This window comes from Heterodontus francisci, chromosome 25 (assembly GCF_036365525.1).
Source record: "Heterodontus francisci isolate sHetFra1 chromosome 25, sHetFra1.hap1, whole genome shotgun sequence".
NCBI classification, from domain to species: Eukaryota; Metazoa; Chordata; class Chondrichthyes; order Heterodontiformes; family Heterodontidae; genus Heterodontus; species Heterodontus francisci.
In genome coordinates, this window is record NC_090395.1 from 47052573 (window position 1) to 47196751 (window position 144179).

Here is a 144179-nt window from a genome sequence, read left to right on the forward strand (position 1 = left end):
TCAGCTGAAGAACTGAGTACATTTCTGGGCACCACACTTTAGGAAGGATGTCAGGGCCCAGGAGAGGGTACAGAGCAGGCTTATCAGGATGATATACACAGAGATAACTTCAATCATATGGAGAGATTGCAGAAGCTGTAGAACAGAGAAGGTTGAGGGGAGACCTAGTAGAGGCATTCAAAATCATGAATGGTTTAGATAAAATAGAGAGAAACTGTTTTCCCTGCCAAATGAGTTGATAACCAGAGATTATGGACTTAAAATAATTGGCAAAAATAACTAGAGAGGAGTTGAGGAGAATCTTTCCACACAGAGGTTTCTTAAGGTTTGAAACATACTACTATTAAAAGGTTTTGGAAGCAGCTTTCATAGGAACTTTCAAAAGGCAATTGAACATGTATTGAAGAGGACTAACTTGTGGAGTTATGGGGAAAAGATGGGATGTGGGACTAAATTGGTCAGCTTTTTCAAAGCTCCAGCACAGGCATTAGGATCCAAATGGCCTCCTTCTGTGCTGTAAGGTTCATGAGTCTATATCGCTGTTCCTTCCTCGTCTCTGGGTCAAAATCTTAGAGTTTCGCCCTCCACCCCCAACAACACCATGGAATTACCTTCACCACACAGACTGCAGCTGTTCAAGAAGACAGTTCATCATTACCTTCTCAAGGGAAACTAGGGATGGGCAAAAAATGCTGGTTTTTCTAGTGATGCAGATATCCCAAGAATATCCCAGATTTTCTTTAAAAACATCTTCCCCCACCTTCTCAGACGTTCCCAAGGATCATGGCCTGTTGTATTTGTTAATTTGTCTGAATGAAAGATCAGATAAACTATACCAAAAAAATGCTGCCAAATATGGAAAAAAATGCAAATGCACCTCAAGGTCATAATGTAAATGATCATTATCCAACAATAAATAAATGATTTTTATGGAAATAATTACGGATAAATTTCAAAATCTGTTTGAGATTGTGGTTTTATGAACTAATAATATGCAGAAATATTATTTCTGTGTTCCCACACAGCAAAGAAATGTAATGTATACTCTTCCATACCCTTTAAAAGAGATTCACTCTCATCCTTGGCACTGCTGTAATCTAATTGGGACTCGTTTGAATTCACAGATGTATTCTGTTCTTCTACAGGCATAACTTTTAGGCTGGTGTTGATGTTCGACCTGTCCAGTTTAACAGTAAAAAAAATTGTTGTAATACTGGAATATACAGAGGATCTCAAACAGAAAAGATGAGCCAGGTCATTTAGTGTTTTTCCGAAGGATTTTACCTTCCAAGAGCTATAAACGGTCATAATGATAGCTGTGATTTTTGTTTATGAAGGCAAGATATCTTCCCTAATCCGATTGACACAGGACATTCAAAACAAGTAAATTGAATTAATATATTTCTGATGGTAATGTATTGATAGTTACATTAATTTTATTTATCTACAAAGGATAAATAATGGAGAATAATGGAACGTCCATCAGTGATGTTGCTTCATTTGCACAGTATAAACATTGGTTAATAACACAGCTACAGACTTGGTGCAGCATTAGAAGACAGACTTCAAGTAGCTATTGTTACCTCAAATTTGTCAATTTCTTTCACTGTCCTTACCAGAATTAAACTGTGCAATTATTTATTTTTACTTTCCATCATCTTGAATATATTGTTATATATAGAAAAAAGGGACAGATATATACATATATTAGTGAGAGGCCTCAACATTCCAAAAGTATTGCTGCTGTGAATGACACCATAAACATAATGTTGCACATCTAATTGAATGCACTGGAATAGCACTTAATGTTACATAACAACCCCGATGTACACTCTCAACCCACTAACAGTCAGCAGTAAATAATGTGCAATTTGAAAATGTTTATTTTTTTCTATCCTGACGCTAATAAAAATAATAAAATAATAATGCAACTGCCCAGAAAATCAAATCCTCTGTTGACTCCATGGGGATATGTGGTGGGTATATGATGAATCACAGAAAGCAGTCAGAACACAAAAATATATAAATGGCCTCAATGGGAACCATACAAATATATAACCAGGTAGTTTCATTCCATTGACAACGATGAGGTCCAAACCTCACTTTGTTCCAAATGTCTATACCCATATTTAAATGGCTCCAATTTGATTACCAGAAATGCGCAACTATATACTATATAAAAATAAAAAGGGGGACCCGTCATACTCTGAAATTATTGAACTCAATGTTCAGTCTGGCAGGCTGTAGTGTGCCTAATCGGTAAATGAGGTGCTGTTTCTTGAGCTTGCGTTGATGTTCAGTGTAACACTGCAGCAATCCTAGGACAGAGATGTGGGCATGAGAGCAGGGGGGTGTGTTGAAATGGCCAGCAACCGGAAGCTTGGGGCCATGCTTGTGGACTGAGCGGAGGTGTTCCGCCAAGCAGTCACCCAATCTGTGTTTGGTCTCCCCACTGTATAGGAGACCACATTGTGAGCAGCAACTACAGTATACTAAATTGAAAGTAGTACAAGTAAATCACTACTTCACCTGAAAGGAGTGTTTGGGACCTTGGATAGTGAGGAGAGAGGAGGTAAATGGGCAGGTATTACACCTCCTGCGATTGCAAATATTAGATTGTAAATCTTTGTGTTAGACTGTTGTTCATAGGGATTACAGAATGGTACAATCAAGAAAGAAGTACAGTACTGCTCCTTTACATGGTTTGTTGAGCAGCCAAGGAAGTCTGCGAGTATTCTGGAAGTAAGCTGGAGTAGGAGGAATATAGAGGGTGGGCAGTGACATACCGATGCAGAATATCATTTAGAAACAGCTATCAGGAGAGGTACAAGTACCGCCATAATGACTTTCGTTTTTATAACTCTCAGCACTCCAGCATGCGTGTCCCCCTGCCCCACCCCCTCACTCCTCATGTGGCTATCAGACCCCGTTCCCACTTCACACCAAGCCTGCCTCCGATCATTCGCTGTCTGGGCCACTGGCTGTGGTCATTCATTACTCTTCAGATTATTTTTCAGACTCCCTGGAAAGTCTTTATGGACCCCAATTTGAGAACAGCTGTTCTAAGCTAATAATTCAGTGCAGTACTAAGGGAACCAACCTTCAGCTGAAATGTTAAGCCAAGATTCACATTATTGTTCTGGTGGTTTGGTATTGAGTATCTCATGGATCCACTGAAGAAGAGCATTGGGTTTTGCCAGTGTCCTACCCTGCATTCCTTCCTTAACCAATAAAAACAGTTTAACAAGTCATTTACCTCATTGCCTATTTGTCAAGTGTTGCTTTTGCAGAATGCCTGACATATTTTCCTACATAGCAATAGTCACAGTACACCAGAGGGGAGGAAAAAGAGTGGGAGAGCTATAGTGATAGGGGATTCTAAAGTAAGGGGTACAGATAGGCTTTTCTGTGGCCGCAAACGTGACTCCCGGATGGTATGTTGCCTCCCTGGTGCTTGGGTCAAGGATGTCACGGAGTGGCTGCAAAACATTCTGAAGGGGGAGGGTGAACAGTCAGAGGTCGTGGTTCACATTGGTACCAATGACATAGGTAGAAAGAGAGATGAGGTCCTGCAACAAGAATTTAGGGAGCTGGGTCGCAGATTAAAAAGCAGGGCCTCAAAGGTTGTAATCTCTGGATTACTCCTGGTGCCACATGCCAGTGAGTATAGGAATAGGAGGATACAGCAGATGAATGCATGGCTGAAGACATGGTGCAGGAGGGAGGGCTTTAGTTTCCTGGGTCACTGGGTATGTTTCTGGCGAAGGTGGAACCTGTACAATTTATTTTTTAGTTTATTTTTTTTTATTTATTTAGAAATACAGCACTGAAACAGGCCCTTCGGCCCACCGAATCTGTGCCGACCAACAACCACCCATTTATACTAACCCTACAGTAATCCCATATTCCCTATCACCTCCCTACACTAGGGGCAATTTACAATGGCCAATTTACCTATCACCTGCAAGTCTTTGGATTGGGAGGAAACCGGAGCACCCAGCGAAAACCCACGCAGACACAGGGAGAACTTGCAAACTCCGCACAGGCAGTACCCAGAATCGAACCTGGGTCCCTGGAGCTGTGAGGCTGCGGTGCTAACCACTGCGCCGCTAACCACTGCGCCACTGTGCCGCCCATACAAGTTGCCGTACAAGTTGGAATAACATCCTTGCTGGAAGGTTTGCTGGTGCTGTTGGTGGGGTTTAAACTAATTTGGCAGGGGGATAGGATACAGAGTGCAGGTACAGTAGGGGATGATGCACAAGTAAGGCAGATGAATTGAGGGCGTTGATTAACATATGGGATTATGATATTATTGCTACCACAGAGACATGGTTGATGGAAGGGCAGGACTGGCAGCTCAATATTCCAGGACAGAGAATCTTCAGGGGTGACAGGGGTGGGGGTGGGGTGTAAAAGAGGAGGTGGCATTGCACAATTGATCAAGGAGTCAATTACTGCAGTAAGGAGGGTGATACCTTAGAGGTTCCTCAAATGAGGCCATATGGGTAGAAGTTAAACAAAAGGGGGCAATCACTTGGCTGGGCGTATATTACAGGCCTCCAAAGAGTCAGGGAGAGATAGAGGAGCAGATATGTAGGCAAATCTCAGAGAGGTGTAAAAATAATAGGGTAATAATAGTAAGGGATTTCAACTTCCCCAATATTAACTTGGATAGTCAGTCCAAAAGGCTTAAAGGGGGCAGAATTCTTAAAATACATCCAGGAGAGCTTTCTGAGCCAGCACGTAGAAAGTCCTACAAGAGAAGGGGCAGTACTGGACCTACTCCTCAGGAATGAAGCCAGACAAGTGGTAGAAGTGTCAGTGGGGAGCATTTCGGGATAGTGATCATAGCTCTGTAAGATTTAAGGTAGTTACGGAAAAGGACAAAGATGGACCAGAAATAAAGGTACTGAATTGGGGGAAGGTCGATTTCAATATGATAAAACAGGATCTGGTCAAAGTGGACTGGGAGCAGCTACTTGTAGGAAAGTCTATATCAGACCAGTGGGAGTCATTCAAAAAGGAAATAGTGAGAGCTCAGGGCCAACATGTTCCCGTAAAGGTGAAAGGTAGGACCAACAGGTCCTGGGAACCCTGGATGTCAAGGGATATAGAGGATTGGATAAGGAAAAAAAGGAGGCTAATGATTCAGAGGGCTGAAAACAGCGGAGGCCCTAGAGGAGTATATAAAGTGTAGGGGGGTACTTAAAAAAGTAATTAGGAGAGCGCAGACAGGGCATGAAAAAACACTGGCAGGCAAGATAAAGGAAAATCTCAAAGCATTTTATAAGTATACTAAGGGCAAGAGGATAGCCAGGGAAAGAGTAGGGCCCATTAGGGACCAAATTGGCAATCCATGTCTGGAGCCGGAAGACGTAGGTGAGGTTTTAAATGATTACTTTTCATCTGTGTTCACTATGGAGAAGGACAATGTAGGTGTAGAGATCAGGGTGGGGGATTGTGATATACTCGAACAAATTAGCATTGAAAGGGAGGAGGCATTAGCGGTTTTAGCAGGCTTAAAAGTGGATAAATCCCCAAGCCCAGATGAGATGTATCCCAGGCAAGGGAGGAGATAGCAGGGGATCTGACACAAATTTTCAAATCCTCTCTAGCCACAGGAAAGGTGCCAGAAGACTGGAGGACAGCAAATGTATCATTAATCAAGAAGGGTAGCAGGGATAAACCAGGTAATTACAAGCTGTCGAGTCTAACATCAGTGGTAGAGAAACTACTGGAAAAAAGTCTGATGGACAGGATTAATCTCCACTTAGAGAGGCAGGGATTAATCTGTAATAGTCAGCACGGCTTTGTCAGGGGGAGATCATGTCTAACAAACTTGATTGAATTTTTCAAGGTGGTGACTAGATGTGTAGATGAGGGTAAAGCAGTTGATGTAGTCTACATGGACTCAGTAAGGCTTTTGATAAGGTCCTGCATGGGAGATTGATCAAGAAGGTAAGAGCCTGTGGGATCCAGGGCAATTTGGCAAATTGGTTCCAAAATTGGCTTAGTGGCAGGAGGCAGAGGGTGATGGTCGAGGGTTATTTTTGCGATTGGAAGCTTGTGACCAGTGGTGTACTGCAGGTATCAGTGCTGGGACCCTTGCTGTTTGTAGCGTACATTAATGATTTAGATGTGAATATAGGAGGTATGATCAGTAAGTTCGCAGATGACACGAAAATTGGTGGTATTGCAAATAGTGAGGAGGAGAGCCTTAGATTCCAGGACAATATAGCTGGGCTGGTAAGATGGACAGAGCAGTGGCAAATGGAATTCAATCCTGAGAAGCATGAGGTGATGCATTTTGGGAGGATTAACCAGGCAAGGGGTAGTAGGACCCTAGGAAGTACAGAGGGTCAGAGGGGCCTTGGTATCTTGTCCATAGATCACTGAAGGCAGCAGCACAGGTAGATAAGGTGGTTAGGAAGGCATATGGATACTTGCCTTTATTAGATGAAGCATAGAATATAAGAGCAGGGATGTTATGATGGAGCTGTATAAAATGCTAGTTAGGCCACAGCTGGAGTACTGTGTACGGTTCTGGTTGCCACACTATAGGAAGGATGTGATTGCACTGGAGAGGGTGCAGAGGAGATTCACCAGGATGCTGCCTGGGCTGGAGCATTTCAGCTATGAAGAGAGACTGGAGAGGGTAGGGTTGTTTTCCTTAGAACAGAGAAGGCTGAGGGGGGACCTGATTGAGGTATACAAAATTATGAGGGGCATTGATAGGTTAAATAGGAAGAAACTTTTCCCCTTAGCAGAGGGGTCAATAACCAGGGGACAGGAGGTTTAGGGGTGATTTGAGGAAAAATATTTTCACCCAGAGGGTGTTGGTTGGAATTACTAAAGAACTTTCAGATGCTTCAAGGTCATAAGGAGGTATATAATTTCAAGTACTTTTATTTAATATTTTTGTAGTGTGGACAGGAGATGGAAATTATTTCTATAGTGTTCATTTCTCTAGGATTCTATTAGGATACCTATTTGTAAGTCAAGATACTTCAGTGCTCCCTGGTGTCACTCTGGTAGACACAAACAAGATGTCAATCCAGAAGCTGCTCGACTTGGCCCAGACCAAATTTAACCAATTTGATTGAGTTCTTTGAAGGAGTAACATGTGCTGTGAATAAAGGGGAGCCCATTGACGTACTGTACTTGGATTTCCAGAAGGCATTTGACAAGGGGCCACATAAAAGGTTATTGTGCAAAGTCAGAGCTCATGGTGTAGGGGTAACATATTAGCATGGATAGAAGATTGGCTGGATGGCAGAAAACAGAAAGCATGCATAAATGGGTCCTTTTCTGATTGGCAGGATGTGACAAGTGGAGTCCTGCAGGGGTCTGTGCAGGGGCCTCAACGTTTTACATTTTATATTAATGACTTAGATGAGGGCAGCGATGGCATGGTAGCTAAATTTGCAGACGACACAAAGATAGGTAGGAAGGTATGTTGTGAAGAGGACATAAGGAGGTTGCAGACCAACAAAGATAGGATGTGAGCAAAAATCTGTCAGGTGGAGTATAATGTGGGAAAATGTGAAGTTGTTCACTTTGGCAGGACGAATAAAACAGCAGAGTATTACTTAAATCTGGGTGTTCTGCTGCAGGAGTCACAAAAAGTTAGTATGCAGGTACAGCAGGTAACAAAGAAGGCCAATGGAATGCTATCCTTTATTACGAGAGGAATTGAAAATAAAAGTAAGGATGTTATGTTTCAGTTATACAGGGCATTGGTGAGATCACATCTCGAATACTGTGTGCAGTTTTGGTCTCCTTATTTAAGGAAGGATGTAAATGCGTTGGAGGCGGTTCAGAGGAGGTTAACGAGATTGATACCTGGAATGAGCATGTTATCTTATGAGGAAAGGTTGGACAGACTGGATTTGTTTTCACTGGAGTTTAGAAGATTGAGAGGACATTTGATTGAAGTATATAAGATCCTGAACAGTCTTAACAAGGTGGATGTGGAAAAAGATGTTTCCTCCTGTAGGTGAGTCCAGAACTAGGGGGCAGTATTTTAAAATTAGGGTTGCCCTTTTAGGACAGAGATGAGGTGAAATTTTTTCTTTCAGTGGGTTGTGCGCCTTTGGAACACTCTGCCTCAGAAGGTGGTGGAGGTGGGGTCATTGAATATTATTAAGGCAGAGGTAGATTCTTGTTAGGCAAGGGAATCAAGGGTTATCGGAGTAGATGGGGGCGTGGAATTCAAAACACAAACAGATCAGCCATGATTTTACTGAATGGTAGAGCAGGCTCGAGGGGCTGAATGGCCTACTTCTGCTAGTAATTCGTATGTTCGCATGAAGGCCCTGTGCCCATGCCAGCCCTACCCATACCCCGGCCCACTGCCTACCTCTCCCATCATTGACACTTTGGGGATTTTCTACTGGAATTAATGGAGGATGTAGAATACATCTGTCCTCATATGGGCGAACCTATACTAATTACAAACAAATGAGGAATTACATCCAAGGTTACTATGGCAGTGGAGGATTTACAACATAAAGAATTACATTATCATAGACAGTTGATCACAGGCTAAAGAATTTATAGCACAAGCCAGGATTGAGCAGCAAATTTAAAAACTAAGTTAGGCAATCCATAGGCTGCTGACCACATTACAAATACTGTAGGGATCCAACGCCTGACAGAATATTTAGTGTACACTGCCCAGGCAGGCTCCCCAATGGAGATGAGAATGCTGCCAAGGGCCTACTGAATTTACTTAAAGCACCCTAACCCTGGAAAATCAGCCAGGGCTGCAGAAAGCCAGTGGGATGTGCAGAAGTCCTGCTCTGTCAAAGTTGCTTAGAATTCCAACAAAAAAGTGGAACGTCCTGACCATGCTGTCAATTTTCAAGGTGGTAGAATACACACTATTGTGATGTTTATTCCCCCATGGTAATGTTTACAGGTGAATGATGCTCTTCTTGTCAACCACACATAAGTTTATACCTTTTGAAATTTGGATTCAGAAAATCTAACCTTCAGTTTTTGACTTTTCCTGCCTATTTGGAAGGGTTGTTTTCTTAACTTTTAGTGAAGGATCTTCCTTAGAATTTGATCAAACAGGTCTTCAATGCAATGTGTTACTGCAAATCAAAACATTGCACTCATGGTTTTAACTGTTATGTTTTGATCATGATATCATCAAACTACTACATTGTAAAAATAGCATTATGTACATCAGGGATTTATGTTGCATGAAAAATATAAAATCAAATGGTAGCAAATCTATAACTTGTAACTGCTACAAGTCTGAAAGTGTTATAGGCTTGATGTCAAAAGTAGTGTGCTTTTTATTGATTTATTAATAACATAAGTTTTTGATTTTTATTATAAATGAGTACTCAAATTTTTTTCAATGGACTGAATATTGTGCCTGAATTTTAAGAATCAGCACAGAAGATGGGAACTGAGGGGCTTAAGGCAATTGATGCAACAGTTAAGCATTCATGGCTGCTGCAAAAGCTGTGGCATGAAGGGCATGGCAAGAGGTGGCTGAGGTCATCAAAGGCACTGCAACAAAGACATGAAAGCAATGCAGAAAGAACTTTAATTTTGTTCTATTACAGGTAGAAGTGAAGGATAGCACTGGAGCCTAACCTTTACATACTTAGAAGTCTTTATTTACAGAGACACACATTACAAACATGCACTACCTAGTCCAATAACCAGTTTCAGTCTGCTTCTATATATAGGAGCCCAAGAGAATTCCCAATCAATGCCCAACACCTGAATACAACTAAATACTCAATTACTGTACAGTTTAACATTAATGACTCCAACAGAAGGGGGTAAGCAAGTGTCAAACTTTAAACAGATGTAACATGTCTTTGAGGCAACCACTTATTGTTTCCTATTGCATATTGTAATGAGCTAGTTAAAGTACCAATGGATGAGAATGATATGATCTCATGCGCAATAAGGATTGACTCAGTCCTCACAAGTCACACTCCACACCAGTATCTGCAAGGAGTTAACGCATGAAAGATCAGTGAAGCATCACCACCTTCACATATTTGCAACTGCTGAATGAAATGGGGAAAGAAACTGTGAATGCTGCAGAAGGTTCTGATACCGCAGTAAGTTATGGAAGTTTTATTTTTCTCTGCTAGAGAAAACAGCATTTAACAGAAGGCAGACCAGAGCTATTGAAGGAGAGCCTGATGCAGTCACAATTCCAAGATTTGGCATACATCAGACCAGTAACAACTTGACTCAGTGGGAGGGGACTATAGCTAGAGATTACAAGGGAAGCACTTCTGAGGGGCAATCAATGAAAACTGAAAGATGGTGCAGTAAAGATAGAACAGGGGTGAAGAGAAGGCAGAGCCTCCTGTAAAACTTACACAGGCAATGAATCCAGGTCACCATTGTCCTGCGTTCAAAAGAATGCTTTCACAGCATGACAGATTGTTGCAGTCACTGGGTGTGCATCTTCTGTACCATAAAGGAATCTATATCTTGGACGTGTGAGCAGTTGATGCATGATATTGAAATCATACATATATTCTTGAAATGAGTGTCAGCTTCTGAGCATGAAAGGATTGTGCAAGCTACTAGGGAACTTATTATTCACCTATATAGTTTTGTACCAATGATCACGCATTAGCTGATCATTAATATTATTAATGAACATTAACTTATTTCTTCCTATCTTGACTCTATCTTTTCTCCTTTGGTCCAGTCTCTTCCTACCTACATTCGTGACTCTTCTGATGCCCTACGTCATTTTGACAATTTCCTGTTTCCTGGCCCTAACCGCCTCCTCTTCTCTAAGGCGGTCCAATTTCTCTACACCTCCATCCCCCACCAGGACGATCTGAGGGCTCTCCACTTCTTCCTTAAACAGAGGCCCAACTAGTCTCCATCCACCACCACATTCCTCTGCCTGGTTGAACTTGTTCTTACATTGAACAACTTCTCCTTCAACTCCACTCACTTCCTTCAAATAAAAGGTGTTGCTGTGGGTACCTGCATGGGTCCTAGTTATGCCTGTATTTTTGTGGGATATATCGAACATTCCTTGTTCCAGTTCTACTCAGGCACCCTCCCTCATTTCTTTTTCCAGTACATTGATGATTGTATCAGTGCTGCTTCCTACTCTCGCCCCGAACTGGAAAACCTCATCAACTTTGCTTCCTTTTCCACCCTTCTGTCACCTTTGCATGGTCGATCTTTGACACTTCTCTTCCCTTCCTTGACTTCTCCGTCTCCATCTCTGGGGATAGGCTGTCTACTAACATTCATTATAAGCCCACCAACTCCCACAGTTACCTTGACTACACTTCCTCATACCCTGTATCCTGTCAGGACTCCATCCCATTCACCCAGTTTCTCCGTCTCCGATGCATCTGTCTTGATGATGCAACCTTCACAACAGCACTTCTGACATGTCTTCCTTTTTCCTCAACTGAGGATTCCCCCCCACTATAGTTGACAGGGCCCTCAAACATGTCTGACCTATTTCCCGCACTTCTGCCCTCACCCCTTCCCCTCCCTCCCAGAACTGCAACAGGGTTCCCCTTGTCCTCACTTTCCACCCCACCAGCCTCCACATCCAAAGGATCATCCTCCGCCATTTCCGCCACCTCCAGCGTGATGGCACCACCAAGCACATCTTCCCTTCCCTCCACTGTCAGCATTCTGAAGGGATCGTTGCCTCTGCAACACCATCGTCCACTCCTCCATCACCACCGACACCTTGTCCCCTTCCTACGGCACCTTACCATGCAATCGCAGGAAGATTTACTTGTACTTCTTTCAATTTGGTATACTGTATTCGCTGCACAATGCGGTCGCCTCTACTTTGTGGAGACCAAACGCAGATTGGTTGATTGCTTTGTGGAACATCTCCGCTCAGTTTGAAACTCTGATCTTCCGGTTGCTTTCCATTTCAACACACCCCACTGCTCTCGTGCCCACATTTCTGTCCTTGGCCTGCTGCAGTGTTCCAGTGAACATCAACACAAGCTCAAGTAGCAGCACCTCATCTTTCAATTAGGCACTCTACAGCCTTGCGGACTCAATCTTGAGTTCAACAATTTCAGAGCGTGATTGGCCTTTTAAAAATATTTTTCTATTTTTAAATTATTTTACTTTGTTTTATGTTTTAACCATGTGTTGTTTTTTCATGTGGACAGAGTTGCTCATTACTCTGCCAATAACACTCTCTCTGGACTAATGTGTCTGGACTTTGTCCCATGACAGCTTTGTTATTTAATCTCTCCTGCCTTCTGCCTTACCACACACCTTCCCTTTTGTTCTCTTCCCCACCAAACCCCCCACCCTTCACTTGCTTAAAACCTAATTCTCTTCTAACCTTTGCCAGTTCTGATGAAAGGTCACAAACCTAAAACGTTAACTCTGCTTCTCTATCCACAGATGCTGCCTGACCTGCTGAGTATTTCCAGCACTTTCTGTTTTTATTTCAGATTTCCAGCTTCCACAGTATTTTGCTTTTTATTAATATAGTAGTATCCCTTTTGATTCATGTAAGGAATGCTCCTCTCCACTGAAGCTAATAGTTCCACATGGATCTCTGTAATCACACCCTGGGCAGGCCAGTGAGTTGGTAGAGGCCAAAAACACATGATTGCTGATTCATAGCCAAAAAGGCACCCTTGACATTTGGATGAATTTGTACACTGCCATCTGGCCTATTCAAGCTATGTCCCCAGTTGCCCCTGTAACCATTCACTGACATTGTTTTATGGTGATTTTCACTGGACCAGTGTGGAGGAGGTTTGGAGCTTTCATTTCAGGTCTTGCCTCAGCAGGTAGCACTACGTTGGTGACTTTCCTGCTAAATCAAAGCTTTTCAAGGCATTACTTCTCACTAAGGTCTAGAAATGTCCAACTCACTCACTCATATGAACTCGCTCACCTCCAAATAGATGCTCTCCTCCTTGGATACAGCTCTTGCATCCAATGAGTATTTATAACGCACTCTCGTTCAGATACCACAAGTATATAAGGATTCCAAGGGGACCCCTATTTGCAGCTTTGACAGATGTTCTTGCTACAACCAAACTTTAGGAAGACACTATTCTCTTAAGGTCTAGAATAGCAACAAAGCGATTATGTATTTTCAGTTTCAAAAGTTCCTCGACCTTTTCACAACACGAAAAGAACGTTTCTTGTTTTTACTCTAATGTGGGCGGCTATTACAAGACTTGCAAGCGGACAAGACGCGCGCAGGGGCAAGAAATCAAGTTACATGTCGTCCTGATGTCATAAACATAATAAAACGGATTTATTTGAATACCTGTGCCTCCTTCAGCGGTAGCACTTTGAGGGCCTTCTCAGATGAGGTCAGTAACTTCTTGGGTACGGTAATCTAATAAGAGCGGTGAGCCCTATTTGTGGATGGCTACACTTCCATTTCAATGTAGCTTGGGTTGTTGCAGGGAGGAAACTGGTCCTACTGCATCCCCACGGTCCGCACCACCTCAGAAGAACATGCCCTATTGAGGAGGAGTCAGGCAAACACAAGGTGCGCAAAACTGCAGATTATTTTATTCCCTAGGGTTACAAATCGATGAGGTGGTAATCCAGACGTTGACTTTCTGCCTCGGGTATTTGACTGGTAAATTCTGCCACTCTGTTGCTTAATGAGCTTCTCACTGCTGGCCCTGGCTGCAACTGGAACCTGAAGCTGCTGCTTCCTTCACTCCGGGGACCGGATCTGTGCCGAAAACTGCAAGTGGAAAATATCTTGGTCTCACAATAGATTAGGAAATCACACCTGCAGCATAGTGTCCGCTCCGGCAGTGAAACAGCTGCATTTATGAACTGCAACCAGTTGAGAGAAGATCAATGAGGGAGAGGGGTCGTTGTGACTGGAAGGGGGAATAGTTGGGGATGGAGTGCATTTGTGAACTGCGGGCTGGGGAATAGGAAGGGATAGTGTGTGTCTGTGAGCTAGAATAGATGTTGCAAAAGACCACTGTGTAAGGTCCCCCCACCAAGGTGAACTGAGGGGCTGGATCCATGGAAAACCCCTTGAACTGTATCCAGAAAATATTTGTTTGCTGTAAAATGTACATGGCATGTAAAATGAAATGGAAGGGTTGTGAGGCAACTCACTCCTGTATTGAAGGAAACTGATCTCCTTTGTATTGTTTGAGTTGGTGCTTTTTGGAACTGTTTTGTAATGTATTTTTTACAGATTTTTATGAATAAAGTATATTTTGGAAATTAAAAAAGATGTTACAAAAGGGAAAGTGAATTTGTGTGGAGTGAGAGGGGGGAGTGCTTTTGTGAGTTTAAGTTGGATCAGAAGAAGTGAGGGCCTCTGTAAACTGCAAGGGATGCTGGAGGGGTACAGCGCCCATGTGTAGGAGGCAGTGAAAAAAAATTGGAGCAGCAATTATTAGGTTGGTCTGCTAAAATTGGATTGAACCGAAATGCCATCTACTTTCCTCTGATTGTTTTAGAATGAAACTTCATCAATTGTAAAGTAGAAATTTGCTTAAAATTAAGAAAAAGATACCATTTTAATGCAAACATTTTCTGGGAAGTAGGGTCCTGGCCCCCCTTTAGAAAAGCATCTGCCAATGGCTGGAGAGACAGTCATTGAAAGGAACGTGCACAATCTTGAATTTGCTGCCCACAGCCCTGACCCTCTTTGGCACAAACTTGACAGTTACATTTCTCCACACAGCCGTCTTCATGCTTTTTTCAGAACAAGATAGCCAAATTGTTGGCAGTTTTGTAGTGTTTAATCCGTCCTACGAAGAACTGGTTTACAAAACTCCAACCCGACGTCAATGTAAGACCCTTAGAGTTGACAAGTGGGAGTGGAGACTTTCGTCCCATATAAACCTGGGTTGGGTTTGAACCCAAGGTGAAAGGGAGGCCGCAAAGTAACTGAAAACATTTATTTTATCGAGAAGATGCAAAACGCGGCATTTTTTCATCGTTACTTACTTGGTTTTCCTTCCTGGACTACATGTGTGCCATCTTGCGCCTAAATCTGTTGGTGACTTCATCTCTAATTCCTTGGAAGGACTTGTTGGCTTTGGAGGTGCTTCTCTCCTATATTCTTTCAATCCCTTAGTCATTCCCTTTGGAGAAGGGGGCATCTTTTCGAACATAATTGGCGTAGTTGACTGTTTTGGTCGCATACTGGATCCACTCACCACATATGACCCTTCAGGCAACATCTGGGGATCTTTCAAGTCTTCTATGACAGCGCCTTCTCTTTGGCTTAACGACCGCACTCCGGATGGTGACGAATCGGGCACTGATCTCGACATAGTCAGGTCTTGCCAGTTTTCCAAGGCTAGGTCTTGCATCTCAGAAAACCTACCCTCTTCGTTTCTCAGCAAATATTTCCGTTTGTTGAGGTTGTGGAAGACAATGGGGAAGATCTGAAACATTTTATCAATTGTAGGTACCGTTTTGAATTGAAATAGTATTCGGTGACAGTTGGTGCATGGATTTGACAAAATTCGGTAAACAGTTGGGGGACAAATTCCTATTCTAGAACCCAACGATAGAAGACAATGCCAGCGCTTAGAGACCACCTTTAAACGCAAATGGAAGAATAGTTCAATCCCTTTGTTGTGCAGCATCGTTACTAAAGTCCCATTTATAGATGGTATTTCTGGTGATTGCGTTTGGTTCAGTTTCGACTAGATAAAGCAAAACAAAAAGGGGGGAAAGGGCAGAAGATCTACAAAAGCTGAACGAAGAACAGGTGAGACATATTTTAGAATAGACTGTAAAGAAAAGAATAAATCCTTTCGCAAAATTCGGTAACTCTGTGTTGTCAATTTTGTCACATCAGTATTTAAAAATATATATTCAGTAAAATAGCTACCAACAGCAAAAACGTGCGATTGTTTAGCACCTTTAACGTAGTAAAACACCCGATGGCACATCACAGGAATGTTTCAAACAAAAATGGACAACCAACCACATAAGGAGATATTAGGACAGATGACCACAAGCTTGGTCAAAGAGATAGGTTTTAAGGAGCATCTTAAAGGAGGAGAGAGGAAGGTATTGAGACGGACAATATAGGGACGGAATTCCAGGGTTGAGAGCCTTGGCAGCTGAAGGTCTGATGCAATGATGAAAATTGAGGATACAGAAGAGACCAGAATTATAGGAGCGCAGATATCTCAGTGAGTTGTGTGGCTGGACGAAGTTACTGAGATAGGGAGGGGTGAGGCCATGAAACGATTTGTAAACAAGGGTGAGGATTTTAAAACGGAGGTGTTGCCAGACCAGGAGTGTATGTAGTTCAGTGAGTACTAGAGTGATGGGCAATATTCCCTGTAAACTGTATGTGTGCTCAACTGCGCAACAACCCAAAAGGTGCTGTGCAGGCTGCTCACAAGTTATCCCCCTTAAGATACTGAATGTGCACAGCCTCACAAAAAAAAAACAAAAGGTGTTGCACATTCAAGTGCACAACGAAAAGAAAACGGTGGTGGGTGAATGGGGCTTGGTGTGAGTTAGGACAGGACTGGCAGAGTTTTGGATGACCTCAAGTTGATGGGAGGCTGGCCAGGAGATACAATGAATTCAGATTTGTGAGTTTTATACACAATAAATATGAAATATAAATAAATATGCGCAAGGAGAGAGCCAACTGTGGAACAGCCCCAACAACCAATTTTATCTGCAGCACCTGTGGAAGAGTCTGTCACTCTAGAATTGGCCTTTATAGCCACTCCAGGCGCTGCTTCACAAACCACTGACCACCTCCAGGCGCTTACCCATTGTCTCCCGAGACAAGGAGGCCAAAGAAGAAATATGAAACATGAGCTGTATTTCATACCTAAGCTCAGACTATGTTATATATAATTAGAATTGATCTATGGAAATGGTCCAAAATCTTTTGTAAAATTAATTTTTAGCTGCACCTTAACAGGATAGTAGAAAAATAAACTTTCATATACAAATCAAAAATTGAACTGAAACACGTGATACTGATTATAAAAGGCACAGATACTATTACACATCAAAATAGCCCTACTCTTTTGTCCTCACACATTCGAATTAGAGAGAGTTGGGGGAGGGGGAAGGGGGTGGGGGTGGGGGGGAGGGGGAGGGGGAGGGGGAGGATCCGCTGCGCCCCCTACCGGCTTTGAGCATTCATTGATAGAATCACAGCTGAGGCGACGTGCACCAAACTTGCTGTGGAGGGGGGTGGAGGAAGGGGCGGAGCTCCTCCGTGCCGCGGACTGGATTGGTGAATCCGGCGCCTCCTGGCCCCAAACTGGCTGTTGAGTGGCTGCGCCTGTCCACAAGCCCCGCCTTGGGACCCGCGCGCCCTTTGTTGTACGGGTTAGGTTGGCGCACGGTGCGGGTAAGATGGCGGCGGTAGCGGTGCTGGTGTCGGAGAGAATGGTTGTGGGAAAATGAAGAGAGGCAGCGAATAACTGTCCTGGCCGCTGAGGATCGGCTTCTTTGTTGTTGAAATTTACAATAAGGATTTTTTTCCGCTTCTCCTCGTTTTTGTTTTTCTGCAAAGATTGAATTAATTGAATTAAGATAGTTTACCAAAATAACAAATGATGAAATTAAAGCAAAACCAGACTCGGACTTATGATGGGGACGGGTACAAGAAGCGAGCGGCCTGTTTGTGCTTCAAAAACGAGAGCCAAGAGGAGGTAAGAGGCTTTGGGGCCCGGTTTGTGCGGTGCTGTTGGCGGGGAGGGGGTGGGGAGAGGGAGAGAGTCTCCCCGGGGCCCACGGTCTACACGCCTGCTCTACACCTCGGCCTTATTATGGTGGATCTCTGCTGGACAGACCGTGCTTATTGTTCTCATGGATTTCTTCCATTTTAGTACTTAATTTATTTTGCGTTCAATAATCGATCACGTCGAGGGGTTGGGATCGATTGGAGTGATGCCACATGCACTTTGCTTTGTGCTAAAATTAACAGTGACACCATTGGTAGGATTGATCTACATTAAATGAATTAGGTGCAGAATGAAAGCATTTTCTCATACAAAACTTGAGTCAGTCAGAGCATAGCGGACTCAGAATTACATTTGTCTATTTTACCAAGACTTCTCGGTGTCGTAGCCCACAATTTGTGATCTAAATCGTTGCATTTGTTATTGCAGACGTTGGTGAAAAATGCCTTTGTTTTCCTGCAGTCCTAACTAGTTTTAAATACATATCGTGGATTTTTAAAAACGTAGTACTCTTTTTGAATAGCAATTTGCTGCTTACATACAGCGTAGAGCACAATGGTGTCTTCGTGCTGCAAGTTGGTCGGCAGCAAAGGTTGACTTTTCTATATAACAGGTGGGCTGGCAGCTTTGCCAACAGAAGGGGAAAATCATAGTTTTATAACCACAAAGGTTTTTCTTGCAAAATGGTGAGCTAACTTTTTTTTTTAAAGTACATCTACAATTCCTTGCTTTAAACGTGGTATATAACAATTTAAATTTCACGAATATTTAAATTTTGAACCAAGGACGTGGAAATATTTGCAAAGGCTGTTGGCATCTATGTACATTTTTAAAGTGGTTAGACCTTAGGTTTATCAAAAACAAATCTTGGTTGTTTTGATCTGTATTCTTGAAATTTTATAGATTTTCCAATTAGTTTCCACGTTGTCCTGGCATATGGATATGTGCATGAAGCATCATGGTTGGTACAATCTTCCTGATTATGTAAGATTGTGCACAGTGAGAGAGTTCTTGCTTGCATCTCCAGTAGAACAGAGAAATGGTCTCTTAACCCCTTCTCCATTAGAATATTTGAATTTAAGCTATAAATGTGCCAGAAGCAGAGCTTTGTCATGTATCGAATAGTGAAGATTGCTGAATTCTGTGTTCTTTTGCACTTAATATAGATTAAAGATAGCGGCATGTAGCTATACCTGAGCCTAAGTCTCTTTTTATCTGGCCTAAATGGTAGCCAATACTTGAAACTTGTTTCAGTTGTATTTCAATGAATGTTGTTTTTCCGAGTTGGCTTCCATCATTAGGTCCCTGTATTCAAAAGTTACTTGTGTCAGAAGATTACTTATGCCTGTCCAGACATATGTGACAATTTGTAGAGTGTAGGGAATAGGCAAATTCAGTATACTAATCTGACCTAAGTTTAATATCTGTAACATGGTTAATTTTTTTTAATTGAGAAAAATCTGTTTGATCTTCAGATGGAATCTACCTTTTATGCTTGATAATTGTATGAGTTGTGTTTTTTTCAAATCTCTTGTTCCCTGCTTCATGCTTCCATGTGAGGAAGCTTAGAGTTTTGTGAAGTCATTTACTCACAGAATGTTCCATTACACTCTGAAAAGAGCTACTAAGATTTTGGGCTCCCTTGTTTTTCAACAGTTTAAGTACTGTGCAAATTAAGTGCTATATTGCTAGTTACTTGCTGTGACTTGTAAATAAATGTTAGTTTGAGCTTAAACTTTAGCTCTGCTTGAGTAGTATACTGCCTTTCAAAGTGGACAGGAAGAGTGGTGGGCAAACCTGTGGTGGTATCATAGCATGCTATCCCATTCACAACATGCATAAGTGCAAGTTCAGTTCATATGAGATTCAGTTTGCTTATGGAAGCTATCTTTTTACTGTGGCTATAAATTAAGCATTGGACAAAAGCCTGAACTTAAACAGTAATGACCAAAATGAGCTTTAGCTTTCGCATAGACATGGAAAGTTTTTTTTTGAAATGAGTGACCCATTTTGCTCAACTGTCTCAGCCATTGCCAGTAAACTTAGAATACAGTATAATGGCTTAGTGATAACAGTAGAGCTATTGAGAAACAGAAGACCTCAAAACAATGTTCTTGTATCTGCACTGCAGAAGAAGTTTGATAGTGCAACCTGGTAACAAGGTATTACAGTACATGTCAACCAAGTTTTAAAGCCTACAAATTCTTCTTGACTCGTGTCTAGTATTGTAATTCTACAACACACAAAAAAAATGAATAGCTCATGAATGCTTAGCCCTCTTTCTTCCCCTTAAATGCTATTTTTATTTCAATGGACTAAGTATTCTGCAGCTGAGCATTCTCATCTATCTCCAGCTTGACCTCGTTTCCCAAGCAACCCCGAAACTAACTTATTACAATGCTGTTTAACAACAGAAACTGTAGAATTATAGTTAGTAGAATGGCAGTATTGTAGTCAAATTCCTAGATGCATTATAGAAAATTGCAGAAGTTTATTGAGAAATGTAATGTAAAAGCTTATACTTTGTCCGCAGCTGGCTGTCAGAAGAAAAATCGCAGGAATCCCAGCACTTGTGCAGCATCGAAAGCTGTCTCTGATCTTGCAAAGTTAAAACAGCAAAAAGTATTTTAAAATGGATGCATAAAGGAATAGATGGTGATAATGGCATGCTCTTTTGCTAGCATTTTCAAAATCGAATGCTACAGACCTCCCATAGTTCTCAGCATTTAATGAAAATGCTGCCAAGTAGGAGATTGGAGTGAATTTGAACAGACCCATCTCCATTAGTTGTCTTTAAAATCCACTTTATTGGGAATCTTCGCATATCTTTCAGTACTGTTTTTCTTTAGTGTAAATAACTCAGCAGTGGTGTTGGGCAGTTGGACTTGTGTTTGGCTGCAATTTCATTAAGCTTTTAGAAGTGAAGTTTGGGAGTACTTAATGTCTTTTTTAAAGTGGAATACCAACTGTTTGGATTGCTTGTGACCAAAATTTGATGCTGAGTCTTTACTATATGCTGTTGTGGTTAAGTATCTTCGAGTTGTGAAGTGTTGCATGATTATTCCTTCATTATGGTCAGTAATAGTCCACAGCGATGACCAAATATTCTATGTCTGGTGTGCAGCATCCATAGATAAAATGTGTATGTTGAGCTTTTGATATGCCAGAACTACAATGACAAAGCATTTCACTGAGTAAATTTCTCATTTTTCTTTGTCTTTTCGGTGAGTCTCACTAATCCATAGCTGTATAAATAAAATTACAATAAACTTAAAATTTCAACAGTTATGAAAACAAACTGCAAAATTTATCAAAAATTCATTGCTTATTACAATGGTTTCGACTTTTGCCTTCAGTCTTTCTACAGTCTTGGGTTGCTTTTTTTTTAATCAACAGTTCCTTTTCTTCTCCTTGGTATCGCAATATTACCCGTGTTAAGTTTTTGATAGTACATGCGGAAATTTTGATCCTCGTTGTCTTTCGTGGCTCTCTACATATGTGCACTCTCTTTTTCCCTCTGCATTGTCAATGCTAGCTTTGATTAAATCAGGTATGTGCTGTAAATGTTCATCATAACAGCTGGTTTAGATCACCAAGTCTGAACCAGATCAGAAGGTGCAAGAGTGCAGCAAGTAGAATAAGACGTTGTAGAAGAGCTTAATTTATGTTGAAAGTTGGGTGTTGTCCCATCAGCTATTGGCAATTTAGCAATGTGTTGCTTGACTATGAGCATTCCTGCTCAGTGGTTTATAATATGACTTTTTTCTGTAGTGGACCACAAGATTTTGCAGTGATGTAATACTGTACGAGGGCAGAAGAAGCTTTGCCTTGCTTTTTACGTCAGAAGAAATTATAGGAGGAATTGATTATGGTACAGAGTAAAGTAAATCATTCCTGTTTTACATTTGCCTCTTCTGTCTTCCTTCGGATGGGGAGGGGGAAAGGAGAATTGAGTTAAAAGCTTTGAATTTCTGTAATTTGCTGCAGGAGATACATTAGTGTTTTGCAAAATTTTGGCTGCTGCATATTTTTCATGATAATTGTAATAAGCAAAATAGAATAGTTGGAGCTGTACCATGGTCTCCGGATGAAAGAAAATAAAGAATAATGCATATCTGAAAACAAAACTAGATTGTAGACCTAGAACATACACTAGGGCAGCTCAGAATATCATTCATGGAGTTAAACTTCGTTTTATGAGATAGAAAAAAACTAGCACGTGGGCTCACTGTGGCAGATTAGCACATTTATCAGGCCAACAGGAGAAATGTTCTTCTGGCAGTAGATTGGGAGATCCAGGAGAAAATGAGTCTCTTGCTGATTGTCCTGTGGAGGCCAGTAACTTCATATTTGCCAAGACCTGAATTTCAGGAGTCAAAGGCCTTAGAATAGAGTTGAGAAGTGTGATGTCATTATTTGTTATATCATCTGTTGTTATATACTGCTCCAGTGAGAAATGGGTTACAATGAGCTAAGAGAGAAAGTGAATTCAAGCATACTTGGGTAAAATTGAGTTCATGGGAAGGATTCGAATGGGGTCATAAGTAGAGTGAAATTCAAGATTGTTGGGAAAATTGTTTTTAATATATGTATGTGATATTTAGTCAGCAGAAGTATGGATTGCAAGAGGAAGTTGAAGAGATATTACAAACATAGGAATAGGGAGTAGGAGTAGGCCACTCGGCCCCTCAAGCCTGCTCTGCCATTCAATAAGATCATGGATGATCTGATTGCAACCTCGACTCCACGTTCCTGTCCACCCCCGATAACCTTTCTCCCCCTTGCTTATCAAGAATCTATCTACTTCTGCCGTCAAAATATTTAAAGACGCCTTCCACTGCCTTTTGAGGAAGAAACTCTCAACCCTCTGAGAAAAAAATTTCTCGTCTGTTTTAAACGGGCGATCCCTTATTTTTAAATAGTGACCCCTAGTTCTAGATTGTCTCATAAGGGGAAACATCCTTTCCACATCCACCCTCTGAACACCTTTGTATGTTTCAATTAAGTCACCTCTTACTTTTCTAAACTCCTTGTGAAGACAACAGCAACGGTTAGGAAAAATAATGGTTGGCTTGTAGAGGAGGAGAGGAGTGGGCTTTGGTGGAAATGAAAAGAAATTATTTTGGAGTGGATTGTAATGGTGATAAAATAAATGGTGTGAGATAAGTGCATTTGGTAGGTTTAACTGTGGCCACAAAAAAATCCAGATATCCTTTGTTCCAAGGCCACAATTTTGAATCAAACACAAGAAATGCTGGATTCACTCAGCAGGTCTGGCAGCATCTGTGGAAAGAGAAGCAGAGTTAACGTTTCGGGTCAGTGACCCTTCTTCGGAACTCCGAAGAAGGGTCACTGACCCGAAACGTTAACTCTGCTTCTCTTTCCACAGATGCTGCCAGACCTGCTGAGTGAATCCAGCATTTCTTGTTTTTGTTTCAGATTTCCAGCATCCGCAGTATTTTGCTTTTACCACAATTTTGAATGTCAGGTTACTGATTTGTACAAATAAGCCTAAGTCAGGATATGATTTAATTAACAATTGTAACTACTTGTATAAAATTTCAAAGAAAATAACTCAAGATTTGCTTCCTCCTAGTAAATGATCCTTGGCTCTTGTGCCATGTTTACAGTGTTTAGGAATGCAGATGATCAGAAAACAATTGGTCAAACTTAATTTGCATTGAAATTTTGCTTGTCTATGCCAAATGTTTAGAAAGTCCAAGTCGTCTTGTAATGAAATTCAGGTATGCTGAATGTTGTAAAGTCTATGGTACAGTTGCTAATGCAATATTTGAACCATGTATTTCAATATGACTATGATTTGAAAGGGTCAAACGTCAATAATGACGGGTTGGAAGTGAGTGTAACTTGTATGCATAAATTAAACTACTATAGAAACTAAATGGTGCATTTATCACAGAATCACAGAATTGTTGCATTAAACCCAGTTTTGCAATGTAATCATTAGTGTGTATTTGTGAATAATATGTACAATCCATCAGTGTTCTGTTTTACAATATGGTGCTAAGAAACCTAGGAATACAAGATATTTTTTGAAAAACATTTAATTAAACTACTACAGAAGATCAACAGCACCTTGCTTTACTGGCTTTTGGGGGAGGGGCAAATTGAATATAGCTTCAAACCTTCTAAATACGAGGTGCTTTGCTGTGTTGGTAGCTGGCAGAGCAGAATTCATGTCTGAGGCTTTTGTTCAGTGTTTCAGTTCCACCTATTCTCAATTGATACTATCCTCCTCCGCCGTCCTGCTCAAAGTTTTAGTTGGATTCTCCGTTTGGTCCACAGATATGATTTTTCTGATAGCAAATTCCCTGCTTTACTTCACGGGGTTTACAAATCCTCCTTTCTCACAATACTTGAATCAGCCTTAATTAAAGTCGTAAACAAGTATCTCCTGTTACTGCAGTGCTTTATTTCTCCTCAGCCCCTCGAATGTTTGACACATTTGTTCATACCACCAGTGCCTTTCCTCAATTGTTCACCTTCATGGAGCTGCCCTTGCATGGTTTGTTATATACCTACCTAAATGTAGTCTGCAAAATTGCAGCAATCGCTTCTCTTCCTCTTACATCGTGATCTCCTGAGACCCAGAATCTGGCCTTGGTCCTTTTTCCTCAGCCAAATGTTGCCCTTTAGAGTAGTCATCCACAAGCCTGGTCCCCTTCCACATGGTTGTGATAACACCCAAACCCCACCTCACAGCTGCTTCCCTAGACCTCTCAACTGCTTCTGTACTATCAGCTTGTTCATTTGACATCCCTTCCAGGATGAGTCATGACTTCCAGCACAACATTGGGTAGACCAAAACCATTGTCTTTATCCCCGTCACAAATTCCACTCAATAGGACAGAAATAGGCCATTCAGCTCCTCAGACCTGTCCCACCATTTAATTAGATCTTAGTGAAAGGTACCTCAGCTCCATTTAACCAATGTTGTGCCATTTCCCTTAATTATGGTACCTAACAAAAATCTTTTTAAAAAAAAAAGGATTAGCATTTTGGTAAGTTATTCTTGGATGGCTTGGCTGGATCTAGTCTGAAATGAAAGTAGACTTTTCTGACATCTGTACATACAATTAAAAGTATATATATTTTTAAAACAGCTGATAAATTGGGCCATAACTTTCTGTAAGAATGCATCTAATAGTATCTACCATTTGTTAAGACTTGCCCTTGCATGTTTAGGTTTTTTGCATGGCAAGTTGCTGAAAGTTCAAGCAGGTAATGTCACAGCAAGGAAACCAGGCAGCTGGGACCTGAACGAACAATAACAATTTGCCTTTCTATAGCGCTTTTAACATAGTAAAATGCTTCAAGATGCTTCCCAGGAGAATTATCAAACAGTATTTGACACAGAGCCACAAAAGGAGATATTCGATGACAAAAAGCTTGGTCAAGGAAGTAGGTTTTAAGGGAGGAATTCCAGAGCTTAAGGCCTTGGCAGCTGAAGGCATAGCTGCCAGTGGTGGAGTAATTAAGAACAGGCAAGCCACTGTGTATCTAACCAATCGGATTGTGAAGAATTGCAAAATTAACTGTGTAAGGACTAAGAAGGCAGTATAAATTAGAGTGGGTGAATTCAATGTCAAATCAGGTATAGAACGAGAAATAGGGAAAGAAAGATTGGATTAAGAGAGAAAAAGCAGTGGGAAAAGGTTTTCTAAAAAAATTATTTTTTTAGAATCTTCAATTAAAACCTGAAGGGAGAGACTCCATACTTGTAGTAATTAATTTTCAGTGCCAGAGTTGTTTGGCAGTAATTAACACACATCATGTTGTTTAAAAAGGTATTTAGACTGAAATGGGCATGTTTAACTTTGTGTGATGAATTTAGTTTGTATCTGCTGGAGAAATACAGCAACTTCACACTGCTTAGTACATATCAGTGCTGAGCCAGGAAGCAAGATGCTGTTTTTGCACAGCCAACAGCGGAGCAGCCTATCTCATACAGAGCCTTCTGGATTATTGCAATTAAGCGTTCATTTGTCTTTGCCTGAAATAGCTGTAGGATTTGCACATATAAACCGTATTAGACAGTAAATTCTAGCTCATCGCTTTCGGATGCTGCAGAATTGTACAATTTTTTTTTTTTACTTTGAGCTTGGCTCACCATTTTAAAATTGACCAGAAAACTGCAGCAAGTTTCTGAACAGCAAATATAGGCACCTGGCAATTGGAGAGACTTTGCCCTATATGAACTGGTTCATAATTTCACGTCTGCCATGTGATATATCTGAAATCTGAGCTTGACTGACTTTTTTTTAAGTTAATGGAAAGAGCTCCAGTTTTGAATATTTTAGCAGAGTGTGGTCTGAAGTTTCCCCAGGCAAACATTTTTCTTTTTTATTCAGCCCAGGTTGTAAGAACGGTTGTGCTCCTGCAATTTACAACATCTTGTTTGCTGTAACTCCATCAATGTGACAGAAGCCTCCTTTTGATACTGCATTTGTACATTGACTGACTTTAAGAAGTACCAAAAATTATTTGTCTCCAAAATCACTTTGAACACCTGCCTACTTGCTGTTTAGAAGATGCAAGTCTGGAGAACATTTATAAATGCATAGTGAAATCTCTAGGATAACATTAAGTCTGCAATAAACATTAATTAGTACCAGCTATAGTATGTTAAATGGCCATGGAAGTTTTAAAAACAAAATCTATACTAAGTTCCTCTCGTATAATCAAGTATATTTGTATTTTTCAGTGCAGCAACTGGATGTCTGTTAAATTTAGATAGCAACAGTTTAACTTTCCTTCAAATCTCAAATTTATTTGATAAATCATCAAACTAGCTAATCTAAGCCAATTAGCTGCATTGTTTAGTGATCGGAACACAATTGACTAAATCCTGAGCAGGTTTAACTTAGCTTTAGATGGTGTTCAGTACATGGGAAGCAGATTCAGGAAGTGTGTCAAAATGTAAAGAAAAATCTAGTGTGTCATTTTAAGATCATGTCAGAAAATGGTAACGTGCTAATTGCCAGTCAGCAATTCGGGGGCAGTGTGCAAATGAGCATGGTTTCAAAATAGTAAATTGTTTTTGCACCTTTTATTTATAAAAGAAAATTAGTCTTGCATTTATGTAGCACCTTTCATGACCACAGGATGTCTCAAAGCACTTTACAGCCAATGAAGTGCTTTTGAAGTATAGTCAGTTTTGTAATGTGGAAAGTATGGCAGCCAATTTGTGCACAGCAAAGTCCCACATACTGCAATGTGATAATGACCAGATAATCTGTTTTTGTGATATTGATTGAGGTTTATAAATTGGCCGGGACATCAGGAATCACTCCCTGCTCATCTTTAAAATAGTGTCATAGGCAGATGCAAAATATCCTGAGAGGGCAAACGGGGCCTCAGCACCTCAAACAGTGCAGTACTCCTTCAGTACTGCATTGGATGTCAGCCTTGATTTTTGTGCTCAAGTCCTGTAGTGGCCCTTGAACCCACAACTGTGCTACCAACTGAGCCACAGCTGATACTACATGAAGCTTAGAATTTTAAGACTTTTATGGAATGTGTATAAACTGTCTGGCTCTGGGTATGCATGTATTCTGTATAATTTTTATTTACTTCTGCTGCAGTAGCATGAGAAATGCAAGTCTGTCAAGCTGCATAACACTAGATAGGGAATGTAGAAACTTGAACTTCTGAGGATAATTTTCCCTATTGGCACATTATTCAAGTGAGAATTGCTTTTTATGGACCACAAGAATAAAACTTTGAGCAGAATTATGGAAACTTATTTCCAAGATATTCTCAGGATTTGTGTCCAGATTGAATGCTTGAATGAAAAATTGAATCTTGATATTGCTTTGACAAATATGTTGCCCCTCTGTTGTTGTGAGGTTTCATTTGTAATTCTGTGCATCAGGATTTCAGTTAAGTATCTAAACTGGGCTACTCAGAGCTTGAAGGTAAGACTATTTTGAAAGATTGCTATAACTGTCACCTTGTATGTGTTGAACTCTCCTGAGGCAAATCCTAAAAATCCATAACAATGGTTCAGATAGTGCTCATACCAGCAATTATTTACCAGTCAAAAGAATTGACTTGATTTTGGATACAGGCCCAATTCTTGCTGTTGTAATGAATCATCATCCAATAAGCCTGCAGTGGACAGTAGAAATTCATGACCTTATTTTTTTGGGTAGGGTCTGAGTTGCATGACCGTAGTCGGTAGGGAGCTTGGCAAATTAATCTGGTTTCCTACACTAATGGTCTAGGTTTACAAATATGTCATTGCTGGGTAGTATAGTTATCAATTTGGATACTGTTGCTTGCATTAAGGAAATAGGCATAGCACAGGATGCTATCATTCTTCAAGAAATTGTATTAAAGTTACATTGTTTGATCTGAGCAAGTTACTGACTGCTGCTTTCAACCAGTGTGACAAAAGCAGGCTGTCTTAGCATCTGTGACAAGTATTCATTATCAAAATTTCAAGCTTGCCTTCCTTTCAACAAACTAACTTAGCACAGCAAACTTTATTTTTTCTCTGGAATGAGTCACTGGTAGATCACAGTGGAAGACACAGGTTACATATCAGAAATTGAGGATAACCTAGGGGCTGAAAAGAGAGAGGAAATTAAGGTAATTAATATCAGTGGAGAAAAAGTATTGGAGAAGCTTGAGGGACTAAAATCTGACAAATCCCCAGGACCTGATGGTCTACATCCTAGGGTTCTAAAAGAGGTAGCCACAGATAGTGGATCCGCTGGTTATGATTTTCCAAATTCCCTGGATTCTGGAATGATCACAGCAGATTAGAAGTTAGCAAATGTAACGCTGCTATTCAAGAAAGGAGCGAGAGAGAAAGCAGGAAATTACAGGGCAGTTAACCTGACATCAATCATTGGCAAAGTGCTGGAATCTATTATTAAGGAAGTCTTAACAAGGCTTAGAAAATCATAGTATGATCAGAGAAAATCAACATGGTTTTGCGAAAGGGAAATAGTGTTTGACAAATATATTAGAGTTTTTTGAGGATGTAACTAGTAGGGTAGATCAAGGGGAACTAATTGTATTCTTGGATTTCCAAAGGGCATTCAATAAGGTGGCACACAAAACATTAATATGCAAGATAAGGGCTCATGGATTTGGGGGTAATATATTAGCATGGATAGATGATTGGTGAACAAACAAGGAACAGAATATGGATTAAAGGGGCATTTTGAAGCTGGCAGGCTGTGACTAGTGGAGTGCCGCAAGGATCAGAGCCGGGGCCTCAGCTATTTACAATCAGCATGTACGGCAGACGAAGAGACAGAATAATGCATCTAAGTTTGCTGACTTTGCAAAGCCAGGTGGGAATGTAAGCTGTGAGGAGGACAGAGAGGCTGCAAAGAGATGTAGCCAGGTTAAGCGAGTGGGCAGCAAGGTGGCAGATGGAGTATAAAGTAGGGAAGTGAGAGATTATTCACTTTGGTAGTAAGAATAGAAAGCAGAATATTTTTTAAAAGGCATGAAACTTGTAAATGTTGATGATCGGAGGGACTTGGATGTACGGGTATGAGGAACACCGTTAGCATGCAGGTACAGCAAGCTATTAGGAAGGCAAATTGCATGTTAGCCTTTATTGCAAGGGTATTGAAGTACAAGAATAAAGAAGTCTTGTTACAATTGTACAGGGTTTTGGTGAGACCACACCTGGAATATTGTATGCAGTCTTGGTCTCCATATTTAAGGAAGGATATATTTGCCTTGGAGGCAGTACAACAAAGTGTCTTCTGATGGGAGGCTGAGTAAGGTTTATATTCTCGAGTTTAGAAGAATGAGGGGTGATTTCATTGAACATAACAAGATTCTGATGGGGCTTGACAGGGTAGATATTGAGCAGTTGTTTCCCCTGGCTGGGGAATCTAGAACATGGAGACACAGTTTCAGGATAAGTGACTGATCATTTAGGACTGAGATGAGAAATTCCTTCGAGCAAAGGGTTGTGACTCTTTGGAATTCTCTATCCTAGAGGGTTCTGGATGCTCCATCACTGAATATATTTAAGGCTGAGGTAGCCAGATTTTTGGTGTTTCAGGGAATCTAGGGATATGGGGAGTGGGCGGGAAAGTGGAGTTGAAGCGAAGATCAGACATGATTGTATTGAAAGGCAGAGCAGGCTCGATGGGCTGTATCGTCTACTCCTATTTCTTGTGTTCTTATGGAAGGAGCTGTTTTTCAGATCTTGAGAACACAATTCCCCCATGTGGCCTCTTTGAACTTGGAGTGGAGTAGGAAATTACTTTTGTGGGAATATTGGTCCAAGACAACATTGTGCTGCTATTCAGGCTCACTGGTGTGTAGCAATGGATTGCTGCATTGCCACGTTCATGTTACTGGAGACACACGATGAGTTAAGTGCGCTATGTATTTGGGTCTGACATGATAACTTATGCATTATGATCAGTTCTATGTGGGAGGATATGATTAGGTGCCATGGATCTTGGTCATTAATTCTATTTAGACCATACTATAGGTGAGCAAATAATTGGATTAATAAAATTATGTAAGTATTTTTAAATTAGTAATTCTTGTTTGAATTTGCCACCCTCAAATCCCCAAATAGTATGGTCTGTATTTCATGGTATCCCAGTGAAATAGAAATTACATCATTTGTTTTCTAGTTTTTCCCTTGTGGTAAAAAAGCAGTTCATATAGGATTTCAGTTTATTCCAATGGTCCGGCCTTTACTGATTTTTTTTGCAGGTCCTGGGTCTCAGGCCAATTTGGATAAATGGTACTTGTATCTCTGGTGAACACGCTGTGCAGGAAGATCTGGATGAATTCTTCAGCCTCAGCTCTTCAAGTTACTCTTGATATGGAAAGTTCATATGGGGTTGCAAGATGAAGTCTGGGATGATCTACAGTTATCTCAATATGTAATGGATGTCATTTCTTCTTCCAGAAAGCCATCAATTGTAAGTTGATGTGAATTAGTAAGTGGAGGCATTTAACCTCCAATATTTAAATCTCTGGTAGAGCTGGGCATGTGTCCTTGCAATTCTCTTCTGTACTTTTGAAGAGCTGCCCTTGCAACATTAACCCAATTGGAGCTCATGTGGATTTGCGTATAGTTTAGTTTAGAGATACAGCACTGAAACAGGCCCTTCGGCCCACCGAGTCTGTGCCGACCATCAACCACCCATTTATACTAATGCTACACTAATCCCATATTCCTACCACATCCCCACCTGTCCCTATATATTTCCCTACCACCTACCTATACTAGGGGCAATTTATAATGGCCAATTAACCTATCAACCTGCAAGTCTTTGGCATGTGGGAGGAAACCGGAGCACCCGGAGGAAACCCACGCAGACACAGGGAGAACTTGCAAACTCCGCACAGGCAGTACCCAGAATCGAACCCGGGTCCCTGGAGCTGTGAGGCTGCGGTGCTAACCACTGCGCCACTGTGCCGCCTGCTATTTTGAATCAGCTAAATTATTTTTTGTGAAGTCTTGTTACATAGCTATGAGGGTTAAGTGAGCTTAATGATTGATTTTTGTTTTCTGTATATTGCTTAATTTGAATCAATTTAATCTGTTTAAATTATTTAATTCAAAAAAATTACTGAATAATTCAATTTTTTCGCATATTGACCTACTCCTGCTAATTCATATGTTAGTATGTTTTTGTTAGGTTGTACTCAATCTTGATTTCATTTTTTTTTTGGATTGTGGGATCAAGGTGACACATTGAGCGTTGAGTGTGAAATGAAGGGAAAGTATTTTGCTAGCATGGGAGAAAACTAATTTTTGGTGGAAATTCCTTGATGCTCCGATATGGGATAGAAAGCTGCAAAAGTTTATAATTTGGCGAATATGGATTATTGGTGATTTATGTTATTTGAAGTATGTTTGAGCCAAAGATTTTTCATTGACCAACTAAATGATATTTTCTAGGGGTGATGTTTTTTACTTTTGACAAAACTGCTTTTCATCTGATGCTGTAATCAGATCTGAAGTGCAGGTCTTGTTTCATTCCAAAAATACTAATGTTGCAGTTAGATCACAATGGGAAGTAAACCTTTGTACACTAGAATATTTTGGTTAAGTTTATGGTCCTGAAATATGCACACCACTAAATTTATTTACGTGACTGTCGAAGTCTTTTTCTTTTTGTAAACTCAGTGTATTGAACAAAAAATGAGATGTTCTTAAAATCAACATTATTGTTCCTGTAATTTTTAAAGATTTCAATTTTAGAACAATATACCCTTTATAGATGGCTGGTGCAATGTGTGTTCATTAAGTTAATCTGTCAGTTTTGTTGCTTGTGTAGTGCTTTTATTCATTTCTTCTGGTTGAGTTCATAGAATAATTACAGCACAGAAGGAGGCCATTTGGCCCATCGTGTCCATGCCAGATCTCTGAAAGAGCAACTCACCTAGTCCCACACCTTCGCTCTTTGCCCTAGCCCTGCAAATTTTTTCTCATTAATTGACCAAGCTAGTGGCAGCAGTTTTTGGTAATGGTGCTGTTTGGCAGAGGACCTTTTTAAATCTGTGGCTAAGTAGTGAGAAATAAGGTCAGACTAAAAGCCAAAATAATCTATGACTCTGATTTCAAGGTTTTAATTGTGCCATCCTGAACCATGAGAGCTAATTTTGAGCAGTTTACAAACCTAAGTGGAAGAGTGTTTTTGGTGATTATATTAACTGCTTTTTTAAAAAAACAGTTCTGTTTTGGGTATGGTGAAGCTGGGGTAAGTAAGTAGAATAGTCATGAAGATACTTAGTTCCTGAGCATGTGTTGTCACCACTTAGAACAGTACCTGTCTGATGGGATAGAAGGAGCATCATGGTCAGTGCTCAGACAGTATTCAAGGCAAGAAGGGTACGACAGTGCCTAGCAACTCCCATCCAGCTGTGTCACGGAGCATTTGGAAATTCAGATGTTCATCTTCCAAAGTGAAGCCCTAGAAAGATGCAAAGAATTTTTCTTACAAAGAAGAGAAGGCTGGACTGTTTGAGTTTCCAATATCTCTAAAAGAAAGTATATTTTATGCTGACATGTGACTGTAGTCCCATATTATATAGTTGACTCTGAAAAGGCCAAGCAAATCACTCAATTATAAAGCAAATGCTAAAAGGCCCACCACAATCTTGAGTTACTATGAATCGGCTATAAATGTGGTCTTTCGATCATTGTCTACATTCCAAGAATAAAAATATTTTAATTCATGCTTTCCTTCAGTGTACCTTCAACACAGTTACCTGGAACAAGTTTATAACACAAGAATTAGGAGCAGGAGTAAGTGACATGGCCCTTGGAGCTTGCTCTGCCATTCAATAAGATCATGGTTGATCTATTTCAGCTCCACCTTTCCACACTATTTTCATAATCCTTTGATTCCCTTAATATCTATTGATCTCTGTCTTGAATGTCCTCAATGAATAAGAATCTGCAGCCCTCTGGGACAGAGAATTCCATAGATTCACAACCCTTTGAGTGAAACAATTTGTTCTCATTCCAGTCCTAAATGGTTGCCCCCCTTATTAGATTTTGACCCCTAGTTCTAGACTCCTGAACAAGTGGAAACATCCTCCCAGCATCTACCCTGTCAATCCCCTTAAGAATTTTGTGTTTCAATTAGATCAACTCTAATTCATCTGAACTGCAGAGAACATAGGCCTAGTCTACTCAGTCTCTTCTCAGGACAATCCCCTTGTCCCGGGAATCAGTCTAGTAAACCTACATTGTACTCAGAACAGGACTGCTCTGTCATTTCATAAGATCATGGCAGATCCTCTCCATCAACTCCACTTTCTCTCCTGACCCCCATATCCCTTGCTTTCCTTAAAGTACAAAAATCTATTGATCTCTTTGAATACTCCACGCCTGACCATCAGTAGCCCTCTGGGGTAGAGAATTCCAAAGAAACTTCTTCTTACCTGCATCTGAAAAGGCCATCACCTTATCCTGAGAGGCCCACCAAATTATAAACTGATTAACTGTGGAAACTGCCTCTCAGCATCTAACCTGTCGAGCCCTCTGAGAATCTTGTATGTTTCAATGAGACCACCTCGTTCTTCTAAGCATCAGAGTATAGGCCCATTCTACTCAATCTATCTACATAGGAGAACCCTCTCATCCCAGGAATCAATCTAGTGAACCTTTGTTGCACCCCCTCTAAGGCAAGCATATCCTTAGGTTCAGGGATCAAAACTGTACACAGAAACTACAGGTGTAATCTCACCAAAGCCCTGCACAATTGCACCAAGACTTCCTGACTTGTACTCCAACCCCCTTGCAATAAAGGCCAACATACCATTTGCCTTCCTAATTGCTTGCTGTACCCTTTTGTTAACTTTGTGTTTCTTGCACAAAGGCACCCATAATCCCTCTGAACACCAACATTTAATGTTTTCTCTTCATATACTGCATCTGCCACCTACTTGCCCACTCACTTAACCTATTGAGATCTTTTTGCAGGCTCACTGTTGTCCTCACAGCTTATTTTCCCAACTAGCTTAGTATTGCCAGCATTATACATGGTCCCTTCACCTAAGTCATTAATTTAGATTGTAAATAGCTGAGGTCCCAGCTGATCCTTTCGGCACCCCATTATTAACAGTCTGCCATCCTGAAAATGACCCATTTATGCCAGTACTGTTTTCTATTTTTAACTAATCTCTATCCATGCCAACATATTGCCCCAACCTATTGCGCCCTTATCCAGTGCAACAACCTTTCTTGTGGCACTTCATGGAATGCCTTTTTAAGATCCAAATATACTACATCCACAGATTTCCCTTTCAACCCTGCTTGTTACATCCTCAAGAAACTCAAATAGATTTGTGAGATACAGTTTCACTTTCATAAAACCATGTTGACTCTGCCTAATTATATTCTGATTACTAAATGAGGAAGAATCTTAACATTTTATAAGGCAAAATTTACCCTTTTGTGAGTGATCTATTAAACATTAATTGTTCTTTCTCTTTTTGGACATCAATGGGCCTACTGTTTACTTCCAGCATTTTCTGTTTTTATTTAGGTTCATGACATGTAGTGTTTCTTTTCATCACTCCAAAACAGTATCTCTGGTTGTCGTGCAGACATTTTTGTTTGATCAGTGTCAGAATGGCAGATTTTAATGGAAAATGCTGGGAACATACAAATTTTGACTGCTCTCGTTGACCTGCATGCTATGTGATGTATTATGTTATAATATGCTACCGCAATGCTTTTGGTACTTGGGGATAGTTGAGTGTGCCTTGTGCGATGGAGTCCTTGTGTGCGTACTGCATTCTGTGCAGCTGACCTGTTGAATGGACTGTAAGGTGCTATGACTTTGGATTCAAAGCTTGTTTTTTTTCCTGAGACTGTAATTTACTGGACATGAAACCGAATGCTGCCGAGAGTTCTGAAAAAACAAAACTGGTCCTAACCAGTTTGAAATACGTAGTCTTATGATTTGAGGTGTGAACAGAAACATGTGGCTGGCGCTCAGGTTTCAGTTTATAAGAATACTCTGCAGTGAGTGGAAGCAAAAACAGCCAGTTCCTTTAAAGAGACAAGCTGGTAGCTGTTGGCAGTTGTCTCAAAAAGACAGGCTACAGGCCCAACCGTTAAAGGGAAGGTTCCATCGCTCGCTATCAATGGGATATCATTACATCCGCATCTGCCTCCTGGAGGACAGGACTTGCAAAAATACCTAATGATCCTCATTTTGATGAACTTTGCGACTGTTCGTTGCCCTCTTGCTGATAGGACTGCTCAGAGGATTCGTAAGGACTATCCTTGTTGCATGTGATAATTAACGTATAACCTTTTAAGATCTATATGTTGACTGTGATTTAACTGTTCATGTTTAATTTATGTTGGTTTTGGTTTGAGTGTAAAGTGAAATCTTGTCTGTTTAGTTTTTTTTGTTTCCCAAATTGGGGTCAGCCAGTAGATTTGCTTCTTTTGGTTTGTTTGTGATCTCCATTGGGATCATAACGCTTGTCTGAAAATTACAACCTTTAAAAAGTGTGTCAGGCAAGCACCCCACCTGCCAAGACTGAGGGACACATTATTTCACCACATGAACATTAAAACTTAAAATTGCAGGCCTCGACTGGAAAGATATTTGCTTAGTAACGGACAGTGTTGGAACAAGGGACAAAGGGCCATGCTCTGACTCATTCAACCAACCATGGACTTTTGATTGCCAGATGTTGAAGGTGGGGGGGAGCTAGCATTCCAGGTTGACTGCTAAGATAGCAGAATCCACAAAGACAGAAGAAGTGGTCAGACCAGTTTTAGTCACATGACTAGCTGACTGTTGAGATTTGAACTTCCAACAAGGGATTTGAACTCGGAAAGCCATGTACTCCTGGAACTGAAGCAAGAATTACCTCCTCTCCTAGCTGCCTGCTCATCTGTCAGGGAACTGAATCTTGTGAAGACACGTGAACCTCAAAGAGAAAAATCTCCTACGTGAACAAGGTTTAAAAGGAACACTGGGCCCTGCGAACAGCAAGACTACCTACAATCAAGTGAGCTCGAAGCACCGTAAACAAGAGACTCTTCTGATATTGCCTCAAACCCCTCTCTACTATATTTTCCTCTTTTTTTTCTGGCCCAGTTTGAGTTTAAGTTTAAGTTTTTATAAATTTCACTTTCCTTCTTTAAACTGAAGAAAGCCTGTTTCTGTTCATTTCTTTGTCTTATAATTGGAAAGCTGTGAACAAGGATTCACAAAGGGGGGAGCTCAAAACACTGTTTAAAATTAAAGCCTGTTACAATAAGATCAGGTGAAGACAGCAACAGACCCTCAGACACTTTGTTCACCTGGTTGCGACAAGTTTCATTTGCTTTCTTTAACAAGTGACTGTGATATGTAGCCCTTTTTTCCCTTAAGTAGTCTTTTAGATATAGCAAGAGTTAAGTCAGTATGCACTTGGCTTATGTTCAATGAAAAAGCAAGTTATTTCAAAAGTACCATCAAATTGATGAAGTCATGACTTCATTAATGTCATTGCCCTAAAGATTCATATTGTTCCTAAACTTGAGTTTTGCTTTTTGTTTGGCAATGGAACTGGAGTTGTAGCAAGACACAATAGTATTTGAATACAGTTATTCAGAAGGCAAAGGATTCATAAAATATTTATCCATAGATAGATGTCGAAGCAGAAGATAATGATAGAAGCCTTTGATCAGATATTTTAACATAGGACCATATAGACTCCATTAACTGACTAGTCACAGCACAAAGCAAGCCACCTAAATAGAGGGCTTGAAAATTGTGACGGGTTTGATGAGGGAGATGTAGAGAAGATGTTTTTGTTTTTTGGGGAGACCAAAACTGGGGGCACTAAAAATAAAATAGTCACCAATTAATGGGGAATTTAGGAGAAACGTCTTTACCAAATGAGTCACAAGAATGTGGAACTCGCTACCCCAAGCAGTTAAAGTGAATAGCATAGATGAATTTAAAGGATAGTTAGATAAATACAAGATGGCAAAAGGAACAGAAGGATATTTTGAGAGGATTAGGTGAAGAGGAGGGCCAGTGGAGGAGACTCCTGTAGAGCATAAATGTGACTGCGACTCAGGCAGGTAAGGGGATCGAGAAGGTGGGAGTGGAGGAGCCTTTGCAATTGAGCACCAAGTTCGAGGTTCTTACAGCTTGTATGGATATGAGTGAGGGCTGCAGTGTGAATGAGCAGACTGACCATGGTACAGGAAGCCATTCAGTGGGGGAAGCAAAAAGGGAAGTAGTTGTAGTAGGGGGCAGTATAGTGAGGGGGATTGACACTGTCCTCTGCAGCAAGGAGCGAGAGTCCAGAAGGCTCTGTTGCCTGGCAGCGTTCAGGACATCTCAGGGCTGGAGAGGAACTTCGAATGGGAGGGGGAGAATCCAATTGTTGTGGTCCATGTAGGTACCAACGACATAGGCAGGACAAGGGAGGAGGTTATGCATAGTCAGTATGAGGAGCTAGACACCAAATTAAGAAGCAGAACCTCAAAGGAGAGGTAATCTCCAGATTATTACTTGAGCCACGTTCAAATTGGAGTAGGAAAAATAAGATTAGAAAAATGAATGTGTGGCTCAAAGACTGGTGTAGGAGAAATGGTTCCGGTTCATAAGGTACTGGCACGGGGAAGAGTGGGGGCTGTACCATTGGGACGGTCTACACCTGAACCATGCTGGGACTGGTGCTGTAGTGAGTTGCATAACTAGGGAGGTAAGAGAGGGTTTTAAACTAAATTGAGGGGTTCAAGGGATCAAATTTGGCAAGATGTGGTAAATCGAAGGGTAGAGACAAGGCAAGAGAGAAATGTGTTAATATGGGAAAAGATAAACAGACCATGACAGGAAGGGACAGTGATTACAAATCTGAGTAAATCAGCAAACAAGGCTAGAGGTTACAAAAATAATAAAGACAAAACTAAAGGCTCTATCTGACTGCAAGTAGCATTTGAAACAAAACCGATGAACTGACAGCACGAATAGAAATAAATAAGTACAGAGACATGGTTGTAGGTTGGCATAGATTGGGATGTGAATATTGAAGGGCACATGACATTTAGGAAGGACAGGAAGCTAGGAAAAGGTGGAGGGACGGCTCTGTTAATGAATCATGGTATTAGCACAATAGAGACGGAAGACCTAAGTTCAGGAAAGCAGGATGTAGAAGTGGTTTGAGTTGAGATGAGAAATGATAAAGGCAAGTCACTTGTGGGAGTGGTGTACACGCCCCCTAACAGTAACTACACAGTAGGACGGGGTATATAGGAAGAAATAATAGGTGCTTGCCAGAAAGGTACAGCGATAATCATGGGGCATTTTAATCTGAATATAGATCGGAAAAATCAGATGGGCAAAGGTAGCCAAGATGAGTTCATCGAATGTTTTCAGGATAGTTTCTTAGCACAGCACGTTCTGCAGCCAACCAGAGAGCAGGCTATACTAGACCTGGTATTGTGCAACGAGATAGGATTAATTAATCTCATCGTGAAGGTGCCCCTAGGCAAGAGTGATCACAATATGATTGAATTTTACATTCAGTTCGAGAGAGAGAAGAATGGGTCTACACCTAGTATTTTAAACTTAAATAGGGGCAGTTATGAGGGCATGAAAGCAGAGCTAGCTAAAGTGAACTGGCAAGATAGGTTAAGGGATAGATCAATAGAGATGCATGGCAGACATTTAAGGGGATATTTCAGAAAACACAGAATAGATGCATTCCAACGAGAGAGAAAAATTCCAAGGGGAGGGCCCACCATCCCTGGTTAACTAATAATGTTAAAGATAGTATCCAACTTAAAGAAAAAGCATATAATTGCGCAAAGATGGGTGGTAGGTCAAAAGATTGGACAGAATATAAAAAGCAGCAAAGACCAACTAAAAGATTAATAAGGAGGGAAAAATTAAGAGTATGAGAAAGCTGGCGAGAAATATAAAGACATGGTAAGAGTTTCAATAGATGTTTAAAAAACAAAGAGTTAACAGAGTCTGGGTCCTGTGGAAAGTGAGTCTGGGTCCTGTGGAAAGTGAGTCTGGGTCCTGTGGAAAGTGAGTCTGGGTCCTGTGGAAAGTGAGTCTGGGTCCTGTATAAGGGAAAATAAGGAGATGGCAGGTGAATTGAACAGCTTTTTTACATCAGTCTTCAACATAGAGGATACAAGTAACACCCAAGACATAGCTGTAAATCAGGAAATGGAAGAGAGGGAGGAACTCAAAGAAAATGACAATCACCAGGGAATTGTTACTGAACAAATTGTTGGAGTTGTGGGCTGACAAGCCCCTGGGTCATGATGGACTTCATCCTAGGGTCTTAAAAGAAGTGGCTAGTGTGATAGTTGATGCTTTGGTTTTGATTTTCCAAATTTCCCTAGATTTGAGGAAGGTTCCATTAGATTGGAAAATAGCCAATGTAACCCCTTTTGCTCAAAAAGGGAGGGAGACAGAAAGCAGGAAACTACAAGCCAGTTAGCTTAACATCTGTCATAGGGAAAATGTTGGAAGCTGTTATTAAAGATGTTGTAGCAGGGCATTTAGAAAAATTCAATGTAATCAGGCAGAGTCAACATGGTTTTGTGAAAGGGAAATCATGTTTAACCAATTTATTGGAGTTCTTTGAAGAAGTAACGTGCTGTGGATAAAGGGGGACTGGTGGATGTACTGTACTTGGATTTCCAGAAGGCATTTGATAAGCTGCCACATCAAAGGTTATTGCGGAAAATAAAAGCTCATGGTGTAGGGGTAAAATTTTGGCATGGATAGAAGGTTGGCTAGCTAACAGGAACCAGAGTAGGTATAAATGGGTCTTTTCTAGTTGGCAAGATATAGTGAATGGTGTGCCATAGGGTTCAGTGCTGGGGCCTCAACTTTTTACCGTTTATATAGATGACTTGGATGAAGGGACCAAAGGTATGGTTGCTATGGAACAAAGCTAGGTAGGAAAGTAAGTTGTGAAGAGGACATAAGGAGGCTACAAAGGGATATAGATAGGTTAGGTAAGTGGGTAAAGATCTGGCAAATGGAGTATAAGGTGGGAAGATATGAAATCGTCCATTTTGGTGGGAAGAATAACAAAGAAGCGTGTTATCTAAATGGTAAGAGATTGCAGAGCTCTGAGATGCAGAGGGATCTGGGTGTCCTTGTGCATGAATCACATAAAGTTAGTACGCAGGTACAGCAAGTAATTAGGAAAGCTAATGGAATGTTATCATTTATTGCGAGGGGAGTTGAATACATAAGTATGGAGGTTATGCTTCAGTTATACAGTGCATTGGCGAGACCACATCTGGAGTACTGTGTAGAGATTTGGTCTGGTTACGAGAGTCCATTTTTTAAATGTTAAAACTTAGGAATCTATATTTTTTAAAACTTTAAAAAGATGATTTCGTGGACATTGGAACATCAGGAGATAGCTGAACTTTATGGATGCTTTTTAATAAAAGAACCAAAGTCAACAAGAGTTTACTGGTTTTGACCAGTAAACAAGTTCTGGAAGCCAGGTGATTTCAAGGAAACAACAGGGGGTTTTGACCTAAGAACTACTCTTTGTTGTGGCTGGAGGGAATTTATGATTGCTGTGGGACCTGCTTGGAAAAATATTTGTTTCATTTTTGAACCATTAAAAGATGCTGGATTTTGAACTAAAAGCAGGCAGTTTGGATTTACAAATGGACCTGCCGGGAGATCAGAAGAACAAACAGATAACTATTACCTCTCTTTGAAGAATCTCTGCTTTGGAAAAGCAAAAGCTTGTATGAAGTTGTACTGTTGCCTCCTGCATTTTTAAGAAACTCTGAATGCTTGCAGAAATCTTGCATTTTTTTAAAAAGAAAGGACTTTTGCATCAAATTATGAGAGTGCTGACACCTGTTGCACACCTGATGGAAGACTTTTGTGAAGCTTTTGCATTTGAATTTCCTTGAACGCCTACCCAAAACAGACTGTTCATCAGCCTCGCCTGGAAAGTCTTCAAGTGGCATTCAACTATTCGACTTTGGGACACCTCGCCAAAACAAAGGACTTCCTTCTATATCTTTTCAGTAAAAGTTTTTTATTTATCCCTTTTTTTCCGCCCGGTTAACCGGTTTTTGGATGTGTGCACATGAGGGCTAGGATAATATGGGGCTTTAATATTTCGATTTGCATTTATTTCATTATTGGTTAAGGCTTCATTTTAAAATCGGATAATTTTGTTTATTAAAGAAACTTGGTTGGTGTGCTTTATTCTGGGGACAAATAGAGCTTCTAATTGGCTGTTTCGGTAAGTGGGAAAATTTAGCAATGTGTTGTGAGCGGTGGAGAAGCGGGACTGAATTGATAGTGCACTCCTTCCGCCTCTGTCGTAACAGTCTCCTTATTTAAGGAAGGTTGTAAATGCGTTGGAATGGGCAGGTTGTCTCATGAGGAAAGGTTGGATAGGCTAGGCGTGTTTCTGCTGGAATTTAGCAGAGGTGACATACTTGAAACATAAGATTCTGAGGGGTCTTGACAGGGTGGATGTGGAAAGGATGTTTCCTGTTGTGGTTACACGTAGATCAGCCATGATCCTGTTGAATGCTGGAGTGGGCTCGAAGGCTGAGTGGCCTACTCCTGCTCCTAGTTCAAGTTACTATAAATGGCAGCATAGAACAGTTGAGCCAGATGTGCTGTAGACTCAGAATTACAATGTAAAACAAGGCTTCAATTAGAACATCAACGGGTGAAGCATTCATCTTACTGGATTCCTCACAGCATTGTATTATCAGTTAATCCAGCAGTTGGAGTAAGATAAATGTAACATGACTAACCCCTTTCATTAGTCTATATTTTCTTTTAATATATATTTATGATTCAAAATGCACTGATGCACTCTCAAGGCACAGCTTAACATCGTCCTCATAAGGTGGAAGTTTCTTTTAAATTTTGCCAGACAAAAGCTGTCTGTTATCCCATAAATAAAATATTTCATACCCATTTGCAGTCCATGTTCCACTCCACTAAAAAAATGAATGTTAACTCATTGTTATTTGAGAAATGCAGTTTACTTCACAAGTGAAGTGAACATTCTAACAACTTAATGTGCAGTTTCTTCCAATGTCGGATCTTCTCAAAGGCATTTCCAAGTGAAATTAATAGCTGCGTTTTCTTATCTCTCATTGAGTGAACAGTAGAAAAAGATAAGCAAGCCAGTATGCCAGTTTTAAGTTACCAAAACAACTGCACCGTATTAGCAGTGCAGATATACTTTTCTTAATATTGACATCTGTCAGCCGCCTTTGTATAAACTGACTAAACAAATAACCTGACCATCTCTCATGGTCCAAGTTGGTACTGATTTGCATTTTATTTAAAATCTCGATGTTTATGTCCTGTGATGTTTTTCAATAAGGAGGACACTGCCGAATGAAAAATTTTACATTGTGACCTGAAAGAGGATCAGTTTTATTTTCTGGTTTAATACCAGTCTCAAACATAGTCATGTCTGTGGATATTGGTCAATTTTATTCTTTAGTGCTCAGCTTTCCTGGCTGAAAAGTATTGTACTCCCAATAAATGGTTAATAAGTAAAATGCTGTTATTTGCATTGCAATCTGTTTCAGGTCAAATCTGCTCATGTTTAAATCATAAGCAATAAACATGTTCTGAGATCCCTGAATGCATAGTAGTTTTTCATATACTGGACTCATTGATTTTTCTAGTTTGTGTGAAGCTGCTTTAGTAGGCCAGAGTAAGCCTAACTTCTTTAAACAGTATTTTTTTAGCTCTGATAGCTGAGGGTGGGAGAGCAGACATTTTGCCATGTAGAAGTGTTGACCTTTTTTTGTGTCTGATAAAACCTCTGGCACTGCAGTCAGTTTATGCAGGAAGCTTTACTGGAGTGAGTGTGGTCCTTTTGTTCCTTTCAGTGAACTAAATTATATGGCATGGCATTGCTGATATTGAGCTATTTCTTCAGACATTTCAAGGCTTGTGTACTAGTTAAAGTGAATGGAACCCTGGAATTAACAATTTGAGGAGTACCAGTACTATGCCTAACGTAACTCCAGCTTAACTTCTTAGTGATGGATCTTCAGAGCATTTACTAAAAATGCTGTAATGCTTTTTGTGCAGCAATTTTCTTCTTTTTGATAGTTTTATATAAATCACCTCATATTCATTGGTGCATCAGATGTTGAGGATCGCATTACCTTTAATTCATTGAGTATAAGAGTTGGGACGTCATGTTACAGTTGTACATAACGTTGGTTAGACCGCACTTGCAGTACTGTGTGCAGTTCTGGTCGCCGCACTGCAGGAAAGATGTGATTAAGCGAGAGAGGGTGTAGAGAAGATTCACAAGGATGTTGCCTGGTTTGGAGGGCTTATAAAGAGAGATTGGTTAGGGCTGGGTCTGTTTTCCCTGGAGTGAAGGAGGCTGAGAGAGGGGACATGATAGAGGTATATAAAATTGAGAGGCATAGATAGGGTAGATAGCCAGAGTCTGTTTCCCATGGTAGGGGTGACTAAAACTAGAGGGCATAGATTTAAGGTGAGAGGGAGGAGGTTTAAAGGGGATCAAAGGGGTAAATTTTTCACCCAAAGAATAGTGGGTATCTGGAATGAGCTGCTAGAGGAGGTGGTGGAGGCAGGAACAGTAGCAACATTTAAGAGGCATCTGGACAGGGTACTTGAATGAGCAAGGCATAGAGGGATATGGAATTAATGCAGGCAGGTGGGATTAGTATAGATAGGCATTATAGTCAGCATGGATTCAGTGGGCCGAAGGGCCTGTTTCTATGCTGTATGACTCTATGACTCTAATATCCTTCATGCTTTCAGCCATATAATGAAAACATCAAATTAAGATGACCCTGCTTTTTAACAACACAAACGTAGAGTTGATTTTTGCATATTGACGACTAAGATTTGTAGAATATTCTGATTTGATTTTTAAATTTTGTAATTTTTAAAACAACTTTCCTCAAGCTTATAACCAGCTCAGATATCATGTGATCAGCTTGGTGTCTTACTTGGAACATAAGATATATTACAATTTGTTTTTCCAGCCTCTGCTTTGGGCTGTTTCTAATAGTGTTTGTTTCTGGTCTCCTAGGATCGTCTCAACTAACCTCCTTCATAATTCCCCAATGATGGTAGTGTCTTGGATGCTTAAACTGGCAGTCTTGTTCAAGGTGATCATTAGTGCAGGCAGCTGAACTTGAGTTGGCAGGTTTTCTCTGGTCAACCGCGATGAGGATAGGGCATTATCAAACCTGAGGACAGGTTTTCAAATTGGTTTGCATTACAAGTAAAGATGACCAAGGAGAAATCCTTGTTGGTATTGGTGGACCTCTCCTCAACCATCTTCCTGATCATCTGCTTTAAGTCTTGCCTGAACCCAAAGCAGGAAATTATGCTGATAGATGCTGTGTTCTGTGCAGTGCCGCGTAAAGTAAACTAGCCCTGGAAGAATTCTCAATCCTTGATGATTGGACTACTCTCTAAAATAAGGAAATAGCATCTCACCAGAGCATTATGTCTAGCTTTCTCAGTCTGATGATGGAAATGACTTGTACAAATTACTGTGTAGCGATTGAGGAGTCCAAATGCTTATACTTATAAGATTCTGACCAACCCTTCTGAAAGTTAGTAAATGGAAGTGATCTTCCTGGCATTATTTATTTCTAATAAGTTTGGAGGTCATTTTAAAAGAAGTTGTTGAGAAAGTGCTATTATACAAATTCTTTTTAACTTGTCATCTAAAATTGGATTATAATGAAAAATATACATTTTTCTTAGCATTTGACTATCAAATTTTTCCACCTTGTATGTTCTCATCTTCATTGTGTGTATGTATAAGAATACATTTATTTGCTGTTACTAATCCAAACGGCTTTATTATAGCAATGACTTGGGATCTTAAATTTTAGTTATTGCACAATTTCAAGAGCTGGTGAACAAATCCATTGAGAGCTGATGGCTGCAAGAATATTTGCTTTATTAATGTGCTTGTCAGTCAACCCGCTCAGTAAACTATTTTGGACCTAACTTGTCTGATCTCGCAACTTTCTTTCAAAATACTTCCTCAGGGAAGCACCGATGCAAAAACAGAATCTTGGCCTGTTAAGGGACTTGACGGTATAATGTTTGGTTTTGTCTCATTTTGTATTTAAATTGTAGGTATGTGTATTGATTGGTTCATTTGGGAATGTGACATTTATGGGAGATTTTTCATGTTTCAAGACAAACCTATCACACATTAATGGTGTGAATATGACTCTGGCTGTGAATTGATTTTAATACACCCTCCTGTAAGATACCTGAAGTATTACAGACACTCTGAAAATTATTGTGACAGTAGATGGGCATATATAACTAAACCTCTATTCAAAGACTTTGAGAAAACGGTTAATTCTAAAGAGAGTCAGATGATAGTATCTCCGCGCCATGTAAAGCAGCAGTATCTTGGAACTGCCGTGCCCCGCCAGGTAGCTGCATCGACTCGTGATTGATAACCTTGGCAATTTAAGTTTTACTCCGAAATTGCCATTTTTCTCCCATAAAGTTTTAACCCTTCTCCAGTCATCCTTCATCTTCCATGAAGGCATTAATTCTTTAAGTGCAGTTCCTCAGACCACTGGGTGGCTTCCGGTGTCATCCCCCGGTGGACATTCTTCATATGGGCTTTGAGTATTGACATGCTATTTTATTGGGGAGGGCTTCAGAATGCTCTCACATGGGAATCCTGCCTAGGCCACTGCTGAGATCATCTAAATCAGAATTTTCATCTTTTTGGTTCACTTGACAATTGAATAAACTTGAATTTTTTAACTGCACAGGTTGTCAGTACTGTAGTTTGGAGCATAGAATTTTGCTTCCTCTTTTGGTATAGTTCTGATGCTTTATCTTCAAAGGCTGCTGTTTAGTGATGCACTTAATTTTGTTCTAAAAAGTAACCAATATTTAGAATTCCAACAATTGCAGTGCTGCTGTCTGAATTGCTTGCAACCTTTTCAGTATATTCAAGTGTATCCTCAGAATTTGCTCTGTCGCAGGAAAGCAGAATTTACATAAGCAACTTTCTGAACATAATCAGCTTTAAGTGAAGTATTGGGGAGATATGAAAACATTTAGTTTTGTCCTGTGACTTGCTGGACATAATCCAGCAACACAGTACTCATGTAATGCATAACTAGCTCCCGTTGTGTTCATCTGTTCCATGCCTGAAATTTAATGATGTGTTGACAGCATCGGCCAGTCTTAGTTTCTGTTTAAGGATTTGACTAATTGATGTGTCAAACATGTTCTCTAGATCTGGAGCTATACTTTTTTCTATATTGGACTATGCTTAATGTTCTTGATAGGTTCATTATTTAAAACCTCTTTATTAATCACTATTGAATGAAATGGAGAATAAATATATTCACTTTGTTCAATCTGATTTTATCCAGATATTTATCTCTTGCATGCCTATCGTAAAATTTAGATTTTTATTTAAATGTATCTCGCAGCATTAATAATGGCTGCTTAGATGAAGCATCAAAGTGCAATAAGCTCTACTGATCCTGTTCCATGGCTCCCCATTTCTTTATCCGTAGCAATGTGCTTAACCTCTTGAGATGAAGGTTGGGGCAAATGATGTTTGTGATATCCAGCAATAAAACAAAGAGCACATCCATACCTTCGGAATTAATGCTTCTTGATTTTAAAACTCTCAACCTTCAGTCTAATTCGAATCATTGAACGGCTACAGGATAAAAGGAGGCCATCTGACCTGTCATGTCAGTGTTGGCTCTCTGCAAGAGCAACTCATCTAGTCCCAGTCCCCTGCCTTTTCCCCATAAGCCTGCAAATATTTTCTCTTCAGATAATTATCAAATTCCCTTTTGAAAACCACAACTGAATCTGCCACCACCACACTTTCAGGCCGTGCATTCCAGATCCTAACCACTTACTATGTTTTTTTTTAAAGTGCTGCCTCTGATTCTTTTGCCAATCGCTTTAAATCAGTGTCCTCTGAATTTCGACCAGCCTGCCCGCCAATGCGAGCAGTTTCTCCTTATCAGCTATGTCTAGACCCATCATGGTTTTGATATTCTATCAAATCTCCTCTCAACCTTCTCTTCTGTAAGCAGAACAGCCCCAGTTTCACCAATCTGTGTATGTAACTGAAGTATCTCATCCCCGGAACCATTCTCATAAAGCTTTTCTACACCTTGTCCAGTGCCTTGACATGCTTCTGAAAGTGTGGTGCTCAGTATTGGACACAATACTCCAGTTGGGGCCAGAACTTCCTTGCTTTGTACACTTTCTTTTTATAAAGCCCAGGATCCAGTATGCTTTATTAACTATTTTCTCAGCCTGCCCTCCCATATTCAGCGATTTGTGCACATATACCCCCAGGTTCCTCCACTCCTGAACCCCCTTTAGAATTGTATCCTTTATTTTGTATTGCCTCTCTTTTTTTTGTCCAAAATTGACCTATTCACACTTCTCTGCATTAAATTTCATCTGCCATGTATCCGCTCATTCCACCAGCCTGTCCGTGTTCTCTTGAAGTCTATTACCATTCTCCTCGCAGTTTGCAATACTTCCAAGATTTGTGTCATTTGCAAGTAGATCATAAATGTATATCAAGGAAAGCAGTTGTCCTAATACCAATTCCTGGGGAACTCCACTATGTACCTTTCTCCAGTCAGAAGAACAACCATTCGCCACTACTGTGTTTCCTATCACTCATGAAGCTTCGTATCCATGCTGACATTGTCCCTTTTATTCCATAGGCTTTAACTTTGCCAACAAACCCATTATGTGGCACTTTTATCAATGCTTTTGGAAGTCAATGTACACCACATCAACAGTATTATCTTCATCAACCCTCTCTGTTAGTTCACCGGAAAACTCAAATCAAATTAGTAAAACATAATTTCCCTTAACGAATCCATGATGGCTTTCCTCAATTAATCTATATTTGTTCATGTGATAATTTTGACCCAGATTATCATTTCTAAAAGCTTTCCCACCACTCTGGTTAAAGTGACTAGCCTGTAGTTGCTGAGTTTATCCCTGCACCCTTTTTTGAACAAGGATGTAACATTTGCAATTCTCCAGCCCTCTGGTGCCATCTCTGTATCTAAGGAGGATTAAAAGATTATGGCCAATGCCTCTGCAATTTTCATCCTTACTTGCTTCAGTATTTTGAAATGCATCTGATCTGGTCCTGGTGACATCAACTTTAAGTTCAGCCAGCCTTTCTAATAGTTCCTCTTCAACTTTAAGCCGGTCCACTGTCTCAGCTACCTCCTCTTTCATTAGGCAGCATCTTCCTTGGTCAAGGTAGATGCAAAATACTCGTTTAGTATCTCAACCATGCCATCTACTTCCATGTGTAAATCCCCTTTGTGAGTGAAGTGGTAGAATGAATGGCCGTTCGACGATGGGAGAAACATTTAAGACATTACAGACAAAATAAAGAACGTGCAAATCGCTAAGCGTACATCAAGTTGATCAAATTGAATAGATTGAAAACACAACCAGCAAATCAGATCTGAAATTAGAACAAAAGATGCTAGCAAAATACTGTGGCAAGGAATTGCTGCCATCACCTGCTGAATTCTCCAACCCAGTACACATTTGGGAACGCTTGCAGACCTGCAGTTCATCAGTTTTAAAGGTTAGAAAATTATGGGATGGGGTTTCCATTACTCCCCACTTTTGTGATGGTTCATTAACTTTGCAACACATTTTACCGTCAACCCTATTTCCAACAAACTTTCCCCAGTACCTTCCTGTTCAATGACAGCAGATACATCACTTTCCCATTCCTCTCCTCTTACACCATGGTCCAGTGATAATGAAGTGATGCACAAAGTGGTGGGCATCTTTGCCCAGTTACAGTATCTGCTGTCTGTAGGACCCATGGGGAAATGTGTGTGAATTACTATCTGAACAGATGGCTTGTCGAAGGTTCTGGCAGGTGCGCTGACCCTGATTGCAAAGATTATTTGGGCGGCGCAGTGGTTAGCACCGCAGCCTCACAGCTCCAGCGACCCGGTTTCGATTCTGGGTATTGCCTGTGCGGAGTTTGCTAGTTCTCTCTGTGACCGTGTGGGTTTCTGCCGGGTGCTCCAGTTTCCTCCCACAGCTAAAGACTTGCAGGTTAATAGATAAATTGGCCATTGTAAATTGCCCCTAGTGTTGGTAGGTGGTAGGAGAATTGAGGGAAGGTGGGGATGTGGTAAGGAATATGGGATTAATGTAGGATTAGTATAAATGGGTGGTTGATGGTCGGCACAGACTCGGTGGGCCGAAGGGCCTGTTTCAGTGCTGTATCTCTGAATAAATAAATAATTTCTTTTTGTGGAACAGAATGGAAATTGAAAACAAATACTTCAGGTTGCTGAGATAACTTAAGCTGGTTGGAACCAGATAAAAGGGTGAGACAATGCCATCTAGTCTCAGACGGCAGGATTTTTTTTTTACAGACAGGTTGAAGAAAGTGAAGATTGGATCTAGGAGTGGTTTCTGTTATTTAGAGGAACTGATTAACCACACCCAGCCATACAGTGCATGAGTTATCACAGAAGTGTGTGGATAATGGTAACACTGTGAATCCATGCCGTCAAGCCTGTCGTGAGGAGAGCTGAGAAGGTTCTGGAGAAGTACACAGTTTTTCCTTTGGCGAAGACTGTACCTTTGCAGTTTGGGATTAAACTGCTGTCAGTCGGAAATTGCGACTGCATCTTGGAAAACAGGATATGGAGACCTACCTGAGGAATTTCAGGGTTTTGAAGAACTGTGTGACTGTAATTGGGTGCCATACAAGCTGAATGGACTGAGTAGTAAATCCGAGATACATCTTTGTAGCATCTGATAGTTAATTTGTAATATCTTGACTGTGATATAATAATTCATGTTTAATTTGTGTTGATTTTGGTATGATAAAGTAAAGGTTTTAAAGGGTTTTTTTGGGGGTCGTTCAGTAAATTTGGTTCTTTTGATTTGATGATCTTCACGGGGAATATAACCAAAAATAATTGGGGGCTCATCTGGGATATGATCCAAATTAGCTTGTGAAATGGGTTCACTGGAATTTTCCAGAGTTTAGGCAAATAGGATTTCACATTTTGTTTTGCTGTGTTCAATGGGAAATCAATATGAGTTCCTTTGATGCTCAGGCCTTTGTGGCGAAAGAGGATTTGTCTCTTAATACCTTGAAACAGTTGACAAATGATAATCCGAAGGTTATAGCGGGAAACCTGGGTGTCAGCTTAAAATCAGGGCTAGAAAGGTGGAGATCATTGAAGAAGTAGTCCTCATTTGAAGCTTCAGAAAGTAAAGGATGTTTTTGCTAGTGTTAAGTGAAATAGCAGAAAGAGAGATGAGAGAAGAAGAAAGAAAAAGGCAAAGACCTCGAATTGAAAAAGGCAAGGCTCATAGTCAGTGGCCGTGAATTGAAGGTGCAGAGCAAACTCCTAGTGGTTTGGATTTGGCAAAGAACATACACTTGGTACCTAAATGTAGTGAAGAGGGAGCAGAAATGTACTTTGCGCTGTTCGAGAAAATTGCCATGAATCTGGATTGGCCTAAATCATCTTGGACAATGCTCCTACAGAATGTTTTCGTAGGGAAAGTTTTGGAGGTGTACTCATCTCTTTCAGATGATCACTCACAAGACTATGACCGATTAAAGACTTTTGTTCTCAATGCCTATGAGTTGATAGAGACATACAGAAGGAAATTTAGAAATTCAAAGAAACAGGGCCAGACATGTGTGGAATTGCCTAGAGAGAAGGAAATGGTGTTTGATAGGTGGTAGAGATCAATGAAAATTGCACAAGACTTTCAGAGCCTTAGAAGTAGTTCTAGTGAAGAATTCAAAAATAGTGTCCCTTCAGTAATAAGATCCCACCTGGAACAACATAGTAAAAGTGAAACTCCGGAAGAAAAGTTTGAGTTGAGGGGACTGACGTGCCACTTTTTTCATTTATAAAAAAAAAGTCATGTGAAGGCTGAGTGTTGGAAGTGGCAAAAACAAGCCCTTCGCATTTGTGCAGTCAAATGGTGTCTCCCAGGAAATACAGTCCTAGTGGGTAATGTTCACATTAAGCAGGTATTTTCTCCCCTGTTCGCTGATAAAGAATCAGGTTGCAGAGAACTATAGAAGTTTTCTGTTTGAGGGTGAGATATCCCAATGCTTGTCTGGTAAGGCAGCCAAGCTAGTTGTTATCCTTAGAGATAAAAGGGTGGCACAGTCACTGATGTTGGCAGGTGACAGGAATCTCCTCCCCCCCCCCCCCCACCCCCCCCCACCCAAAACCCAGTAGAATGCGAACGTGTTAGTTCAGGGTATTGATGAAAAATATTTACCTGTTCCCTTATATAGGGTTGATTTAAAATGTGACTTAGTCACTGGTCCTGTTACTGTTGATGTCGTTCCTAGTTTGCCCATTGAAGGGATGGATTTTTGCTAGGAAATTACTTGGCTGGGGATGAGATATTGGCGTCTCCAGTGGTTTCGGAGAAACTAGCTGAGGCTGCTTAAACTGAATTTCCCAGGTTGTGTTGTGACTAGGTCTCAGGCTCATAGAGTTAAACGAGATAAGACAGATTCAGGTGTTGTGGAGGACAATTCAGATATTTGGTTGGCTAAAACCTTTTTCACGGATTTGAATGGGGATGTTGGTATAAAAGGCTCCAAGGCTAACAATGATGGATTGTTCAGCCGATCTTCTTTGAGGCACAACAGGCAGACCCTGATTTGAGGAGCTCATCTCAGATGGCGTGTTCTGAGGCAGAGGCTGAAAAGGTTTCTGAGTGGTGTTATGTTAAGAATTACATTTTAATGCGGAAGTGGAGATTTCCCCAGAGGCCAGATGATGAGGATTGGGCTGAAGTCCATTAATTTGTTGTCCCTCCTTTACTACCACAGTGAAATTTCGAGAATTGCCCCTTGAGATTCAGTTGCAGGTCTTTTGGGTATTAAGAAGACCTGTATTTTTACTGGTCAAAGCTCCACAGGGATATGTCACACATGTCAGATGGTTGGGAAGCAACAGCCTTCGATTAAGCCAGCCCCATTAATATCAATACCTGCATTTGATGAACCATTTAGCAGGTTTTTGTGGATTGTGTTGGACCCTTGCCTAAGACTGAGGCAGGTCATGGGTATCTCCTGACCAACATTGGATTTGCCCATTCGATTCCAAGAGGCCCTACCATTAAAGAAGATCACAGAAAGTTGTGATTGGGAGTTGGTCCAGTTTTTCCATGAGATATGGATTGCCGAAAGAAATTCAGTCTGACCAGGGCTCAAATTTCACGTCAGGTGTATTTCAGGAATGAATCAGCTCAATTTATCTGCTTATCACTCGCAGTCCCAAGGTGCTTTGGAGAGGTATCACCAAACCATAAAGAGTATGATTAGGGCTTATTGTTTTATGTATTCCCAGGATTGGGATAAAGGGATATAGTTTTTGTTGTTTGCAAGCAGGGATATGCCAAATGAGTCTACTGGTTTCAGTCCTTTCAAATTGGTTTATGGGCATGAGGTTAGGGGCCCCCTTAAACTCATTGAGAGCGCTTTGGCACAGATGGAAGAAACTATCCTATATTATGTGTCAGACTTCCAAGAAAAGCTCTTAAACGCTTGCGCGGTAGCCAGACAACATCTTGAGGTTTCTCAGCAGGTGATGAAAGCACAAGCAGATAGAGCAGCTAAGACACGTCGTTTTCAACCGTGGGATAAAGTGCTAGTTTTTTGCCTTTGCCTGGGGAACCATTGAAAGCTAGGTTTAGTGGACCTACTATATCAAAACGAATCTGTGACATGAACTAGAGGACTGTTTTAGGTCTGGAAAGAGACCCCGACCCGAACCACAGCAGACTCTAGCCCGACCTGACCCAGCCACGACCATCCCTTTACTGACCTTCCGTCTGGGAAGCTCCACGAAGCTGTAGCGCATGCACGATGGATGTCATAATGATGTCACTCGCTCACTGCGCAGACTCAGTTTCGTGCCGGACTCCCAGCTCAGGTAAGTTTTTATTTTTAATACTTTACCAGCAGAGCACTTACCTTGTGTGTCCGGCCCGGCCCAAACATGCTGTCGGGTCCCATCGGGTTCGGATCGGGTAGCAGCCTTTAATGTGAACTATATAGCTAGTACCCCAGACAGGCTAGTCAAAGGGTATGAGACAGTTGATGCACTGGTTTTAATTTTCCACAATTCCCTAGATATGGGGAAGGTATCGTTAGATTGGAAAATAGCCAATGCAACTCCTTTATTCAAAAAGGGAGGGAGACAAAGCAGGAAACTACAGGCCAGTTAGCTTAATATCTGTCTTAAGGAAAATGTTAGCTATTATTAAAGATGTTCTAGCAGGGCATTTAGAAAAATTCAAGGTAATCGGGCAGAGTCAACATGGTTTTGTGAAAGGGAAATCATGTTTGCCAATTTATTGGGCAACTTTGAAGAAGTAACGTGCTGTGGATAAAGAGGAACCAGAGGGAAGCCCCATTACTATTTGTGGATTGTGTTGGACCCTTGCCTAAGACTAAGTCAGGTCATGGGTATCTCCTGACCATTACCAGGTGGATGCACTGTACTTAAATTTCCAGAAGGCATTTGATAAGGTGCCACAGCCAAAGGTTATTGCAGAAAATAAAAGCTCGTGGTGTAGGGAGTAGCGTATTGGCATGGATGGAAGTATATGTAACCAGTAGTTGGGGAAGTAAAGGCCTGCTATCTGACCCGAATCCAACAGGACCCGACGACATGTGTCGGGGTCCGGGCTCGGGTTGGGTCCGGGTTGGGGACACACAGCAAGGTAAGTGTTAAAAGTTAAAAACTTACCTGAGGTGAGAGTCCAGGACGTCAAGCAGCGAAACTGAGTCTGCGCAGTGAGCATCTCTATGACTTCTTCACACTCATGCTGCAGCTTCCAGCAGATTGGGAGTTGGAAGGTAAGTGAAGGGAACATTGCAGTGGGCGGGGCGGGCTCGGGGAAAATGGAGGGACTTGGGCTGGGCTCGGGTCCCATGTGGTTCCATCGGGATTGGGTCGGGTTTTTTTGTCACTTGAGCAGGCCTTTATGGGGAAGTGCTAGTTTATGCAGACCACAACTTGTCTTTCTAGAAATGTTCAGAACCAAGAACCTCGGGCAGTTTCGCTGGAGTTATGTTACAGCCATTTACACATCAAAGGTTATTAAGCAAAATAAGCTCATGGCATGGGCGGGGTAACATATTAGCATGGATAAAGGATTGGTTAGCTTGCAGAAAACAGTGTAGGCATAATTGGGTCATTTTTGGGTCGGCAAGATGTGATTGGAGTGCCACAGGCATCAGTGCTGGGACCATAGCTATTTACAATTTATATCAGTGACTTGGATGAAGAGGCTAAATTTGCTGTTGACACAAAGACAGGTTGGAAAGTAAGTTGTGAAGAGGACATGAGTCTGAAAAGGGATATAGCTAGGTTGTGAGTGGGCAAAAATTTGACAAATGAATTCTAATGTGGGAATATGTGAACTTATCCACTTTGGCAGGAAGAATAGTAAAGCAGCACATTATTTAAATGGAGCTAGATTGCAGAACTAAGGTACAGAGGGATCTGGGCATCCTGGTACATTATGACCAAGGTGGGAGGAGTGCACTGCTTTTTCTTCCACTTCTCCACAGGTCACAACATATTTAAATGTTTTCCCAGTTACCGATTTGGTCAGTCATAGATGCTATTGTTATCCCAGGATAAAATACACCAACCAGTTTTCTTTAATGAACAACAAAATTCAGTTTATTATAAAACTAGTCTTAACCAGTAACAATGCAAAGCATTAACACACAGATTGAAATATAAAAGTTCCCTTTTACCTTAGTCTCTCGCTCTCAGTCTCTCGCTCACTTTAATAGAGATTTATTCTTTAGCGCTCTATTACAAAAAAAAAACAGACAAAAGGAATACCTTGGCCAAATGCTTGCTAATTCGTGATGGAAAAAAAGATATGGAAAGATGTCAGATGTCCTTTTGTTTTGGTTTGGCATCCCAAATAGGCGGAGATGGCTCTCACTGGGATCTTCTAGAACATTTCTTGTCAGGTGACATTGAAGATCAGTTGGGCAGGCTTTCCTGGAAAAATGCTGCAACAGGGATTTCAGGCAGTTTCTTACACTTCTCAGCACTTCTTAAAGAGGTAGAAAAGTTGGCAAGTTTCTTTTAAAGAGATGTAACAATTTGAGTTGGGGTTTGCTCCCTTGGCAAATTTTCTCCGACTATCATTTTAACATTGTCCATCCCAACTTACTGTCCAAAGTGAAACTATAAACAATGTCACTAGTCAAGCCTCCTGACCCTTATAAATCTTGACCTGTCGCTTCTTTGTAAGCATCTTTCCCCAAGTCAAATAACCCCTGCTGGGGTAGTTATCGGAAGACAAGTGGCTTCCAGTAAGGGCTTGTTTTTAGCACTCCTTGATTGTTTGTTTCCGTAACTGTTGTTTACAGGCTCAGCCCAAAAGACCTTCTGATGACCTGTTTTTTTCAAAAAAACACAAAGCTCCAGCATCTATGGAATCTTTTTTCAGTTTTAAAACCCAAGTCTTCATGAACATTTTTTTAAAAAAAAGGAAGCACTCTTAACATGAATCACAAAAGGCTGGTCCGCAGGAAGGTAAATGGAGTATTGCCATTTATTGCAAGGCGAATGGAATATAAAAATATTTTTGCTATAGTTGTGTAGGGGGTATTGGTCAGACCACATCTGGAGTACTGTGTACAATTTAGGTCTCCTTATTTAAGAAAGCATGTAGATGTGTTAGAGGCAGTTCAGAAAAGGTTCACTCCATTGATCCCTGAGATGGGGGAAGGTTATCTTATGAAAGGTTGAGTCTGTATCCATTGAAATTTAGAAAAGTGAGAAGTGATCTTATTGAAACATATAAGATCTTGAGGGGACTTGACAGGTTGGATGCTGAAAGGATGTTACCCCTTGTGGGTGAGGCTGGAACTAGGAGACAGTTTAAAAATAAGGAGTTTCCCATTTAAGATGGAAATGAGGAGAAATTTTTCTCTCAGGGTTGAGGGTCTTTGGAACTCTCTTCCCCAGAGAGCGGTGGAGGCAGGGTCACTGAATATTTTTAAGGCAGAGATAGATAAATTCTTGACCAACAAGGGAGTCAAAGGGTATTGGGGTAGGTGGAAAGGTGGAGTTGATGCCACAATCCGATCAGCCGTGATCTTATTAAATGGCGGAGCAGGCTCAAAGAGGCTGAATGGCCTACTCCAGCTCCTAATTTCTATGTACAGTAATAATTGTGTATGTTGCAGTGAAAAACAGTGTAATTGCTGATGCTGTACCCAGGGTTTAAAGAAGGGGCTTAAGAGGTAGGGAAGACTGAGTTATAATTATATATTTGAATCCTACTAATTCTAATTGTCACATTTTCTTGGTTTTGTTATTGGTTAGTCCCTAATGATTTTGTGAATATGATGTGTTTAATTGTCAAATATGAAAATGTTACCTGTGTTAAAAGGGTTTTGTTTTTAATTATTAAAGATTCTGTCTTTTCAAAAACTGCAAAAGGATTTTCAGTGGACATTGAGACACAACAAAAGCTGAACTTTATGGATGTTTTGAAAGGAAGTGAACAGGCGCTGAACTTGTAAAAGGACAGGAAAGCAGGTAGTTTCAAGGAAACCAGCAAAGGGGTTTGACCTCAAGTTACTTTTTGAGTGACGAGAGACTTTATGACTGGACATGTGACCTGTTTCAGGAAGGTTGTGGTTTCAGTTTGGAACCTTTAAAAAGCCAGTGAGTTTGGACAAAAAGCAGGCATTCTGAAATTTGATTATGACCTGTCTGGAGATCAGCAGAAGACTCAGAAAAAGTATTTCCTCTCTATAAAAGAATCCTGCATTTCTTGAGATGAAACCCTGTATTTCAAATGTGGCAGATTCCTATTACCTCCTGTCTCTGAATAATCCCTGCATCAAGTGTGGTTCCTGTTGCCTTCTGTGTTTTAAGAAATCCTGAATTTGAAGAAACCTTCTGCTGCTTTAAGATCTAAGAAGATCTGTTGCTACACCCCTTATGAAAGACCTATGTGAACCTGCTGAAGTTGAATTTCCTTGAATGCCTACCCATCACAGACTGTTCATCAACCTCACCTGGCAAGACTTCGAGTGGGATCTGACGATTTGACCTTGGGACACCTCGCCAAACTGAAAAACTTCCTCCCCGATCATGAAAGATTAAGTTATTTTATTATTCCTTTCATTCCTATGAAACAGCTGTAAACTAAAATCCTTTTTTCTCGGCCAACTGGTCTTTTTTTGGATGTATGTGTGTGCACGAGGACTAGGGAAATAAGGCCCTTTAATATCGCAATTCGTATATCTACCTCCGTATTGGTTGCGACTTGGTTTTATAATCAAATAATTTTGTTAATTAAAGAAACATGGTTGGTTTGCTTTATTCTGGGGACAAATAGAGTAATTGGCTGTTTTCAGTAAGTGGGAAAATTTATTGATATGCTGTGACCCATGGAGAAGTGGGAATGAATTAACAGTGCACTCCTCCCACCTCTGTCATAACACCTGTACAGTATGTAATAAGCTATTTGTAAAAATGTCTATGATAACTTGCTGCATTTCTGAACTGTTAGAAAAGTTTTACGATGGTAAAGCTTTCTTTTTCCCAAGGTGGGGTGGAGGGTTGGGGTGGAGTGGGATGTGATGGAATCTGCAGTCTGTAGGACTAATGGGGAAATGTGTGTGACTGTTACCTGGCTTGTCAAAGGCTCTGGCAGGTGCACTGACCCTAGTTGCAAATGTTTTTCTTTTTTTTGGGAACAGATTATGCTCATGGAAATTGAAAACAAATACTTCAGGTTGCTGAAGTGACTGAAACTGGTTGGATCCAGATAAAAGGGTGGGACAGTACCATCCAGTCTCTGACAGCAGGAAGGCTTTTTTTTAATAGGCAGGTTGAAGAAAGTGAAGACGGGATCTAGCAGTGGTCTCTGTTGTTTAGAGGAACTGATTAACCAGATCTGACCATACAGTGCACAGCGTTGTCACTGAAGGGTGTGGATAAAGGTAACATCGGGAATCCAAGCCATCAAGCCTGTTGTGAGAAGAACTGAGAAGGTTCTGGAGAAGTATGCCATTTTTCTTTTGGCAAAGATTGTACCTGTGGAGTTCAGGATTAAACTAGTGTCAGTCAGGAACTGTGGCTGCATCTTGGAAGACATGATCTGGAGACCTACCTGAGGAATTTCAGGGTTTTAAAGAACTGAGACACTCTAATTGGGTGCCATACATGCTGAATGGATTGTCTAGTAAATCCATGAGATCCATCGTTGTCATATCTGATAGTGAATGTGTAATCTTGACTGATATGCTTACATACTGGTAATTCATATTGATGTTGATTTTGGTTTGATAAAGTAAAAGTGATAAAAGTGAAATCTTGAGTTTTTTGTGGGGGGGGGTGTCGTTTGGTAAATTTGGTTCTTTTGGTTTGCTGGTCTCCATGGAGATCATAATGGAACATAAGTAGAAAGGATTTGAAAGGTGGATTTTGGAAGCAAAGGAAAAATGGATTTGATGGAGAGAGTATGAAAGAAACTGCAGGTCTGAGGATTATTTTTGTTTATTTATTTAGAGATATAGCACTGAAACAGGCCCTTCGGCCCACCGAATCTGTACCGACCATCAACTACCCATTTATGCTAATCCTACATTAATCCCGTATTCCTACCACATCCCCACAATTCCCCTACCACCTACCTATACTAGGGGCAATTTATAATGGCCAATTTACCTATCAACCTGCAAGTCTTTGGCTGTGGGAGGAAACCGGAGCATCCGGCGAAAACCCAAGTGGTCACAGGGAGAACTTGCAAATTCTGCACAGGCAGTACCCAGAAATGACCCCGGGTCGCTGGAGCTGTGAGGCTGCAGTGCTAACCACTGCACCACTGTGCCGAGGTGAATGAAGTACTGTTGGAAAGAATTTTGATTTTGACAACAAAAAAAATCATGCTAAAGTTTGCATTTCTCAATTCAGTGTGACCACTTCAAGTAGATGTTGCTATAGTGTGTGTTTTATTGCTTAATTAAAGTTTTGTAACGAGTGTAGCAGCAAGTTGTTTCAACAGAATAAATACAGAAATATAACCGTTGCAATACCCGGCTTTATCTGTGTGGCCATCAGCTTTCCTGTGGGTCCATAATTTTAAAAATAAAACCTTGTATGATGTATGCCAAGACATGTCAGCAGCAGTTCAGTAATTATAACAAAGTTTGAATGAAAACACGTGATGTTTAGTATAGTTATTCTTAAATATAATGGTTGCTGGCAGCTTCCTTGTACTTATTTCTTCTACCTCCCCATTCAACCATTTTAACTCCTTCTGTCCTGAAGCAGATTCCTGATGGGATATAACGGCATATGAACTGGCTCAACTAGTTTTCTCTTACTGTCCACTGACCTTTTGTGAGCTTAGGACATGATTTATCACCACCTTCCAGTGGATGTGCATCTGAGCCTGATTCTGCCTAAAGTTCGCACACTTGAAGGCCATTGGTTAATGCCCAGGAGCAGGAACCGGAGCTCATTCTTTCTTTCCTAGCCCAATCAAGCTATGATACTCATCATGCCTTGAATGAACTCTGGCAAGTTGGCACAAAACAGGAACATGGTTTGTATTTCTGTTTTGTATTGTTTAGTAGCATGCAGCACAGTATATTTAACAATGAGCCATTGTAGGAAGGTTACTGCTGATGGGTTTACAGGCAATTGCAAAAAAGGTGATTTTTAACAATGTTCAGAGTTTTGTTTTGCAATGCAAAAATTGGGAACTTGGAGGAATAATTTATTGGGGATGGGTCACAGCAAAGATTGGCAAGTTTCCGATACGTTCAGTTTCCTCTTTGTTTTATTTAAAGAATAAATTGTGTTGTAACAATATCTGTAATGGGTGGCACTGTTCAGTCTTATTCTTTTCTTTTGGGCCTCCTTATCTCGAGAGACAATGGATACGCGCCTGGAGGTGGCAGCCATGAAGACAGGGCTAAAATGTGGCGAGTCGAAGAGACTTAGTAGTTGGCAGGAAAAAAGACAGAGGCGCAAGGGGAGAGCCAACTGTGCAACAGCCCCGACAAACACATTTCTCTGCAGCACCTGTGGAAGAGCCTGTCACTCTAGAATTGGCCTTTATAGCCACTCCAGGCGCTGCTTCACAAACCACTGACCACCTCCAGTCTTATATTTTAGATAATATTGGGGTATCTAGCTTAGTATATAGTATTCTTTAATTAGTCGGATCAGTATGGTATCAATTTCAAGACTTCCAACCATTTTAGTACCTTCGACTGCCATCCGTTCTCTGTCTATTCTGGGAACTGCAAAAGAAGTTGCCACGTGGGAGGGGATTAGATATTTAAATGCTGATGTGTCATTGCATACAGTTCACTTGAGATGACAGTTTTGAATAACAAGTGAAGAAAATGCTGACATAGACTGAGTACCAGCTCAAGTAAAATGGCAATTCCAGATCAGAAATAGGGGAGGTTTCATGAATTTGCTGTAAACCATTAGAGAGCAACTTTTTCTGTGTTTGTGTCTCTCTCATCACTCTTTTTCCCCCCCCCCCTCTCTTTTACAACCCGTCTCTCTCTTTTCTCCCCCCCCCCCCCCCCCCCGTCTCCCTCTCTTCCCCCCCCCCCCCCCCCGGTCTCCATCTCCTCCCCCCTGCACCATAACACCACCACCAACTAAAGGCCTGCTAACCAACCGGGACCAGACGACATGTCGGGTTCGGGTTGGGTTGAGCCCCTCTTCCTGTTCCGGCTTTTAGGCTCGGGTCGGGCCGGGCCAAGTCTGGGTTGTGGTCACGTCTCTGGACGCACACAGTAAGTGCTCTTCCAGTAAGTATTAAAAATAAAAAACTTAGTTGAGCTGGGAGTCCAGGACAAAACGGAGTCTGCGCAGTGAGCGAGTGACATCACTGTGACGTCATCACGCATGCGCTGCAGCTTCCCAGTCAGAAGATAAGTAAAGGGATGGTCAGGTCAGGCTCAGGGCAAAATTGGAGAGACTCAGGCTGGGTCGGGCTCGGGTCTGTTGTGGATCGGTCGGGTTCTTTTTCCCGACCTGAGCAGGCCTTTACCAACAACTAGCAGCCACATATGCGTCATGCGTTCCAGTGCTCCACGTGCACCAGATACCGCCCACAAAATAAACCCATCAATGGATGTACCCTTGTACTGACCAATCAAAACAGTCTTGACAGACAGAAAATGAGTACTATTATTATAGATTGCATGCGATATTGTGAATTAGGAGATTGTACTTAAAAAGCTGCTGGAGAATCAAGTAAGCAGCAGAAATATAAATCTTTGGAGTGTTTGCAATAAAGGTATTTCTAGCAAAGGTTTACATTGTGGAACATTCAGAAAATATTTGTCATAACTGAAGTAACTTGCATTCATTTCTACTGTCATTTTAATTCTTTAAACTGGTTGTCGTTTATCTGTGTTATGAGCTTGCAACTTTAAAATATTGAGGTCAATGCCCTCCTTGAAAAAGAATACAGTAATGTGTGGGTGGGTAGGAGATTGGGATCAGAATAGGTGGTAATAAGGGGGCATGTATTTAGGATTTGTACTGAAAATATATAGTAGGATAGGGAGGATTTTTCCCAACAAAAAGATCATTAGGGTATTATCACATTGATTTTTTTTTTAATAGCCACTTCTGGCAATCAACCTTTAAAGGTTACAGAGAAAAGCAGGAAAATGGGATTCGAGTAGACGTTTGAATGTGTGGAACTAACATGAACAGGCACAGTGGGCCAAATGGATTCTTTTGCTGAAACTTATGATTGATAATATCCAAACCTATAAGAAAGTCACCATTTTGTGTTGCTTACATATTGGTACTGAAAAATTGCAATATTGATATGGACAGTAAGTTGTGTGACATAAGTGAAAGTCCTGGTGTTCAAGAAAATCAGTTAATCCTAGTTAGTAAGGAAAGTTGATGTGAAACTGTAATTTCCTCATGTATTGAATTTTTGCAATATTTTTCTTTGTACATATTGGCGCTTAAAGTTCAAGTGTTAAGATTAGTAGTTCTCTAATAGTTTGAACAGTTTGTTCTGTGCTAGACAAAATATAAATGATATTACCTTGTTACAGGCAGCACTCAAACAAGTTGGTTCTGTTTTCTGATGTCCCAGATTCACATGGTGGTACATTTTTGGAAAATCTTAGAGAGCATAATTGAAACATTTCAAATGCGATTGAAGACGATGGAACAAAATCACAGTACCCTTTTTCTTAAGTTAAATACTCTTTTATCCTAGGTTCTGTTGGTCAGCAGCAGTCGATACCCAGACAAATGGATTGTACCAGGAGGAGGCATGGAGCCTGACGAGGAACCGAGTGTGGCCGCTGTCAGAGAAGTCTGTGAAGAAGTATGTACAGAGTACTCCTTTGTTCTGTGTTCTTAAACTTCACTGTCAACTAATTTTCAAACTATTTAATTGTTAATCAGACTTCTGTTGGAGTTAGTTAACTTATGCCAGTCAGCTGGCTTCTTCCTTCAATCTGTACTTATTTAATTGAATGACTTTGTGCAAACCTGTCTGAAGCGTAGCAAGTTCCAATCTCCATGCTACTTGTGGCTGATATTTGCACAATATTTATTTCCAAATGCAACTATTGACAAAAATACTTAATAATTAATTGCAACTATTTTCTGCATACCACTAAAATAATTCCAAGTACCCTTCTGGAGGATTGTAAAAATCATCCTAAAAGGATTACTATTCTAACATTGGGGTACTCCTCGTGTAATATTCCCACCTCCATGTTACAAGGGTATTTCTCCCAATGGTTCATTTCCCTTTGCTAAATCTTCAAGTGATCCTGTAACTGTTTATGTATATCAAGAATTTATCAAGTTTTATTTTTCTCCAATTTTGTGTTCATCACGATGCCATTAGCATTCATAAGCAGATGCTCCAAATGTCGCTGTGCAAGTTGTAACTTGAAAGTCACAAAAAACACTTTGAAAAGCTTTACCCTGTCAAAAGTCTTGCATTATGTGTGTGAAAGTTAATCTGGTTCATCGGGTTTCCACTACTGAAATATGATGCTTCGCACTGCATCAACTTAATGATTTCTTGATAAATCAGCTGAGTGAATCTGAGCACAAACCTAGTGGGTACTGGCTTTAGGCAGGGACTTAAATTTGTTCTCCAGATCTTGCCCGACAGTTTTTAGTCCCTGCTCTTGAGAGCAATAATAAGTCATTGCAGCAAGATGTCTTATGAAATTGATCTGAGTGATTTTTAGAAGTAATGTAAGACCTGTTCTACTTGAGTTCTCATTTTGTGTGGATGTTGTCACATGTGGATTTGCTCTACACATGTAAGATTTCCTCAGGTGCAGTCTAGTTTGGGCTGTAAGTTAACACCACCCATGCATGTTTCCTCTTACTGAAGGAGATCTTGTTCGATAACCATGGCCTCAAATATGCAGTTTTCCCTTTGTGTCAGAACACATGCAACTTGCCTACAAAAGACTCCAGTGGAGTGAACCTCACACGAGTATTTGGATATAAGTATCTCCTACCAGGCTGTATATATAGGAATGTTCAACACAACTCTATTAGCTAATTCTTATGTTGTCTACCAAGTTCAGAACACATTTGGATAATTCCATCTGCATGTTAGGTTATTTCTCAGATGAAGGTAAGGAATTAAAATGGCTGGACTTTATGGTGCAAAAGATGCATTCCAGAAGGCAGTAGAGTTATAACACTATCAATGTTTGTTTTAAAGTAACTACCCAACTAGGCTATCTATTAAACGCTAGTTGAATTTCATGGCGTCTGGTGGAATAATTGGCTCTGATCACACTCAGAGTTTAAATCTAGGAGCCAATCTGTTGGAGAAAGTTGGCATTTAATGTCCCCTTTGAGGGATTTGTGATCCAATGTTCTACATTGATGGTATTTAATCTTTTCTTTAGAAGTATAAATTGTGAATGGTCACACTGTTGTATGTTATCTATTTAGCCTCTCTGGAAGCCCATTAAGGAAACCCATTTCCTTATGTCTGTTCCTGGCATGGAAATTTTCTCAGGTGCTATATCAGCAGAAAATCTACCAGCACAGCATATTCCCTTTCTAACCTCTATTGACTCTCAGGAATTTTATCAAGTGTGTTTCTGTGATTGCTGCTGCTTTCAAGCTTAACATTTGTTGCAAAATTGGAATTTTCAATGTATCTCGAGAAATCCTGACCAGATGCCTTGTAGGAAAGATCCCTCACTAATTTGGAGCTATCTGACACACTGAACAAGAGGAAGATACTATTACAACCTATAAACATTTGTTTTTGTCATTTATCTCCTTGGGGTCAATGTTGATCGCATATTTGCTGGATTTACACTAGTATTTATGGTGCAATCACTTAGATTGAAAAATAATGGCATGTATGACCTAATATTTTTTATTCATTCATGGGATGTGGGCGTCGCTGGCCAGGCCAGCATTTATTGCCCATCCCTAATTGCCCTTGAGAAGGTGGTGGTGAGCTACCGCCTTGAACCACTGCAGTCCATGTGGGGTAGGTACACCCACAGTGCTGTTGAGAAGGGAATTCCAGGATTTTGACCCAGTGACAGTGAAGGAACGGTGATATATAGTTCCAAGTTAGGATGGTGTGTGACTTGGAGGGGAATTTGCAGGTGGTGGTGTTCCCAAGCATTTGCTGCCCTTGTCCTTCTAGTTGGTAGAGGTCACTGGTTTGGAAGGTGCTGTCTAAGGAGCCTTGGTGCGTTGCTGCTGTGCATCTTGTAGATGGTGCACACTGCTGCCACTGTACATCAGTGGTGGAGGGAGTGAATGTTTGTAGATGGGTGGGGTGCTTTGTCCTGGATGGTGTCGAGCTTCTTGAATGTTGTTGGAGCTGCACCCATCCAGGCAAGTGGAGAGTATTCCATCAGACTCCTGACTTGTGCCTTGTAGATGGTGGACAGGTCCTGGAGAGTCAGGAGGTGAGTTACTCACTGCAGGATTCCTAGCTTCTGACTTGCTCTTGTAGCCACAGTCTTTATATGGCTACTCCAGTTCAATTTCTGGTCAATGGTAGCCCCTAGGATGTTGATAGTGGGGGATTCAGCAATGGTAATGCCATTGAATGTCAAGGGGAGATAGTTAGATTCTCTCTTGTTGGAGATGGTCATTGCCTGGCAAATGTTACTTGCCACTTATCAGCCCATAATCATAAATTATTGATATAATTTATGGTCCTCACAGGTTCAACCTGGGAAGCCAGCAAAGGAGTCATTAAATGTGTGCAATTTTGAGATTTTTTTTCTATTTCTGTTTAGTTTGGCAGACTTTTCTTGAGAGTTGTTTTCCATACAGAGGCCTGTTAATGTTAATTTCAGGACCCCTGCCAGTTCTTTCTATGCAAAAAAAAAAGAGGAAAACATTAAAAATGCCTATTCATTGGGTATTCCTCTCTTCTTGATTATAATGGATGACCTGGAAGATGATCAGGGCAAAGGCACAGTTCCTGATGACCATGTCTGGAGACTGAACCAAAGACTCAGCCAGTGTGTACAGGGAGCCAATGTAATTTGAGGCACTGTTGGAGGAACTGTGTGTGTGTGCAGACTGCGCTTTACCAAGGAAGCAATTAGCCACTTCTGCAAAAAAAAAAGGAGAAACCCCATGAAGATCTGAAGGGTCTTGTCAGTGACAATGAAGGTGATAGCAGCCCTCAATTTCTGTGGTCCTGGTTCCTTCCAGTTAGGCACTAACATCAACCATGGCACTGAAGATCTGCATTCAACAGGTGACAGATTCCTCTTCCTCGGGGAATCCAACTTTATTAAATGCGAAATGTCCTTTGCATAGCAAAGAGATGGGATCATCGACTTCCACAGGTTTGCTGGTGCTCAGCACTTCAACTACCTCCCCTTTACACCACTTGGCTCATGGAGTCTCCAGCAGCTGGTCTCCCAGATGTTCGTCCTCATCCAATAGGTCCTTATTTCCAAAACTCTACGACCTTTTCTTTGCACCTTCTTCTGATATATCTGTGGAAAATGCAGACACTGGAAATTCCTTCATTTGCATTTTAAACTTTTTTAGTATAAATTTAAGTTGATTTAAGCCTCAATCTGAATTATGACGCAGAATCACAAAATTGTTGCAGTACAGAAGGAGGCCATTCAGCCCATCGTGTCTGCATTGACTGTCCGAATGAGCAATTCCCTCAGTTCCATTTCCCTGCCTTCTCCCCATAACCCTGCACATTCCTCCTTTTCATATAACTGTCTAATTCCCTTTTGAATGCTTCAGTTGAACCTGCCTTCACCATGTTCTCAGGCAGCGCATTCCAGACCTTAACCACTCGCTGCATGAAAAGGTATTTCCTCATGTCACTTTTGCTTCTCTTACCAAATACTTTAAATCTGTGCCCTCTCGTTCTCGATCCTTTCACGAGTGGCACCATTTCTCAGCTATTTATAGTGCCCTGTGGCTTGGTCTGTAGGGTATACCATTGGCTACACCATGAATGCAGTCCTTAATTTGTCATTGTGCACTGTGCTGTAATCTGATTTTTTCCAGCAAATTTTGGTGTAGGTGTACTGCGAGATGAATGGAGTTGAAATTCAGATTGACGGTGCGTGTCGCACATCATGCCATTCCAATAAATTTAGGTCCAATATTTCAACAGTGGTTTTTAGACCTCCTGCAGATGTTCATCCCTAGTTTATCTCACTATTACACCAAAAGGACCTCATTTCTTAACTCATGGCCAAATTTGACATCACTGATTACATTGAACCCCCTCAAATTATAGGTGAAAAATTGCATCTTCAGTGTTAAGTCGTACTCACATTTAACAAGAAAGCTGTTTTAACTAGCATACAGTACTAAGCGAAAAACATTTGATGCCAAAACAGTCCTGCCAATTTTGAAAACTGATATCGCCACTTAAACTTTGGGTGAGAAATTGATTTTCATAAGTCAGTTAACAGCTACCTACCCACATTGGACAGAAGAATCTTCAGGGGATTCTGATTTACTAAAAGAAGTTTGGACTCCTCATCCAGTCTGTGTCTATGCTGATCCTACATTTGAGCATCAGTCCTAATCCAATGTGTCTGTACTGTTCCTGTATCCGTTTATCCCCTTTTCTGCAACCATCTACCTAACTTAGACTTAAGTGTTGACGTTTTCTCTGCTTCAATCACTGATATTAGCAATATATTACACAGCCTCAAAACCCACATTTTTAAAGAAAAGTTTATTGTGTTCTCTGACCTGAATTTCTGGCAATTATTCTCATTTTCCTTCTCATTCCAGACCCTTGAATCACTGGAAATAATCTGTTCCTATCTACTGTGCTCCATTGCTTCATGGTTATAAATACCTATATCAAATCGCAGTATAAAGTTTCTGTTTAATGAAACTGATTCAGTTTTCAAGCTTTTATTCAAGTTTTCCTTATCATCTGGCATCCTAGTGAATCTCTTGAATACTGTTTTAACTCTAATCTCCTCCAACCGCATCTCTTCAATTCTGGCCTCTTGAGCATCCCAAGTTTTTAATCGCTGCACCATTGGCAGCCGTTCCTTCAGTTGCCAAGTTTCTAAGCTCTGGATTTCCCTCCTACTATGTTAAAGGTGCTATATAACTACAAGCTGTTGTTTATTGCTTAAACATCTTTCCTATAATGTGGAGCCCAAAATTGTGCGCACTATTTCAGCTGTTTTGTGGTTTTGTGTAGATTCACCGCGATAACAGATGTTGCCCATTATATACCACAGAAATTATTATTTGGATAAATCTGATGGACGTGCTCCACTGTCCGTTCCCGAGTGTAGTAAATGGAGTAATTACTGAAAAGTTGTTAGTTCCATTACAATTAAATCCTTATTTTTTTCACAAACTAAACCTGTTGCCTGGTGTAATCCAGACTTTTTTTTTAAACTACTTTCTTTTTAAGGGGAAAGTCATTGTAAATCATAATGGGGCTTGTTATCTTCAATAGCCCTTTCTTCTCTAGTTCTTGAGCGTGTTGCTATCTCCCAAATCCATGCTCATCTTTCCTACAACTCTAAGTTAGAACCACTTCAATCAGGTTTTTCCCACTGCCACAGCACTGAAACAGCCCTTATCAAAGCCACAAATGATATCCTATGTGACTGTCATCATGGTAAACTATCCCTCCCCACCCTTCCAGACCTGTCTGCAGCCTTTAACACAGTTAACTATACTATCCTCCTCCAACACTGTTTTTCCAGTGTCCAGCTGGGAGGGACTGCCCTTGCTTGGTTCCATTCCAATCTATCCACTCAGAGCCAGAGAATCACCTGTAATGGCTTCCTGCTCCCACATTGTTCTGGAGTACCCCAAGGATCTGTCCTTGGCCCTGTTTTATTTTTTATGTATATGCTACCCTCAGCAACCTCATCTGAAAACACAACCAGTTTCATGTGTGCTGACCACCACTGCTCTTGCCCCGACATTGTTTTGGATGTTAGACAAGCCGTGTGACGATAATAAAAACAAGAAATGCTGGAAATACTCAGCAGGTCTGGCAGTGTCTGTGGAGAGTGAAACAGAGTTAACATTTCAGGTCAGTGACCCGTCATCAGTGGGACGAATCAGTTATTGGCTGAACTGTAATTTTCCTGAATTAAACATTGTTCCTCGTCACAAACTCCGTTCCTCTCTTTGGCCACTATCTGAGGCTAAACCAAACTGTTCACAACCTTGGCTTCCTATTTGACATTGAGCTTCTGACCCTGTACCCTCCCCATCACAAGATCATCTACTTCTACCTCCTTAGTATTGCCTGTCTCCAATTCTGCCTCTACACATATGCTGCTGTAACCCTCATCCAAGCCTTTGTTATCTCGTGACTTGAATATTCCAATGCAAACACTCAACATTGCACTTAAGTGCCAGGCTAGATTCTATGCTCAAGACTTGTCGTGGGGCTTGAGTGAGCAACTTTCTGACTGGAAAGAATGCTGAGACTTGGCAAGGTCTAGAGGATGCCTCTTGGATTCCTTCAGGGTAGAATAAATGCTGAGATTGATTTGTAATGTTGTGTTCAGTGCTTTTTTGTTTAAAATCTTACCTCTGATCTGTTTTCTATGGGACTAGCAAACTCTCAGCCTTCAAGTACATTTAACCATAAGATTATTTAGAATGGCTAATTTGGGTGGGTGTTTTAATTTTTAGTACTACTCCACGTTAAGCTTATGTGATGACATCCTGCACCATGAGCCATAACCCTCCCTACCTCATCTAAAATATTCTCGGATGGGGGGGTGGAGAGAGAGAGTCAAGGTTCACAGTACAGGATAGCATTAAGCTGAAGAGAATGGAAAAAGATGAGATAAATCAAAGTGTTGATTAGATGCTTCCAACATTGTTTTTAAAAATCCATCGTTAGAGGAAGGGAGGCAGAGAAAGATCAGGAATTTTTGAGGTCCAGCCAAGAATGAGTTAGAGCGAGTGGTTGTCTTGAGTCCAAATGCATGTAGGAAGGCAGTTGTAAGTTGGCATACTTGGGACACAGAGTAAACAAGAGCAGAGAGTTTAGAGCAGTGCAGATCATGGCATTTTGTAAAATAGAGAACAGAAAGATAATGGCAAAAGAGACAAAAAGTTGCAAGGACGATTATCTATCAGACAATAAGGGCTGGATTTTCCTGGCCCATTGGAGTCAAGCTGGGAGGTGAGAGGGCTGGCAATATGGCAAGGAAAAGCATCGGGAGGGGAGCCGAATGTCTTCCTGCCACCATGTCATATAGCCAGCGGCAGGAACCTTAGTGTCATGGGTGCCCATTGGGTGGTCAATTCAGCCACTTAAGTGGCTAATTAAGGGCTACGTCCCACACAATTGGGCATTTTGACCCCGTTACGAGGGTCTGCCATGAGTGGAGAGACCTCCAGGTAAATGCTGGCAGCTTCCCAGCATTCCTGTAAGGGGGGAGGTCCTCCTTGATGGGTGCTTCATGGCTCATGTGGAGGCCCTCCAGCAACGGCACTACCGGTGCACGAGGACCACTCCCCGATTGCCTGGGCCTGTCTGTCTACCTGGCCTCTGTTTCCCCCAACGGAACTAACCTCTCTTTGAACCTGTCATTGAGGCACCCTCTTCCTGATGATGCAGCCTCAGCAATGGCCACCGGTAGTGGTGGCGCTGCTGACGCTGCTGAGCGACTGGCCCTCTGATTGGGCTGGTTGCTCTTGGAGACAGGCCTCCGTCCTCAGTTGGATCGTGGCTGGTGGCAGCAAAATATTGCCCCAGGATCCTGCCGTCCACCCAAGCAGGGTCACCTCCTGCTTTTGTCCCCGACGGCTGGACTTCCAGGTAAGCTGTAAAATTTAGCCCCAGGTGTTAGAAAATTTCTCCAGTTAATGGAGCATTTTCAACAGACTTGACTTTGCAGAGAGTTGAGATATTGATAGGAAAAGAAGGGCTTGGCTGTAAAAAGAAAAAGGAAAATCATCTTTTTGGAAAAAGTATTAGGAAGGCAGCAGATTTGGAACTTTTTGTTTGTGACTAGAAGACTGGAAAACTACAGATTTCAGCAGGAGTAATCACAGAACCAGCAAAGTTAAGTATGATGGCTTTTGGTTACACTTGCAGTTTTATAAATAACAAGATTTTAATTGCTTTCAATTACTTGTGGAAAATATATGTGTAACACAGTTGTTGAAACTTTATGGTATATAGCAGGATTGTCAGACTCCAGAGCATTAAAATTGGGGACGATTACTGTCAAAATAAAATGAAGCCGTGGAGATGAATAGAATTTTAAAAAAGTGGAGAGAAAAAAACGATTTGGGCCTTGTTGATGAGAAATACTCCAAGGTACAGTCCTTAAATTTTGGTTGCCAGCACAAACTAAGAAAACCACAACAGTGTGCAGTAGGTCAGATATTTTAGCACTTTTCCTATGCAGCCAAGCAGATGCTGGAACATAACTGGTTTAGGCCAGTACAGATTATGTGCAGCTTGGTTGTCAGTGCACAGCACGTGGCTCATTGGTGTAAAAGAATGTTGCTTGCAGCTTCCATAGAAAACTTAGATATTCTAAACCGTTAAACAGAACTGTGAGTGCAAAGTTTGTTTTTTCTACCGTTAGTTAACCCATTCATTAGCGCAAACTAGAAAATTCTTTGACAGTCTAATTTGGTTGACCTGGTACAATTTGTCTTCAATCCCTAACATTTTGCACATATGATTTGAAAATATGAAGCCACTGGAGTAATGAGCTTATAGTTCAAGGGTTTATGTATAAAACAGAATGAGTTAGTGTGAAGGGTTTATTAGCCTCACCCATCCTCCGCTGATCATCAGATTTTCATGAATTAAAGCTCTTTTGAGTACTGCCTCTATATAATGGATCAGAGAGCTTTTGCTTAAACATAAAAGACTGATGGAATTACAGAACTCCAGTTGCTGATTTTGCAGTGTTGTAATTGTATGTAAAAACTGTGTAGATGCAAGCAAAGAAAGGATGAAAAAGAAAGGTTACGTGTGCACATGTAATATACATGTAATTCAGCTTTTTAATGCATATCTGTTGAAATTTGATCAACTGGTTGTTACATGGCAACCAAAGTAGACTGTCAAAGGTCAGATGACTTGCCAGCAGCAACTCTCCACTCTCAAGCTTCTGGAGCCAACTGTAGTATAATCGGCAATTTTACAAAACTAGCAGGATTATATCTGCCACATCGATTCTGTGTAATGCTAAACAAGCTGTGTTGTGAATGTATTCATTCTCTGTCTCTCGCATTCACACTCTCTCTCTCTCTCTGGTTCACTGATTTAATGGAGCCCCTGAATAGCCATGAACGTGTTGCTTACAGTGAAGATGTATAGTAAAACCTTGAATATGGGAAATAGTATGAATAGTACAGATTTAGAAGTCTTTGATATTATAGTTGGTATCAGCTGAGCTTTTTTCAATTTGTGTCATTGTTCCATGAACTTGGTGTTGGAAGGTCAAAAGCAAAGACATATTAAAGGTGCTGTGCATAAACACAGTTTGCATTTATACAGTGTCCTTCCTGACCGTGGGACATTCCAAAGTCCATCACGACCAGTGAAGTATTTTGAACTGTAGTCACGGTTGCAATGTAGGGAGATGTAGCAGCCAGTTTGCACACAGCAAGGCCCCACACATAGCAGAGATAAAAAAACTCTATCATTGTTTTTGATTGTGTTGGTTGAGGGATAAATGCTGGCCAGGACAATGAGAAAGCTCCCTGCTTGTCACATAGTGCCATGGAATACTAGCTTAATTATGATTGGACAGTTTAACGCTCCGTCAGAAAGATGGCACCTCTAACAATGAAGCAGTTCCTTGAAAGTGCACCGAGATGTTACTTTAGATTATGCCCTTAAGTCTCTGGAGTGGGTCTTGAGCCCATGATCTTCTGACTCCAAGGCCATGGTGTTACCACTGAGACAAGGCTGACATCTTAACTGGAATCCTTGATTATGATCATGAAGCTCATTTCCACCAAGGTGACCTAATTTAAAGTAATGCATGTCAGTTGCAGAAAATTGAATGTTTAAACTTTTTAAACATTGTGACAGGGGTTCGATAATTATCCAATTTCAAAATAAAATAATATTCCATAGATTGAAGTAACTAGGGTAGGCATTTCTGTCATGCCAGAATATCGGATCATTGATAAAGCAGAAATTCTGGCCACTAGTTTGGAAGACCCCATTCCAAACCTCAGTTGTCGGGGGCATTTGAATTTGGCACTATCCAAAACCCTCCATTAGTGAGGGTGGAAGTGGAATCTTGCCACAACCTTAAGGGAGCTGCATTGTATGCCAGCTGAAAGTACCCCTGAAATTAATACAATTTTCTCAATTGAAACTCCTGCTTTCCCAAAGGCATAAATTTGGTAACAGTCACCTTACTCATGGGCCCCACGTATGCCAGGATCTAATCCTGACTCGATATGTAAACCTGCATTAAATGTTGGAGCTTAGAGGATTAATTGTTGGGAATTCCAGCAGATTATGCCATTCTACTAGTCCTTGTGATTTTTGTGGCTGGGGGTGGGGGGGTGGGGATCGGTGTTAGTGGTGTGGTTAAAGGAGGACGTGCCTTCCCACACTTCTGGTGGAAATTGTGCAAAAAAGGGATGGTGGTTTGGTGCAACCTGTTCCTACTGCCCAGATAATAGAGGCTTTGCAGGCTGAGGAATTTTAGTGCTGCTTTCTTTTTTCCATTTACATTGGTGCCAGTATTCGTTAAGCCAGCAATTGCTTTTAGCAGGAAATGGTTCCCCTTCTCAATTTCATGCAGCTACTATTTATGCAAGAAACTATGTTACAGTGTGATACTTGACTTCAATCTGTTAGACAATTGAGTACATTTTTCACTGCACCAAAATTGTGTTGTATGTTAAGTTGTGGTTTTTGCTATTTAAGTAACCTGAGAAATCTTTCCAAGCCATCGACAACTTAATTATCAAAGATTATCTATTATTTATAGAAGGTCCAGAGGGGAAGTGAAAAAGCAAATAAGAAGCAAAGAGAGAGCATGAAAAGAGACTGGCAGCTAGCGTTAAAGGAAATCCAGAAGTTTTCTATAGGCATATAAATAGTAAAATGGTGGTAAAAGGAGGAGAGGGGCCGATTAGGGACCAAAAAGGGGATTTACACATGGAGGCCGAGGGCTTAGTTGAGGTATTAAATGAATACTTTGCATCTGTCTTTGCCTGGGTTGCATCTGCTTCCTTGGTAATGTTTAAAGAGGAGGTCATTCAGACACTAGAGGGGTTTAAAAATTGGTGATGAGGAATTATTAGATAGGCTGTCTGTACTTAAAGTGGATAAAGCACCAGGGTCAGATGAGATGCATCCAAGGATACTGAGGGAAGTGAGGGTGGAAATCGCAGCAACACTGGCCATAATTTTTCAGTCTTCCTTAGACTAGGGGGTGGTGGCAGAGAACTGGAAATTTGCAAGCGTTACACCCTTGTTCAAAAAAGGGTGTCACGATAAACCCAGCAACTACAGGCCAGTCTGTGGTGGAAAACTTCTAGAAAAAATAATTAGGGACAAAATCAATAGTCACATGGACAAATGTGAGTTAATTAAGGAAAGCCAGCATGGATTTCTTAAGGAAAAGTCATGTTTAACTCGCTGGAGCTTTTTGAGGAGGTAACAGAGAGGGTTGATGAGTGCAATGCTGTTGATGTCTACACGGACATTCAAAAGGCATTTTATTCAGTGCCACACAACAGACTTGTGAGCAAACTTGTAGCTCATGGAATGAAAGGGACAGTAGCAACATGGATACGAAATTGGCTGAGGAAACAAAAAGAAGTGGCTAATGGATGTTTTTTGGGCTGGAGGAAGGTTTGTGGTGGAGTTCCCCAGGGATCAGTGTTAGGACCCTTGCTTTTCCTGTTGTATATTAATGACCTAGACCTTGGTGTACAGGGCACAATTTCAAAGTTTGCAGATGATACGAAACTTGTGAGGAGGATAGTGTAGAACTTCAAAAGGACATAGACAAGTTGGTGGAATGGGCAGACAGGTGGCAGATGAAGTTCAATGCAGAGAAATGCGAAGTGATTCATTTTGGTAGGAAGAACATGGAGAGACAATGTAACATAGAGTACAATTCTAAAGGGGTTGCAGGAGCAGAGGGACCTGGTTGCCTTTGTGCATAAGTCATTGAAGGTTGTAGGACAGGTTGAGAGGGGGGTTAATTAAGCATACAGTATCCTGGGCTTTATTAATAAGGGCATAGAGTACAAGAGCAAGGAAGTTATGTTGAACTTGTACAAGACACTAGTTCGTCCTCAGCTGGAGTATTGCGTCCAATTCTGGGTGCTGCACTTGAGGAAAGACATGCGGGCATTGGAGAGAGCACAGAAAAGATTCACACGAATGGTTCCAGGGATGAGGAATTTCAGTTATGAAGATAGATTGGAGAAATTAGGACTATTTTCCTTGGAGAAAAGAAGGCTCAGAGGTGATTTTATAGAGGTATTCAAAATCATGAGGGGTCTGGACAGAGTAGATAGAAAGAAACTGTTCACACCCGTGAAAGGATGGAGAACGAGAGGGCGCAGATTTAAAGTATGTGCTAAGAGAAGCAAAAGTGACATGAGGAAAAACTTTTTCGCGCAGCGAGTGGTTACGGTCTGGAATGCGCTGTCAGAATGTGGTGGAGGCAAGTTCAAATGAAGCATTCAAAAGGGAATTAGATTGTTATATGAAAAGGAAAAATGTGCAGGGTTATGGGGAGAAGGCAGGGGAATGGAACTGAGAGTGTTGCTCTTTCAGAGAGCCGGTGTGGACACGATGAGCTGAATGGCTTCTTTCTGCACTGTAACGATTCTGTGATCAACATTGCATCTATATTCTGAGTTCCTGAGCTTGGCTTTAAGTTGAAATAAGGTTAAGGAATGCTTGAACTGGTACCCTTCCAACCAGGTTGGTGGGGGCAAATTCTTGAGGGGATTTTTCCATTTTTGCTGTTTCATCAGCTCTTCCAGACAAGTGGGAGAGCCCCTACTGAAATTCCACCTGTCCCTGGTAGAACTTGTGCTCTGGGCTTTCACTGGCTTCAGGTGATGTAAATCTCAAGTTTTGCACAAAAATTGACCAGATTTTTCAACAAAATTAATTATTCACATGTCAGGGAGAATATAAAATTGATGCAAAAAGGAACTTTTTGCAGTTCAGTTAGTCATACTTACAAGTACAGCCCCCTGTCACTTAAAACATCTACGTTTAAAATTGTATGTCTCCTTATTTGGCCAAAAAATGATAACCATTCGCCATTTGCATTAATGTCAATTTTGAGGTTGCTGCTTATCGTGCACCTCACAGTCTTGATCTACAATATTGTTACATTCTTACAAATTACACACATTTTCAGGGTCATGAACAACAGAATGCCTTCTCTTCTTGACCCCTGGATTAATGGCAACGGCAGTAGACTAGCTAAACAATTTAGCAGTTTGCAGGACATTATCACTTTCATGCAGTTGGTGTTGGGAAGCTCTGGTTTCTTGGTTAGCTCTAGGGTCCAGCAATAAGGAGGTTTGTTCACATGTGTATCACTACCATGTTATATTGGCCATCACGTATAATGGGCAAATCACACGAATGCGGCCGCTATAAGCGGTAGGGATTATAATCAGTAGTTCTTCCTCACTTGGGGACCATGAGGCAGCAGCAGCAATTTGTTTCACTGTTTTGTAGTAGAATAACATTTTCTACACTTTCCCATCACTCTAGTTTTTTTTTAAATCGTCGGCTTGTGTAAGTTACTGGAATCAAGTCCCCACTTCCAGGTATTTATTTTAATATTCCCTTTTTGCTGTTTCACTTCAAATTTTTACCTGTCATCAGATTTCATGTACACAAATATTTGTTGCGTCCAGTAGCCTTTCCAGTTTTTATGCAGCTTTAATTTCAGATCTTTTATTATCACTGGTCTGTAAAATAGATTAACTTTGCCATACACAGTTTTGAAGAAGTAGATTGGCAACCACATTCAAATACATTAACCCATTTGAATACTCCGTTTTTGAAGCTTGTCGCTACAGATGTGGCCTTTCTTCTATAGTTAATAAACTAGGTCAGATGTATAATTAATTGTAACAAATTTGTGCAAGAACATGTTTTCTCAACCACCATTTTTCATATTACTGAGACTTGTATAGACAATGAACTACAGCTGGAGATAACTAAGAACAGATGAGTGTCAAATTTGAAGGGTAGTTACTGGCAGCACATGACTGAAAAATTTATATTGGTATCAGTCAGCAAGTCACACATTTTCCATAAACTGGTGTATATTTCAGCAACTTTGACTTAACAGTTGATACACTTGAGATTCTTATATATCGGATAGAGTGCAAAATGATACTGTATTGCTGGCCTATATAAACCTTTTAGAATGATGCAGAATGTTGAGGTGGATCTGCAAAAGCTGTTCTCTTGGCACTGTTACGACCGCGGTGGGAGCAATGCACTGTTAATTCAGTCCAGTCATTCCACAGGTCACAGCCTATTATTAATTTTTGCCAAAATTGGAAAAACAGCCACATTACACACTCTAGCACCCCCAGAATGAACTCGACCAAACCAGGTATCTCTAGACAACAGCAAATTAACTATTTTTAAAAAAACTAAATCTTAAACACTATTGAGATAAACCTATGTCTAAAGACCTTATAACTTCTCAAATTAATCTAACTCCCGCATTCTCTCTCTCGCATTCAAAAATAACAATCAGTTGTTGTCTTCATCCGGATTTGATGAAAATACTCTTCTTGATAAACATTCAGACAGTTCGGCTGCAGTAGCATTAAACCGTTCTTTCAACGATGAGCACAGCGATACAAATAATTTGTTGAAAAAGAAAAGCTTTTCTTCCTTACTCAGGGAATTAACTTGGCTTGTATCTTTGTAGAAATTTTCTGAGAATAAAACTGCTCCTTTTCTCTTCAGTTCCTCGCTGGAAAGTCTCTCAGAACTAACTGGCTCAGACCAGTCCCTGCCAGCTCCACACACAGTCAAAATGGACACATACCATGTGGCCTGCTGTTGCTCAGGGTAACCAAAATACATCTGTGGTACACTGTCTCCAGATGTTCTCCTACCTTAAAGTGAACTGTTTTTTGACAATTTTAAAGGCGCTCACAGTTTTTTTTTAATCCGAGGAGAAAAAATAATACGAGTCTGTGACGCCTCAGCCCTTAGCGAAATGTAACGCCATTCCGGAAATGCGTTTCCTTGCAGTGCAAAACAAAAGAAATTGGAAAAACACTTCCTTTTTTTTGCATTCACGCACCATTCACTCTGCCAATAATTTACACATTTTCTTTATACTATCGCCATCTATATGAGTTAACATAGTTAAATTTGTGACAAAGGGTCGGTGATGATGTTTTTCCCTGACTTACAACTTTCAGGTGATAAGGCTGTAACAACAAACTCCATCTAAAGATTCTAGCATTTCAGTTTTTAAAATTTTCCACAAACATTAATGGGTTATGGTCTGTGTATTAGTATTTCTTTATTATCCTGGCAGACATATCCCTCAAAATGCTTGAGAGCTAGCAAAAGTACTAATGGTTTTCTACGATGGGATACTTTTTTTGATGGCAATTTAGTTTTCTTGAAAAGTACCCTACTGGCTTCTCTATGCCCGATTTGTCATCCTGCAATAGGATTGCACCAACCCCCAGGTCGCTTACATTGATCGCTATTTTAAAGGGTTGAGCAACATTTGGAGCAGCCAACACTGGTTCATTAGTTAAGATTGCCTTGAGCTTTTCAAAAACTGCCTGGAATTCATTTGACCATATCATTTTGTTTTTCTTTTTATGTAGCAAATCGGTTAATGGAGCAGCCACAGTAATAAAATTCTGTACAAATTTCCTGTACAAACCTCATTATTTCCTGTTTAGATTTAGGGGTAGGGAATTCCATTAAGGCTTGTACCTTTTGCCGTTTTTGGCAATACCTGTCTCTGCCCCACTATGTGTCCGAGGTAAGTTACTTTTGCTTTTCCGAATTCGCTTTTAGTCAGATTTATTACTAAGTCCATGGCTTGTAACTTTTTAAACAGAATTTTTAGCTGGTTTAAGTGTTCTTGCCAAGTGTTACTGTATATTAGCACGTCATCGAGATACACTACACAGTTGGGAACACTAGCTATCACCTGATTCATTAATCTTTGAAAAGTAGCTGGGGTATTTTTGTTTTTAGCCTGAATGGCATCACCCGGCATTGATTAAAACCGTCGGGTGTTACAAAAGCTGATATCCCTTTTGCTCGAGGAGTCAAAGGAACTTGCCAGTGCCCCTTTAACAAGTCAATCTTATAAAGAAACCTAGCACTGCCCACTATCAATACAGTCTTCTAAATACAGAATTGGGTAGGAGTCTGCCTTTGTTATCACATTGACCTTTCTATAGTTTATACAAAACCGGCTTGACCTGTCAGGTTTAGGTACTAGAACTATCGGTGAACTATAGCTCCTTTGACTTGGTTCGATCAAATTGTTTTCCGGCATGTACTGGATCTCCGCTTTCACTTGGACCTGTTTGTCCGTACTTAAGTGTTGTTGTTTTAAAGGACCGGTTCCCCTTACATCCACATCATGCGTGGCTAAGGTTATACATCCCGGCTTATCCCTACAAACTCTTTAAAATGTTGTGAAAAGCCTGGTTAGGTCTTGTTGTTTTGCCTCTAATTGCAAAAGCATGTTGTCCAATTTTCCTAGCCATTCTGTGTTCGCTAATCTGATGGTTGGAGGGTCAATCTGAGAATTTTCTAGACCTGCTTCTGCCTCATCCTCACTATCCTTTTTCTTTTCAACAGTCCCAATTACTTGACATACCTGTACTGGCTTATCCTCTTCCCTGTGATAATATTGTTTTAACATATTGATGTGACATAGCCAGTTGTTGTTTCGGCAGTCGAGGGCGTCAATCAAGTAATCTACCTTACCCACTCTTTTGATCACACTATATGGGCCACTGAACCGTGCTTTTAATGGTTCTCCTTGTAACGGTAACCACATCAATACTTCATCCCCTGGTTGAAAATCGCAAGCTTTTGCATTCTTGTCTGCCCATTTTTTCATATTGGCTTGGGATGCTTTAAGGTGTTCCTGAGCTACATCGCAAGCTTTCGTGAGCCTTTCCTGGAACACAGATACATAGTCCTGTATCAAAGATTTATTAAAATAAAAGCAAAATACTGCGGATGCTGGAAATCTGAAATAAAAACAAGGAATGCTGGAACCACTCAGCAGGTCTGGCAGCATCTGTGGAAAGAGAAGCAGAGTTAACGTTCCGGGTCAGTTCCGAAGAAGGGTCACTGACCCGAAACGTTAACTCTGCTTCTCTTTCCACAGATGCTGCCAGACCTGCTGAGTGGTTCCAGCATTTCTTGTTTTTATATCAAAGATTCATTCTTTTGTTCCAAGAATCTGTCTGTGTTTTAAAGGACCTCTTACTCCTTCCGAACTAGTTTACAGACATGGACCGAAGCCTGTAGACTGATTCGATGAGTCTCTGGTGGCAAATAAAAGAATGTCTAGTCCTTTATCCCAGTCTTGTGGATATTTGTGACAGTATGTTGTAATCATTGTTTTGAGAGTTTGATGGTATCTCTCTAAAGCTCCCTGTGATTGCGGGTGATGCGCTGCAGATTTCAGCAGTCCAATCCGCAAATTGCCCAGAACTTCTTGAAATATCTTGGACGTGAAATTAGAACCTTGATCCTATTGAACTTCAAGTGGTAACCCATATCTCGTAAAGAATTGGGTTAACTTTTCTACAGGACCTCTAGGGTTGTAATCTCTGGATTACTCCCTGTGCCACGTGCCAGTGAGGCTAGAAATAGGAAGATAGTGCAGCTAAACACGTGGCTAAACAGCTGGTGTAGGAGGGAGGGTTTCAGATATCTGGACCATTGGGATCTCTTCCAGGACAGATGGGACCTGTACAAGAAGGACGGGTTGCATCTAAACTGGAGGGGCACAAATATCCTGGCTGCGAGGTTTGCTAGCGTCACTCGGGAGGGTTTAAACTAGTGTGGCAGAGGGGTGGGAACCAGAACATTAGGTCAGCAGGTGAAATAACTGAGGCGGAACTAGTGAATAAGGCCAGTAAGACTGAGAGGAAGAGCAGGCAGGGAGATGTTGCTGAGCGCAGCGGGACTGGTGGTCTGAAGTGCATTTGTTTCAATGCGAGAAGTATAACAGGTAAGACAGATGAACTTAGAGCTTAGATTAGTACTTGGAACTATGATGTTGCTTTTACAGACTTGGTTGAGGGAAGGACAGGATTGGCAGCTAAATGTTCCGGGATTTAGATGCTTCAGAAGGGATAGAGGGGGATGTAAAAGGGGTGGGGGAGTTGCATTACTGGTTAGGGAGAATATCACAGCTGTACTGCGGGAGGGCACTTCAGAGGGCTCATGCAGCGAGACAATATGGGTAGAGCTCAGGAATAGGAAGGGTGCAATCACAATGTTGGGGGTTTACTACAGGCCTCCCAACAGCCAACGGGAGATAGAGGAGCAGATATGTAGACAGATTTTGGAAAGCTGTAAAAGCAACAGGGTTGTTGTGGTGGGTGATTTTAACTTCCCCTATATTGACTGGGACTGACTTAGTGCTAGGGGCTTGGATGGGGCAGAATCTGTGAGGCGCATCCAGGAGGGCTTCTTGAAACAATATGTAGATAGTCCAACTAGGGAAGGGGCCGTACTGGACCTGGTATTGGGGAATGAGCCCGGCCAGGTGGTCGAAGTTTCAGTAGGGGAGTATTTCGGGAACAGTGACCATACTTCCGTAAGTTTTAAGGTACTTGTGGATAAGGAAAGAGTAGTCCTTGGGTGAAGGTGCTAAATTGGGGGAAGGCTAATTATAACAATATTAGGCAGGAACTGAAGAATTTAAATCGGGGGTGGCTGTTTGAGGGTAAATCAACATCTGACATGTGGGAGTCTTTCATCTACACGATGTACCATCTCCAAGATGCACTGCAGCAACGCACCAAGGCTCCTTAGCACATTCCAAACCAGCGACCTCTACCAACTAGAAGGACAAGGGCAGCAAATACATGGGAACACCACCACCTGCAAGTTCCCGTCCAAGTCACACACCATCCTGACTTGGAACTATATTGCCGTTCCTTCACTGTCGCTGGGTCCAAATCCAGGAACTCCTTTCCTAACAGCACTGTGGGTGTACCTACCCCAAATGGACTGCAGCGGTTCAAGAAGGCAAATCACCACCACCTTCTCAAGGGCAATTAGGGATGGGCAATAAACGCTGGCCTGGCCAGCTTCGCCCACATCCCATGAATGAATAAAAAAAAGTCAGTTGATTAGAATCCAGGACCGGCATGTTCCTGTGAAGATGAAGGATAAGTTTGACAAATTTCGGGAACCTTGGATAAAGAGGGATATTGTGAACCTAGTCAAAAAGAAAAAGGAAGCATTCGTAAGGGCTAGAAGGCTGGGAACAGACAAAGCCCTTGAGGAATATAAAGAAAGTAGGAAGGAACTTAAGCAAGGAGTCAGGAGGGCTAAAAGGGGTCATGAAAAGTAATTGGCAAACAGGATTAAGGAGAATCCCAAGGCTTTTTATACGTATATAAAGAGCAAGGGAAAGAGTTGGTCCACTCAAGGACAGAGGAGGGAATCTATGCCTGGAGCCAGAGGAAATGGATGAGGTACTAAATGAGTACTTTGCATCAGTATGCACCAAAGAGAAGGACTTGGTGGATGATGCATCTAGGGAAGGGTGTGTAGATAGTCTGGGTCATGTCAATATCAAAAAGGTGGAGGTGTTGGGCGTCTTGAAAAACATTAAGTCAGATAAGTCCCCAGGGCCTGATGGGATCTACCCCAGAATACTGAGGGAGGCAAGGGAGGAAATTGCTGGGGCCTTGACAGAAATCTTTGTACCCTCATTGGCTACAGGTGAGGTCCCAGAGGACTGGAGAATAGCCAATGTTGTTCCTTTGTTTAAGAAGGGTAGCAAGGATAATCCAGAAAATTAAGGGCCGGTGAGCCTTACATCAGTGGTAGGGAAATTATTGGAGAGGATTCTTCAAGACAGGATTTACTCCCATTTGGAAACCAATGGACTTATTAGCGAGAGGCAGCATGGTTTTATGAAGGGGAGGTCGTGTCTCACTAACTTGATCGAGTTTTTTGAGGAAGTGACGAAGATGATTGAAGGAAGGGCAGTGGATGTTGTCTACATGGACTTCAGTAAAGCCTTTGACAAGGTCCCTCATGGCAGACTGGTACAAAAGGTGAAGTCACACGGGATCAGAGGTGAGCTGGCAAGATGGATACAGAACTGGCTCTGTCATCGAAGACAAAGGGTAGCAGTGGAAGGGTGCTTTTCTGAATGGAGGGCTGTGACTAGTGGTGTTCTGCAGGGATCAGTGCTGGGACCTTTGCTGTTTGTAGTATATATAAATGATTTGGAGGAAAATGTAGCTGGTCTGATTAGTAAGTTTGTGGATGACACAAAGGTTGGTGGAGTTGTGGATAGTGATGAGGATTGTCAGGATCGATTGGAGACTTGGGCAGAGAAATGGCAGATGGAGTTTAATTTGGACAAATGTGAGGTAATGCATTTTGGAAGGTCTAATACAGGTGGGAAGTATAGAGTAAATGGCAGAACCCTTAGGAGTATTGACAGGCAGAGAGATCTGGGCGTACAGGTCTACACATCACTGAAAGTGGCAACGCAGGTGGATAAGGTAGTCAAGAAGGCATACGGCATGCTTGCCTTCATCGGTCGGGACATCGGGTATAAAAATTGGCAAGTCATGCTGCAGCTGTACAGAATCTTAGTTAGGCCACACTTGGAATATTGCATACAATTCTGGTCGCCACACTACCAGAAGGGTGTGAAGGCTTTGGAGCGGGTACAGAAGAGGTTTACCAGGATGTTTCCTGGTCTGGAGGGTATTAGCTATGAGGAGGGTTTGGATAAACTCGGATTGTTTTCACTGGAACGACGGAGATGGAGGGGGAGACATGATAGAGCTTTACAAAGTTATGAGCGGCATGGACAGAGTGGATAGTCAGAAGCTTATTCCCAGGGTGGAAGAGTCAGTTACTAGGGGACATAGGTTTAAGGTGTGAGGGGCAAAGTTTAGAGGGGATGTGCGAGGCAAGTTTTTTTTTTTACAGAGGGTGGTGAGTGCCTGGAACTTGCTGCCGGGGGAGGTGGTGGAAGCAGGTACGATAGCAACGTTTAAGAGGCATCTTGACAAATACATGAATAGGATGGGAATAGAGGGATACGGACCCCGGAAGTGTAGGCAGTGGCGTAGTGGTATTATCACTGGACTAGTAACTCAGAGACCCAGGGTATTTCTCGGGACATGGGTTCGAATCCCACCACAGCAGAAGGTGGAATTTGAATTTAATTAATAAATCTGGAATTAAAAGCTAGTCTAATGATGGCCATGAAACGATTGTCAATTGTTGTAAAGACCCATCTGGTTCACGAATGTCCTTTAGGGAAGGAAATTGCTGTCCTCACCTGGTCTGGCCTACATGTGACTCCAGACCCACAGCAATGTGGTTAACTTTTACATGCCCTCTGAAATGGTCTAGCAAGCCACTCAGTTGTACCTAACCACTACGAAGTCAATAAAAAGGAATGAAACTCGACGGACCACCCGGCATCGACCAAGGCACCGGAAACGGCAACAGCAAACCCAGCCCTGTCAATCCTGCAAAGTCCTCCTTACTAACATCTGGGGGCTTGTGCCAAAGTTGGGAGAGCTGTCCCACAGACTTGACAAGCAACAGCCTGACCTAGTCATACTCATGGAATCATACCTTACAGACAATGTCCCAGACACTGCCATCACCATCCCTGGGTATGTCCTGTCCCACGGGCAGGACAGACCCAGCAGAGGTGGTGGCACAGTGGTATACAGTAGGGAGGGAGTTGCCCTGGGAGTCCTCAACATTGACTCCAGACCCCATGAAGTCTCATGGCACCAGGTCAAACATGGGCAAGGTAACCTCCGACTGATTACCACCTACCGCCCTCCCTCAGTACTCAGTACTGATGATTCAGTACTCTTCCATGTTGAACACCACTTGGAGGAAGCACTGAGGGTGGCAAGGGCACAAAATGTACTCTCGGTGGGGGACTTCAATGTCCATCACCAAGAGTGGCTCGGTCGCACCACTACTGACCCAGCTGGTCGAGTCCTAAAGGACATAGCTGCTAGACTGGGTCTGCGGCAGGTGGTGGGGGAACCAACACGAGGGAAAAACATACTTGTCCTCGTCCTCACCAATCTGCCTGCCACAGATGCATCTGTCCATGACAGTATTGGTAGGAGTGACCACTGCACAGTCCTTGGGGAGACGAAGTCCCGCCTTCACATTGAGGATACCCTCCATCGTGTTGTGATACTATCACCGTGCTGAATGGGATAGATTTTGAACAAATCTGGCAATGCAAAACTGGGCATCCATGAGGCGCTGTGGGCCATCAGCAGCAGCAGAATTGTACTCAGCCACAGTCTGTAACCTCATGGCCCGGCATATCCCCCACTCTACCATTACCATCAAGCCAGGAGACCAAACCTGGTTCAATGAAGAGTGCAGGAGGGCATGCCAGGAGCAGCACCAGGCATACCTCAAAATGAGGTGTCAGCTTGGTGAAGCTACAACACGGGACTATCTGCGTGCCAAACTGCGTAAGCAGCATGCGATAGACAGAGCTAAGCGATCCCATAACCAATGGATCAGATCTAAGCTCTGCAGTCCTGCCACATCCAGCCGTGAATGATGGTGGACAATTAAACAACTAACTGGAGGAGGTGGCTCCACAAATATCCCCATCCTCAATGATGGGGGTGCCCAGCACATCAATGCAAAAGATAAGGCTGAAGCATTTGCAACAATCTTCAGCCAGAAGTGCCGAGTTGATGATCCAGCTCGGCCGCCTCCTGAAGTCCCCAGCATCACAGATGCCAAACTTCAGCCAATTCAATTCACTCCGCGTGATATCAAGAAACGACTGAAGGCACTGGATACTGCAAAAGCTATGGGCCCTGACAATGTTCCGGCAATAGTACTGAAGACCTGTGCTCCGGAACTTGCTGCGCTCCTTGCCAAGCTGTTCCAGTACAGCTACAACACTGGCATCTACCCTGCAATGTGGAAAATTGCCCAGGTATGTCCTGTACACACACAAACAAAAAAGGACAAGTCCAACCCGGCCAATTACCGCCCCATCAGCCTACTCTCAATCATCAGTAAAGTGATGGAAGGTGTCATCAACAGTGCCATCTAGCAGCACTTGCTTAGCAATAACCTGCTCAGTGATACTCAGTTTGGGTTGCGCCAAGGCCACTCAGCTCCTGACCTCATTACTGCCTTGGTTCAAACATGGACAAAAGAGCTGAAGGTGAGGTGAGAGTGACTGCCCTTGACATCAAGGCAGCATTTGACCGAGTATGGCATCAAGGAGCCCTAGCAAAACTGAGGTCAATGGGAATCGGGAAAACCCTCAGCTGGCTGGAGTCATACCTAGCACAAAGGAAGATGGTTGTGGTTGTTGGAGGTCAATCATCTGAGCTCAAGGACATCATTGCAGGAGTTGCTCAGGGTAGTGTCCTGGGCCCAAGCATCTTCAGCTGCTTCATCAATGACCTTCCTTCAATCATAAGGTCAGAAGTGAGAATGTTCGCTGATTGCACAATGTTCAGCACCATTCGTGACGACTCAGATTCTGAAGCAGTCCGTGTAGAAATGCAGCAAGACCTGGACAATATCCAGGCTTGGGCTGATAAGTGGCAAGTAACATTCGCGCCACACAAGTGCCAGGCAATGACCATCTCCAACAAGAGAGAATCTAACCACCCCCCTTGACATTCAACGGCATTACCATCGCTGAATCCCCCTCTATCAAGATCCTAGGGGCTACCATTGACCAGAAACTGAACTGGAGTAGCCATATAAATACCGTGGCTACAAGAGCAGGTCAGAGGCTAGGAATCCTGAGGCTGGTAATTTGCCTTCTGATTCCCCAAAGCCTATCCACCATCTACAAGGCACAAGTCAGGAGTGTGATGGAACTACTCTCCACTTGCCTGGATGGGTGCAGCTCCAACAACACTCAAGAAGCTCGACACCATCCAGGACAAAGCAGCCCGCTTGATTGGCACCCCATCTACAAACATTCACTGCCTCCACCACCGACACACAGTGGCAGCAGTGTGTACCATCTACAAGATGCACTGCAGCAATGCACCAAGGCTCCTTAGACAGCACCTTCCAAACCTGCGACCTCTACCAACTAGAAGGACAAGGGCAGCAAATACATGGGAACACCACCACCTGCAAGTTCCCCTCCAAGTCACACACCATCCTGACTTGGCACGATATCGCCGTTCCTTCACTGTCGCTGGGTCAAAATCCTGGAACTCCCTAACAGCTGTGTGGGTATACCTACCCCAAATGGACTGCACCAGTTCAAGAAGGCAGCTCACCACCACCACCTCAAGGGCAATTAGGGATGGGCAATAAATGCTGGCCTGGCCAGTGACGCCTGCATCCCATGAATGAATTAAAAAAAAAAAAAAAGTGCTGAAGGTTTTAGTTTAGACAGACATCATGATAGGCGCAGGCTTGGAGGGCCGAATGGCCTGTTCCTGTGCTGTACTGTTCTTTGTTCTTTGTTTGCTATTCTCGCAGTAACTGTCCTCAAAGGAATGGACTCTGGAAATCAAGTCATCATATCCATGATAGTAAGTATGTATTGATGTCCCGCTCTTGTTTTTGGCAAGGGTCCTACACAGTCTACCAATACTCTGCTAAATAGTTCCTCAATCACTGGTATGGGAAGTAGTGGTGCCGGTTTTATGGTAGGCTGCGGTTTTCCCATCATTTGACCTGTATGGCATGTTTTACAAAATTGTGTCTCTTCCTTAGTAAGACCTGGCCAGTAGTAGTGTTGGCTTATGTGTGATTTGGTCTTCCAAATTCCCCTATGTCTTGCTAAAGGAATGTCATTTGCTAACCTTAATAATCGCAGGCGATATTCAGTTAGTGCCACGATCTGTTCAGCAACTGTCCAGTCTTCGTCCGCAGGTCAATGAGGCGGTCTCCATTTCGTCCTCAAAACCCCGTTTGCCAAATAATAAATAGCCTTTCACCTCAGCATCTGTCAGAGCTGTCTGTGCTACTCGGTGTATCTCTGGATCAGCTTACTGTGCTGCAATGATAGAAGATCTGTTAAACATCTCATTTGGATTATCTAAATCCCCAAATGAGGTTTCAGATACTTGGCTATCTGGTTTTGTGGTGCCACTTTTACCTCTGACAATGGATCCTGTTTAGCTGTTGTTCAGGTGACTACACATCCAGGAAATATTCCTGGAACTTGTTCCTGTAATTGCTCCATATCCTTAATTTCACTTGGTTCCTCTGTAATTATAGGAGAAATTATACTTTTGATCCAGCCAAATAATTTCCTAGGAGTAGATCAATTTCCTCTACTGGCAAACTGTGGACAACTCCTACAGTTACTATCCCAGGTATTAAGCCACTCTCTAGGCATAATTTATATCAAGATACAGGTATATACCCCCTGCCAATTTCATTAACTAAAACTTAAGCGTTCAAAGCTCTTTCCGGTGGAAACATTATATCATTCCCCGGAAAGAGCTTTTGGGTTGCTCCTGTATCCCTGAGTATAATAGGTTTTCCTGCCTCACTTACAGGATATGGAGTTCCTTTCCCCATGACAAAAATTCATTATGACTTTTGGGTATTTTATTCTTAACCTCTATACTCTCTTTAGTTTTTGTATCTAGCCTTGTTTGCTATACTCAGTCAGAGTCTTTTCCTCTGCATTAGCTTTGCGTACCCCAACAAGTCCTATAGGTTTACCTTGCAATTTCTAGCATTCTGACCGAAGGTGACCCATTTTGTGGCAATGTTAACACTTTGGCTTGCGAACCTCACTTCTACCCTCAGCACCTTCCTTTCTGGCCTGAGGAGGTGATCCTGGGGCATTCCCAGCTTTTCCTTCTTGTACCCGGCTACTTGCCTTCCTTTCACTCTCCCACTTTCTATCCTTCTCCAGTTTATGGGGGTGATGGACAAAAGGTTTTGGTTTATTTGCAAGCTTGGAATCATCAATTTCCACTGCTTGCCCAGCTTTCAAAACTTTCAGGTTATCTACATGAGTTCTTACTAATGAAGGAATTGAGTTTTTAAATTCTTCCAAGAGAATCAACTCTCGAAGGTTCGTATATGTGGTTTCCATCTATAATGCCCGTATCCAACGGTCAAAGTTAATTTGCTTCACCCTCTCAAATTCTACATACATCTGCCCAGCCAATCTCTGTAAATTCTGAAACTTCTGACGTTAAGCTCCAGGGACTAACTCACATGAAATGAGAATAGCCTTTTTTGCCATCTCATAATCTAAAGAGGCCTCTTCAGGAAGCATGGCAGAAACTTCTTATGCTCTGCCTACCAACCTGCTTTGCATAAGTAGTATCCAGCTTTCCTGCGGCCATTTCATCTGTTTGGCTATTTTTTCAAAAGATATGAAAAATGCCTCTATGACCCTTTCCTCAAACTTAGGAAGAGCTTGTATAAATTTTAAAAACTTTTCGCTGGGTCCTGAGCTGAATTCAGATTTTTCCTGACCCGAATTTTCCCTGGATTCAAGACTAGCATTTTGTCTTCGTTCCATCTCTTAATTTGAATTCCCTTGCTTCTCTCTCACTTTCTCTCTGAAATGCTGTCTCTTTCTCCCTTTCCTCTTTTTCCAATTCAAGTTTTCTTATAGCTATTTCATTTTCTGTTTCAAGTTTTTTTTTTTTTCATTCCCAACTGAATTCTAGCCAATTCTACTACATCACTGTCTGACCACCTACCTCCTTGTTCCTCGTCATTGTCTTCTAATTCCAGATGTTGGGCTATTAGGCAAATTATCACTGCTTTTTTGGCACTTGATTTCAATTCTAACCCTGATTTTGCTGCCAATTCTTTTAGTTTATTCTTAAAGTTATCAAGTCACTGAGGGGAACATTCTCCTTTCCCAAAAACTTTGCTGCAACTACTAATGCCATTACAATGGTATAGATTATACCACCTTCTACAAGAAACCTGGTTCCTTTTATTTTATGTAATTGCCGTTCGATTTGGATCCCAACAATCGAGTTTCCAATTAATGTGCCAGACACAAGACCCCAATTTGTTATCCCAGAGGCAAGTAATTAATATGATTCCAAACGCGAGACCCCAATTAGTCTGATTCAGATCCCAGACGCACGCCACCCAATTAAATATGATCCTGATCGCGGATAAGCCCCAATTTAAGATGTTACCACCGCGGCGGGAATAACGCACTGTTAATCCACAGGTCGCAGCATATGTTTACTTTTTACCAACATCGGAAAACAGCCATATTAAACACTCTAGTATCCCCAGAATGAAACAGACCAAGCCAGGTATCTTAAGACTACAACAATTAACTATTTATTAAAAAAAACTAAATGTTAAATACTATTAAGATAAACCTATGTCTAAAGACCTTCTTACTTCTCAGTTTAATCTAACTCCCGCATTCACGTACATGCATTCAAAAATAACAATTAGTTTTTAAAAAGGTAGATTTTAAGATTAGCTGTCTAAGAATAAATAAAAATGAGTCTATACGTTTTATGTTCCTAGTGAATGAGGTCTTCTGATGTGAAGATAATCAAAGTTCACTCGAAGTCTTCATCCGAATTAGATGAAAATACCCTGTTCTTGATAAGCATTCAGACAGTGCAGCTGCAGTAGCATTAAACAGGTCTTTCAACGATGAACACAGCAATACAAATAACGTGTTGAAAAAGAAAAGCTTTTCTCCTTTACTCGGAATTAACTTGGCTTGTATCTTTGTAGAATTTTTCTGAGAATAAAACAGCCCCTTTTCTCTTCATAAATAAAAGCAAAATACTGCAGATGCTGGAAATCTGAAACAAAAACAAAAAGTGCTGGAAATACTCAGCAGGTCAGTGACTTTTCATCAGAACCCATTTTGATGAAAGGTCACAGACCTGAAACGTTAACTTTGCTTCTCTCTCCACAGATGCTGCTTGACCTGAGTATTTCCAGCACTTTTTGTTTTTGTTCCTTTTCTCTTCAGTTCGTCACTGGAAAGTCTCTCAGAACTAACTGGTTCAGACCAGTCCCTGCCAGCTCCACACACCGTCAAAATGAACATATCATACCATGTGACCTGCTGTTGCTCAGGGTATCCAAAATTTAGCTGTGGTACACTATCTCCAGAATGTTCTCCTCCCTTAAAGGTGAACTTTTTTTTTTAACAGTTTTAAAGGCACGCAGTTTTTTAATTCAAGGAGAAAAAATAACACAAGTCCGTGACAGCACAAACATGGTAGCACATTTTTGGGGATGCTCGGTCATAACTGGCAGCATAGCCACATTTCTGTTATAAAATGTGGACTGGCATGAAGCGAGCTTTAATCAAATATACTGGAATACATGACTGCATTGTATTTAGTTCAGAGAGATAAGTTTCTGCTACAACAACTACTTGCATCTACATAGCATCTTTAATGTAGTAAAACACTCCAGGGCGCTTCATAGGGTTAGCAAACAAAATTTGTTACCGAGCCACATGTGGCCAAATGATCAAAAGCTTGATCAGAGAGCTAGGTTTTAAGGACCCTCTTCAAGGAGTAGAGAGCAAAGCAGTTTAGGGAGAGAATTCCAGAGCTTAGGACCTAGGAGGTGAAGGAGCCAATAGTGAAACGCTTGTAATCGAGGATGCGCAAGAGACTAGAATTGGATGAGTGCATATATTTCAGAGGGATGAAGGAGGTTACAGATATTGGAAGGGGTAAGGCCAGGGAGGGACTTATAAACTAGGATGAGAATTTTAAAATGGAGGTGTTGCCAGACCGAGAGCCAGTGTAAGTCAATGAGCACTTGGGTGATGGGTGAACGGGACTTGGTGCGAGTTAGGCCGTGTGGCAGAGTCTTGGAGGTTGGAAGATCAGAGGCTGGTCAGGAGGGCGGCGCAGTGGTCAGCACCGCAGCCTCACAGCTCCAGGGACCCGGGTTCAATTCTGGGTACTGCCTGTGCGGAGTTTGCAAGTTCTCCCTGTGACCATGTGGGTTTTCGCTGGGTGCTCCGGTTTCCTCCCACAACCAAAGACTTGCAGGTGATAGGTAAATTGGCTGTTGTAAATTGCCCCTATTTTAGGTAGGTGATAGGGAATATGGGATTACTGTAGGGTTAGTATAAATGGATGGTTGTTGGTCGGCACAGACACAGACTGTTTAAAAATAAAATAACCAAGTTTTGAGATGACAGAGGCATGGATGAGGGCTTCAGCAGCAGATGCGTTAAGGCAGGGTCGGAGATGAGCGATGTTACACAGGTGGGGTGTAGACAGTATTGGTAATGGTGCGGGTATGTGGTCAGAAGCCTGTCTCTGTTAAATATGACAACAAGGTTGCAAGCGGAATGACACAGCCTAAAGCAATGGCCAGGGAGGTAGTTGGTGTCGGTGACTGGATAAGAGTTTGTGGCGGAGACCAAAGATGATGGCTTCGGCCTTCCCAATATTTAGTTAGAAGATATTTCTGCTCATCCAGCGCTGGATGGCGGACAGACAGTGTGATAAATCAGACAGCGGAAGGGTCAAGAAAGGTGATGGTGAGGTAGACTTGGGTTCAACAATGTACATGTGAACTCTGCCTACTAAATGCGTACTACTTCACTAGCAGATAAAGCTTTGTTGAGCATCAAAATTTCGAAATGACAAGGTTGAGTTATTTTGGAGATTGACTGTGTCGTTGCTGCAATCTGGCCTGTTTGTCTACCTACATAAGTGACTTCATGTACATTGCATTACTTTAAATTGCGGAGTGTTGCAACATTGCTGAGAGATGAAGGGCTATATAAATGCAATTTCTTTGCCTCCAGTGATTTGGCCACCATTTATCTTTCAGATGGGGAGTTGATATTAGGGAATTGGGGCTGTCAGCAATGAAAACAGTAAATGTTTCTGATCCTAACCAAATTGTTGCTGAGAGTGAGGCCAAGCATGCCTCCTTCAGAAGGGTTTCTGCATAGGTGTGGCAAAATGGAAAATGACTGTTTTACCATGAAGGGATGGCAACCTTTTTGACGAAGTTGCACATCAAGTCCTGCAGTTGGTGAAGCTTGCCTCCTGGCCTGCTGCTTGGTAGAGATCCCATATCCTATTAACAGCTCCAGAATTGTTGAATTTAACTTATTATATTCTTTATGTTCTGGGCATTAAATGAATTACTCCATTTCTGAATCATGAGATTCACAATATGATAAGTTTGGACCTGGAGCTGCTCCCTTCGCTCACCTGGAGGACAAGTTCAAACCTACGTTTGTGGCAATCTGGGCCCTGCCAGTTGGTGCCTTCAACATTAACAACAACATCAAGAGCTAAAGGAGTAAACCCAACAAAATCTGGAATGGAGACTCATTAGGCAGTTGGTGTTTCCCTCAAGTTAGCACCTTCCAACAACTCCTGCAATTGAATAGGCCCCAGATGTGTAGGCTTTTGTCTTTCCTCTGGCCACCAGCCTTCAAGGTCAGGGGGTGGGGGTGCACCTGCTAAAACTATCGCTAGGCTTTGTGGCAAACAAGGCAACTTTGGTTGGAAAGAGAAGATTATGTGCTCTGGAATGAACGACCAACACACCAAAGTGTACGCAAGACATCTCTGATTGACTGAGCAACGCAAGCTTGGTGCCGACATTGCCACACTACAAGAAACCAGATTAGCCAATATGGTCTCTATTCAAGGGGCTAACTACACCTTCTGCTGGCATGGAGAGTGCTGAAGATCGCTGTGAACATGATGTAGGCTTCGCAGTGAGCATGCAGTCAATTGAGCCACCCGTAGCACCGTCTGAGCACTTCATCTACCTGTGGTTATCATCTAATGGAGACACAGGCAACATCATATGTGTCTACGCACCAATTCTGTACGCCAGCATCGCTCATAAAGAGCATTTCTATAATTCCCTAGGTGACGTTCTGAGGAACATCCCAAATGGCAAGAGGCTATTCATCCTGCATGACTTCGGCGCACGTGTTGGGGCACACAGAGTTTCATGGCCAACGTGCCTCGGTCATCATGGGATAGGCAAGATCAACGATAACGGACAATGCCTTCTTGAGCTTTGTGCCCTGAATGAACTCTGCATCACCATCACCACAAGGTATCATGACATCACCCAAGGTCTAGACATTGGCACCAACTAGACCTAGTCATCACAAGGAGGCGCAATCTGCCCAATGTTCTTTACACCTGCACCTACCACAGAGCAGATTGCAACACAGACCACTCAACAGTAGCAGAGTGAAGGTGCACCCCCAAAAGTTCTACAGCTCCAAACATGACGGTCCGCCACATAACAATGTCCCTTGTACAAGCAATGATGCCAAATACCAGCACTTCGCACTGTTGCTGGAATGCTTGCTACCCACCAAAGCTTTAACAGGAAACACCGATGCTGGTATCGATGAAGCTTGGAAGTCACTAAGCTCAGTCATCTCTGAAGCAGCAGAAGCATCATTTGGTAAAGGTGGAACCTGCAACAAGATCTGGTTTGAGAATACTCAGCTCTGAGACGATATCTGTCATTGATGCAAAAAGCAATGCCTACATGATGTACAATATAAACCCAACAGCTAAGACACTGCACAACCTGAAAGTAGCCAAGACAGCCATGCAAAAGATAAGGAGGTACTCCGCAAACAAACACTGGATCAACTTACGTCAAGAGATCCAAACAGCGTGTGATTGCCCTTGACATCAAGGCAGCATTTGACTGAGTATGGCATCAAGGAGCCCTAGCAAAACTGAGGTCAATGGGAATCGGGGAAAACCCTCTGCTGGTTGGAGTCATACCTAGCGCAAAGGAAGATGGTTGTGGTTGTTGGAGGTCAATCATCTCAGCTGCACGACATCACTGCAGGAGTTCCTCAGGGTAGTGTTCTAGGCCCAACCATTTTCAGCTGCTTCATCAATAACTTTCCTTCAATCATAAGGTCAGAAGTGGGGATTATCGCTGCTGATTGCACAATGTTCAGCACCATTCGCGACTCCTCAGATACTGAAGCAGTCCGTGTAGAAATGCAGCAAGACTTGGACAATATCCAGGCCTGGGCTGATAAGTGGCAAGTAACATTTGTGCCACACAAGTGCCAGGCAATGACTATCTCCAACAAGAAAGAATCTAACCATCTCCCCTTGACATTCAATGGCATTATGGTCGCTGAATCCCCCACTATCAACATCCTAGGGACTACCATTGACCAGAAATTGAACTGGAGTAGCCATATAAATACCGTTGTTACAAGAGCAGGTCAGAGGCTAGATATCCTGCGGCGAGTAACTCGCCTCCTGGCTCCCCAAAGCCTGTCCACCACCTACAAGGCACAAGTCAGGAGTGTGATTGAATACTCTCCACTTGCCTGGATGGGTGCAGCTCCAACAACACTCAGGAAGCTCGACACCATCCAGGACAAAGCAGCCCGCTTGACCTACAAACATTCACTCCCTCCACCACCGATGCACAGTGACAGCAGTGTGTACCATCTACAAGATGCACTGCAGCAATGCACCAAGGCTCCTTAGCACCTTCCAAACCCGCGACCTCTACCAACTAGAAGGACAAGGGCAGCAAATGCATGGGAACACCAACACCTGCAAGTTCCCGTCCAAGTGTCTCACACCGTCCTGACTTGGAACTATATCGCCGTTCCTTCATTGTCGCTGGGTCAAAATCCTGGAACTCCCTTCCTAACAGCACTGTGGGTGTACCTACCTCACATGGACTGCAGCGGTTCAAGAAGGCAGCTCACCACCACCTTCTCAAGGGCAATTAGAGATGGGCAATAAATGCTGGCCTGGCCAGCGACGCCTGCATCCCATGAATGAATAAAGAAAAAGGAAATCTACAAGCTATGCCTGAACAGATCAGGAGGGTGTTTGGTATCACCAAAGTTGCTCTGCTGAATTCAGCAGATAGTGGTGTACTCACCGACAGAAGTAAACAGATGTCTCGCTGTGCTGTAACTCTGGCATCTCCCAGTCTGCATTTGATGCTCTCCTGCAGCTTCCTGCCATGGATGAGTTGGATCAAGAACCCTCATCACTGGAGCGCGAGAAGGCCATAGACCACCTAGCGAACAGATGGGCACCTGGCACGGACGGAATCCCAGTCAAGCTGCTCGAGCATGGAAAGTCCCATCTATTGCCACACCTTTATGATTTTCTCCATCTCTGCTGGAAAGTAGGCACTGCTCCATGGGAGATGGGCGACGTCAAAATCATTACACTGTACAAAAACAAAGGTGACCGGAGACTGCAACGACTACAGGGGCATCTCGCACTCAACGTCATGGGGAAGGTCTTTGCTAGGGTCATACTTAAAGGACTCCATTTACTTGCAGACAGAGTGTACCCTTAAGCACAGTGCAGTTTCTGTGCCGGCAGATCTACTGTGGACATGATCTTCTCCATGTGCCAGTATACCCCTTTTACCTTACTGTTGTAGATCTCACTAAGGCATTCGACACTGTCAGCAGAGCACAGTTCTACAAGATTTTGGGAAAAATTGGCTACCCACCGAAGCTCCTCAGTCACATCCGTTCGTTCCATGACTACATGCACTGCACTGTACAGTTTGATGTCTCCTCTTCTGACAGTTTTGGATAGAAGAATGGAGTGAAGCAGGATTGTGTCCTAACTCCCGCTCTGTTTGACATCATTTCCATGTTCCTGATCTTCGCCTTCCCTGGAAATATGGAAGGAGTCTATTTTCACACTAGGTCCATAATCTATCAAGGCTGAAAGTGAAGACAAAAACACATTGTGGCCCGATCAGAGAACTCCATTACGCAGTTCATGCTACACTAGTCGCTTACACCTAAACTCAGCCACTAAGATTCGACGACTGTCTCTCCCATGCTTGTAACTTGTTCTCTTTGTCTATAAGTGTCAAGAAAACTGTGGTTATGGGACAAGATGTTGCATACCCGTCCCTAATCACACTAAACGCCCCACTGTAAGGGTTTATTAAATTCTGCTACCTTGGGTCCACAGTGATAGGCAACCTGTCCCTTGATGCAGAGCTCAATACATGCATAGGGAAAGCAGCTACCACCTTTGGCCAACTAGTGAAACGCACATGGGATAACGCCAAGCTGACCCTTCGGACTCAGCTGATGGTTTATAAGGCTTGTGTTCTCAGACCTTGCTGTATTGCCGTGAAACATGGGCGACTTACAGCTACCAGGAAAAGAAGCTCAATAATTTCCATCTTCACTGCCTTGGCGCATTATGGATATAACCTGAATCTCAAAATCACACATACAGCAGTCCTCTCAAAGGCAGAGCTCCCAAGTGTGCACTAATCAAACAGAGGCGGCTTTGGTGGATTGGACACATCCGCAGGATGGAAGACGGTCGCATACCCAAGGAACTTCTGTAATGGTGAGGTAGCTGGGGTCAGATGACCTGTGGGGTGCCTGAAGCTCCATTTCAAGGATGCTTGCAAGCGTGACATGTAGGTGCGAAATGCTGACTATCACACCTGGGAGTCACTAGCTGACGTAAGCGGGAAATGGCGACACGTTCTGTGGACTGGCATGCACTACCACGATGACCAGTGGCTACAGCAGCTTAGCAACAGACTCCAATGCTGAAAACAACAACTCACTGTCACTTGGCAACTTGACGTGCAGCACAGAATCGGCCTCAAGGATGGCCTTCACAGCCATCAGCAAAGGTGCACCAAGAGAAGACACCCCACCTAAGTGGATTATTTGCTGCTTGTCCATAGATGGAAGGATGCCAACTCAAGTTGATTTGTGCTTAACAAAACATTTGGTGACCAGATAGTTGTAATCAAACACACAAGAAGGCTGGAATGAAAATATATTGCAATTTTTTTTTTAAAAGAGTAACAGTGTAGTGCTGGTTAAACTTTCTCACAACCACTAGTCTCCATCTGGAGGGGGAGGGGCCTTGCTGTCAATCCTAGGAGAAGCAAAATACTTTGCTGATTAGTGTTTGTTTTTGTTACGTGCTCATCAAGGTGGGGAATGTTACTGTTGAGAAATGAAAAGTTTTACTATTTTGGCACCCAGTCTCAAAATTGAGCATCTTCAAGTCAGAATCAGTATGCACAGATGTGGAGGAAAGATTGCTGCTCTTTGCTGCAACATTATCACAGTTCATGCTCAGAAACCCCCCCTGAACTGCATAAGTTTGAGAGTTCTCCATACCACCCATTCTTGTGACCTCTCCCATGTGACCAATTTGTGACAAATTTGTGCCACAGTGCTTTGTCCATGAGAAAACGAGGTCGAGACTGCCCCAACTCAATTCAGATGGGAATCTTGCAGCCAACAAGCACTTCCAGCCAATTACACCACATAATCCTTCTATCCAAATGGTTACACTTACAAACCCGACCACACCACCCCCCCACCCCTCCCCCGGCCATCAAACCAGGTGATTGTTTAATGAGTTCAGTTTTCCTCACTGGCATAGATAAGATTCTGCTGTCCTTACCTGAATTTATAGTTGCACCCTGTTAATTTTACTAATAATTTTAATTTTAATTAAATATTATTTTATTTTATTAATTTTATTATTTTAAAGGTCGGGTATAAAAGCACCTGAAACTATTCTTAAAAGTACTCGTGAAGGGGTATGATTGTGTACTGCAGTTTAGGTGTATTAACGTCCTAACTTCATTTGAACCCTTCAGTTGCATTTCTAGCCTTATATCGATGGTTCCAAATGGTAGCTGCAACTTGAGAAAGAGAATGAAACCTTGTCTGAAACACTACCATGCATATAATGTATTTTGGGTGGCACATGTAAACTTTTCTTCGGAAAACATAGATCTTTTCTGGTAATAGGCTGAGGCACTTGTGGTTTTCTAATCTCTGGTTTGTTTCGAGTTTTCTACTCAGAGGCTGAAATGCTAGAAAATGAAGTTCTAAATTACGACTTTGAACCAATTGCATTTGTGCAATTTGTTTCTCTGGTGCTGTGAAATCTTCTGAATGACATAAACAGGGTTGATTCAACAGCATTTTCAACTCCAATCTGTATGGAAAAAGAAGCAGGTTGGAAATGAGAATGTTTGTTATGTAGTGATCTGTAATCTGGAATGTACTGCCTGAAAGGGTATTTAAGCTAATTTAATAGTAACTTTCAGAAGGGGATTGAATATATAATTGTAAATGGAAAAATTTGTAGGACTATGGGGAAAGTGCATGGGAGTGGGACTTAAAAGAGAAGTGCTGGAAATACTCAGGGCAGGTAGCACCTGTACAGAGTGAAACACAGTTAATGTTTCAGGTCAGTGTCCTGATGAAAGATAATCAATGTGAAATGCTAACCCTATTTCTCACTGTGCAAATGCTGCCTGCCCTGCTGAGTATTTCCAGCATTTTCTGTTTTTGTTTCAGATTTCCAGCACCTGCAGAATTTTGCTTTTGTTGTAGGAATGGGACAAATTAGATAGTTGTTTCAAAAGAGCTGGCACAGGCACAATGGGCTGAATGGCTGCATTTTGTGCTGAGTGCTTCTAGGATCTGTACTAATAGTTTACTGTTCAAAGCTCTATTCTTCACCCTTTCCAGTGCTCCTTTTTTTTGCAATGGGATGAACTGCTTCAAATATATAATTAAATAATACTCTTTACAGTGCCATTGTTTCCTTGCACTTTGGAAACAGTTTTTGGATTTCGATGTTGCAACGAAATAGAACTCCAGTTCTGTGTAAGTTCATATTCATTGACCGTGTTGATTATTTTAAGCGCCTGTGTGCATTTGCCCTAATAATAAATGCCATTTACAATTTATTTAATCACTATCGAAAGGACTCTCCCCTGAGCTTGTTTTCATATTCATTATTGTATTAGTAAACTTAGAATACAATGCTCTTGATAAAATTGCTCATTTATAATTCTTCCATATTCATTTAGGCTTGGAATTATATACAAAAAGCTGTTTCGTGAAACAATGAAAACATTGTGGGATATGGAGAAAGAGCAGGAGAGTGGGACTAACTTTTTGAAAGTGCTGGCACAGGCTCGATGGGCCAAACAGCCTACTGTGCTGTAAACTATGATCTGTCATTGCATTGGAGAAAATTACCTTCACAGCTTTGTGCCATTATGTTGCCACCTTGGCCGTGATCTCCCTTTCCTTTCATATGCAATACCTGATTTTTGAACCACATATTCGTTGTTCTTTAGCCATGTCAGTTCTCAATTGCATAAAGCTTGTTTTTAGTTGTCAACCTTAAAAAGGGATACATAAAATTAAGGGCTATGATTTGTGCCTTTCGCCGAGCAAAGGTGGAGGCAGTGGCGTAGTGGTATTGTCACTGGACTAGTAACCCAGACTGCTCTGGGGACATGGGTTTGAATCCCACCATAGTAGAAGGTGGAATTTGAATTCAATTAATAAAAAATCTGGAATTTTCAAAATAAAAGCATGAAATCATTGTCTATTGTTGTAAAAAAAAAAAAAAAACCCATCTGCCACACTAATGTCCTTTAATCTGCTGTCCTTACCTGGTCTGGCCTACATGTGACTCCAGACCCACAGCAATGTGGTTGACTCTTAAATGCCCTCTGAAATGGCCTAGTAAGCCACTCAGCTGTATATAACCACTATGAAGTCAATAAGGAATGAGACCGAACGAACCACCCGGCGTCGACCTAGGGCACAAATGACAACAGCAAACCCAGCCCTGTCGACCCTGCACAGTCCTCCTTACTAACATCTGGGGGCTTGTGCCAAAGTTGGGAGAGCTGTCCCACAGACTAGTCAAGCAACAGCCTGACGTCGTCATACACACAAAATCATACCTTATAGACAATGTCCCAAACATTGCCATCACCATCCCTGGGTATTTCCTGTCCCACCGGCAGGATGGACCCAGCAGAGGTGGCAGCACAGTGGTATACAGTCAGGAGGGAGTTTCCCTGGGAGTCTCAACATCGACTCCAGACCCCATGAAGTCTCATGGCATCAGGTCAAACATGGGCAAGGAAACCTCCTGCTTATTACCACCTATGGTCTCCCCTCAGCTAATGAATCAGTACTCCTCCATATTGAACAACACTGAGGGTGGCAGGGGTGCAGAATGTACTCTTGGGTGGGGTCTTCAATGTCCATCAGCAAGAGTGACTTGGTTGCACACTGCTGGCCGAGGCCAAAAGGACATAGCTGCTAGACTGGGTCTGTGGCAGGTGGTGCGGAAACCAACAAGATGGAAAAACATACTTTACCTTGTCCTCGCTAATCTGCCTGCCACAGATGCATCTGTCCATGATTAGTATTGGTAGGAGTGACCACCGTACAGTCCTGTCTTCACATTGAGGATATCCTCTATCGTGTTGTGTCGCACTACCACCGTACTAAATGGGATAGATTTCGAACAAATCTAGCAACACAAAACTGGGCGTCCAGGAGGTTCTGTGGGCCATCAGCAGCAGCAGAATTGTACTCTACCACAATGTGTAACCTCATGGCCCAGCATATCCCCACTCTACCATCACCAACAAGCCAGGGGACCAACCCTGGTTCAATGAAGAGTGCAGGAGGGCATGCACCAGGCATACCTCAAAATTAGGTGTCAACTTGATGAAGCTACAACCCAGGACTAGTATTCCAAACAGCGTAAGCAGCATGCGATAGACAGAACTAAGCAATCCCCTAACCAATAGATCAGATCTAAGCTCTGCAGACCTCCCACATCCAGCCGCGAATGGTGGTGGATGGTTATTAAACAACTAACTCGAGGAGACAGCTCCACAAATATCCTCATCCTCAATGATGGGGGAGCCCAGCACATCAGTGCGAAAGATAAGGCTGTAGCATTTGCAACAGTCTTCAACAAGAAGTGTTGATTTGATGATCCATCTCATCCTCCTCCAGCATCAAAGATGCCAGTCTTCAGCCAATTCGATTCACTCTGCGTGATATCAAAAAACGACTGAAGGCACTGGATACTGCCAAGGCTATGGGCCCTGACAACATTCCGGCAATAGTACTGAAGACCTGTGCTCCAGAACTTGCTGCACCCCTAGCAAGCTGTTCCAGTACAGCTACAACACTGGCATCTACCCGGCAATGTGGAAAATTGCCCAGGTATGTCCTATACACAAAAAGCAGGATAAGTCCATCCCGGCCAATTACTGCCACATCCGTTTACTCTCAATCATCAATAAAGGGATGGAAGGTGTCATCGACAGTTCTATCAAGTGGCACTTGCTTAGCAATAACCTGCTCAGTTTGGGTTCTGCCAGGGCCACTCAGCTCCTGACCACATTATAGCCTTGGTTCAAACATGGACAAAAGAGCCGAACTTGAGGTGAGGTGAGAGTGATTGCCCTTGTATCAAGGCAGCATTTGGCCGAGTATGTCATCAAGGAACCTTAGCAAAACTTGAGTCAATGGGAATCGGGGGGAACACACACCGCTGGTTGGAGTCATACCTAGCGCAAAGGAAGATGGTTGTGGTTGTTGATCAATCATCTGAGCTCCAGGAGTGACGGCCCAACCATCTTCAGCTGCTTCATCAATGACCTTCCTTCAATCATGAGGTCAGAAGTGGGGGTGTTCGCTGATGATTGAATAATGTTCAGCACCATTTGCGACTCCTCAGATACTGAAGCAGTCCGTGTAGAAATGCAGCATGACCTTGAGAATATCCAGGCTTGGGCTGATAAGTGCCTGGCACTTGTGCGGCGCCAATCACCATCTCCAACAAAAGAGATTCTAACCATCTTTCCATGACATTCAATGGCATTATGATAGCTGAATCCCCCACTATCAAAGTATTGGGGTTGCCATTGACCAGAAACTGAACTGAAGTAGCTAATTAAATACCGTGGCTACAAGAGCAGGGCAGAGGCTCAGAATCCTGCGGCGCGTAACTCACCACCTAACTCCCCAAAGCCTGTTCACCATCGACACAAGTCAGGAGTGCAATGGAATACTCTCCACCTGCCTGGATGAGTGCCGCTCCAACAATGCTCAAGAAGCTCGACACCATCCAGGACAAAGCAGCCGCTTGATTGGCACCCCATCCGGCATGGACGCGATGGGCCGAAGGGCCTGTTTCTATGCTGTACAACTCTGACTGGATGACACTCCCTTCACCACCGATGCACAGTGGCAGCAGTGTGTACCATCTGCAAGATGCACTGTATCAACGCACCAAGGCTCCTTAGACAGCACTTTCCAAACCCGCGACCCCTACCACCTAGAAGGACAAGGGCAGCAGCGCATGGGAACACCACCACCTGCAAGTTGCCCTCCATGCCACACACCATCATGACTTGGAACTATATTGCTGGGTCAAAATCCTGGAACTCCGAAACGGCACTCTGGGTGTACCTATCCCACATGGACTGCAGCAGTTCACAAAGACAGCTCACCACCACATTCTCGTGGGCAATTAGGGATGGTCAATAAATGCTGGCCTAATCAGCGACTCCCACATCCCAGGATCAAATTTTTTTTTAAAGTTTGTGAAAAGTAGTGTGATCAAGTGAGGTGCAGAGGAGTACACTGTTTTGGTTCCACTGAAATCATCTCTGAAACCTCTGTTGCTATTTGTTTGTCAACAAAATCTAGTTGCCATCACTTTTTGAAAGTAGACTGGCCTCCATGTAAAATAGGAATTGCTGCATTCCACAAAATGAAAAATGATTTGGCAAAAGGACCTCTTCAGGATTTAAACCTGGCCAAACTTTTTTTGGCTCCCTATTTTTTATTGATACTGCTGTGGTCACTGCTCCTCAGAACTTTCTCTCATTTTTTTACCCTGTATGAATGCTCTGTACCCTTGTTTAATTTTGCTATCAAAATTGAAATCAAAACTTACCCACCTAGTCTGCTACTCTAATTCATCCTTTCTCAGGAACTCAAAACAATGGAAACGCTTACACTTAGTCTTCCCTTTCTGCTACAACATTCAGACTTTTAAAATTCAAACTTGACATCACTTAATCATTGATTTCTAGATTATACCATCTTTCATCAACCTTGCTGGCCTGCAGAATGAATCTTGGATTTTCATCTTCGTTTTGGAATAACTTCTTTAAAAATTTTAGCTGGGATGTTAAAATTTATAGTCAGTCATGCCATCCAGTGCCTGGAATCAGGTACTACAATAAAAACATATTAGCATTATATGCATTATGTTTACCAACTGTAAGCAAGGGAGAATTTACATGCACACTGCATCTCTTGAAGGTATTGCTTGAAATCTCAATCTTTTTTGAATAAAGTATTCTGTCTTGAATCATGCTCCCCATCCTCCATACATGCCAGTAAGTGACACAAATATCTTGCCAAGGAAACTGGGCAGGGCGCACTCAAAAGGAACCCCAGCTGAAATAACAGGAACACTATACCTCGTGAACTAATGTATCTGTATAAATATATTTGCATTTTCATTTTGGTAGTAGAATTGTTAATGATTCTTCTATCAAAAATGCCAAATGAAAAGAAGTTACTTTTAGAAAATAATAAAAATTGAAAACCAAGAGATAGAAGGTGTGCGCAAATGACTAAGTAATTTAGATTGTCATGAGAAAATCTGCTTTTTGTTTGGGCCAGTAAGGTGCAAGTCAGTTTGAACTCTAGAAGAAATGCATTAACACAAAATCTGTAGATTAGGAAATTGAATGGAAAATATCACTGCTTGAGCTGTGATAACAAGGTGAGTGAATGGTGGTGTCTAAAAATTGTATATAGAAAAGCAAAAATTGTATATAGAACAGCACCTTCCAAACCTGTGACCTCTACCAACCTGAAGGACAAGGGCAGCAAATGCATGGGAACACCACCACCTGCAAGTTCCCCTCCAAGTCACACACCATCCTGACTTGGAACTATATCGCCATTCCTTCACTGTCGCTGGGTCAAAATCCTGGAACTCCCTTCCTAACAGCACTGTGGGTGTACCTACCTCCCATGGACTGCAGCAGTTCAAGAAGGCAGCTCACCACCACCTTCTCGAGGGCAATTAGAGATGGGCAATAAATGCTGGCCTGGCCAGTGACGCCCACATCCCATGAATGAATTTAAGAGTTAGTTTGCCAAGCTTGACCTTGCTTGTGACCATATAAAGGGTCCAGTAAGACTACTTTCACCTCTTTCTTGGCTTATAGTACAGTCACAATGATGAGGCATGCATGAATGGCAAAAATTCAAGTGACAGGCAGCTCAAAGGGCAGGTCATGCTTAATTTTGTGCTGGAAGTTACTCATTTGAATAGGCTAATGGTACATGAACGATCTGGTCTGTAACACACTTGGTTGAGAAGCTTAAAATCTAGTGGAGCAGCAACTCTTGTACTGCAGATAATCATTAAAGAGGCTATGGTGGAGACAGAAAGTGAACTAATACAGTGGCACACTGGAGACCTGTGAACTGGAGCTTTTACTGTAGGAGTTTCACCAAAGGATGGTTTTGGCCCTCTTGCTGCAGTAGAAGCACAGTTGCAAACTACATGGAAGTTTGCAAACTGAGTCAATTCAGTCTCTGGGGCCCTTTTATATTTAATTGTAAATGAGGGAGAAGTTTGCTATTAGTAAGATGATGAAATTAATATAGCTCCTCAGTGTTTATGCACGTTTCTTACAGCATGTATGACACAAACCTAAGGTGGGAATTATAGCCCTTTCAAGCATTATACAAACCATTTCCCTTTTACATACCTCCTATTATGCCAATGTTGAACAGCACACTTCTTACAGGTGGATGCACAGCCAACAGATGCTCAAGCTTCCAGCTCATCTGTTATGCATTTCAGTTGAGTCAGCGGCCATGGAAGGAGTTAGGCCTCGGCTTCAAAGAGTCACGCTACCCTAGCATTGTTTTTCCTCTTCAAGCATCGGTCTACTGCACAATTACGTGTCATGACTGCTTTATGAATATTGGTTGTTGACATGCGTAGTAATGTTTCTGCAGTCTGATACCATCTGCACATTAATCTGTTAACATAGGCCAACTGATATGAGGAGCCCTAATGCTGTCTACAACATGTGGTATGTTACCATAAAAACACAAAGATTTACAGCACAGAAAGAAGTCATTTGGCCCATCGGCAGAGCAGTCGAGTCTAATCCCACCTTCTAGCTCTTGGTCCGTTGCCCTGTAGGTTACAACACTTCAGGTGCACAGCCAAGTGTTATTTTAGATGCGATGAGGGTTTCTGTCACTACCACCCTTTCAGGCAGTAAGTTCCAGAACCCCGTCACTTTCCGGGTGAAAAAAGTTCCTCCTCAGCTCTCCTCTAATCCTTCTGTCAATTACTTTAAATCGATGCCCCAGGTTATTGACCTCTCTGCTAATGGAAATAGGCCCTTCTATCCATTCTGTCTAGGTCCCTCATAATTTTATACATCTTATTAAATCTCCCCTTAGCCTCCTCTGTTCCAAAGAAAACAAATCCAGCCTAGCAAATTTAGCACTTTGCATTTGATAAGTGTGCACTGCAGACTGCTAGTTGTGACAGATATTTCCTGGAATGGCTTGAAAGCATACAGTACCATGAAAGCTACATATTTATTAACTTGCCCTTCAATGGAAAGAATTGTCCCTATTGTCAAGCAGGTTGTTGTGCAGCAGATGGTGCAACATGTGACAGACAGTCTGACTTGCAAAGCACAGGTGGCAAAGACAAGTCTGCTGACTTAGGGAAGGAGGCTATAAGCAGTAGTGATGGTGTGAACAAATCTCCTTGGGTGTCATTATATTTGTTTCTCCATGAACTTGTCTTCCTCACCTAAATTGCGCAGCACTACAGACACTCAATAAATACCCATCTCATCACTTTGTATGATGCTATTTAAATGGCAGAAGCAACCAAGAATAAGGAAGGAATGTATTGGGCAAAAAATTGAAAAATTATAGATGACTTAAGCATGCAGCAACATGTAATTGTAAATACAAATCAAATCAAAACACTTTTATCAGCAGCTCAAATTGTGATCTCCCTTTAAAAAGCATACATTTAAGCAGGCTAGATCCCAGAACTTCTGATGTGCCCATTTTATGTGGCAATATGGATGATTCTGTAGAATATACAGCACAGAAACAGGCCATTCAGTCCAACTGTGTTGTAGGTTGAACCTTGCCTTGCCCAAATGCAACTTGCAATGAGACCATTCGACATGCTTTACATGGAGTCATCTTGACTTTTGCTGGCCAGTAGAGTGCACTCTTCAAAATCTTCAAAACCTCAGAAAAGTGGGTATGGTTGCAGCCTGATTTTTCTACCTGCCAACCCAGCTCCTCACTGCTGAAACTTTGGGAGACAGGGTCAGTTGCGTATAAATATTGTACACATTGGGAGGCATTGCAAGAGAATTTGTGTACAAGTTTCATGCCACGTGACTTTCACATGCTCTTCAGCATGTTAATATATTTTTACCCCGAATTACAAACAGGCTTGTTATGCATGTGTTCCTGTTTTTTGCAGTCCTCTGTACTGTAACGTGCACTAAGTATTCTTCATTTCTTAAGTGTACAATAGAATATGCTGTTATTAATAGAACAAAAGCATTTGAGAGACTTGAAGTGCCATAACCTACAAGGGTTCAGACCAAGAGCTGGAAAGTGGCATTAGACTGGATAGCACTTTTTCGTTCAGTATAAACACGATGGGCCAAATGGCCTCTTTCTGCACAGTAAATTTCTGTGATTCTATGAGACATTGTTATGCCATTTTGATCAAGTGAATCTCGAGTTCCTGAATGCCCGTTAACACTGCCTGAATTCTCATCTTGAACTTTCTATAATGCAGTATTGAGAGTAGAACACCCTCAAGTCCAGGATGTTTGAGTCCTGCTGTCATCTTGAATCAGTGTGGTATCGAAATAGAACCTTGAGGTTTTTTGGTCCAAGTTGGTGTCATTATTTGATTATTTATCAGCGACATCAGTGAATTTTTGATGCATTTGTGTGAAATGTAATTCTAACTATTTGAAGGATAAAAATAGAAAATAAACTGTTCAACTTCATATTGTATCAGAGCTATAATTTATAAAATGTGGCAAAGATCTCTTTGTATGGCTTCACAGAGAAAGAAAAAGGTTTTAGGTAATAGATTAGAAAGGGATTTGAAGTCTGTTGTAAAGTGGACATGGATCTTCTAAAATGTAAAATACATTTATTTATTTTGCAGGCTGGAGTCAAAGGGACATTAGGAAGATTAGTAGGAATATTTGAGGTAAGTTCCTATTTTAAAGTGAACTATTGATATTCCTCTAGTGGACAGTGATATTATTTAATGGATATTCCATACTAGACTCATGGTAAATTTGTTCTCAATGACACAGCTCATAATAGTCAACAGAATATCTGATCAGGGATCACTGAAAAGTGATCGTCATATAAACAGTTTAGGTAGAAGTGGCTAAATATAGGATTAAGAGTAACCATTTCATAACTCAATGATGTGGGCAATAGGCAAGCACCCTAGGAATACACTGGGATGTCCACTTGCCCATCTGAGCTTGTGAGCCAACAATTTCTGGAATGTGGGCAAGTCACTGTTCATGTCAAACTGTAACGTGGTGGTCTGTTACATATGCAAGTTGAAGATGATGTCACCTCTATTCTTGATGAAAGCATTCACAACTCACAGTGTAATCCTGTGGAAGGAGAGTCTACAAGTTAAAAATCCTGACTTTGAATACCTTTTAAGGAAGAGGCAAACACAGAACAACTTAATATTCGATTGAGGTATCTACTGTGTTTGACTTGAACATTCATGTGGTAGAATCTCTGAAGACTAATCCATGAAAGAGATATAGCTGGGTAAAGTGAGAGGTGGGTATAGATTTGGATTGTGTAGCATGATGGCAGATTCAAGTCCACCTCCCCCCCATGAATTCCATTGTTCCTTCAGAAGGTGTAAAAAAAAAGGACACACGCACAAGCACACACACACAAGCATAGGAGCTCTACCTGCAGACTGCACTGTAGATGCTACCAGGTATAATCGAGGTTGGACCAATCTTCACAATGGAACATAATCCTAGAATCAAAGAAGAGTGCAGCACAGAAGGAGGCCAATTGGCCCATGGAGTCTGCGCAGGCTCTTTCGAATAGCAATCAAGTTAGTCTCACTCCCCAGCTCTTTCCCTGCAGTTTTTTTCTCTTTCAAGTGTTTATCCAATTTCCCTTTGAAGGCTGCTAGCGAATCAGTATCCACCACCCTATCAGGCAATGCATTCCAAATCCTTATCACTCGTTAAGTAATAATAAAAAAAAATTCCTCCTGTCACTTCTGGTTATTTTGTCAGTCGCTTTAAATCTGTGCCCCTTGGTTATCAGTCCTCCAGCCACTGGAAATAGTTTTTCTTTATTTACTCTATCTAAACCCTTCATGATTTTAAACACCTCCATCAAATCTCCTTAGTCTACTCTAAGGAGACCAACCCCAGGTTCTCTAGTCCATCCCTGTCACTCCATGTGACCCTCTTCTGTATTCTCTCCAAAGCTTGCATAATCCTTTCTAAAGTTGGGTGCCCAAAATTGGGGTCACTACTCCAGCTGGGGCCAAACTAGTGTTTTATATAGGTTTAGCATAACTTCTTGACTTTTGTACGCAGTACCTCTATTTATAAAGCCCAAGATCCCATATACTGGTTTAACTGTTTTATTAACCTGTCCTGCCACCTTCAAAGATTTGGCCCTCACTTGAACAAGTACAAGTTGTATTGTAGACCAACACTGTGTAAAGCTAACTGACATCTGTTGTAAAAACTATTTGCTTTCCAAAAGAGGAGCAACCATTTAGGTTTTATCCAGCATTGAGAGTATTGTTTAAAATGCAGATCCAATGACTTCCACTACTCTGGGTATCTTGAGTTTAGTCTGAAAATTTGATGGAGGCTTTTTTTCCACAGGCATACGTGACAACAAATGCATGAATTAAATGACTGAGTAATCCTTAGGCATTTAATTCTTTATAGATCAAGTGTAGAAGTTTATTTTGCATATTACAGAGAGCAGCTCAACCAACCATTAAAGTATGTTTCAGGCTTTACCACATCCCACCCCACTGTCGTTAAAAAAAAAATGAAAACCTTCAGCCCTGAAGTCAAGACATGGGAATAAGTGGGGTTCTTTTTAAATCTAAAAACAAAACCATAGCAGAGCATTATAGGTAGTAGAAAGGCTGGAAAAAGGCCCAGAAACATTTTGGCTGCCAATACCTTGTAACGAACCCAAACCTGCTGATGTCCAGTAAAAACAGATTTGTAGAACAATGAGCAGGAATCAGTTTGTCTTTTGAACAAGTTAGCACTGCTATAACTAATGCATAAATTGTGAATTTTTTGACATAATTGTCAATATTTGCCATAGTGCTGTTCTCAAGTTTGTTTTAGAATACATTATTTTCATTTAACTACTTTATTTTGCAGTGAAGTATAGATAAATACTTATCAAATTTGTTTATAGCTCAACATACCATTTTGGCTCAGCCTCATGATACAGAAATATTGATCTATGCAGAGCTGACAGTCATCAGGCCCATGTTCTTTAGCCCTGTCTCCTTGGTTTAACACAGAAAACACATCAAAGATTGACCAGGTCATATTCCTAAGTGGGTACTTTTGATGTGAATGGAAAAGTACATTTTCAACCAATGAAAACCCATTTTTAGGAGTTTAAGCATTGGCACTTCATCTCTGGGATAAATAATCTCTCTCTGATCGACAGTGTTCTGTGTAAAATGAGTTCAGGAACTTGATTGAGATTGTCTACTGTGCATGAAACCCATTAAACTGTTTCTAATTGACAGTCTCTTACAGAAACCACAGGATGCTCAATTTAAAAAAAATGTCGCATTGGTACAGTAGGGATTGCTGTTTTGAAGCTAGGATAAAGGGCAGCCTCACTGTGCTGTACCTGACCTTAAGTATATCCTGATACACTGGGTGCCAAAAATGGAAAGTCTCCAGTATTCTCCTCCCTCACTTCCACGAGCACAAAATTTAGGGAAGAAAGTAACTTTACAAAGTTTTTCTAGATATGTTCCCACCTCCAAAATGGATAGTGGAGGCTAAACATTTCAAGTTTAATTATGTGTCAGAGAAAAAATAGAATAGGATATGTATGTGAAGTAAAAATAAAAGAACAATTTAAAAAGCCAGCATTAAAAGACTATGGGGTGAGCAGAATTAGTTTTTGTACATTCTAGGTTTATAATCTGTGATAAAAAGAAAGGCTGTGAATGCTGAAAAATCTTGAAATAAAACAGAAGATGTTGAAATTATGCAGCAGACACATCAACTTATGAAGAGAAAAATGCAGGTTATTATTTCAGGAGGGGCCATTCATCAGAGTTGACCAAAAAAGGTATGGTGAAGAAAACAGCAAATCTGCTCATTACTAAATCAATTAGCTGCCACCATTTAATAGTCGTCTATAAACAAATTTCTGAGAAGAGGTGAAAAATATTGGATGATTTGCAAATCTCATGCAAGTCTGGCTTTAAACCGAGGAAGCTCAGTAAAAATCTTTTTTTTCAAATTGGTGGAAATGCAGTGGTGGAACTTGAATAAGGGAATCTGGTAGGCAAGAAAATCAGGGTGACAGCTAAGATCTCATGTTGCTAAATTCAATTTTCAGACCAGAAGACTATTGCGTGTCCATGACAAAGGTGTGAGATATTATTCTGAAGTTTGTATCGAGTTTGGTTGGAACAGTGTGTGATACCAAAGGCAAAGGTCTGAATGAGAGTGGGAATTGAAGTCTGAGTAGTGATTGAGAGAGAGCTGAAGATCATGGTTGGCAGAGATTTTCAGCAAAACACTTGTCCAATCTGTATTGGTTTGCCTGGAATAGAACCATTTACACTGTACTATGAGCAGTGAAAACAGTACACTAAAAATGAAGCAAGTACAATTAAATTGCTGTCTCACATGGAGCAGGTGTTTGGAAACCCCAGATACTGCTGTGTGAAAAAACAAATAAACAGTTGTTGCATTTGATAGGTTTCCATGAAGAAGTTCTAAGAAAGAATAACCAATGATGTGGAAGTGATGGGAGGTGTGAACTTGGGTATTGCAATAGAGTTTTTGTAGAGTTCAGACAACAGCTGCTGAAAGGAAGCACTTTGATCTTGGGTTAATTTACTGATTTAAATTGCGAATGGATGCATCGATGTAAATTGCAGGGGTTCCTTGTAAACTGACCTAAATATTTTGTATCTTGTGAATGTCTGGCATCATGTGTATTGGGTGAATATTTGCCGACTGAAAGGGATGTTTGTGAAGGGGAGGTTCAAATTCGTACCTCACCTTTTTGAATATATATTTGTGTGAGCCTTTAGAGAGTCTCTTTGGAAAGCAAGTCATTCTTTGATTTGGCCTGGAAAATTTCAGTAGTGGAGATTTGTCGAAACAGTTAGCACCAACACCACTGGGTTAAAAGTACTAAAATTCTGTCATGGCATTAAATCAAATTGTGAGCTCAATTATAACCCCTGCTTAAGGTAAATGATGTGCTAACATTGAAAGTCATATTAAAAAAAAATTGGTTTGCTGGTAAACAAGACTTTGGCTTTAAACTGTAGAAAAATTTTGTTTATATCCAATTGTGTTTATAGATATTTTACTATTTGTCTGGCATTTTGCAAATATTTTGTGCTTACTAGGTTTTTATTTATATTAGTTGTAATGGTCTGCTTGAATTGAATATCCACCAATTACAATGCATGTGATAGCACAGAATGAAACCTTATTTAATCCAGTAAAAGATTGCTGGAAGTAAAGGTACTTGTTATGCTACTTTGATAACTGCGTTTATCGATTTTTGATTTTGTATTTATTTTATTTAGAGATACAGCACTGAAACAGGCCCTTCGGCTCACCGAGTCTGTGCCGACCAACAACCACCCATTTATACTAACCCTACAGTAATCCCATATTCCCTACCACCTACCTACACTAGGGGCAATTTACAATGGCCAATTTACCTATCACCTGCAAGTCTTTGGCTGTGGGAGGAAACCGGAGCACCCGGCGAAAACCCACGCGGTCATAGGGAGAACTTATAAACTCCGCACAGGCAGTACCCAGAATCGAACCCGGGTCCCTGGAGCTGTGAGGCTGCGGTGCTAACCACTGCGCCGCTAACCACTGCCGCCCATACAAGTTGCCGTACAAGTTGGAATAACATCCTTGCTGGAAGGTTTGCTGGTGCTCTTTTTGTGCCGTAACTTTTCTATGGTTCTATCTTAAAGTCAATGCCTGTTATTTGTGAATTCATTATAAGATAATAATGTTTTTTTTTCAGAATCAAGACAGGAAGCATAGAACATACGTGTACGTTCTGGTAATAACAGAGGTATTAGAAGACTGGGAGGATTCAGTTAATATTGGTAAGATAAAACTATATTTAATATCTAAATGATCTTTGTCTATTTTAGACCTGGAATTAAAATCGTCAATTTTATGGTTCACTTATATTGCAGTACTGGCTCATAAATATTACTCAAGGTTGCAGTGGTATTTAATTTGCTCTGTTGTGTTATGGGATAGTTTCCTTATCATTCAAACTAGAGATAACAAGCTGCGTATAAACAAGGTTGTGGTTTTGCAGTTATTTTATAGTTGTTTTGCATTTGTACCGTGTCCCACCCCCACCTCCACCGTAGCCAGAATGGCTTTATGGATCTGTATAAGTGGACAGAACTGCTCAGCCCAAAATTGACCAGAATAATTGGTTTGCTGTACCTCTGGCAGTATTTTTTGATTATCGCAGGAGGTACCTCTACCTCTTGCAACAACAAACACATCTCTTGTTCGGTCTTCTGGAGACAGTCTTGTTTGCTATGCTGCTATCAATGCGGAGTGTCTCTTTCCCTCCTCCCCATCCTTCTTGACCAAGTAGTTATGCCTGGAGTAGGCAACGTAAAAGGGAGAAGAAATAAATTCAACTTTTTAAAAATTTCATAGTCTTGTACCTTAGGTTTTTTTGTTGCTGACCAGCTGATGTCCCACTTATTGCCCCAAATTCAGAATTATAGCAACATCACTTGAATAAAGGTTGAGCTTTTTTTCTGTATTGAGAAGTTTTTCAGTTAGCTTTTTCTATTTCTTTTCACAAATGTCTGCTGTAGCTAATCATATATAGGTACAATATTTTGTGCATTTGCACACTTAAAAACAAAGCTGTTACAGCTCAAAGGGATCTTTCTGCTTGAAATGTTTATTTCCAGTTGTCAGAAATTACAAGTATTGTATACTGTAGGTTTGTTGATTGCTGAGCCATTTTAATCTTCATGCCTAATGAATAGATTTGTATTGATTAAAGAATAGACCAGGGCAACAGAATCTGTGCATCGATTGTAACTTTTCTAGCAGCTTTTCTGTGTCTTGCACCCGCCCCCCCCCAACTCCGCCGCACTCCCCCGATTTTTAAAAAAACTCAATCATGTATGTTTAATCTTTTTTATTTAGGGAGAAAAAGGGAATGGTTTAAAGTAGATGATGCCATTAAAGTTCTTCAGTGTCATAAACCTGTACAGGCCTCCTATTTTGAAACCTTCAAACAAGGCTATTTGGCAAATAACGGAACTCCTGTTGTTGCAACATTATCTGAAGAGAAGGCCTCAACATACGCCAATCAGAGTTCAGTATCCAGTATTAGATGACTGAGAGGAGCTCCACAGTAATTGACTCATCATACATCGAGTCCCTAAGGCATGGACTTGAAAAGTGTTCAGTGAAAGAATGTTTGATCTAGTTTGATTGCTTCTATACATTGTACATGTATAAATAAATTTTGCATGGAGACCTGCGCAATGTTGATAACGATACTTTATATTGTGATTTAAATTATAGTGCTGAAGATCAAAGCCATAACTAGTAAGTTTTTTTGTTAGATATTGTATATTTTTGATAGGATTGTGAAATTAAGGTACCGGTGTTGCATCCAATTGTCCCCCAGGTATTATCCTATAGAATTCCTAATTGTGAGGTGACTTGGATTTCAACCTAGGGATATTGTTTGGGTGCCAAATGGGTATCGATTTTAGTTCTCTGCAACTTTTTATATATAGCTTTTGTAAATTTTTTGCTGGCATTATCACCTGCACTACTGCTGTTTACGTTTAAAAAAAAAAGGAAGCTATGAAACAGTTGATCACTGACTTGTACTGCTTTGTGGAATAACATTCATGTCACACACTTCATCACAGTACTTTTGTTAGCTTGTACACAAAGTGTTGAATAAGGCCTTTAAAGCATTTTATCTTGTATAAGACAACTTCAAGCCATGCATATTGGGTCTTGCCTTCTGTGGAGCTTTGGATTATATCGAGTTTAACAGTACACATTTGTGTTTCTCAGCTTCATTTTCCTGATCTCTGCTATTCCCTATTTCGTTCTACACTGGAGTTAAAGGATGTTCTTTGCAGGCAATTCAAGGTCTTAACAGAGCTTAGAATTTGGTGTTTTGAATCTTGATTGTGTTTTTGTTCTTACAATTTAAAAAAGGACACTGTATACTGCTTAAGCACTTAAACTGTGTAACTTGGTTTTTAAATTCCAACTCTGGATTAGTAAAAACGTGGAACAAAAATTACCCTGTATATTTTCAGTTTTTAATTTTTTTTTACTGAGACAAAAATATAGATAGCACTGTTTCTTTTGAAATGAGTGTTGTATGTAGATCACCAAAATAATTTCAACCTATTTAATTGATTAAAGTTTTATTTTTAAGCAATTAATACAGAAATCTGCAATTGCCATAGAATATTGTCTGCAAAACTTGTGCAGTCTGCTACCTAACAGATTGTACCTCAGCCTCAATAGAGAAAGGAGCATTGCTGGAGAAAACATCCTTTGTCAACCTAGGGATAGGCTGATTTTTTTTTTTTTACTCATCAAATCTTGGCAGATAGCCCTTCAACCAGTTCAGTCAGTTTAAAAACAGTGTAAATAAATGTTCACTATTGTAGAACTGTGGAATACTAACATCATTGTACAAATTATTTTTTGCAACTTTTTCCCAATTGCATTTTTGTAAGATGTTGGAGGAAGATTTGAAAGTCTAGAACTATTGCTTTACACAGGTGAAGAAATGACTCTCATCCCTGGCTCAGTGGTGAGGGTTTAAAGCAGCATCAGAAAACTAAGTCTTCACTAAAGCATTGCCCTATTCTCTTGTGATGTTTAAATAGTGACAACCGTTATCAGTTGTTTACTTATGCTTGAATACACACCTAAGCTAATGTGATAAATGAAGTTTCAGTCAAAGTAAAATTGAGTACTGAATCATAATACTGCTTTGTATTTTTAAAGAGCAAATATGAAAATCTTATGTAAAAAGTGAAACCAATGGAATCAGTTGATTATGACCACTTAATGCTTTCAGCTTTTACCTACAATTAATGCACTGTATATACACATTTTTTTGGTGCTTTCCTGTGTAAAGCCTTAGATGGAAATAATAAGTGCTAGTTTTTACAATGGTCAGTGTTGGTAAGAATATGAGGCATGTTATCCTGCCCTTCACATTATAAGACAACCGTTATACATCAGCTGGAGAGATTCAGTCACTGGAGGAAGTGTCTTTATTTTACCTGACTTGAGTGTGATGCACATGCGAGGCAAGAGATTGAAGATTGTAATAAACCTGTGCCAACAAATAAAAACTCTCCAGTATTTTAGAAACCATGTGCTGACTGAATATTTTTCTTTGTCACGTTATTTAGGAAGTGCATTTTGTTTTATATAGTGATTTACATTGAGGATGTCATTGTTATTCCCAAACATTTAGTTTGTGCCAGTGAAGAAAAATGCTTATTAATAAAAAGCATGTCACTAATCTTTTCAGTGGTCATTTTTTGTACACATTAAATTTCAGACTTCAGATTTTTAGACAGTCAGATTTCATGATGAAAGCAAGATCTTGCATGTCCCATTGCTATAGGTGTTGCACCAGATTTGTACACTTGAAAACACATGCGTCATATGTCAAAAGACTTGCAGGTTGATAGGTAAATTGGCCATTATAAATTGCCCCTAGAATAGGTAGGTGGTAGGGAAATATAGGGACACGTGGGGATGTGGTAGGAATATGGGATTCGTGTAGGATTAGTATAAATGGGTGGTTGATGGTCGGCACAGACTCGGTGGGCCGAAGGGCCTGTTTCAGTGCCCCTCTCTAAACTAAACTAAATAGTGATTGACAAATACCTGTTATATTAACCATGCTCATCAAATATGCCATTATGGGTAAAAGATGAAAAAAGCTGCCACTGATGAACCAGCACTGGCCCCACCCGATCAAGTGCCGGGGGAAAAATTCTTCTGGGTGCTCTATTTTGCTTCCCCACAAAGCCCACTCTAGAATTATAGAATAATACAGCATGGAAGGAGGCCATTGCACCTCTGGTGGCTCTTTAATAGAGCTATCCAGTTGATTCCACTCCTGTGCTTTTTTTCCCCCCACAGCCCCATAATTTTTTTTTCCCTTCAAATATCCTTTTTTTCTATTTGGAGTTTTACACTAATGAATCTGCTTCCATCACTACCTTCAGCACTACATCCCAGATGACAACTCAAAATTTTTCCTTATGTCACTAACACTACTGACACTAAGATTGGTGGAGTAGCAGATAATGGAGGGGACTGTCAGAGAATACAGCAGAATATAGATAGACTGGAGAGTTGGGCAGAGAAATAGCAGATGGAGTTCAATCAGGGCAAATGCGAGGTGATGCATTTTGGGAGATCCAATTCAAGAGTGAACTATACAGTAAATGGAAAAGTCATGGGGAAAATTGATGTACAGAGAGATTTGGGTGTTCAGGTCCATTGTTCCCTGAAGGTGGCAACACAGGTCAATAGAGTGGTCAAGAAGGCATACGGCATGCTTTCCTTCATCGGACGGGGTATTGAGTACAAGAGTTGGCAGGTCATGTTACAGTTGTATAGGACTTTGGTTCGGCCACATTTGGAATACTGCGTGCAGTTCTGGTCGCCACATTACCAAAAGGATGTGGATGCTTTGGAGAGGGTGCAGAGGAGATTCATCAGGATGTTGCCTGGTATGGAGGGCGCTAGCTATGAAGAGAGGTTGAGTAGATTAGGATTATTTTCATTAGAAAGACGGAGGTTGAGGGGTGACCTGATTGAGGTGTACAAAATCATGAGAGGTATAGACAGGTTGGATAGCAAGAAGCTTTTTCCCAGAGTGGGGGATTCAATTACTAGGGGTCACGAGTTCAAAGTGAAAGGGAAAAAGTTTAGGGGGGATATGCGGGGAAAAGTTTAGGAGGGTTATGCGTGGAAAGTTTTTACGCAGAGGGTGGTGGGTGCCTGGAACGTGTTGCCAGCGGAGGTGGTAGACGCAGGCACGATAGTGTCTTTTAAGATGTATCGAGACAGATACGTGAATGGGCAGGAAGTAAAGAGATACAGACCCTTAGAAAATAGGCATCATGTTTAGATAGAGGATCTGGATCGGCGCAGGCTTGGAGGGCCGAAGGGCCTGTTCCTGTGCTGTAATTTTCTTTGTTCTTTGTCACCTCTTGTTCTTTTTTCAGTCACCTTAAATCTGTGACCTCTGGTTGATGATCCCTCTCACTGGGAACAGTTTCTTATTTGCTCTACCAAAACCATTTACGATTTAGAACACTTCTAACCAGTCTTCTCTTGCCTTCTCTGTTCTAAGGAGAACAATCCCAGCTTTCCAGTCTTTGCACATAACTGAAGTCCCTCAGTCCTGGTAGTAGTTGAGTATATCATTCTCTCCAAGGTCTAGCCAGAGATTTGTAAAGGTTTAGGATAACTTCCTTGCTTTTGTATTCTATGCTTCTGTTAAAACAGCATGTGGGATCATTAGCTTTATTAACAGCCTTCTCAACTTGTACTGCCACCTTCAAAGATTTATGTACATACACCCCCATGTCTGTTCCAGCATCCCCTTTAAAATTGTACCATTTTGGCTCATATTGCCTCTCATTCTTCTGTTCAAAATTAATCACTTCACCCTTGTCTATTAAATTTGGTTTACAACATCATGTCCATTTTACCAAAAAGTTATTTTTTATGTATGAATAAAAGAATCATAGCCTCCTGTCCGATAAGATTTTGCTGGAACGAGGCAGCTGCTGGTGTACCTCCTTGTTACTTAAACTTACAATTGAAGGTTCAGTTTTAAACATTTTTGCCCACAAAACTGCACAAAATGCAAGCAGAGGGAAGACGACAGTGAGACAAACTATCTCATTCAATGAAATTTAAGGATTGAGAAATAAACAGAAGGACTGAGGAGGAGGGTGAATTCATTATCAAATCAAATAAATAAAGATTGGATTATGGGGCAAAGTAAGATTAATTTACATTTAAATATTGACATTTAAAAAATCTAAAACAATTCACAACCTCAAGGAATGAGGCTCCCTCCATACTTCTATAATTGTTTAATTTCTGGACAAGAGAGAGGTTGATTGACAGTCATTAACAATTATCACATTATTACTTGTGTACTAAACTTTATGCTGAGTTGAATGAGCAATTAATGTGCAAGTGCAGCAACTTCATGTAAATCACTGGGAAGTTAAAGGCGAGTTGCTGTTTTGCGAAGCTAATAGGGTAGTAGCGTAAATTGATCAGCTACTGGTAGCAATTCACAAGGTATCTCTTCCGCATTTCAAGTTACTGGCCAATTTGTGCAGTAGTAACAGCATGTTTCGTTCACACACTTTTCAGCATGTCACGGCTCCTCGGACAGTTAATCAGCTTGCGAATCCTCGTTCTCCAAAAAAAGAGTGAAGATGTGATTAAAAGAAACGATCAGACAAAGAAATAATCTTGCTAGCTTTCTATTTTTGCAACAAGTGGAGAACCTTAAATACTGTAGTAATTAGCAATAAAAGTTAGGTATCCAAATGTTTAGTTGAAATGAATTTAATCCTAGTTATAAAAACAAGAAATGCTGGAAATACTCAGCAGGTCTGGCAGCATCGGTGGAGAGAAGCAGAGTTAACTTTTCAGGTCAGTGACCCTTCAGAACTAATTCTAGTTCATGTACCATTTGTACGCAAAGCAAAATAACGGAAATATCGGTGGGATTTCTTTTAATTTACAATGCCTTTCATAAATGCAAGTTTTCCTTTCAGGACTGTATTAAGGGTAGTCTCTATTAAAAGATGTCTCAAACCTTATGGTGTTTATAATTACATACAGGCCTTGTATGCCCCATCCATAATTCCTCCATTGAGGGCCTTCTTACTCACCTTTGTTGTGATTTAAGATCCTGAACATAAATTCTTAGGTAAAAGGGACAAGGAAAGTAGCTTCTCATGAGCAAATACCTCCTCAACGAGATATGCCCTTCATTGTCAACAGACTTTAAAAAGGTTTTGATGCTTCTTGGGTGGATCCCAAGGTGGCGTATCATTAAAAACTAGATTTATATTGTACAAAAGGAGGAATCAGATTTTATTTTCACTACTCATGGTTCTCAGAGTTCACATCTCGGCTGCTTCCTTTTCATATATGAAGTTATTGCAGTGCAGATTTGTATCCCGTGTGTTGAGTTACCGTTCTCAGCTGTGCTACCTATAAAGGACAAAATTAAGCCTATTTTTCCCCCATAAAATGGGAAAATTAAAGCAAAAGAGTAAAGATAGTCACAACCAAAATTATATAGCTCTTCTATTAAAGGGCCTTACTCAAAACCATCATTTAAAAAAAAATCCCGCCTTCTATCAGGGAGTGCCGCTGAAAATGTTTGCATTTTCAAGCAGTAAACACCAAACCAGTTTGTGGTATCATCTCTGGTCCCTGGGTCTTTACCAAATACCTGCCATAACAATTCCATGCCTTTGATTTTCATACACACACTACGTTTGTTATTTAACTGACTAGACCATCAACTCAAACTGGAAAATCGCACAATTAACATGTTTTCAATTGTTCTAACTGTACTCCCAAGAGAAAGAATGAACATTATTTGCCCAATCAACCCTCCATATCAGATGGCATGAGTAGCTTTGAATTTGGTAGAGAATGTTGGGACTAATTTCCTATGCTAGGTAGGTGGAGCTCATCTGAGCTACACTCTGCCTGCAATGGTTTGGACCCATTTGTATTTCCAGACTAGTCCCCCATGCAGGTGCAATCCCTGGTGAAATTCAGTGCTGAAAGGCGAGGAACAGCTAGGCCAACAGCACAGATTCCTGTCCCTTGACAAAGATGGACTCGCCAATGATTTTTTTATGTTCTCATTCTCCATTCCAAGAGAGGCTGAGAACAGGATTGAAGACTCATTTGTTCTGGACATCCTTCAAAATGGGTACTCACTGGTGATAAAAAAAGAAAATGAAGCAAACTCCTTTTCTCCTCATTAATAAGGTTGCCCATAGCCTATACTTGCTGTCGGGACAGGCACTTCACTCTGCATCAGAGGAAATATCAGGACAACATAAAGAGGGATCTCTGCCCCCATTTCTATGCTTTATATTTGGGGAATAACTTTCACAGGCACAAAGCACAAGAAATTTAGCCCTGTTATGTCTAAGCAAGAGATATAGAGAACCCCTCACCTTCCTTAATTCGCTACTGCTTTTCTAATACGGGAACTCACTTGGGCAATTGATGCATTAGGACTCCAACTTATCTGGAATGTCAGGAGATAAGAATTAAAACAAATTTTACGGCCTGGAGATTTATATGTAACCTTTGTATTTCCTTTATTTAATATTTCTCTAATCCAATTAGAAGTGTTTCTCCTACTGGAGCAGCCTGGGCTCATTAAAATATTATACTGGGTGTTGGTAATTTCGACCCAAGCAAATGTCAATTTGGCTTTGCGGTAACAACCTTGCCATTCTGACGAAGGGTCATCGACCTGCAATATTAACTCTGTTTCGCTCTTAACAGATCCTGCCATACCTGCTGAGTATTACCAGCATTTTTCTGTTTTTAATTTCAGATTTCAAGCATCCGCAGTGCTTTGCTCTTGCCATTCTTAAGACTTGATTGCATGACATTAAACTAAAATCCTATCAGCTGAATGCAAGACACTTTTGACACTACTTGAAGAGGAGGAGGGGAAATGTCCGGGGTAACACTTAAAACGAAACTGAATACTTGGTTATTTGTCTACATAACTACAGTGACTACCCTTCAAAAGTAATTCATAGGCCGGGAAGTATCCTGACGATGTGAATGTGCACTACATAAATGCAAGCTCCCCCCCCCCGCCCCCCCCCAAACATCAGTTGCGAGATTCCACTGGAGGACGCTGTGGCCTAATAATGGAACGGTGAAAATGGACAGCAGTTATGCTGCTTCCACCTTCTTTGATGCATTAAACTTGTTACTGTGTTGTACAAAAGCTATATATTTATATTGGCATTTAATTGTGCAAAACCGAATAATCCCTTATGTATCAATTGGCGGACTACGCCGCTTCCTTGCCAATTGGCTGAGGCGTAAAAAGTATTTGCCATTGCAAAACTTTCTCACGCAGTTTGCACCCGCTCCCCTTTTCCTCTCGCTTCGATTCAATTCGGCCTCTTTCCCACTTATGCATTTTTGCAGTGGGTCGCCTAACTCACGTATTCTTACTAGTTTTGTTTGATCAGTACTTTGGCAATCACTCTTTTTAGCTCCATTGTGCCTCTTTCGTCTTTATCTTGTCCACATCTCATTTCTCCACAGTTGCAAAGTCTCCCACCGAGGGAGTTTGCCTTTAACTTTTCCAGGTTTACAAGCTGACGTTTTCAGACATATCACTGTCAGGGCGCTGTTTTCAGATGTAACACTGTCACTATGTTCCAGAGTTCTGCTCTTCCCCCGGTTACCGCGACTTCAATATCAAACTGACACATTTTAATGTACCAGTTATTCATTCTCTGCTTGTATATCAATATTATGGGGCAAAGAATCACCCTTATTGCGATCAATCGAGGATGATTCACTGCCCCCACCCCCGGTGTTTTCTAAAAAAAACATGTGCACCTTCCAAGTGGCCACCAGCTGCCATGTAAAATTATGAATTCTGTGTCAGAGCAACAGCTATCTTCACGTCCCTGTAGAAAAAATTATCGTGTATTATTTTATATTGATGGTTTAAAATACTTCCAATAAACGTAGTCATCATTTGGAATAAACAAGATACAAAAACACTTGGAATATATGGAAAAACACAACCAATGAATCAGGCGAATTATGTCTAATATTGTCAATGGTTTATTTTCTCAGCAAGTCAGATGGAGTATTTAGAGGTTATAATTAATGCTTCGTTGATCTACCCGGATGTCACAACTAAATATTGCAAGTATTTAATATTTTTTAAAAATTATAGAAATATAAACAGTTACTGCTGTACAGAATTTTTAACAACTTCAAAGACAGTTATTATTTGAAACTACAGCTGATGTCAACAAGTAAGTGTGCGATGCTGCCGCCCAAAAATATTCATTTTGTGAACACAGTTTGCCTAACAACTGCTTCATAGGAGATGGCCAGTCGGCCCATCGAGGCTCTTTGGAAGTGCAATTCAGTTCATCTCACTCCCAGCTCTTTGCCCATACCCCTGCAATTTTTATTTTTTTTATACATGCTTATTGTTCTCGCCCTCCAGTGTAAGCATCGTAAGTGGGCCTTATTTTTACATGCAAATTATAGGCTATTTTTGCGCACAGATCTCCAACAACGAGCGTATACAGTATTTTCTGTTGTAAATGCAGTCGTGCGGCACGAGATTCAGCAGCGCCACTTTGAAAAATAAATTACCTGAGAGCTCAAAAACAAAATGACAGGACGAAATCGTCGTGGGGTTCGCGATGCCCAATCAAATAATTGCAATTTACGTTTGAAACTTATGCTAACTCTGGAACTGTGGAGTATTCAGCGATAGAAAGTATCCGCAATTTCCTCAAAAGCACTGTCCTGTTTAATAGTAACCCGTTCAGAAGGAGTGTCAATGAAAATCTACACCTGCCAGCGCTTTATTTGGACTGATCCTGCCTGCTGCAGCTGCCCACGCAAACCCCAGTTTAGCGCCAAGCAGCTCACATCAATCAATTTCACTGAAGCTGAATGTGAGTAACCCGGCGGTGACGTCACCGAGCCCCGCCCCGAGAGGGCATCACCATTGTGACGTCACAATAGCGGACGGGTAGAGCCGCCGCTGATTGGTCGGCGACGAAATGGCAACAAGAGCAGGTGACGCGAATTCTTGGAAAGTTCCTGGAAAGCAGCGCGTGCGCTTCTGCCTCAAATCGTGGCTGAAACTTGGTAACAAGGAGCTTTGCAGTTCGAGAACCAGGTCTGCCTTCTAAAAAAAATGCAAATGTTTGCACCCAGTAACTCGCTGCATTAAAAAAAGGGAAACTTACCGGAGTAGCATCCCTCACTGCACACACAGAGATCTGCCCAATCCAGCCTTTGTATTAATCAATGATGCTCTCTCCAACAATTCCTTGTTTGTCAACCATTCTCTCAAAACACTCAAGTACACAGTGCTTGCATTTGTTGTTTGGTGGGGGGGCGGGAGTGAAAACTTAAACTGGAGGCGTTGGAGCACGTAGGCGTGCCTCAGATTTTAACACATTCGGTGATGCTTTGTAAGGGGACCTGAGGTTTCATCTGACCATTTTGAGTGAAGACTCGGTCTGCTTTCAGCCCCGGGTTGGTGCGTTGCGGCTGTTATCGCCACGTGACCTTTTGATTTCAAGTTCCTCTATTTTGTTTTCGTTGTTTGAGGGGGGAAATGTCGTTCGCCATGACTGGTAGATACGCCTCGTAAATCTTACCTTCCTCTTACTCGGATATGTCAGTTGAATAATTGAGAGAAGCCGAAAGCTAAACGGCCTGTGTGTTTTAAGTTCAGTTTGTGTCGCGCATCACTGCAACTCAGGGTTTCATTGGGCCAGTTGGAGATGAACGAGACCTTTTGTTCAAAGGGTTAAATTAATTCCAAGAATCAGAAACGAACAAAAGATTTTTTTTCCATTTTCGTTTTTTCTGTATGCGCCTCGTGTGCTTCGACTTTGCCTGTCGCAATCGACAGGGTAGAATTAGGCCGAATCTATTCATTAGTGGCTCGCTGTTATTAGTAGAGTTAGCCGAGGTAACTGAGCTTGTCCCCAGGCTCGCACGATGTTTGGAAGCCACTGAACCAGGTTACAAGACGAGAAACGCTCCGTTTAACGAAAGGTGTGTGTTTGTGCATGCTAATGTTTTACAACCGTCACACATGGGGAATATATTGGTTCGGTGCTCAGAAACACGCCTGTGGGGGTGGGTGGGGGGGAAATGAGTTCATATAAATGATTTATTTATGAATTAGCTACAACGAATGTGCTGGCAATATCATTTTGTGTACAGGAACTGGGTCCTAATGAAATCGTTCATGTCTGTGGGAAATTGCGAATCTTTATATCGGAGCGATTGATTTTTACTCGAAAGCATTTTTCGGTCTTGCCTGCATAAATTAATAGATTACTACTGTAGTAAATGCGGCTGCTCTTTTGATCGTGGTTGGAAAATGAAGCTGAATTCCGAAAAGATGCTGGAGAAAATGTGAATGAGTTTAGAGCTATATTTACGGCCGGTTAAGATATTGGTGTTCAAATTTGACGATTTATTTTGAAGTAGCGCATTGTATTAGAACTTCAATGAGTGAAGAGTTTGCATCAGTTTCATTATTAACAATCTTTCTCCTTTTCCAGATTTAGGGCGATATAAACCAGCACTTCCCAGCCGATGTAAACGTTTAAATTGAGGTGCGATCAGCGGTCATTCATATTCAGATCTATGATCTGCCAGGAGAAAGCAGTAACCCCGCTGTCCTCCAGCAACTCTCTTCAAGACCCACTTGACCTCCGGGAAGGACATTCTGACTTGTTCCGTATCTCTTGCACCATGAGTCATTTGGAGCTCACAGGTACAGTGAATATGAGGATTTTAAATAATGAGTATTTGTCGATGTGCAGGTCGGCTTGTGAATGGATCTCTTTAAAAATGGACTGGAGTGAAGTAGCCCCTTTGTTTGACTATAGAGGAGTGCCCAGTGTTTTCCTTTCCATGAAAAAAGATCTAACACCAGGTATTTAAGTAAATTCTCGGTTCTCATAAATGTCCAAAAAATCATTTTTAAATGCAGTATATTTTATCCCAGATATATCTCGCCACAACGCTGTGCTTAATGATTGAATGGCCATCTCACATCTACGCGCGTGACATCTGAATTATAGGAAAGTTGATTAATTCTAACAGTGAACATTTTCTTGCAAATGCAGAGATTTTCGTTTCAAATCCTTGTAACGTTTTTGAGTATTATCAGCACGTTGAATGTTTGGTGTCTGAAGCTGTCCATGTAGACAGCAGGTTCTTTCATGTACAGAAATCCGAAAGATTAGTTTTCATATATATTACACTAATTCATGTGCCGTTCTATTAGAAAAGTGAGAGAATGGAAAATATTTAGGAATGATTCTTTTCCCATTTGTTCTTTCGGAAATTAACATTGACTTTGCAAATTATTCAATGCTATATTTCATTTTGAACTGTAATAAATTCAGATTTCAAATGGATTTCAGTCAGTAAGGAAGAGCTTTGCATGTCACTATTTAAGAATATGCAAAGAGGATACATATTTTTAAAAGCTCACAGTTACTGAGTAAAGATGCATTTTTGTTTGCCCCAACATCATCAAAAAGAAAACTGTGAGGCTGTAAGTTGAGCTAGGTAATATCATGTGAAATGACAGAAACCTAAAGACCGATTAAACTCTTTCTTGAAATAAATAGTGCAGTAGAGAATTATTAATGTCTGACTGGCGACATAAAACACCAAGTGCAAAGTGTTAATGTAAGCAACTGTATAAACAGGACTATTGTAAGCTAAGAAAACAAGGTGTATTATTTGGAGTAAAAGGCTCTTCATTTTTGTATGTTTTGTTTTATTTACCAGCTCTAGCATAAATATTATTGAATTTCTCTTAATAATGGGAAGTTATACAAAAGACTTGATTATAATAGCAAATTTTGATTTGCAAATAGAGAATAAAAAGAACATTTGTTTAATCTTCTTGACAAGCTGTGTTCTAATACATCTCATCCTAACTCTGACACTAACAACTTGATGAGCACATAATCATTCTTCTATTTCTGTGTAAGTGAAAGTAAACTACAAATGTGTAGGTCTACTCTTAGAGGTATTCTATGATTAGTTTTGGCCCTCTCTCCTTTTGTAGACACACAAATGTAAAGACTAAATTTACTTCAATTCCTTCATCTACTATTAGGTTTGTAATTCTACATAAACTGCACCCCCCCAATCCCCAACCTCACAATGATGTCTGTATTGATTGTTCGTCCAAATCGATTCACAAAATGACACACCTGAAGTGTGAAAAGGGCATAAAAATGGCAAATATTTTGAATTGAATATGTCAAGAAAAATGAAGGATAGTCTTCTTTGGCCTCCTTATCTCGAGAGACAATGGGTAAGCACCTGGAGGTGGTCAGTGGTGTGGAGCAGCGCCTGGAGTGGCTGAAGGATAGTAATGGAAATGTTATTAGTTATAGTAAGTTCTCCCTGTGTCTGCGTGGGTTTCCTCCGGGTGCTCCAGTTTCCTCCCACATGTCAAAGACTTGCAGGTTGTTAGGTAAATTGGCCATTATAAATTGCCCCTAGTATAGGTGGGTGGTAGGGGAATATAGGAACAGGTGAGGATGTGGTAGGAATATGGGATTAGTGTAGGATTAGTATCGATGGGTGGTTGATGGTCGGCACAGACTCGGTGGGCCGAAGGGCCTGTTTCAGTGCTGTATCTCTTTAAAAAAAAAAGTAAAGCAAAGAATGGAGTGGGGTATAATTTGACAATTTGTACCATTTAGGCTGTAAAAGTACTAAATAAGGAAGACACTGCAGGAACTCTGGCACAAATCATCCAGAAATCTCTGAATGCTGGAGAGATACCTAAGGACTGGAGAAAGGCAGATGTTGTTCCTATTTTAAAAAAAATAACAGAAGTGACCCAGGAAACTACCAAAGAGTTTGACATCCATTGTGGTTAAAGTTATGGAAACACTTAAAGATGGTGCATATGGATAAAATAAACAAAGATAATGTGGGATAGTGGAGAGGAGATCTTGTCAATCTAATTTAGTGGTTTTCTTTGTTTTGTGACAAAGGAGCTTGATGGGGGTAAGATAGTGGATGTGGTGTACTTAAATTTATGAAAGGCCTTTAATACAGTTCTTTTGGAAAGGCTGGTACTGTAAATAAAGCAGGAATCAGGGGAACTATTTTATAATTGTTACATATTTGGTTGACCAATAGAATCCAAATGATTCTGGTACAGGGATTGTCATCGGCCTGGGAGAATATTACTAGTGAAGTCCCATGGGGGTCTTTTTATGGCATTGGCATCTTTTATTTAATATCTTCATAAACTAGCTGGAACTATGAATCAGAAGCACAAAATCATAGAAACATACAGCACAGATTGAGATCATTTGGCTCATTGTGGCACTAGCTTTTTGCAAAAGCAGTCATGCTTAGTCCTACACCACGACTTTTTATCCAGAACCCTGTAAGTTCCTCATTCTCAAGTCACTGTGCAACCTCAGGTGGTAGATTCCAAAAATAAACAAGCTAAACCAGAGGAGGTTTTGAATATAGTTGGAAATTAGGCAGACGGGTAGCAGATGAAATTCCAGGAAGAGAAATGCAAAGTGCTTCATATGGCGACAAAAATTCCAGGAAGGTTCTGTTACTTAAATGGAAAGAAAATAATGTACGTAGAAAACGAAAGAGATCTGGGGGTCCTGATAAACAACCAATTGAAGCTATCACAACAATGCTCAGTGGATTAGAGTATGTAAATTGGGTATGTTCTCACTGGAAAAGCGGAGGTTGTTTTGGATTCTAAAGGGACTAGATAATGTAGACCATGACAAGTTATTTCACTTTGTCCAAAACAGTAGCACTAGAGGACACAGCCTGTGCTTGAAGGGGTGTAAATTCAAAATGAATCTGTGGAAACATTGGGTCATAATTTTCTGTAGGAGTGAATCTAATGGTGTTTACCATTCATTAGACTTGCCCTTGCATGTTTAGCTTTCTAAAGTTTTTTTTACATAGTTGCTGAAAGTGCGAGCTGATAACATCACAGCAAGAAAGACTGAGCATTTTGAACCTGAGTAAACAGGGCAGGCAACTCCTTAACCAATCAGTTTGAAGGATTGTGAAATTAGCAGTATAAGGACTGAGAAGGAAGTGTAAATTAGAGTGGATGAAATCAATGCTAAAACAGGGGTACAGAAAAAGAAATAGAGAGGGAAAGAAAGATTGAATTAAGAGAGAGGGGAAAATTTCCTGAAAGCAAAAGTTTAAAACATTTTTTTTTAAATCTACATTTTTAAGATCTCCAACAATTAAAACCTGAAGTAATGAGACTCTACACTTGTCATAGTTAATTTTCAGTGCCAGAGAGAGAGTGACTGACATTAATTAACATGTATTATGTTGTTAAAAGGATACTTAGACTGACATGGAGAAGACTTGACTTTTTGTGGTGATCTTAGTTTGTATCTACCATGAAATACAGCAATTTTGCGCCAATCAATGCATTTGAATGGGGAGTGGTGTAACTCAGACAGCAACGTTTGGATTCTTGAGTTTAATCATACCCTTGCCCTACACCTGAATTTGTTGTTCCAAATAACGGCAAGCACCATTGGTCTCATGGTTATTTTGACAGCAAATTATGGCCGATTATTTCAGCGAGTGAAACAAGATTCCTGGGGAGACGGTGAAAGCAGAAATTATTGATTTATTCAAATGCAAATTAGATGTATTTCAGAAAATGATAATTTTGGGTACAGTATATGAGTAATCTAAGATGTGAATACAATAGGTGTAACATGCTTGGGGGCACAGGTAACCTTGGCATGTGGCTTCCAAAGCTTTCCACCACTAGGGGTGTCCTCACCTCATATCTAAGTCTGTTATAGACTAATTGATAAAGATTAATTGCTATCATTAGTCAGCAGCTTCATATCATTCTGTCATGTGAATGCAAGGATGGTAGAAGGCAAAATAGATGGACCATAGTCTTATTTTTGTTCAGGAATTCTATGATCCAACACATATCATAGTAGAGAGGGAAAAAATCAGATTTATGCTTTTAAAGAAGATCTCTAGTGGTGTGTGGATTCTTGGATGGCCCTCACTATTTCAATTAATCAAACTCGGATCTAACTTTCCAGTGCTAAAGATCGCTGGTTTGTTTGTAATGCCCTTTAATTCCTGATTAAACAGCACTTTCCCTTTTCATCAGATTCAGGCTGCTTCTAGGAAAAGCAGTCCAAAGTTCATAGCAGCTCAGTTACAGCAAAGGAATGAAATAATAAAGCTGTTTTTTACAGTGGCAAAGAGGTTACTGGGAAAGTAATCAGCAATACTGTGCCAAAAAACTGTAATGCTTATGCAAGCTCCCCATGACACAAGGTTCCTGTTTAATGTTTTTTTAAAAAAAACTTACGAAGCAATAATACTTAGTTTGGGTGTATTCAACAAGCTGATTGTCACCACCAGTATCTTCTTTCTTTGTTTGTCTGTCTTGAAGTGTTCCTTATTTTTTTCTTAGTCTGTCTGTCACATACTTTGCTCTTTTTTTATTTATGATTAAAAGAGAGGGAAGTTTAGCTGAGGGGAGAAGTTGAGTAGGATGACAGTTGATTGTGCAGGGGAAAAATTAAAAGAGTGAACAACTTTAAAATAGTTTTTTTAAAAAAAAGCTTAAAACTTAATATTTTTTTCAAGAAAACTCTAATTAGTGTTAAAACAACAATAGGGAAGAATGGGCGTAGAAAAATAAAACAAAACGATTGTGTGTTCCTTGTTGGGATTTGATTGTTCTCTGGGTGATTGGTTCATGCTGATCATGTGATCAATTACCATTCCTAGTGTCATTCTACAATAATACATTCTATAGATTGAATTATCTGTTGGTTTTGGAAAGCAGGGAGATGGTTACAATTGCCAAAAGTAGATATTTGTCCAGGATAACAACACTCATATAATTACCTGCTCAGTGACGCTCAGTTTGGGTTCCGCCAGGGCCACTCAGCTCCTGACCTCATTACAGCCTTGGTTCAAACATGGACAAAAGAGCTGAACTCAAGAGGTGAGGTGAGAGTGACTGCCCTTGACATCGAGGCAGCATTTGACCGAGTATGGCATCAAGGAGCCCGAGCAAAACTGGAGTCAATGGGAATCAGGAGGAAAACTCTCCACTGCTTGGAGTCATAACTAGCGCAAAGTAGGATGGTTATGGTTGTTGGAGGTCAATCATCTGAGCTCCAGGACATCACTGCAGAAGTTCCTCAGGGTAATGTCCGAAGCCCAACCATCTTCAGCTGCTTCATCAATGACCTTTCTTCAATCATCAGGTCAGAAGTGGGGATGTTCGCTGATGATTGCACAATGTTCAGCACCATTCGTGACGACTCAGGTACTGAAGCAGTCCATGTAGAAATGCAACATGATCTGGACAATATCCAGGCTTGGGCTGATAAGTGGCAAGTGCCACAGAGTGCCAGGCAATGACCATCTCCAACAAGAGAGAATCCAACCATCTCCCCTTGATTTCAATGACATTATAATTGCTGAATCCCCCACTATCAACATCCGAGGGGTTACCATTGACCAGAACTGAACTGGAGTAGCCATATAAATACCATAGCTACAAGAGCAGGTCAAAGGCTAGGAATCCTGAGCGAGTAACTCACCTCCTGACTCCCCAAAGCCTGTCCACCGTCTACAAGGCACAAGTCAGGAGTGTGATGGAATACTGTCCACTTGCCTGGATGGGTGCAGCTCCAACAACACTCAAGAAGCTCGACACCATCCAGGACAACCAGCCTGCTTGATTGGCACCCCATCCACAAACATTCACTCCTTCCACCACTCACGCGCAGTGGTAGCAGTGTGTATCATCTACAAGATGCACTGCAGCAACACACCAAACTCCTTAGACAGCACATTCCAAACCCATGACCTCTACCAACTAGAAAGGCAAGGGCAGCAAATGCGTGGGAACACCACCTGCAAGTTGCCCTCCAAGCCACTTCACTTTCGCTAGGTCAAAATCCTGGAACTCCCTTCCTAACAGCACTGTGGATGTACCTACCTCACATGGACTGCAGCAGTTCAAGAAGGCAGCTCACTACCACCTTCTCAAGGGCAACTAAGGATGGGCAATAAATGTTGGCCTCGCCAGCGACGTCCACATCCCATGAATGAATGAATTAAAAAAAAAAGGAACTGTATGTGTGACTTTCCTATGTGGCATTGACTGCTATCAGCCAGTTCTTTCCCCTGGTTTCCATGATATAATTAACAATCTCAGTGCAGAGAAAAGTATTCCCCTCTCCAAAATCAGGCAGAGACAAAAACATGTCCCTGGCTTGCAAATTGATTTTGAGTGACTGTGTAAAAACTTAAGGTTCACCATATTTTGTTTATTACTAATTTATAATAAATGCAAGAGGCTGTTGTGAGCAACAAAGGAATATTAGTGTTCTACCTAATGCAATATGTTTCTGTGATTCTTTTAGTATCACAATAGACCAATCAATACAAAAACATTCTTTATCAATGAATTAAACAGGTTTGTGACTGCACTCTTGCTTACCTGGTCCTAGAAGTGCAAGATATCAAAGTAAAAATGATAACTATAGAAACGTCTACACAACTTAAGCTTCTGTGATGTTTTAATTGGTAAATGCACTACTTGGCTTAGAACTGAGTTATACATAACAGGAAGTTTCTGGGTTTGCACTGCTTTCTGCTGGGGTAGTGGTTGAGGTGATACATTTGGTCTCTGCCATTTGGTTAGGGAGGAGAAAATCTGCTAGTGTTCCCTGTCCCAACCAGTATTTAGTTATTCCTGCTAGGAGGTGCTCTGCAACACACTGTATGGCTGAATAGTCTTTGAAGACTTACAGTCGAGGCTCGTAAGTAATGTTCAGGTGGATGAGGTACTGGAGGTGGGATTGCCTATCTCTGTGGAACTATTTCACAGACTGAATCAACACCTTTGGGCGAAGAGGAAAAATAATGGGAGGGCTAGGAGGAAACAATACAAACCATAAAATTAAATTTGATGTTAAACTATAGGAAGCCAATAATACCACAGAAATTACATCACATCCTCAAACTGTCTATTTTTCTAGTATGCAATAAATCCAGTTACCAGAAAGAGTGCATTGTGCTAGTCTTGGCTCTTTATATTTAAAAAAATCTTATTTAACAGACACACGAACAGTTAAATAACTGGGAGCATTTGGTGTAAAATGTACAGTGATTTGACTCTTTGTGAGGATGGTAATCTTTGTTATTTTGGTGTGTTTTACGTTGCCATTCAAGGACAATTCATTTTGAAATTTGAAACTGGTTTGGGCAATCTTAAGCTTATTCCTTATGGAGATAGGTCTTTGTACAAATGCTACCTCTAATTTGGCGTTGAACTGGTCACTGGGATGTCTGGTGTGGCGAGTGTGAATGTTTACACCAGTGAATTAGGTTTGGTCTTGTGAGGTTGGAGTTAAAGTGTGTTTTAGGAGTAAAAAAGCACTCGCTTACTGTATCTAGCTATACCTGGGCCAGAAGTGTCTGTTGCTATCAATGGGACAAGCCATTCAATGTTTGGCAAGACTTTGGACTGAAAGGAGAAGCTACATTTGCTTTTGAATGTTGTGATTTTAACAGTGTTCACCTAAAGTGCATCTAGTCAGTAAAAGTGCAGTTGCTCTAGTGTTGTGTGTAGTCCAGCTTATCTTTTTAAAAATGAATCAAATAGAAAAAGAAATAACTGTCTCGGAAGTGTACCCTTAAGTTGCACAATTTCCTATCTTCTGAATAATTTCATAGAGGTTGCATTATAGTTTACAATAAAGATGCTTTAGCAGGATGGATGGCTTCAATTAATACAGTTTTGTGTTTTTATTTGATTTATATAAACAGCTGTGGAGAGCTTCATGCTGTAATGTGTGAATGGGGTTGTTGTCTAGCTAAACATAGATGTTTTAGCATGATGTCATTCCTGCTGTGCTGTAATTGTCCTATGTTTTAAAAAACTTTGCATGGTTTTTCTGAGTGTGGGCGGTGGAGACACTGGGCTGCTCTGTGTTGAGCTGGGTTTCTGGGTAATATCCCCTGTGAAGGTGGAGCTGTTTTTAACATTAATGTAAATACCCCTAATCTTACCATCCACCTTAATGATATATCTGGATGTATTTCAAAAGCTTGCTGGATTGTCATCCATCATCTCAGAAGCATTTTTGTAACAGTCGACCTCCTCATTCCCTCTCTCTCTTCCTCCACCCCTGCTTCTCCGCCCCCCCCCCCCCCCCCCCCTTCCCCTCCTTCCACCCATAAATTGGCAGATAGCCGAAGCACAAACAGTTGCACTCTGTTCAGTCTCGTTTTCTTTCCAAATACAGGCTATTGCTTCATGTTGGTGATTAAGTTTCTTGACAGAAAAAAATACATAATTATGATTATGCACCTGGCCCTTTTTTATTTTGAGAATCCGTCCCCACAAGTTTGGGAAATCCAGATTCATGCAAGAGGTCACCCATCATCATGTTTGTATGCTTATTAAAAGTTCACTGTTTTTGCTTCCTTCTTTAAAAAAAAAAGCATGCTGTTAAAAAGGGGATTGAATATAAATGTATAAAAAATAAAGAATTATGGATATTTTTGTTACCTGCCTGAGTGCCATTTATACACCTCTGGAAACAATAATTATGGTTTCTTTTTCTTTCAAGTTTTTTTTTGTACTATTTCAGTAAATTGCAGTGCAGCAGCTGTTTTCACATAAAGCTTTCCAGGAATTTTCCACCAAAGATTTGTTTTCCAGCACCGGGCAGATGGAAATGAAAGCAAGGGAATAAAATCTGTTAAATTAGTTCATCTTAATTTTAGTTGGTAGCCTATTAAACATGTCTGTAGCCCAAGCCATGCATGACTGCTTTTCTTGGATGTTCTACTTTTAAAAGTAGTAATAGTTTGCATCGGCTCATTTTCAGGCATTTTTACCAGATGGTTATTTAGACAGTTATTTGCTGTTACAGTAAGATTCTCCACACACAGGAAAAATATAGCCGCAAACATTTAACATGGAGTAAATTAATTCATATTTTCGCAACCTGGGTTTACCAATCTATTTTTAACTCCTCATATAATCTGTTATCTCATGCATTCTCTCTGGCGGTCCAGATTTTTATATTAAATATAACACATAAATGGTAACAGTGCTTCCAAAGGGAATTGGATAAGCACCTGAAGAGAGAGAATTTACAGGGCTATGGGGAAAGGGCGTGGCATGGATCTAGCTGAGTTGCTCTTGCCAAGAGCTGGCATGGACATGATGGGCCAAATGGGCTCCTTCTGTGCTGTAACTATTCTGTAATTCTATGTAGATTTATCTTTTTTAATTGCATAATATAAACACTTATTATGTAAATTCTACATGGTGAACAATATTTAATTACAAATATTTAATTTGATTATAATCAATTTGATGCCTTTAAATTCATGTGGTTGGTCTCAGACTGGTAGGTAGGTGTTGGTTAATGCAATGCCCAGAAGGATTTTATGTGTTATTTATAATATAAAAAATCTGGACTGCCAGGGAGAATAAGGAGATTACAGAAGAACAGATGTGGAAGCTATGGAAAGGGTGCAGAGGAGATTTACTAGGATGTTGCCTGGTATGGAGGGAAGGTCTTACGAGGAAAGGCTGAGGGACTTGAGGTTGTTTTCGTTGGAGAGAAGGAGGAGGAGAGGTGACTTAATAGAGACATATAAGATAATCAGAGGGTTAGATAGGGTGGATAGTGAGAGTCTTTTTCCTCGGATGGTGATGGCAAACACGAGGGGACATAGCTTTAAGTTGAGGGGTGATAGATATAGGACAGATGTCAGAGGTAGTTTCTTTACTCAGAGAGTAGTAGGGGCGTGGAACGCCCTGCCTGCAACAGTAGTAGACTCGCCAACTTTAAGGGCATTTAAGTGGTCATTGGATAGACATATGGATGAAAATGGAATAGTGTAGGTCAGATGGTTTCACAGGTCGGCGCAACATCGAGGGCCGAAGGGCCTGTACTGCGCTGAAATGTTCTAATAAAAAAAAACTTAAGAGGTCAAGACAATGAGCAGTAGGTAGAAGATAAAGTTTAATACAGAACAAACATGAAGTAATACATTTTGAGAACACGAATAAAGAATGTAAGTGGCAAGTTTTCAATGCACTAGAGGTGCTATAGAATCTGGGTCTATAGATACACAAATCCTTAATGATGGTAGATAGGTTAAAGAAAAAGCCTGGAGAAGGTAAATGGGATTTGGAGGTTTATATCAAGAGGGATTGAACAAAACAGCAAAGAGGTCTTGACGACTCTGTACAAAATTATAGGCCAGATCTGGAATGCTGTATGCAGTTTTGAGCTCCTTGCCATAGGAAAGATACAATAGCCCTGGAGAAAGCAAAAAGGATATTTACCAGAATGATACCAGGGATAAGGGGACTAAGTTGCAAGAAAAGATTAGAGCTGAATTTTCTCTAACTAGAGAGTTGGGAAGGGTGTGTTTGATAGAAATGTTTAAAATGGTAACAGAAAACAACAAGGTAGATACAGATAAGTCATCTCCATTGTTAAATAAATTTGAAGACAAGAAACTCGACTTTAAGGTAAATATAGATACAGAAATGTGGAGATTAGAAGAAATTTTCTGATGCAAAGACTTGTTGAAATATGTAATGCTTTTTTATAGGTAGCAATTGATGCAAAGTCAATTACAGCATTCAGAAAGTTCCTGAATAAAGAACACAAAGGACTTGGGGGGAAAAAGCAGAAAAATGGAACTGTATAAATTCAGTTTCTGAGAGGAACTTGGCCTACTTTTTCTTGATTTTAGAATAGTTTTTGTTCTTCTTAAACTGCATTTGTTATTGATAAAAGTTTAATTGAAGAGAAAATTAAATGTTGAATGAACAACTGACACCTGCTTTGATTCATTCTCCAGATTCAGATGCAATGTAATAAAATAAAAGATGTGATTTACTCTATCCCTTCATTCTTTCTCTATTCAGGCTGGTATTGGGGAGCACTCACATCAATTGAAGCACGACAAATTCTGAATCAAACCACTGAAGGCACATTTCTAATCCGGGACAGCTCTAACCCGGATTATCTTCTAACTCTTTCAGTCAAAACAAGCTCAGGACCTGCACATCTTCGCATTGAGTACAACGAAGGAAAGTTTGGCTTCGATTCAGTGGTTTTGGCAAAACCAAAGCTCAAGAATTTTGAAGACGTGGTTGATCTTATCCAGCATTATGTTTTGCTGTCTAAAAGTGCCCAAACTGCACAAGACCATCAATCAATTGCACCAGTGACTAAAGATACAGTCATTCACCTGAAACTGACCAAACCTCTGTACATAGCAACACCTTCATTGCAACATCTATGTAGGATTATAATCAATAAAAGTACCAAGACGATCCAAGAACTTCCCCTACCCAGTAGATTAAAGGAATATTTATTAGAGTACCCTTTCCATTTGTAAGTCAGTCAACAGATAACCATTCCTAAAATGTGTGGGAGAGGAAATGACTATTATGAGTGTCAGAAGGGCTTGTTATACTGAGAAAATGTTCAACTGTTTCATGTTAACAACTGAACGAGAATGGTACTCTATTACGACGCACCCTGTAGATAATTAATTAAACTATTCACCATTTTTATATTTGACTTAATTTAATGTACAAGCAAATTTTACAGTTTCTTAGTAAAACAGTTTAGTTTACACTGTTTTTATGGAAACTTTTTGATTTTTGTCGACAGTTGCAGCTTGTAATGGTACATGACACATTGAATACGACTTGCATTTTGTGCATTATTCAGGGAATAGTTTGGCATCCAGTGATTCTTGTGTTACATCTGTGAGAGGATGGGAGGAGTCAAATGATGTAATCCTGCATTGCCAGGAAATTGTTCGAGAGATCGTGTTGAGGAGAGCATCATTACTAGATATTGCTGTGCCCTAACTTTCACCCCAACATCGAAAATGTTCTACTAGGAATAAAAGGATTGCTTAGCTTGCCATTGAGATTGATTTAGGACACTGTCACCTGGTGCTCCCCATAGTGACTCCCACAAACTACAAAATGGGCAAGCTCCTTTCATTGGATGGTTCTGTGACTCACTGTTGTGTGGCAAACTGGGCCATTCCCTGCGAAATTGCAGACGATGGCTCTCTCTAGGGGTTTTGTGGGGGGGATGTTAATCCACATTTGATCTTGCTTCCGGCCAGATTATGAACTGTAGATAACTTTTTCGAGCCGCATTCTCCACCAAAGTACACACATTAGCCAAAAGATTAGATGGCAAGCTAGCCAGCCAAAATTAAGCTACAGAAAGAGCCAAGCAATCTATAAAGAGAATTCTTGATGTTAGAGAACACTATGTGTAATGTGTTTTGAATTCTTCAAGCAAATGAACCAAAAGAATGAAGCACAAAAATTACTTGTGCATTGAACTTTTCCTGAAAACAAATCTCTGTCTAGATAGCACTAAAACGGATTTGGCCGGAATTTGTGCTTGTAATGAGGGTGAAACTGTCAGCACTCGCCGTCATTACTGTGTAAAACTGACAGCAACTTCTAGTGTCTGCGGACACTCAGTTAAATGTGGAAATCTGGAAGTTGCCGTCAGTCATACCCTGCTCCCCAACAGGGTGCGCTGTTGCAGTCTTAGCCGATGCAGTCACCATAGTCAACACAAGCAGTGATTTGACGTGAACTTCAACTTTTTGTGCACTATTATCGCTGTAAAAATGTTAAGCCTGCGATTTTAATGGCATTCTAAGTCATAATTAGTGCTGAACATCTTCACCGGCCGTAAGAACCTAATTTTGTAGGTGTGGGGTGTCATAATGTCCATTTCATGATTTAAAAATTCCATAAATTTTTTTTAAAATTTGATATTTCAGTTTCTACCTTAATCCCATGTGTATGTCCCAACCTTTATTTCACTCTATGTCAAATGATTAGAATATGAATGATAACCCTTGCTTTTTACTTCCTGGTTTACTATCTGAGAGTTTTTCAATCTGTTTGACTTGCTCACCCTACCCTGGACGCCATAAATCCAACTATAGATGGTGCCAGACTGGAAGTCCCGTCAGAACAGAGGAAATCAATGTTTGTAGAGCCTGCTAAATTTTTGTTGGCTGCTGTCTTCGAGGTCAACGGCGAGTGCTGTCCCTTCACCGCTGACCGTAAAACCTGGGCTATTGCGTTGCATTAGGCAATTGGAATGATGCCAGTAATGTACTGGTATCTGTAGATCAGAAAAGCAGTTGACTAATTGGCTTGCTGACGCCTAAGAATCCATGGAGCAAGGAAAGGTCACTCAGCTTGTAAAGCTTCTTCTGTCTTTTGTATGTGCATCATAAATAGCCACAGTATACTATGATCCACTTCTAGAACTGTAGTGCCATCTGTCACTGACTTGTTCAAATCTTAATCTTCCAATCTGCAACAAAAATCTGTTTTAGCTACCTCTGATGGATTTAGCAGGGGGCTATATACTATGTTGGGCATTAGTTTATCCCAGATATTGATTCAGTGCAAGAGATTAACTTGGAGCTCTGATTTAGCAAGCTGTAGGCTCACTTTGAAAGAATGTCCTCTTTACCTGCATTCTTGATTCTATTAAAACTTCTATTTTTATCTACAACTTACATTATTTGGCCCATTTACATTGCACATTTTTATATCAATTAGATATGAGAATTGTTTGTAATGTGCCAGATTCTGCTTGGATTCCGTTTAATGGAAGTGGTGGGAGATCTCAGTTATTCTGACACTACTTTGGTTTCATGTCCACTGCAGTATGACTGCACTCATACAAAGGTAGCTTTTTTTTAAAAAAAAGTTCATTTTTAAACTTTTTAGTGTTGTCAAAGAGGCAAATGTCCTGTACTGTTAGCTTTTAAAATTAAAAATAAGCAACATTTGGATGTTGGTAAGTGAGAGTTTGCATATGTCGAGCTTCACTTTGCCTGACCAGAGAGTGATGTGTAGCTGGAGTGTGACTCAACAGTACCGACTTTACATCGCGCTTAGAAAACAAAAAAAAATAGCAAAACCATAATCACAATAACGTAAAACTGTACAGCTCACAAGGAGGCTCTTTCTCTATAACCCTGCAATTTTTTCCTTTTCCAATTCTGTTTTGAAAGTTACTGTGGAATTTGCTTCCACCGCCCCGCCAGGCATATAAAAACAACTTGTTGCATAAACATTTCTCCTAATCGCATTAAATAACAGCAGTTTATTTTTTTTTAATCCTCAACTCATGTTCCCCTTCTGATTAAATTTTTTTATAAATTTTACCCTCTGACACCTCCATTTATGACTTATAAATTGGCCAAACCAACACAAAGGACTGATGAATTTCAATCGCAAATTATGTCCAGTGCAAATCGAGTTTCCGCAATTTTTTGCGCTAGTTTAAGAACATCGCACTGGAGGTTGACCTTGCCCTCAAAACTGGCTCCGCCCCAGATTAAATTAATCGCCACTGCTAATTGTGCCCATTTCCAGATGTTCAAGGAGGCTTTTAAAATTTTGGTTAATATTTTCTGGCACAGGGACACCAGTAGGCATCGTTTAAGAGTTTTTAAATTGTTTTTCAATTTACTAAGAAGCTGACAATTGTGCACCAGCTTTTAAAGTCATTTTCAGTTGTTTAAAATAAGTTGGTTGATTAGACACACTTGCTAAAACAGTTTTGGTGATAAACCCATTTTCAGCTGCATTAATTAAATTGCACCAAATTACTCTTACATATATCAAGGAATATTTTTTAATGCAAAAAATCTAAAACGTCGCTTAATTGCGATGGTCCCTGGCAAATTTTATGTTCTGTTATATGCAAATACGTGGAAACCTTGAAAACTAGTGTCATGTTGAGCGCAATATGCGCCTGGATTGCCAATTGCACACGAAACTGAAACTCCGTCCCATGTTTCAAAAAATCAATGTAGTATTACTACTACTATATTAACAACCTTAAAAGGTAAACAAGTGCATTGTGGCAGGACATCTTTAGTATGTCAGTATTTTTAAACGGGAAATTTGAACAAAAATAATTGTCCTTTTGGCAACTAAAATGTAATAATACTTTCAATTGCCTTTAATTATTTCTTTTATGGGTATCCCCTTTCACAATGCAGAACTAGTCCCAGCAGTTCCGAAGAAGGGTCACTGACCAGAAACGTTAACTCTGCTTCTCTCTCCACAGATGCTGCCAGAATTGCTGAGTATTTCCAGCATTTCTTGTTTTTATTCCAGTCGTGCTTGCTTGGGTTTTAAATATTCAAACCAAATATCTGAATTTTCTGAAGAAACCAGCTGCTTTACTTGAAGGCTCATTTCAAGCTATTTTAAGGTTCTCAGAGGAATGGCGTTCAATTGCATCCTAAAATATGTAAAGTCATTTTTGGAAGGTTAAAGGTGTGTGCTTTTAAATATATATAAAAATATCTGGCTATTTGAAGTTATAACTAATCCCTTGTGTGCCACTGATAATCTAATTGCAGAGCATAAAATAAGGGCGTGAGTTTACAGTGAATTTTGGCACTGAATCGAGAATGTAAAGGTCATTATTCCTACAGTACAATATATGATAGGATGGAGAAAATTATTAGCAAAATTGATGGCATTAACTCATAGTTGCTACATGTTAGCAGTTCTCCGTTATGTTTCTCTCTTACACCTGCCTATTAGTTGAAGTATATTATAATTCCTAGTCTTCAAAGCTAACTCTGATCTGATATTAATTTGGTTGGTGTGAAATTTAAAACAATAGTGAGGCTGCATTCTTGGTGTTGCTGTGGTAGAGGTTTTATGAAGTATAATTTCAATGTCTGGTCAAATACATTTCAACAGTTCCAATGAAAATGTTGCACTTGAATGACACCTGACATCGCTGAAGACTTTTCATCTTCTTTCCCAACATGACCCCACGGCTATTAAAGTTTTATTTTTCTGGGCAGTACATCGTACTATTCATGAGCCATTGGGCCTTTTATCCTCCATACTGAATACATTACAAGCTCTCCTGTCTGGAGCAAATGGCCAGTATGAGTAATACTAACTGGGTGCTGTTAGAAAGGCAGTATGGGTTGTTTTCTTGTAAATCTGTTTTATCCCCCATGGACCAGAAACCAAGCTAATACCATCATACTGTAAACTTTGTAACTATTAAAATTTTCCTTATTCATTGTTTTTCCAGAGAAATTTGTACTTGTCTTCACATGAAGACATTTGGAAGCAATACAAAGCTGTATATTTATTCTGAGGTTCAGGACAGTTCTTGCCAACTAAAATCCTTTGGTTAACCATTAAGTATACTGGAAGTAATGATTCTTAAACTTTAAGATTTTCTCTGTATCTTCTGTATTTTTAAATATGCTCAGAAAATGAGGCAAATTTAAAAACAAGCAAGCCAGGCATTGCTTCCTTGCAGACTGAGAATAGGGAACTACAAAACATCACAAGCAAAAGTATTTGCTATTCTAGATAATGAAGGTCAAACTAGGTAAGCAAAGGTTCCTTTTGAAACTTTTCTGCAGACATAACTGATACTATGGTCACCAGCCATTGCTGCACAAGTTGGGTATGTTGAAAACTTTTATACACTTTGAATGTAGATTGCATTCTCTTCCTCCAGTAAATACCTCTCACTTTGGCTCTTAATATTTGAAAAGTTCAAACTTTTTATTTAAGGGGCAGTTAAGTTGGCAGACCAAAGGATCAGCAAAATCAGAATATGAATTTATTTTGTAACATGATGCCCAATTTTCCTTAGAAAATAACCTCTTCTGACAGTTGCAAATGTAAATCTTTCTAACATTGTCATCTCTAAATTGTAGGGAAAAATCTCCAGTCTGAATTACCATGAAATATTGCATATACTAATCTACAGCAGAGCCAGATCAGATTTCTGAAAGTGGGTTGTTGGCTAAATAGAACTTTGCTAGACATAAGGCAGATCAGAGCCTCCACCACTTAATGGAATTAAAACATGTTCTTAAGTACACTTGGAACAGTGAATGTTCAATGTAGCAACAAAACCCACCCAGATTAGATTACTGTACATGTTAGAAATTGTGCTGTGCTTTCAATGGAGACTAATGTTTTTGGACAGGGACTTAAGAAAAAACTCTCTGCAGAAAATGATCAAAAAGCTGAGAAATTAGAATTTGAAATATATTTGGCTTTGAAAATGTGGAACAGAATATTTTATAAATTAATTAATACAGATATATCTAAAAATGAAAATTTTTGCAATTTATTTGCTAAGATTAGTTATTTAAATTTTAAATAGACAAATGATAAACAAGACTGTCTGAATTTATTGTGGTGTTCACGGCACTAGGGGTCATTTTGGGTGAAGTGGCAAAATTGAGCATTAAAATGTGACAATTTAAAAAAATTTAAGTGCTGCTGTCCGTGGTCCTTGTGCAACTTTAAAGCACGGAGGTTGACTTCTGCTGGAAACTTCAACAGCATTAGGTCCCTGGAAAAATTCGGTTCAAAACTACCCAGTGCATAATTTCACATAATGTTATAAAATCAATCAGTGCTGTGCAAAAAATATAAACCTACAAAATATTGCAGATGCTGGAGCTCTGAAATAAAAAATAGAAAATGCTGGGAATACACAGCAGGTGTGGCAGCATATGTGGAGAACATAACAGAGTTAATATTTCAGGGCGATGACCTTTCATTATCGACCTGAAACACCAATGCTGTTTATTCTCTACACGGGTGCTGCCAGACCTGCTGAGTATTTCCAGCATTTCCTGTTTTTATTTAAGTACAAACCTATGGCTGTTTCTTGAGTAACTTATTTGTTGAAGGTAATATCCATTAAAAGAAGTTGGTAATAGCTCAGAGTTTGTGGCAGTGCAGAGAAGTAAGACGCACTCTAATGCCGACCAAGAGCTAGCTGCTTTCCCATAAGGAATAAGTAAAACAACAATAGGCCAAGTCATAAAGGGCCCAGGGCACACTCGTATACTGTGGGATCATGACTATCAGTTATGATGTTTTGTGGTGGCATGGCACATACACAGTCTGTGTGATTAAATACCAAAGTGGAAAAACACAATGGATGTTAAGTGAGCAAAGTGGGATGGGGGATTGGAGGAAGGAATTGTGGTGCCTTGTTATTGGAGGTATTTAACATATGTCATCCCTGTAGATTTAGTGTGTTAAAATATCTTGACTAAATAGTTGGGA

At 41.0% G+C, this 144179-nt stretch overlaps 2 protein-coding genes across 6 annotated transcripts; both read left to right on the forward strand.

The window, feature by feature from the left end:
* The first annotated feature begins 17315 nt into the window (after positions 1-17315).
* Positions 17316-116648, forward strand: nudt3b (nudix (nucleoside diphosphate linked moiety X)-type motif 3b). 2 transcript variants are annotated; one of them, XM_068057170.1, is made up of 5 exons: positions 17316-17639; positions 62474-62584; positions 107986-108030; positions 113112-113196; positions 114278-116648. In XM_068057170.1, the coding sequence occupies exons 1-5, from the start codon at positions 17541-17543 to the stop codon at positions 114469-114471; spliced, it is 534 nt and encodes a 177-aa protein (XP_067913271.1). In that variant the 5' UTR covers positions 17316-17540; the 3' UTR covers positions 114472-116648. The 2 variants fall into 2 exon arrangements, with proteins under 2 accessions (XP_067913271.1, XP_067913272.1); XM_068057171.1 differs by lacking the exon at positions 17316-17639 and adding an exon at positions 30472-30604.
* Positions 116649-123981: 7333 nt separating this feature from the next.
* Positions 123982-143189, forward strand: LOC137383857 (suppressor of cytokine signaling 2-like). 4 transcript variants are annotated; one of them, XM_068057168.1, is made up of 3 exons: positions 123982-124109; positions 125515-125729; positions 136956-143189. In XM_068057168.1, the coding sequence occupies exons 2-3, from the start codon at positions 125600-125602 to the stop codon at positions 137429-137431; spliced, it is 606 nt and encodes a 201-aa protein (XP_067913269.1). In that variant the 5' UTR covers positions 123982-124109; positions 125515-125599; the 3' UTR covers positions 137432-143189. The 4 variants fall into 4 exon arrangements, with proteins under 4 accessions (XP_067913269.1, XP_067913266.1, XP_067913270.1 ...); XM_068057165.1 differs by lacking the exon at positions 123982-124109 and adding an exon at positions 124372-124999; XM_068057169.1 differs by lacking the exon at positions 123982-124109 and adding an exon at positions 124547-124572.
* The last annotated feature ends 990 nt before the right edge of the window (positions 143190-144179 follow it).

What these genes read in the sequence shown, in the direction of transcription:
- nudt3b (XM_068057170.1), top strand. Translation starts at nt 17,541, where the DNA reads ATGATGAAATTAAAGCAAAACCAGACTCGGACTTATGATGGGGACGGG. An exon ending in AAAACGAGAGCCAAGAGGAG is followed by an intron (nt 17,640 to 62,473) that starts GTAAGAGGCTTT and finishes CTTTTATCCTAG; the next exon opens with GTTCTGTTGGTCAGCAGCAG. An exon ending in GGAGGATTCAGTTAATATTG is followed by an intron (nt 113,197 to 114,277) that starts GTAAGATAAAAC and finishes TTTTTTATTTAG; the next exon opens with GGAGAAAAAGGGAATGGTTT.
- LOC137383857 (XM_068057168.1), top strand. Translation starts at nt 125,600, where the DNA reads ATGATCTGCCAGGAGAAAGCAGTAACCCCGCTGTCCTCCAGCAACTCT. An exon ending in GAGTCATTTGGAGCTCACAG is followed by an intron (nt 125,730 to 136,955) that starts GTACAGTGAATA and finishes TTCTCTATTCAG; the next exon opens with GCTGGTATTGGGGAGCACTC.